Source organism: Parus major, chromosome 3, assembly GCF_001522545.3.
Source record: "Parus major isolate Abel chromosome 3, Parus_major1.1, whole genome shotgun sequence".
Classification (NCBI taxonomy): domain Eukaryota; kingdom Metazoa; phylum Chordata; class Aves; order Passeriformes; family Paridae; genus Parus; species Parus major.
The window spans coordinates 106,183,687-106,326,246 of record NC_031770.1 but is presented as its reverse complement, the minus strand read 5'-3'; the positions used below and the strand labels follow the sequence as shown (position 1 = coordinate 106,326,246).

Here is a 142,560-nt window from a genome sequence, read left to right as displayed (position 1 = left end):
GCAGCTGACACATCCCTTGAAGACCCAGGCAGTGGGAGAGTACTGAGAGCAGTGGGATGTGATTGGGTCTGAAGTTCTTGGTAAGTCTTTTATCCAGCTTATTGCAGAGCTGCAGCATGAGAGTCATGTCAGTGCTGCTGACTTAAGACCTGTTTAGAGTTTAAGACTGGTTGTCCCTGAGCTTTCCTTCCAGGGCTGGATCCACACACTCTGGCCACCACTGCACAGCCATGACCTATTACAAACAGCAGCACCTCCTTGGTAATGCTGAGTTGAACCAAGCTAAAAAGTCAGAGAGGTTTTGCTGCTATACAAGGTTTACAGACTGAGTTTTAAACCCCATTCTTCCCCAAAGAGCATCAGCTGCTGTCTCTGGACAGTACTGCTATTCACTTGCAAGCTGGAAAAGCCTTTACATCCTAAAGAATTGTGTCATCTCCCTGCAGCACCAACTGCTGCAGAAACCTCTGTGGGATCACAGCAAGCCTTGCATTCCTCAGCAGTAATACCCAATACAAATCCACTCATCTCCCTGGGGTGCAGACAATTTACATTTTGGATGCACCACTTCTAGGTGGGATGGCATACAGTAAAGCTATAAGTCTTCCCCAAAGATGTTCACCTGCTCAATTCTAGTCATGCCAGAGAAGAATTCAGAACATGCTGAAGTATGGAAAAGTGTATAACAGGCCAGAAACACAGACAAATAATATTAGAAGGTTTCACTCCTTCTGTTCCTTAAACCAGCTGACAATTCACTTATAGAAATAACAGTGACAAACAAGATCTTCCATCAGATAGGAAGAGTTACCTGGGCTGCTGCTCCTTCAGAGAGGCACATGGTGCAAACCCTCATGGAAGGAGGTGAATGGGGTCAGTGCAAAATGTGCTGGGAAAGCATTAGGTGTGATTTGGGAAATGCTGGGCCTTTTCCTACCCCCTCTCATCTTGTGGTTTCTCAGCTCCTGAGCTTACAAAACTATATTTGAGCTGTTACACACTGGGTACAGCCCTTTCCTGCAGCAAATCATGTTTCCTGTTCTGCAAGGTACAGTCAGTCCAAGAAGACTGGGGACATTCGCCAAGCCTGCTATCAAAAAACATAGGTTGGATCTGGCAGAAGGTTTCAACAGTTATGGAAATTAACAGGAGGTTGTGCTGTTGGGATTACAGACCCTGCTTCAGAGTACAGCCTTGCCACAGGGATGTAAACCACCCTTCTTCTCTCAAAGCATGACAATTCAATTGGATGCTAGAGAAAACATTATTTTGTTATCAACAACCTTCTTTTCCATTTTTTAAAAGAACAGCATCTGTTCCCCCTGCCAGCACCACTGAAGCCTATCAAATTTCCTTCCCCTGTTCCAGCTATGTTGTACAAACACAATGTAAAGCACCTTTGCCCTTGGGACACCTGTACACATTTTAGCGCTTGGCAATTTGGCCTGGCTGGGAAAATTTTATCTACATTTCAGAAAGACAACTCCTTTTCCTATTGCAGCTTTTGCTCCCATCATGCCCACTCCATGCACCCCTTCTGCATCAACTTGCTTGCAAGCAGGAGCACAGAGAAAGCTCAGTGCCAAAAAAAGGATAAAAGCACACTAGAAACAAGGAAATGCTTCAGTCCTTTCCATTCAGAGGCAGATCTGCCTTGACTGGGAGCCCCCAGGACTGATGTGCCCCCAAAAGAGACTGAATCACAGACAAGCCAGCCCCCTTCAATTCACATTAAGACTTCCAGCTACTGTATATATTCTTTCCCCCGTCTTCCACCACAAACTCCTCCCTCTCTAACACAAATTTCTCACAGCACACAGACACATGCACTCCCAGGCAGTGAGCAGCAGTGCTGGGATGTGTTGAAACTCAAGTCCAGTGAGGTTCAACCCTTGCAAATGACACTTTTTCATCAGCAAACTGTAACTGGCAGCTCTTATCCACTACAAGAGTTTTACAAAACACCCCTAAAGAGTATGTCAGGCTAGTTCTTCACACTAAGACCCAAAATTAGAACCAATATCCTAAAAGTGGCCCTCACTGAACACTACCAAGCAAACTGATCTGCTCTGCTGAAGTTGCAAAATGAAATCTCTTTTGTTTTCTCAGATCGATATGCACATCCAGAAAGAACAGAAGCAGAAACATAATTTTAAAATGACTAATGCAGGTATAGAGTTATAAAACTTACATGGGACTCCAGACTTTCAAAGTGCTGGGTATTTCCCTGCTATGTACAACACCAAACAAGTGCTATCAACATTTTCTAATTCAGAAAATATTAATAAATGAGACACTTTTTCTTTTATCTTAAGAAAACACAGGCTCAGAATACAATTTGTTCTGTGCATGCACCTCCTTTATCTCAGATCAGGGGGCTTTTGCAACGATCAGGAGCTGTATGTTAAGCGAACAGAAACTGGCCCACTACAAAATAATTTAGGCTTTCTATGGTAGCTTTAATTTACATCCTAAACCCTCCAAGTCTCCTAATCCACCTATTTTCACTCCTGTGAGAAACACAGCACAAAACCTGCCCTAAACTTGCACAGGTTAATACCATTCCTGCTACAAACTTTGACAAGTTTCACACAATTCTTTTTCTTGTCCCAAAGTCAGTCAGACTAACTCTTTTGAAATAGTTTTGCTAATTATTGAGAAAGGCTTTTAAGAACCTCAGAATCCTCTTACAGAAGACACTTTTTATCTTTAGCTTATTTTTAAAAGATTAAAAAGTTACTCCCCACATAACTATCCCAGATCTCTCACATCTCGTTTCCCTGAGCTGCTCCTGAGCACTGGAATAAGAGCCCCCACGCACCAGCAGCACACGGAAGGATCGGCGCTTCTCCCTACCTGAGAAGTCCGCAGAAGTCTTGGCAAAGTTGCTGAAAGCTGTCAAGCACATGAGTCCTAGGAGGAAGGTGGAGGTGGGAAACACATCTGGGCAGCACATCCTTAGGTGCTCTCACGGCTTGCTTTCTTCCAGAGGAAAGGAAAGCGGTTTCTGCCCCTGCCCAGCACTCCTCATTGCCCGGAGAACAGCGTTAGTCCCATCGCTTGGAAGGCTCGCAGCCAGCGGCAGGGAAGGAAAAGCACTCGGCACACACACACACACACACACACACACACACACACACACACACACACACACACATCCCTGGGAGTGAATGAATCCCGGCTGACGAATGAGACAGACCTACCTGAGCCTTGGCGGAGTTCCCAGGGTCCTAAAAGCCACCTCTTTGCCCAAATTTGCTGCAGACTGTTGGTGTGCAGCTGTCCAGCTGTGGCACTGCGAGCTGCTGGGGGCAGTCGGGGAAAGGGGTGCCCCGGGGGGCTGGGTTGATGGAGTCCAGCTATTGTTGGATTAGATATGCAGGGCTTTTGTCTCTCTGGTGCAGACAGACAGAAGGATGAGCAGAGTTTTCAAAGGAGGGAGCCCACAACAAAGCACCTGAATTCACACGGATTTCTGGTATGACGGGTATTTGTAGCTGCTGCTGAAATCACTGAGAGCAGCAGTGACCTGCCAGACTGGTGACAGGACAATTCTGTGTCCCCTCTGTTGAGAGTGATCCTACAGTGGAGGACACTTTGCAGAGGCCCAGGGACCAAACCCTCCTGGATCTCATTGCAGGACTGGGACTGGTATCAGCCACATATCCAAAACCCTCCTTTCTTTTGACAACAGAAAGCCATGCCAGGCTCCCTCTAGCCCACTGGACCCCTCTATCCTCCACCAAACTCAACAGAGGTTTTTCAGCAGATACAGACCTCTGGTTTTCATAGAATCATGGAATGGTTTGAGTTGAAAGGGACTGTATGGATTATCTAACTCCAGCCTCCCTGCCACAGGCAGGGACTCCTTCCACTAGACCAGGTTGCTCCAAGCCCCATCCAACCTGGCTTTGAGAGCCAGGAGTTGTGGATCCTTCCACAGCAATTACTTTAACCTCCAGCTAGCATGGCCCTAGATGCTCACTAAGCACTGCTCACCCTGCAGAGTTAAAGGAAGGCTCCAGCTCACATGGAAGCACATCCAGTATTTGATCCTGCCTGATTTTCATCCATATCCTGGCAGCATCAATCCAGTCATGTTAATTTGAAAGAGGTGAGAACTGAGGACACAGATAGATGGGTGAACTCTGTTGTCCCTGGGTACAGGGCTTTGGTCACCAGCCTTAGCTGCAGCTCAGGCATGTGTTTGCATGTAAATAACGGACATATCCCATATATTCAGTCTAGGGCAGAAGCTGAGTGTCAGTGCAGAGAGGAGGATGTATTTCACAGGCAAAGCCAACACCAGACATTTAGCAGACTATATATCCATATATTATATGGATACATATAGCAGACTATGTATCCATATATTCAAACCTATGGAGCTGCACTTTGTGGGGCTGCCAAGGGGAGATGGGGCCAGGCTCACACACAGCTGCTGAACAAAGTTGCAGCTCCTATCCAGCAAAAATAATCTCAGTGGAAACATACAAGGAATACCACAAGTGGTTTTTATGTCTCTGTCCTGTTCATCCACATGGAATTAAGTGAAACTCTCCAAACACATTGATCCTAGAGCTAAAAACAAGTGTAAGAAACTTCAGCCCAGAGGGCACCGGGGTTTTTTTCAGATTTGTGTGAACTTGTAAAAAGTTTCTTATTCTGAAATTTCCAAAAGTGTTTCAGCTGTTCTCAGATGAATATCAGACTGGCTGCCTGATTATATGTGAAAGACATTTTCAAGAGTGCTGCCATGAATACCAGAGTAACTTTTTCCACCAGAAGTCTATCCTGGGATGGTCTGTGTACTAGAAGCAGACCCCAAAGGGAGCTGTAAGTCCCATGGCCCTGGTTGCTTTCTGCCCATAGGGCCACTTGCTCAAGTTCCAAACAGCCACACAGAGGATGAGAGCAGTGTGGTAAATCTGGAGTTTGGGCTCAAATGCTGTTCATGACCACGGGAACAAGAGGCTGTTCTGGCCTGACCTGCACCTAAGCACTTCCTTCCCACAACATCTCTTGACACACTGAGGGTCTCCAGTGAAGCTGCAGATGAGTCTCCTCAAGGACAGTGGTGACTCTGGGCTGCCCTAAGAGCACAGACACAACCTGAGGTCCAACAGGCTCTGTACAATCCCGCCCCAGTCCCTCTTCTCTGCAGACAATTCTGCCCCCTTACTTTCTTTGCAGAGGACTGTTTAAGCAAGACAGAAGTCCAGGAACTTCTAAAGGCTGCCTTGCTCTTTATTTCACCTGATACTTTAATCCCACCTGCCAAACCTCTCTGACCCATATTTTTCCAAGGCTGACCCAAGTTTTAAAGAGAAAATACCAGAAGATTTGACTCCTGGCATCTATATATAATTCTCTCACCTAGTTCTGCTGCCCTTGCTAAGAGGAAGATTCACCACTGCTGTCTTACAGGCATGAGATAACCGTACCCATTACCAGATTATCAGTCAAAGCTCCTTATCAGCAGGACAAAGAAACAATAGGACCCCTGGAAATTTATCAGCCTCTGGAAAAGGGAAGCACTATTTGCTGAAAAGAGCCCACCCTGTTAGCAGGTGTTGATTTTACTGATTAAAGGGTAATTAGGTTTGGCCGACTCAGTATATGGGGAAGGGGAAAAAAAAAAGTTCTGGTGACAAAGGGTTTAAGGCTAAACATGGGCAGCGTGCTTGAGCAGTCCTTTAGTATATTGTGAATAAAGTCAAACCAAAGGGGAGGAAGTTTACATCAGTGTCCTGTCCTCTGAGGTCATTGTTTTTAAGTCTGTACAGATGCCTTCCAAAAAGAAAGAAGAAAGCAACAAGAAAAGAAAAGAAAAGAAAAGAAAAGAAAAGAAAAGAAAAGAAAAGAAAAGAAAAGAAAAGAAAAGAAAAGAAAAGAAAAGAAAAGAAAANAAGAAAAGAAAAGAAAAGAAAAGAAAAGAAAAGAAAAGAAAAGAAAAGAAAAGAAAAGAAAAGAAAAGAAAAGAAAAGAAAAGAAAAGAAAAGAAATTACCTTTGAGAAGCAGACAATTCAGTTAAAGCCCATCTCCATAATGCTCTTATTCCCTGGGGCATGTGGGAACATCAGCTGTGTTTGGAAGGCAAAGAGGCCACCTGTCCCAGTGCAGCACAGATAAAGGATGTCTGTCATGCACAGTCTCATGGGGTAAACATGAATCAAGGCAACACCAAGTAACAGCCCTTGAAATCATCCATGCCTTCAAATACATCTCTGGGGATAGGCAATAACACATATAATGATACACATTCTCTTGAATCCCTCGTCCCCAAAGCCACCCAGAAGTGGGAATAGGCCAGTAGTGACACAGTCCAGTCCCACATCTTAGCTTGGGGGAGTGATATTTGCTCTGTTTCCCTCCACAGATTAACTGTGGAGAAGTCTCACTGTATCTAAGGTGCTTAACAACTGTACTTCAGTCCTCCCCTTCGACAATGTTACTTAAGTGCATTTTTCTCTTCTCCCACGCCATTCTCTTTCAGATTCTCTCCTTCTGCTGCACATAAAACTATAATATCTGAAACATCCATGCAAATTCCCAAATACAGTTAAGTACAACTGCAACTGGAGAAACTGAGGCACTGAGAAAGGAAATAATTTGTCATTCAGTTTTGTGACCCCATTACCCACATTACCCAGCTCATAAATGGTAATCAGGAGTGGACCCAGTAAGGATGATTCCCAGTTTAATGCTCTGCTAATCTTGCTTCCTTCCAGGGCTGATTTTTGGTAATGCTTTCCTATTTTTTACTGACCCGGCACCATTAACCTCTTCCTTGCTGATTAAGTCCTCAACAGCCAAAGACTGGTCAGTAGAAGAGCTGGACCAGGAATAACTCTCAGCTAGAGAACCACTTGTAGGATTGAAACCCTGCTTGTTTACACAGTCACAAGTGGATTTATTAGTACAAACTTTCCAAGACTAGTCTTTCTTTCTAACCCTAGCAACATTATTCACTTCTAACTGTTTTTTCCATAAGGTCTCAAAGCACTCTCCAAAAGGCCCTGTTGCATTCTGCCACTTCACACATGGACAAAGAGCAGTCATAATTTTGAGGTCACTACTCTCTCAATGTCAGCCAGGAGAAAATGACAGAGATAAGAAAATATTAAATACTTTTTAAGTCCAGCCAGAGCTCTTTCCACCTGGCCACATTCCTTCCAAATGAATATAAATTAATAACAAAGTATATGTGCATATATACCTACAAAAATATATACTGGGTAGTCAGAGCTTTGATATAAAATAGCAAAGTTTCCCAAGAGAGTACAACTCCTTGTTTCCTTTTTTTTTAATCTTTCCCCTAGCAGTGTCTTATGGAAACAGATGGGGTTACTCATGGAAGTAAGCACTGTTTGCTTTCATCAATTTAAAGGCAGAGGACTTCACATAATGCAGTTTTGCAATACAACACCAAGTATCTCACAAGTAAAATCCTCCTCTCTCTCCATATTCAATGCTAAACAACAGCTGTGCAGAATATGCAAACTGAAAAGCCTTTGAAGTTTCCACATTTTGTGTCACTCAATCACTTCAGTTTACAAAACGAACAGAAAACCTGGAGGACTTTACTCCATACTGGGACAGCTTTCAAGTGGGGGTAGTGCTTCAATCAAATTCTGTGTAGAGTAAAAGTCCCTGGTGATGCACTTATTCCACTGAAACATTGGGAAGCACTGAACAAAGTGGTGCAAAATCTTCCAATGCATGAAAATATCAGAAGTAAAATATTTGGAGACTAAAAAGTGATCCACAAAAAAGCTGAAAACTTTCTCCTCATGTCTCACCAAGTAACTGGTGTTGGAACCTCCCTCAGTTGGCATTCTCCTTATTACAATGGTACCATGTTCCTGGTTAGAAAATACTGTGCAACCTGGTGATTTTTCTGGGATTGGAATATCCAGTTGGGTTTAGTTGGTACCTTTTGCACAGGATGTTCTCATGTGTTATATACATAATACATCTACACATATACGGTGTTGATCACTGTATTAGAACTACAGTGGAATTTGGAATCATCTTGATCTTTGTACTACACTGCAATACATAAAGGTTTAAAGAGACAAGTTTACTGAGACCTTCAGGACCTGCACTGTCTTCTGATATCTGTAAAGTGAAACTGTTCTGCACCTGACCTGACACATAAGTCCTCTTCTAACAGCTTTTTTGGGTAGATTTCTCCATTAATTGGATGATGGTAGGTACTGGCTTTAGTATTTTCCACCACTATCTTTCCATTAGTATATTCAATAGCTCTCTGGGAGTGCTTCTTAGATGAGAGGCTGAATTTGACACCTGAATTTGGGCCTATCTCAAACCTCTGAGGGCATACAAAGGCAGTAGCATGCAGGACAACAAGAGAGTCCTTCAGCATTCCCCCAGGTTCTTCTGTCCCTCATGGGCACACATCCTCTACACACAGCCCATCCTTACAGAAACTACCGTTGTAACTTACACTGCAAAAGCCTTTTTTTTTTTGCCAGAGACCTTTTCCATAAAAAGGATTTTTTCCAGGCATTGTCACAAAGCCTTTTCATAAAATCCACCCCTATAGTAATAGTCCAAACCACATAAAGGTCTGAACACAGGAACTGCCTCTCACATTCTGGACTAGTCCTTGATTCACTTTTGATCCAGGCCACCCAGCATCCAGAATATTTCAGAGCATGGCTTGGGAGCTGGCAGGAACTTTGGCCATTCCCGATAGGCAGAGGGAATCATGGTTTGGAGTTTGATAGCATGACCACAACTAGATGTTCTAAGAGACCCAAGAGTGTTTCAGGAGTTTGTAATATCCTTGGTGAAGACACAGAGAGACAGTTCTCAGCATGGGCTGAGAAATGAAAAAATAACCCCAGAGCAGACTGTCTGCCAGTGCTACAGCATCTTCTCCTTCTGCTACCCTGGCAAGCCTGATTAGAGCTGCCCGGAATGACAGGACATCCTGCAGTCTCCAGACTCCAGCACAGCTACAGCCCAGGTGGTTTGTGTTTGTGTTCCTACTTACAGTGATCAGTAGGACAGGCCATTCCTTCAGGAGCATTCAGCATAGTCTGTGCTTAAGTTTGATCTGGAGAAGTCAGTGAAAAAATCTTATTGGCTTCCCTGGTTCCAACATAACTCGGACAGATCAGCTTTCGCCTCAGATTCATCATTGCCCTGGAGCAGAGGGTATTTCCCTTGATTTTGTACAGACAGAAAATTACACAAAAAACCTTTGGCTCACAGATCACAAACTGGTAAAAAATCAAAGGGAATCAGAGGAAATGCTTTTCTGCTGAATGGGGAAAATTAATCCCAAGTGTAATTTCTCTGACATTAGTGCAAATTCAACAGTGGACAACATCTACCATTTGCAAGAACAGATTTGTGTTCTCCTTTCACATGTACTTAAACATACATTTTCCTTCCCTCTTTTAAATCTTTTCCATTTGAGAGGGCTGTTTCAAGAGTAACCATATGCTTTCACATGCATTTTAATACTCAGGCCAATAATATCACCAGCTGGTTTTTTTTCACAGTGGTCCCAAAAGACTATCCAGTGAGAAAGTCCAGGTGTGCTGAGCAGTGCAGACAGCACTGGACTATGTCATCTAAAACAACCCAAGGAATTTATAAGTGCACTGAATTCCAAGACAGTCAAATCTCCACACTCTGCAGCCACAACACTATCATTAGGGAACTCCAGTTAACTTGCCTCTAGGGCAAGAGATGCTTCCTACTGCAGAAAGCTCATACTGAAATTTGGCTGCAGTCATTGTCTCTGGGAACCTGGGTCACACAAGAAATTTGCAAATGTCAGAGTTCTTCAGGCTGGGCATTGCCTGGTCTGACAGCAGTGTTATGTACAGAGCTGTGTGGGTATGGGCATAGCTTAGTGGTTGCATGCATCCAGAGACTACGTAAAATAAGTATAAAAAATGGCTTCTCTAACACAGGTAACTTACCTCAGAAACACCTCAGCAGAGGCAGAAAGAGAACGCACTTGGATTCCAAAACCTTCCCAATTTTTGCTGGACTATCCCTTTGTGAAGACTGAGAAGCCAGCACCACCCTCCCAGCCTTTCCCTGCCCAACACTCTGGTTCTGTGCTCTGCCCTGCCCTGCACTTATCCCCTGGGTGCTGTTTCATGCACAGCCCTTCCCTGGTCATTCTCAATCTCAGGTATTGTTGTCCATGGAGAATCTCTTCTATTTATTACTACACTGCTGGTAATTTCTTGCTTCACTTGCTTTCACTGTCCATCTTGGACATGCATAAATAGTCAAATTCCCTTCTCCTTCTCACAGTGAAAGGTAAAACAACTTTTTTCCAGTTCACTGAATCTATCCTGAGCCAGCACACCAGCTCATCTCCACCTAATGTTCCTTCTGCAAAATGTACCTTCTGACAGTAGAGGAAAAGCAGCTTTATCCATGAAAAGGAGTCTGATTTGAGGCAGTTTGGTTTTCACCCAAAGAAGATTGCCACAAATGGTGCTGTGAATAAAAAGGAGGGCTGAGAGCTTCTTCAGCTGTCTTAGGGAGCCAGTGTCCAGAGCTGCTGCTGCTGCTGCTGCTTCTGTGGTGGAAGAGGCAGAGACTCGAAGCTTGTAAAGACCAGTTCTCAGGTGAAAGCCTTTCTGTGAGTCCAGAGGGAAGCAAAGTGAGACATAACACAAAGCAGCAGTTTCTCTCTCCAACCTATTTTCACACAATAGTACTTCACACAACCTACCCAGTGCAGTGGAAAATAATGTTATGATTTCTAAAGGGCTTTTACAACAAAAGATATAAGAGACATTTTCTCTTCAGGTTAGTCACTAGTCACACAATAATGAAGAGAATAAGTTGATTGGTTTTGTTAAAAATAATGAGAAGCCATGACTTCAAGCAATTTGACCATAAATTTTTACTTGCTTTTCCTCCTGCATATGGAGGTTGAGATAGTAGATATAATTTACTATGACAAACCACCAGGATTAATGCATTAATCAAGAAAAACAAATGGTCCCCCTTGAAATCTCCTGCCCACCTAGAGAGAGTAATGGGGTTATAAATGGAGAAAGAACAAATATTGACTCTATGAAATGTAAAGGTACCTGAGAGTTCACCCATCAGTCTTTAGATTACACTTGCTTTTCAAGATTAATGGGATTTCTTTTATAATCAATTTCAATTGGAGCTTTTTTTAGCATCTCAGGAAACAGGAGGGGGACATCAGTGGTCTCTTTAGGCTCTCAAGGTGTTCCAGACTGTTTCTGAAGCACAAGACCTCCAATTTCTGGAATGAGGTAGATGCTCCCAACCCAAGATATATCAGTTTAAGTACTGAAGGAGCTGCCTGGATTAATCAATGAGTTATCTATTTAATGGTGTTTCTGAGGCAGCTTCCTGTAAAATGGCTCCTGAACTCAGCCTCCATCACTCAGACTACAGAAGCTCAGAGGCAAGGACACCCCTTGGCATCTGGACCCATACAGGACTCAAGAAGAATTTACTGCCTAAGGAAAAGACCTCTGGCATCATTTGCTGAACTTAATCTTTGTCACACACTCCTCATAACTCTCCAAACTCATAACATCTCATTCTTTTAACCTCTAAAGCAATTATATACTTGTCTTCTACACATATTATTGGATTGATTTTAATATTGGTATCCATATTAGACACAATTCCTCTTTAAAATTTCTTACTAAATCAGAAAATTAGGAGAATCAAATGTTTTATAAATACTGAGTTCAGCCAGTGTTGTCCCTTCCGTAACCTGTAAAGGTGCCACACATCCCAGATGAAACTGAATTTTGAGTGGGGTCATAATCAAGAGGAGTGGGGAGACATTATCAAGAGCAAAAGACCCAAGAAAAACTACAAAGCCATGCAGTCAAATTCTCAATGATCTGAAAACATCACAAATTCCAAGAGGAATTTAAAGACACTTCTGACTCTGAACATAGAGCCAGAATCTACTGAGGCACTAGCAAAGCCACCAACAGACCAGTTCACATTTCATATATCCCCTGCACCCTGACAGAAATCATTTGCACACTGTTTTTTTATTCTCCCATACAGGTTATATAGTAACAATTTACCCTCCAGGGCTGGAACACAACAAAGGGAAAAGGAAATGGAAGAGCATAGGTGTGCATGAACACGGCAGTGATGTGCCACGGAAGCCGTGCCCACTGCCAGAGGCCCTCTGGAAGCCCCAGGCTCAGAGGAGCAGATGTGACCACTTTCCCAGCGCTGCACAGAGGGGAGAACATGCCCTGGCCTGGCAGGGTTAACTGCGTGTGGCTCCAGCAGGATGCACGCTCCAAAACAACCGAGACCCGGGGCTGTTTTGACAGAACAAGAGGAAGATTTTCCAGTCCATCGCTTTCCTGAGCTCAGTGCTGGGACGCTGTGTCTGAAGAACAGCTCTCTCTCTCCTCTTTGCTTGCTCTACAGTAAGGTAAAAAATGTAATTGTGGATGGTTGATGGCCACCTTAATGATCAGCTGCTCTACCAGAAGGGTCTGGAACCTGAGGTCATTTTAAGAAACATTCTGGGATTTCTCTGATTATTTTCAGCTAGGTCAACTCACCTTAAGTTGAACAACAACTCATGTCTCATTGAAGGGAAGAATCCAGAAAGACTAGAACTGACATCAGACTGTTTAAAGGTTCTAATAAAACCTTTCCAGAGTAGTTTATAGTAGCTGCTTTAGTACCTGGGATAAACAGGACAAAGAGGAATCCAGGCATAGCCTTGTGTCTCTGCTGACACAGGTTTGCAAGAGAATCTGAAGAATTCAGATACCTCTGGACACTCTGGAAGGAGCTATGTCAGCTCCACCAGCCACTGCTGGGGCTACAGCAGCTATGAACAGCTTGACAGGTGTTTTGAAAAGGGCACAATTCAGCTATAAGAGGAGGTAGAGAGGCCCTCTGAGAGCCAGTCCCATTATTTCTGTAATATGGGGACATCCATCTGCCTCTTCTCAACCCCTAATAGACAACAAACCATATCTCCAGAGCAGCTTAGCCTCTCACAGATATCTCTTTTTGTTTAGAGACACAGTAATAATAACAGCAGGTGTTACCACTTTTTTCTGTGTTTCCTATAAAAAAAATCCATGTTCCCTTGGGCAACATGAAAATTCACTCCCTTCTTCACACCCTCTGGCAGGCCACAGACAGCTGTGTTGGGGCTGCTGCAACGTGGCTTCAGGTGCTCAGAAGCAATCCCTGGGATTTCAGACTGCAACGCAGACTGTTTTGGAAGGTGATACTGACAGCCCTGGTCCTGCTGGTGCTGGGTCTGAGGCACTGCATTCCTGGGGACATAAGCAGGTTAAATCCAGGTAAGCAGGTCAGCCCAGGCCAGTACATCTCCACACCAGAAATGTGCACCCCTTCCTTACCTTCCAAATGCAGCCATGGTCTGAGAAGGTCTATTCGTCAGGCTTTGTTTCAACAAAGCTGAGTTAAAGCACAGAAATCAAAAATGAATGGCTCAGAATGACAGAGAAAGCGAGGAGCAAAACACAAGGTCTCCTTCCTCCTTAAACATTGGCCTTTTTTCCTCTAATGAGCAGGACCATTTTTCAGTGAAATCTTTAGCAAGGAAGTGCAAAGAGGGATCAGTTGTACTTCTGACCTGAGGGAGAATCTGTTGATATTATTGATACCTCTGCAATGACACATCAAGGGAGGAAAACACTGAAATGCTGATGTCAAAAGAGATCTGGGTTTGAAATAGGCTGGAGGTGGCAGTTTGTCCAGCTGGATAACTGAGGGTGTTTGGGGTGACTATGAGCATTGCTGCCAAGTTCAGTTTGAAAACAAATTCCTCAAGAAGGGTGTTAAAATAAGGGAGGAGACATCAAAGATACTAGCATGAAGGATGACATTTAATGGAAGACCTTGGCCCCATCCTATTCCCACAGATGAGAGGATCAGGCTAAGCACTATTTTCTACCTGTCCTGCTTTTCTTCCCAAAGAAACTCAGATTTAGGTAGTAAGGAACCATAAGTGAGCTTCCCCAGGATTGCACGGGAGGGACTAGAAATATGCTCAACTCAGTCAGAATTAATTCAGAGAAGTACTAAAGTCTGTTTATTCACAGAATAAGCTGAGTTGGAAGGGACCCTCAAGGATCATCAAGTCTGAGATGTGCCTGAGAGCATTGCCCAAACACTTCTTGAACTCTGTCAGGCTGCTGCTGTGACCGCTTCCCTGGGAAGCCTGTTCCAGTGCCCAGCCACTCTCTGGGTGAAAAACCTTTTTCTAACATCCAACCTAAAACTTCCCTGACACAACTTCAGGCCATTCCCTCAGGTCTTATCACTGGTCACCACAGAGAAGACACCCACGTCTGCCTCTCCTCTCTCCTCCCCAGGATGCTGTAACTGCAATGAGGTCTCCCCTCAGTCTCTTCCAGGCTGCACAAGACAAGTGCCCTCAGCCACTCCTCATATGGCTTCCCCCCAAGGCCCTTCACTATCTTTGTTGCCCTCCTTTGTTATGCCACCTGAGAACAGTGATGCTTTTCATTTATGAACCTCACCCTATTCCAGTGATTGTAAAGCAATCCCTATTTTTATAGATTTTGATATATAGGCAAGAAGAGCAGGGAGGAGCTCTTCTCCTACTCTGTCTGATGTGACAGGATGAAGAAACTCAAGGTGAGTGTCTTGACACTGTATTTCAAGCTCAAGAAAGCTGTTCCTGAAAAAGAGACCAAACAACACATGGTCCAGTGTCTTGATGCCAGCGTGCTTCAAAAACCCACAGGAACTGGGAAATACACAGGAGCAAGTTTCTGGGCCCTGCAGGGCACCTCAAGGGAAATACAGTTCTCTTGAACCCTGAGCTCAGGGCAGTTCCAGCCCATCAAAATGGTTTTGCTAGCCTGAAATCAAAAGTGGTCAGTCAGAGAGTTAAAAGTGGCTCCCTAACACTGAAACATGCAATTCTCTTCTTTAAAGACAGTTGTGAGCTACAAATCTGCAGTTTTCCAAGTCATAGCCCATACATCTCCTTACAGCTATTTTATTATCTCCTCGATCATCATTAATTTATTGGAATTAGCCCTACATGATAATTCCTCACCCCCTGAAAAATATTATTCTACCTTTTTAATAGTGCTTACATAAGGGATAAGAACATTAAAATAGATTAATCTTGAGAAGGAGTGGTGTGCTCAGTGCTGGTGGCGATTGTTTTGTATTTTCAGGATCAGAGTGCCCTCTTCTGTCCCATCCATGTCCTGTTTATTAACTCAATCGCAGATCACAGAAAAACTGTGACTTGCCTTCTGCACACCTTATCGTCTCCTAAAGCACAGCTGAGAAGCCAAGCACCAGATCACAAACTAGGAAATTTCTCTTGTTAATGTGCGGGCTTGGGCAGTCATCTGCAACCAATAAAAGGGGTTGGGGGAACATCACAGGCAACGTGATGGATCTAATTAGTTCACGAGGTCAGGGATATTTTGAAATTAATCTCTGCAAAGTTTAAACAGCAGGGTGTTATTTATAGACCTGCATTTAAAATTCACCTTCCTCCTGCCTCTGTAGCCACTAATTGAATCCAGACTGATGGCCAAGGAAACCTGACTGACACAAACATATTAACAGTACCTCAACAGTACTTTTGCATATAATAATTTCTAAACTAATCTTGGTGAAAAGCACTGGGACTGAGGGCTATCTGAATTATGGACAGAGATAACAACGGCCTCGAAAAAAAATTTTAGTTGAGTATTTTTTATCACGAAGACACACAGAAGAGGGTTTCTGGGAATCATACCACCACTTTCACGTGGCAAAGCCGGAATTCCTAAGCTGTGGCGGGTCCCTGGGATGCGCACGGAGCACGAGTGTGCCGCCGCCGCTGAGGGCCCGGGGAGGCACCGGCAGCCCCAGGGCCGCATCCCCCGGCACCACCGGCCCGTCCCCTGCTTTGGGACCCCGGCCTCCTGCCACACCTGAAATCGCCCTGAGGGGTGGAGGTGAAATAGGCCGTTTTGTTTCCCTTCATCCTTAAATCACAGAGCAGTTTGAAATGGGAGGGTATTTAATGTGCCTTCCAGCCCCCTGCCGTGGAGCAGGGACACCTCCCACTAAACCAGCTCCATCCAACCCGGCCTTGAACACTTCCAGGGATGGAAAGCCCACAGCCCCTCCAGGCAGCCTGTTCCAGTGCCTCACCACACTCACACAGAGGAATTTCTTACTAAAATCCAACCTAAACCTGTTCCAGTTTACCACCGCCCCGTGAGGCGGCACCGCCTCCGCGCTCCGTCCCGCCGCGCTTTGTCCCCCCGCGCTCGCCGTAGCGGCCGCGCCGCAGCCGCCATGGCGGCCGCCTGTGGGAGACTGCTGCCGAGGGGCGCCGCCATCGCCCTACCCGGCCGTGAGCACCGCCCGGACCCCCGCCCTCACCCCTGGGCACGCCCGAGCCTCCCCCCTGCCCGGTGCCCTCCTCCTGCCCTCCCTGCCCCACAGAGCAGGGGGCAGGAGGCTCCTGCCCTCCCTGGCCTGGCGGGAGGGCTGTGGTGCCGTGTCCTGCTTTGATGGGGGCGGTTCATTTTGAAATCACGGGTGTTTCAAACGTTGTTTTGTATTTTACAGGGTGTTTTTCTCTATCGGGGTATCGAGTGAGCAGCGATGGAAAGCCACCGAAATTCCAGCCGCCTCCGAAGCCCGTCATTATTGACAGGAAGACGCAGAAGGAGGAGAGGAGGTGAGGGTGTCCCACGGCTCACCTGGGCAGTGCTCAGGCTGGTCACTGTGTGAGCACTTACTTAAAGAGTCAAAGCATTATTACACCAAAGGAAAAAAAAAATAAAATAAAAGTTTTTAGAATTCTAGCAAGGACCATTTTTGTTGAAATACGTTCAAAACACTTTAAAATACTGTTTCTGCAGTTTCTGAAAGCAGTGAAACATGAAAAAATGTAGAAAAGCAAGTACTTTTGTAAATTTGGGGTTAAGGTGGGAGATTATGTCTGTTAAAGGCATCTCTAGTTAAAGGCATCTCTTTAAGCATGCCAGGAGTGACATGGACGCAGGTCCTGCGTCTGCCTTTACCTTGGAACTCAAGGTCAGTTGTGAGCACGTGCATCACTGGTTGTGACATGGACCTGATGTCTCTGGTAGCCTTCATGAGATGTCTCATTCTGGGTATTTTTGATGTCACCTCAACCCATTTCATGGAATCACAGAATGGTCTGGTTGGAAGGGAACTAAAGATCATCTCATTCCAAGCCCCCTGCCATGGGCAGGGACACCTCCCACTAGACCAGGTTGGTCCAACTCCCATCCAGCCTGTTGGTGAACACTTCCAGGACTGGGGCATCCACAGCCTCCCTGGGTTTTAAACCAAATTTGCACCGCTTTAAATGACCCTGTGGTTCAAATTGCAGCACTGTGTTGGGAAGAAGAGTGGTGGTAGTGTCTTGTTCATCTGCCCCCTCCAAAAAACCTCACTTTGAAGATCATGAGGTTTGGTGTTGTTTGCTGCCTGTGGGGCTGTCCATGGGCAGCAGCACCAGCCAGAACCTCTGTTGCCCCCACAGCCCCCATAAGGTTTGTTGGGCAGATTTGTATTTGTCCTCCTCTCTGTTGGGCACTTCTCTCCTGGCCAGATCCAGGACTTCTAAGATGAATCCGTGCAACTTCATCCATCCACTCTGAGGCCAGGTGGTCTTGTCATCCAAACCAGAGTGAGCACATCCAAATATCTGTAGGAAATGGTTCTCAGCTCAAGCCCATCCATGTCAGGAAATGTGCACTTAATTCAGCAGTCAGATAACTGAGGTCCAGGCCATGGGGAAATTCTTTAGCATGGTTTAATTTTTTTGTAGCAGAAAAATAGTTTTACCAGTTCATTTAAGCTTCTGTAACAGAAAAGGACATTTATGTGGTGTGTCCTGTAAGATCAGTTTGTGAAAACTGCAAATACATTCTTCCATTATTGTTACTAAAAAGTCAACAAATAGTAAGTGTTCTGTTGTGGGAGTTTCAATTAAACAGTTAAATAACCTGTTTCTAAGTTGTGACAGCACTAACTGAACTGTCCTCTTTCAGTCAGCTCCTCTGAGACATGTATTTGTGGTTTGGGAAAAAATCTGTTAAAAAGAACAACAAAAAAACAACAAAAAAGCCACATAAAATTTCAAAACAAACATCAAAACCCCAAAAATTCCTTTTAGATAACAAAAACCATTAAATAAAATTGGTGACTTCATAGACTGCAGTTTATATCTCTGAAAAGGCAACAGCTGGTAATTCTAAGGCCAAATACTTGGAATTGTCTCATATTTTTTATACAAATGCTTTTGTTTCATACTTCTAAAAGTTTGGCTTTTCTTACAGATTCCTGAGCCCTGAATTTATTCCTCCCAGAGGGAGAACAGATCCTCTTAAATACTATATGGAAAGAAAGGATATGATACAGAGAAGAAAAGTGTTCAACATCCCAGAATTCTATGTTGGTCAGTGTCTGCACTAAAATGTTCATTATTCTGTCTGTATTTCACATTGTGTGGGGTGTTAGAAAGTGTGGTCATATGTAGAACAGCATAAAACATAAAGTGTCAGGTGTGTTAGATTAACTAAGATGCATTTCTATATGTTAGTGTTATTTCTATAATACTTCCTTATTTTAATCTCATATTTACATCCTACTTCATTAAAGAGTAATTCTAACGTGTTCCTTATGTGGAATTTTTTTCAATCCTGGCATTTCAGCATATGGTTTACCAGTAGAGCTAAAGAAAAAAAAATACATTAATTGTATTCAATTTGGATAGGGAAGAGAATGAAAATAAAGATGAAGAAAGTTTGCAGTTAACCTGCAGTATCACTTCAACTTACATTAATTCAGGTCACGTTAGGAGTTTTTTCTGTTTCTGGCAGTTTTGATGGAAAACAAAAGTATTTTCAAAATGCACCTGAATAGATGCACTTTGCCTGACTCTTCCCACATTTTGGTACATATTAACTGGGACAGGCTGTTTATTTTAATCCATTTTTTTTGGCAGGCAGTGTACTTGCTGTGACGACTGCGAATCCCTATGCCAGTGACAAATCCAACCGGTTTGTTGGGATCTGCATTCAGAGGGGTGGGAAAGGACTCGGTGCTACCTTTGTCCTTCGGAATGTCATAGAAGACCAAGGTGGGGTTTCAGCTGTGGTAATTATGCTGCAAGTGTTCAGTAAAAAATGTGTTACGTTGTAGAAATTTAATCTGTGGGGAGGGAAACAGCAGATTGAAGTGAAAGTATGTGTCTGCCTGTTAGACTGCTAAACTGTGCAAGTTTAAAGCTGTGTACACAGAAATGTTCATGTGCTCTGTACTTGAAGGCATGGAACTGCACAGTAATTTTTAGATAATCTGTGACAGTTGTACTTATGTCAGAGCCTGGGCTGTCTCTTGCCATGAAAATACCAGCCCAGTTGGTATATATATATATTTATATTTATAATTGGTATTATAAAACGTGTGTTTTCATGAACTGGGGATGTAGGTGTTAAGTCTTTTAACAAGCAGCAGATTAGAAGAGTTTTATCACACATTCATATTCTGGATTATGACAAAATCAGGGGCAGTGCAAATAGTGGAGTTCTGAGCGCAAAAATGAAAGGGGTGAGTGTCTCACCTACCCTGAGATGTACCAACAGCCATTGTAACCAAATGGAAATAAAGTTTAAAACCCAAGCTCATCTTCCTTGAATTGGAGCCATTCAAGTCTCTTAAGCCCCTCTGTATCAAAGATTTGATTTACAGAGAAATTGCAGAGACAGTACATGAGTGTAATCAGAAGTCAACACAGCACTGTAGTGCTCTGAAGACTAAAAAGCAGTCTGCAATGATACAGGAATGTATAACTGAAGCAATGCTGCTTGGGTGTTCGTATTTCTCCTGAACTTGGTTCACTAAACCAGGCTTTCTGTCTTTAAGGGGTTGAAATCTGTTATGAACTGTACAGTCCTCGAATCCAGGCGATCGAGGTGCTGAAGCTGGAGAAGAGGCTGGATGAGAACCTGATGTACCTGCGAGATGCCCTCCCTGAGTACAGCACTTTCGATGTCAATATGAAACCTGTGTCTCGTATGGCCCAAGAGGAAATTCCTGTGAACAAGGTAGGAGCCTTGTCTTTCAGAGGAAAAGCACGGGATTATTTACAACTTCCATTTATGACTTATCCTGGCAAACTGTAGCAGATCTTTGCTACATCAGTTACCAGGGTGACAAAAGTAGGTAAAATCAGGCAAGTCTTTGTGCCATTATAATGAAAGAATGGTGAGAATGTAAACACCTACCATCCTCTGGAGTTAATTTTGAAGACACACAAAGAGGAGCTGCCTCCACATTCCTCTGTAGAACTGTGCAGAGGGGAAAGCTTTTCTTACAGGAAAGTTATTGTTAATGTGGTAACTGATTCAGGAGTGGTTGGTGTCAAGAAACAAGGTAAGAAAGATGGAAGATTCACCTAAAATCTGTATCTCAGGGAAGATCCAGAAACCATCACACCCTGCCAGAGCATTGGGTAGAAGCTCAGTATGATGATTCATCCCTTTCCTCTCATGCTACTTTTGTGGTTTTTTAATAAGGAGCAAAACTACAAAAGATGAGTTAGCTTCAATTTATGTTTCAGTTAAGGACTCTGCAATAAATTGAGGCAGTGTTAATTAAAAAGTTTTACAAGGTATTATGATAATCATAAAGTAGTAACTACTAAACACACAGATTGGTTAGTTTTGTCTTACTTTCCTCCTGTTAGAGCAGCAGTTGTCACCTTTTACTAAGATCACAGTCAAAAATGTAATTCCTTAATACCCTTCTCTTATTTTGGTTTTTTTTTTTAATTTTTTAATCTTTCACTCTAGCTGCAGGTACGAATGAAGCCTAAACCGTGGTCAAAACGGTGGGAAAGACCCAAATACAATATAAAAGGAATCAAGTTTGAGCTACCAGAACATAAAATGAAAGCAGCACAGAAGTGGAGCCAGCCATGGCTGGAGTTTGACATGCTGAGAGAATATGATACTTCAAAAATAGAGAAAAAGATTCGGAAGGAACTGAGTGAAGAACTTGAAAAATAATAATGTTTTCTGCAGTCTAGAATTCCTGAGAAAATTAGTATTTTTAGTTTACAACAGTATGGATGATATTGTCAAGTTTTGTATATACATGGACAAAGTAAAAATAAAGTTAACCTTTCCAGATTTTGGCGTGAACAGATTTCTGTGGTTCAAGGGTCCACTGCCCTTCTGATGCTTCCAAGTCATTACAAGGAATCTTTCTTCCAGAAACAAACATCTAAAGAGCTAAATTGTGATAGAACATCAATTACATTTTTGTCATAGCACAAGGCTGGTGCTAGAGACAAGCTGTGTTGAGACAAAGCAGAACAAGAGAAAAGTAATGAGATCATGGGCTTGTGGTGAGTGTTGATTATCAGTTGCATTTTTGTTGGCATTCTGAGAGAAAAACAGCAGAAACTGGTTATTAGAAAGCAGCATTTGTAACATAAGGCCTGAGGCTACTGAGGGTTACTGGAGCTGGAGGGGTTTCTTTCCACAGATCTTAATATTTTTGTCACATGTTAAAGAACTGAACTGTAAGTCATTACCACAGTAAAATACTTTATTTTCAAAAAAAAATCCCAAATTATTTTTCATCTTTTGTCAAACCTATTTACAATTAAAGTATTTTACAAAAATATATTTTTAACTTAAAAAATATAAAAAAGAAGGCATAAGAATGAAGTCAAGAAGAGTTAAAATCTATTCCCAGAAGATTTTGGAGAAATAATCACTAACATACAGATTCTGTGGTGCACTACAGTTTTTACAATGAAACATCCTTGTTATTCTGTAACAATATTTACTGCAAATATACAAAATTATAAAACATTAGAAATCATATAATATCCTAATAAGGATATGAAGAAGTAAAGTTCTGTAGCGCTTACTGGGAAGCAAAGGGAGATTTCTAGAATTCCAGTTACTAGAAAGCAACTGAAGTTCTGTTCTTCTCATCATCACAATGTCTGTGATCAAAATCCTGATTCCTTACCTGCACACTGACCCCCCCCTTGTTTCTGCAGCAGGGGCATCATGAATTCCTTTTCACTAGAAATGGCTTAGCAATAACCCTGCCAAAAATCACTGGACCACAAATCACAAGAGCTCAGTGACTGCCGAGTCAGAATGCTATTTAGCAGTTAATACTGAAAATAACTTGTCAAGTTGTCTACTGGCTAGCAGTGATGAAGTTCACAGGCACTTTCTCTGCAGGATTCCTTCCAAGAAGGATACAGCAGTAAAGCACTGTCACACATTTGAGAATGCCTGAACCATTGCTTTGACAACTGCAACTTCTAAATATTCACTAATCTAGGAGTAGATGGCAGTAAAAGGCATTTTGAAAAATCACCTCACGTATTTATCAGCAAGATAGTGATTACCACAGCCTCTGAGTAGGTAGGATCCACTAATTCAATTTCATGTTAGAATTGGTTTAGTATGAATACCAGGCTTGTTTCAGTAATGTAAGCATTCCTGCAAAGCTTTCTATTTCCCAATTACTGCTTTAAGGTATTCAAGTTTATGCTCTTCAATGAAGTCTTCTACAATATGCAGAGCTCCAATTTTCACCAGCAGGAGAAGAACTTCTTTTGTTTCATCACTATTTAAGAATAAAACAAAAAAAAAAAAGAAAGATCTATAGCAGCACTTTTATGAACCTGTCTAAAGTATCATTTTTATTTCATGACCTTGGTTACTCTAATTATTAACAGCACCCAATGTCAACAACCTCAAACTCTCACAGGAAACAAGGACTGCTAAAGTGCTCCTTCACATTAGACTCCATCTTGTCTTTTAGATATATATATAGATATAGATACATAGATACACATGACATGAGCATACTTGAAAGTGCCAAATATATGGTATTTAAGGAATTAAAAAAGAATTTAACACTAAGTATTGGGGGAAGCACTTGAATCCCAAGGACAGCCTCATCCATTACCTGTGGCTGTCCTTGTGTAGCGCACGGGCACATTGCAGCAAGTGCTGGCTGAAGTTCAGTAATTCAGGGAGAGTTGATCCACCCTTGAGATCCTGGAACCATCTTTCTGGGAGGCATGCAACCACCTGTTCACACAATATTTGGAAAAAGCTTAATGAGTATTACAATATAATTAAGTCACATCACTTCTGACAGCACCCTTCTGGCAGGTTCAGTCATTACTAATGTTCTTTTTACTTCAAAACAACATCGATTATATCTCCAAGTAGTTATGCTTAAGGAAACTACAGACCAGTACTTGCTTTAAAATGCTCTTATGCAGCAAGGTTATTAAAAGAAAAAAATTAAAATCAAATTTTAAATGTTTAAATTTTTTAAAAAATATTCTACCTTTAGTGTTGACCCCTCTCCATGAAAAAAGGCTTTTAGCATACATGCTTTTCCAAAGAACATTATCTTTTACCTTATTACACTTTTCTATATTATCCAGCCCTAGTGGTGTGTTTAGGATGTTCAGGAGAAGGTAACGATTCAGCAACTTGCTCAGTCCCAAATCACGGACCTTGTCTTCCTGGACAATCCCATCCCAAAGAACAACATTGGAAAGCAGCTGCAGTAAAGAACAAAGGATCTGTAGAGCTGCTAGCTGGAAGTATGCTAAAACTGTTACAAGTTTCATAAAAGAAAGATCACAGAAAGGTACTATGTGCATCCAATTCAAGTCCTCAAACTCTAGGATTTACACTCTCCAAACTTCTGGTCAGTTAGCCACCAATAAACTGCATAGAGTAAATAACCTAATTAATATTACAAGTACATCTATGTGTATGTACAGACATCTATATGCACCTGTATATGTGTATATATGACCTCCCAAGGGTGGAACATTTTACCCTTCTAGGAGGTTTAACAATTTGCTAAATACAGAAGGCAACTAAGCAAACTTTAAGAGAATCGAAGACAGGAGTGAAAAGTTACTACAGCTGCTCAGGACGAGACTACACACAGTCCCTCATGACATGACAATGACAGTTTGTGGTATCACAAAGATCTTTTTGTAGTTCATGTCAGTATTATTAGGCACTGAGGGTTTTTTCTGTTGTCTCTATCACTATAAACCCTTACAACTGTCATTTCTGATCCTGGTGTAAGGCTGTGTTTAGGTATAATACCTTGAGGTTAAGTTACCTGATAATTAACCTGCTCTGAGTCAAGGAGGAGGATAGCCAACATGAACAGCAGAAAAACTGGAATATTGGCTGGGATGTTAATGTTTCCAATGAAATGAATTTCAGAGAGGACAAAGAGAACAGAACCAGAACAATTTGCTCTACCTTAACAGCTGACCAAAACCGTCTTTCTCGAAATTTTGAACGTAGTGATGACTTGTCTTCTACAGTGCTGATCATGGGAAGAAAAAGTTAAAATAAAGGTTATTTTTTGTTTGATTTAAAAGAAGATAAACAGACATCTGATCTCTCAGACATGGATGTCTACAATATTTCATTTACATCTGTAGGTGAGAAAGTAGAGGAACTAAAAAAAATAGAAACTTAAGAGACTCACAGGGCTAGCTTACCTTTTGGGATACAGAGGAATAAAGACATCTTCCTCTACAGATTTCTTCATTCTTAGGACAACTGTGTTCATCAAATCCTATTAAAAAGGAATTATTAATGTGTCCTCAGAAGAAAGACTTCATATTCCACTTGTAACAATCTCAAAGGTTATTTAGTTCATCAAGAGGTCTGATATCTTAAGAGATAAGTGCAGCTGCCATTTGTATGTAACACACATTGAGACCCTGAATAAAAAATAGAAACAGCAGACAAATCACAGCTGTAATTATCTATAGGCTTAGCCTAGAGGGTTTTGCTATATCCCTAAGCTATATCCCTAGGTGAGGCCTTTTTTTGCACATTAATCTGCAAGGCAGCAGGAAAACTGTACAGATTAAAACCTAAGTTTTACACATGGGATCTCCATTAAAAGATGTTAAATTTTATGTTTAAAAAAAAAAAAATTCACCATAGCTAGGATAGTATGCATTTCTGAGGAACATGTTTTCAGGTACCATAGACTGCCACCTACCTTTTTCTTAATCCTATTTATTTATTTAAAATTCTTGCTAAGATAAGTTGTATCACTTGACTTTAAGCCATGGTTTCAAAACAGCAAACTTTGGAAGGCATAAACATTTTCTTTAAAATATTTCTTTTCATACTCTGGGCCCAAACATCTATCCCATTTCACCACTTAATCCATCTGATTTTCACTAGATAAACCTCCTGATCTACATCAGAATAAACCCAGAATCAGGCTAAGAAGGACTTCCTAGAGTGAATATAAAAGTAATTCTTAAAGGATTGCTAGGATTACATAGTATTTTTTCTCCTCACCAATTAATGAAACTCTGGGGATTCTCAAGTTTTAAAATTCTAGGCCTACTTTATAAATAAAAGCTTAAGGAATAGACTACTGAAACACTGCCAGTATTTAAAGCTCAAATTTGGAAAGATAATTAAATGCAAATCATTGTTATTGCAGTGAAGGAAGATGAGATCTACAAACAGATTCTGGACAGATACAGAATAGGCAGAATTTTTCTATGAACAGTAGTTAATTTCTCCATCATCATCTTCAACAAGGAGAGAATCAGAGATCTGGAAGTTTAACTGTTAAATCCCCTTAATATAAAGAGACAAAACAAAAATGTAATCAGAACCAAACAACTTCAGGAGAATGTTCTCAGTGCCCATAGGAGCACACACAAAAGTACACACGGTAGATGAAGTTCCCCTTTCTCTGTACCACAGCTTTTACCTCTCTTGCTCGGCTGGGCTCATTTTTGGAAAGGATTTGTTTTCCAAAGATGTTATTGCAAATCTGTACAAGGTTCTTTGTCTGTGAAGTAGATAAAGGATCCCACACACTCTTCACAAATCCTGAAAAAAATAGTAATTTATTTCACTCATAATATGCATGTACTTACCAGTCTAAGTTTCAAGCCATTACAATATAACAGAAGTAAACATATAAAAAGCTCAGCCTCTCACAATAATTTTGAAGAGGCCACCATACCCTCACTCTGTGGAACTACACAATCATTGCCTCTTAGAGCACTGTCATATTACCAACATTATTTGATATTATCGGTTTTATTTAAGGTTTTATTGTGTAGCTGCAGTGAATATTTTCAATACAATCTTATCATACCTGCAATTTTGGGAAGAATAGTTTTTTCAATCACTCTAGGCAAAACTTCTTTATCATGATCATCATCCCTTTTTGATTCAGATACATTTTCTGCATCACTGAATTCTTCTATAGCTCTGAACCAGGGCATCTCTTCCAGCTCTGTAAAATTCTGCTGAAAGATGACTCCTGTTAGTTGTTCAGCTGGCCAGCACTAAGAGAAAAGCTCTATCCAATAACACCCCAAATTCCCACTTAATTTCAGATCCACCCTCATTGCTGAATAGGCCAAAACAGCAAAACTAGACTTAAAGCTAGAATTTAATGAGTGGGATTGTTCAAGTGTCTTCAAAGAACCCAGTAGAAGAACTATTTTTACAGGAGGTGTGGCAAAAGGTGCTGGAGGTAAAAGGAAAGGGGAAGATTCCACAATATAGTTCAGTTTTTGACACAACACAGTAGCCACAGTAGCTGTCTTAATTTCCAACACATTGTGCTATGTATAGGAAAAAAAAATAATAATTTTTCATATTAATACATAATAAACACAAAAATTTTAACAAATATGTCAGCTGATGCACCTACCTCGAGAGGATTCCAACTTATTAACTGAACTCTGATTAATGGATTTAATAGCTTAGGCAGGCAGAAACTGATGTAAGCATCACAGTAAGAGTCAGGAAACTTCTCTTTCCACTCCTGGAATTTCAACAGGATTTTTCTGATGTCACAAAAATCTGCATGTACATCTTCAAAGATTTTCCTACTATCCTCTAAAATATTATCTATGGATAATATTCATTGGGAATAAAAAGAAACAAGCACAGAACTTATTGAGGCATAAGGTGAAGAGTTTATACATCTATAGGACATAAGACATATTTTTAGGAGAATTGCATTTGTTATTTATCTTTGACACACCCCACATTGAAATGGTTTAAAAACAGCTCCCGCAAAAACCCAGTTTTAGAAACAAATAGTGTCAGAAGACCAAGAAAAGGGAAGTTTCTTCATCCTCTATTTCACAGATTTATATAACTACTATGTTTCAAACATTGTTCCACAATGTTAACATTTCAGGTGTCAAAATCCTTCTGCTGTTACATGAAGAAAAGCTATTATACCTTTCCCTCCTCTTCCTCATCTTCATCTGTTCACTCAAGATAATTAAAACAACCTTTAATTCTTACTCCAGCTTCAGGAAATAAATTTACTGTACAAAACATGTTGCAGCACTGCACTGAGTGCTGTCAGATCAGCTTTGGCATAATCTGACAGATCTTACCTACAGTTTAAAAAGCCATGTATAGTACTGCCACCACAGGAAATCTACAAGCACTCATTCATTCTTCCCAAGTCATTAGTGAGAACTGCCTGGGCACTGTTTTTTCTACAGTGTGCGAATAAAAACATGGAACTCAAACCAAGTATTCCTCTACCTTTCCTTTAAAAACAGGAATCATTAAAGAAATATCAAGAGATCTTGATCTAGGACATCAGATTAGGACTGTAACCAACCTTTGCTCTTCTGGAACTCGTCCACCTCTGTGGGAGTCAGCTCCTCATCACTTGACAAGCCCTCGTGGTGATCTCCTTCTCCTGCCTGCTCCCTCGCCTGCCGCCTGCAAGTCCTGCATTTCGGAATGAAGCCAGATGAGTTATCCTCTCCTGTGTGCAGGAGAAAGCTTAAAGAAAATAGTCCAACTTCAACACATGTACTTAAAACAGATCACGAGAAAAACAGCCTAAGGAGAGGCAATGGGGGAGCAAAGAAATCAAATGGACTCTTAAACTGTGGAAAAAGGAGGGGATTTGGGAACTGACATCCAAGAGCTTAGAGCAACATCATTAACATCCCTCAAGAGTCATGAAATAACCTTCACTTCACCTCCTCACCACTGATGAGGCAAAAAACTCATCCCACCTGCAACACTGTGCATCTGGTATTGAACTGGATCCTGTCTGACAGTTTAGTGTGTGTTTACTGAGCTCTCAGACTGTCCTGTCAGTCCTGGATCACTTGTTCAACAACCTACAGGATATATCACCTACAGGTGATAGCACCCATGTGCCAGTGAGGTTCTAAAAACTACTGCCACGGCATCAAGAAAAAAAGGATGCAAAATCAATGGCTTGAATTTCTACCACAGGAAAATGATAAATTATATGGAAATAATATTGCATAAATACTTCTAAACAGTTATTTAAATCAATTAACATTACACAGTAACTGATTTGAGTGGAAATTGCTGTTATTATACCACTTTTCATCCATTAAAATTCCAAGGTACTTGCTGCTTCCAAGTATAATTATGACTTGAGATACCACTGCAACTGTAAAACTTTTAAAGCTCCCAATAATATAAAAATTGGTACCAATCTCTGAACATCCAAAATGTACCCACTGATAGCAAACCTGGGGCTAGAGGTTGATTTGCTTCATCACCACAACCACCTCTCCAGCAGAAACAATTCTGCCCAATTTTACTATTTATACAAAATACAAATATGTAATACAAAAATATGTTACTGTAAAAGTTCATATTATTAATTAAATCAGAAAGGAAAAAGCTTCCATCATAGATTTGTCTCAAGTAAGGTTTTTTAATTTCAAATATCCAGGTCTATTAGCATTCAGGCTCAAATCAACATGAAGAGAATGACTTTAATACATACATGGCTTCCATGTATTTCAAGATTAGGAAACCAAATACTGAAATATTTTCAGTGTAATCTCATTTAGTAATCCTACAGGCTTACATTCATGACTGCAGGAATGACAGAAAGTCAGTGCACAGCACTTTTATCAGAGTTAAGTGCACCTCTATGTAACAGTTACCTTCGATGCTCACACATTTCCAAAAGCTTTGTCTTCTCAGCACCTTCCAATTTACTTTTCACTGGATTGTCATTCCCACCTATAAGACAATCAAAAATAAAGTGGTATGTTTTTAAAGTTTCTGTTTTATTTTCAAACAGGAAACAATCTCCTATTGTTTTGTTAGGTTTTGTTGGTTTTTTTTTTAATCTGGAAAACAGCAAACAAAAGAACAAACCTAGTCAAAACTCTAACAGTATCCAGACTAAATCAGAGTAAATTCCTTGTAGCACTTACTGGCTGATGGGCAAAACATGCCGAAGAGAAAGGGTGTACTACTACTGAAGTACTATCATGTAAGGAAAACCAGCTTTTCCACTATATTAAATACAACTAGGAACATAAAAACAATGCTCTGTGCTGCTAAACATGCAACACAGTCTCATTTGTAAAGAGCTGGAGGTAAAATCATTTTAATAGCAGCTCTTACTATGGCATTACCCTTTCCTCCTTACACCTGCTGTCAGTTGGCTACACCATTTTACAAAACCATCCAGGCTGCTACTTTCTCTCATCAGCAGTTTATCCTCTGAAGTGAGAAGACTGAACCCATATGATTTAGTATTTACCAGGATACAGTGCATCTGCCCTCCATCTGTTCCTAGCAGCTCCAAGCATATTGCTCTCAGCTTTGCCTAAACAGTTTTAAAGGGTTTGGTTTTGGAGGTCTGCTTTGTTTGGGTTTTTTAAATAGCAGCAGCTAGAGATTCACACAGCGTATAAACAGTATCTTGGTGAGGAAAGAAAATATAGGCTGAGAAAATTGTACTAATTTTTCCAAAAGTGACTGAAACACAGCTTTCTTTTAGATAAAATCCTTACACTAAGTAGCTTCTGTCTTCATGCTCTGCCACCTGTGTCACCTCCTAGCTTGAAACCTACAATCTGAGCACACACATAGCCTTACAGACACTCTCAGATAAAAGTGATGTTGCTAATTACACACAGCTTTTTCAGATATTCACAGAATTCAATAAGCAAGCTTTCTCCAACTTGAGAGCTACTGGAAAACTGACTACCATTTCTCTTTTTAAATATTGATGTGAAATTGAACAATTAAAAATTGACAAGGTACTCAGCCATGTCATATTCAGAAAAATTAAACCAGAGAAAAACAGTATCATGGGCATTACTGAGCTAATAATTTCAAATGAGGTACAGCAGAATAAGCCTACTGACAATGGGAAGGGTAAAGGAGATCAAAGGTGAAAAATAATGAACTTTGTACTAACTTGTCAGATGCTGAATATAAGCAGATTCATTTTTCAGTTCCTCTTGCCTTCGCTTCGATACTCTCACGGCTCGTTGCTGAAGAAGGGAATGTACCGCCCATTCCAGTTCATTAATGTCCTTCAGCTGCAATACAATAAACACTAATCAGGCTTTCAGTTGATTTAAATCTCACAAGAATGAATGAAAACCAACTTCCATGGGTTTTTAGTACAGCTGTAAAATTAGAACCTGAAGTGTCATAGATTGAAGAGTAAGTTCCCAGTCATGGCAGTTTTCAGGCTTTCTTTGATAAGGCTGAAAACACAAATTAAATGCCATTTACACATCAAGGACTAAGGCTTCATACAAAAGGGTTCACCAGAACACTGTTAGTCCCATGTTTTAGTGCAGCTTGCTTTTGAGGCACTAGCCATTGAAGAAAATGTATTCACTAAATAACATTTCTTCTTAAAGTTACCTGAAGAAATGCACAACTGCGCAGTATCAGAAAAGTACATTAAAATTAAATTTTGTTCTGACAGAACTGATTTTTAACTGGGTGGTATCCCTCATTTTTCACTGAGAGAATACACCTTTATCATCTTAAAAAAAAATAAAAAGGAAAATGTATATACCTTTTCATTCAAACAGTTTATCAAGTTTTCTACATATGTTTTCATGGCCCTGTAGAATTTGTAATTCAAAGCTGCATCTGAAGACTTCTCCAGCTCCTGGACAGACAGCTTTGAGCTCTCAATATCCTCCATATATTTTTCATACTCTCTCTGGTGGGCGCGGTGCACATCCCGTAAGGATGTTATCCTAAAAGAGAGAAACCCAGACAATCAGAACTATTGCCAACTTAACAGCTGATGCATTCCAGAACATTTTTCCCATTATAATCACATACAAAATCTTTGCCTGTGCTAATAATAGCACTTGCATTTGATCTGAGCAGCACTGAAAGATTTACCCATGCCGACATTTACAGAAGCACAGGGTATGGAGAAACATCATGCTTTGGAGACCCAAATGTCATTTACGTGGTGCTGGTTTTGAAAGCACCACAGGTATTTTACCTGGATTCCTCAATATACCACATTTACCAAAAACATGAAAGTCAAAATTACATGGTATCACATTATTAAATAGTCTACCCAATGTAATCTGGTAAAAACTACAGCTCACATCACCATGTCCATACCAGTTAATAAAAGTTGCATGACAGAAGTACCCGTAAGCATTCACAATGTGCTCACTATTAAATACAATCCAACTGAGAACTCTTAGTATTGTGTGATAAACACCAAAAACTTCTGTCCACAGCTGTCTCTAGCAGACAGGCAGCACACAAACATTTACATATATTACAACTCTGCTTCCTCTCTTTTTTACCCCTTCCCTCCTTACATATCCCAAGTGCTTGCTCAGTTTAAGCAGGCCTAAAACAGAATCAAGGCACAGACCACAATTTATTTCACCTCCTTCACCCAAATTTTAGTTCACCTATTGCCAAAGAGAATAAACCATTGTGTTCTACTGTGCTACAAATTAAAAAGAAACAAGATTAATCTATTTCAATCTATTATGTTAAAAACATCTACAAAGTTTACACCAAACAGATTCCCCCTCCCCTTCTTGCTGTTTTCCAGACAAGTTTCCCATTTGACAGCTGTATTCTTATTTTTGATTCTGTACATAAATTCCTCCTACAGTTAACTCAATTCCCTTCAGATAATTAAAGCTAAGAAAGCATACAACTCCTCAAAAATATTTAGTCCAGCTTAGTTTCATTTTTCTAAACAAATGCATCAGTGATGTTCCATACAAAGCAAAGATTATATAGAGAGATCCTGGTGGAAGTTCACAGCACAATTTATGTTTCACTTGTATTAAGTTACTTGTCTAAACTTAGCTTAACAGCTGCTTCCCAGTGCTGGGAGGGATGACAGGGGATGGCTTACCTTGGGATGCCTGACCCCAGCTGTCCTTCCCACACACCCTCCAGGAGGTTCCCATGTCCAACCCACACAGCAATTGAGCTGCTCAAGAGAAGTCACAGCCTAGCACACAACTAAAGAAAAAGATCCAGGCACGTTCTGAACTGCAGAGAACTTGGGATGCTTTAGGAAACAGTGGGCTATTTTTGCAGCTGGTATAAGAAATACCATAGGAGGGGTGGGTGTGCTAGCTCCACCTGCCCCCAGTGAAGTTCTGCTTGCTGGGCAAACTGAACATCAAGCCAAGGCTCCTGTCAGGAACTGCCAGCAAGCATAAAAAGCTGCTGCCAAATAAATAAATTTACTTTCTAAAGTCTGAGTTGACAGAAACACTCCTGGAAAGTACAAATGCTCCCCTCTAACAAAGCATTGCCACAAAAAGTAAAAAATGTATAGTATTCCATTAGACATGTTTATACAAGAAAAGAACCCAAAAGAAGCCCAATGCTCTGGAAAAAAGATTAAGACTTCAAAGCTGTTGTCTCACTCTGTCAAAAACTCAGACAACTCATAAGTTAAGGAGTTAAGTTACCTTTCAGTCAGTCGCTTCTTCACAATTTCCAGATTCACAGGTGGTAGAGAAACAGAGGTATCAAACTTGGGTTTGCTTGGTTGATATTTATGCACTGAAGCATCATCACAAATTTCCTACGAGAATTAAGTGTCAATTTTTAATACACAATTACACAAATTCTCCCTTTACAACTCTACAGATCAACAAGACATCATTTGAATACTAAACATCTTATATAAAGGTATGTATTTCAATCACAAAAAAAATCTAGAAAAAACCCAATCAATTGAAAAAATGAAGTCCATAACTAATAAGGTCCACTGCTAAAAATCGTGGCCACTTCCTGAAGAGCAGAATTAACTTTTTCATAAACTATGAAGACCTGAGATCACATATCATACTGGATTTGAACATCAGTCTCAGAAAGCTATAACTTTCTCCCATTCCTTACTCCCTGAATTTTCCAAAATGGAAAAATTTCTACAGCTGTCAATTCTGACCTCAGTGAAGAGCTGGTTATTTGAATGCTCCTAGTCTAATCCAGAGTAGGTGATCCAAGCAAGAAACAAAACTTCCAGCACATCAGAATATAGTTTATTTTTGCCAATTACTTATTGGAAAAAAGACAGCATTGTGCTGAACTGTGAAGAGAACTCTCAGATTGCCACCCAAAAGAAATTTAGCAGAATAAAAGAGTAATTTTTGCTTTGCAAGTTTGCCACATTTGTCTTATTTGCACATGCTTGCTTTCAAGATCTCTTGCATGGCAGCAAAAAAATCAGAGTTCAGAATTTTCTTCTCTGCTTCTTGTGATATCTTACCAAAACAGATACCTTTGCCTTTGAGGTTGACACTACCACACTGTTTCTCAACAGACAGACAGAGATTAAAGATTTTCATTATCATCTTTCCATATTTCTAATCATCTTTCCCTGAAGAATCAGGGAATAACTTCCTAAAATCCTCCTTTAATGAGAGGGCAGGATGGAGATACAACAGTACTCCAGACAAGCTCTCTTGCCTATAAGCAAAAAGCGATTTCCAATGGTTAGGAAAGCATGTATCACCTGAGAGAGTTTAACAGCTTTCTTTATTTGCTGTTCTTCCCACTTGGCTTCATCGTCACTCGATCCATCACCCACAGATGCTGGAAGTTAAAACAACTGTTTTTAGATGTAACTACCCCCTTTATTTTTCCCCCTCTCATGTTCTCCTCCAGCTAAAGCAACAATGGGTCTCTCAACTTATACTGAGAAGTGGTACACAAAAAAAACAGCAGATGAAAAACCTGCAGATGCAGGACTGCAAAACTGAAAGGTCAGGAAGGTTTGGAAAAGGAAACTGTGATTTGTAGAATTCATACTAACATTCATTTCCCCAACTGTTTCTCAGACAACTACTACCACAGTAGGAAGCACACAAACATCTTGTTTTTATGTCTCAAAGCAATGCTGTGCATAATACATGTGAATAAGAGTGTAAGTATAGACTGTGACACTACACCAAACCAACCCTTGAGCATTCCAGAACATCCACTCAACTACAGATACAAAAACATGTCATTACCATTAATTTGAATGGCAGATTCTGCTCATAGTTATGCATTCCTTATAGCCCTTATCCAAATACTAAAGCAAACCTGTGCTTCATAAACAACACTCAAAACAGCTCTAAGGGAATAAAAAAAATGGAAAAGCCAGTCATGTTTTGCATGCAGTAGCTTTGTTTACTTCTAAAGGGCTGGAATGCTGGTTTGTTTGTTTTTCATTTTCCAAATTTATAATGTCAGTGCAGGGAGAGCACTTGGAAGACCAGACCAGAAGCAGGAGGCAGGACTTACAGTAACTTTTTTCACAGTAAATGTGCCTTTTACAAGGCCATTTTCTTGCAGTCAGCAAGGCCAAAAATAATTTTGTAAACGTTTCTCAAAGTATCCTGTACCACCACAAGTGAGATCTAAACCAGGTTAATGACCCATATGAGTACCAACTGCACAGCCTTTTTCCAAGAGCCCTGAGAAGCAAAGGTCACTCCCTACTGGACAAATCCCACATTGTTCCAGAGACTAAAACAAAGCCTCTGGGAGAAACACCACAAACTCACCCGTGTCTTCAGTCATCCTCTGCCTAAGAGATCTCAATTTAGGAGCAAAATCGAGATTCTTTGTTTCAGACTCATCTTCACTCTCCAAACCACTGCTTCCTCTTCTCTGAGAGACCTGAGGACTGTTTGAAACATCCAGGGGAAGATAATCAGCCTCTGTCCTGGCTAAGTGACGCTTCCTCCGGGCAGCCTCAACGTGAGCTGCACTGGGGATACTGCCTGCATCAAAGAGAGAGATAATTTAAGGAAGAGATTAAAAGTAACACTCTATATCTAATGCTAATCCTCACAACTGTTCAGCACCACTGTACAGCTCTGGATACAGAACACAAGATGGTTTTCTATTATGATTACCATGTAGAATATAAGGAGATGAAAAAGTGGTTCTCAGCCTCAAAATGAGTTTTTGTTTTTACCACATGAAGGGAACTGTGCATCACTAGAAGAATTTTCTGGTGCCTTTCTTCTATAACCAGTGCTCATAATTTCTGCTCCATTCCCAAAATTAGCACAGAAAGACAGCGAATGTTTGCAACTGAAAATATGGGGGAACCATCACTATCCTTCCAGAAGAGTAGCCCTGACTCAGGATAAACAGATGCCTATACCTTAGGTGATTTAAGCTGAGCAGAACTCATCTCACCTAACTTGTCAGGTTCTTCAAACACAGAGTGTTCTAAAATAGCTTTCTTAAACAACAAAAAAAAACAAACAAACAAAAAGACAGGAACAAACCTGGTAATAAATCCTTCCTCCTCTGTGGAGAGCTGGGTTCATTTTCAGAGTCTGAACTGTTGTAGTCCTCATTCAGTGAAGAGTAAGTTTCATCCTCATTCTCCTCCTCCTCTTCATGAGTATCTTTGGTATTGCCAACTCTAGGATCCAACTGACAGATTTCTGCATTATGGGGGAAAAAAGTATGATCCATTATTTCAGTTTCAACAGCTGGAATATAATGTGCCATAACTGGTTACCAGAAATTATTTACAGCTTGCTGCAGCAAAGACTGGTCACTTGTCTATCTCCACCTGTTCTTATCAAAACAAGTCAAACTGTAATATTCCAGGACACTTACAAGCCAATTCTTGTATTGAATAAAAGCATTCTTTGATTATGCTTCCCAGAGAAAGACTACAAGTCCTTCTGAGACACAGAGTGTATTTACATGCACAAAAGCAATGAGATCAGCTCTCAGATAACAACTAATTAATATTCTGATTGCTCACAGCGTATTTGGATTCTTGACTTGAAAAACTGCATTTAGAAAGCACTTTTTTTGAAGCATTAACAATGAGGGAGTCCTTATCTAAACCATAAATATTTGTATCTGTTTTGTCTCCAGCTATTATCAAATTCTTTAAAAATACTGATTTCTCTTCATCTGCCACTACACTTTCTGTAAATCATCAGATTACTGAACAACAGAATGTATCACCTTTTATAAGAATATGATATGCTTTTATAAGGAGTTATTAAATTTACCATCTCAATCTCAAAGGGAATTATTGCTCAATCTCAACCTAATTTACTTTTATCTAAAATTAGCAAATATGGTATATCTGTGAATTGACAGAGGTGTAAAAAGGGGAATACATAAAGAGAACTTTTAGACACGTTTTCTTCTAAAGCACACAAGCTCCAAATATTCCAACAGGAAACTTACCACAGAATGGTTTGGGTTGGAAGGTACCTTAAAGATCATGTAGTTCCAATTCCCCTGCCATAGGCAGGGACACCTTCCACTAGACCAGGTGCTCAGAGCTCCACCCAACCTGGCCTTGAACACTTCCAGGGATGTGGAGTCCACAGCCTCTCTGGGCAACTGACTATATTTCAATGAAACTATGGATACTACCAGAATAATCAAGGCAATTGACTGCATTCAATCAAAATATTTAAATGCTGTAAGAGCACACAATTTAATAATGTTTACATTGAGTTTTATCAAACAAAATGCTACTAAGCCCACATTTTCCCTCAATGCAAATACTCAGATCAAACTGCAACTTGACAGTAATAAGCAGTGGATACCTGGTCAATAGTTTGAAAGATAAGATGTTGAGGTTTAAACTTAGCAGCACCTTGTTAACTTTGATGTAGGTACATGGTTCTGCATAATCAGGTTTCCTCAAGAACAGCCCCCAAGTTCTGATAATGTTTTACCAAGGTCAAACAGAAAATAAATTCAGCACAAATACATTACAATTATAAACTGTAAACTAATGTTTTAAGTATAATTCTGGGTTCAATTAACAAGTAAAAAACATCTATCAGAAGTATTTTTACATCACCCTTCACACATTTAATACAATATTTAACTAAAAAAAAAAATACTTACTTTTGCTTTCTTCAGCTTCTGTCTGTGCAGGGAACAGGCTTTCCTTCTTTTTAATTCTAAACGTTACTTCGTTGAAGGATGGCTTTTTAATTTTAAAAAACTCTTCACCTACCAGATAAAACAAAGCAATTCTGAGTAATATTAATAAAGTCAACAATACACATGCACATACATATAATATATATGTACTACATACAAAAGTGCATTTAAACTCTGTGTGCACAGCATAACTTCTGAATCACAAAATCAGTTAGGTTGGGAAGGACCTCTGAGATCAAGTCCAACCTATGACCAAACACCAACATGTCAACAAGACCATGGCACTAAGGGCTATGTCCAGTCTTTCAGTTCTGGCTGGATTAATTTTAAATATTACTGTGGCTTTATCACTCATGACTGATCACCTCTTAGTTAAAAACTGTGCAGCTCAGCCTCCTCAACACAGCAACACTGCACTGCTGAAATGCAGGGCCTCTTTGTAGCTTGCCCCCACCAAGGTGGCTATGTCTTCTCATCAACCACAGCAGCAACAGCCCAGAAGTGTCAACTAAACATTTAAGTTTCATTTACTTAAGCCTGTTCATCATTAACTAGTCATGAAATAACACAGTACTTGCTCTCTCTGGTTTTCTCCAGCTGTAAGATTTCAGATGCTTTCCAGATGGAAGAACATGATCATAAATAATTGTCTAAGTACTTTTCACAGAATCACAGGATTTTTAGGATTGAAAGGGACCTCTGGAGATCACCTTGGCCAACGCCCCTGCCAGGGCAGTTCACCTGGAGCAGGTGAGGCAGGAATGTGTCCAGGTGGCTTTGGAATGTCTCCAGAGAGGGAGATCCCACGCCCTCCCTCGGCAGCTGTTCCACTGCCCTGCCACCCGTGATGTAAAAAAGTTCTTCCTCGTGTTGAGGTGAAACTTCTTGTGTTTTAGTTTATGGCCACTGCTTCTCATCCTGAAGAGAGTCTGGCACCATTCTCTCGACACGTTTGAGATATTTGGACCGACTGATGAGAGCCGCTGTCCTTTCCAGACCAAGCAGGCGCAGCCCATACTTTCGTGCGGGTTTATCGCGCAAACCCTGCCGAGAGCCCTTCCCCGGACACAGCACCGCTGGGTGTGTTTACAGCGAGAGGCAGGAGAGTGCCCAGCGCGGGGTTCGAGAGCCCAAGGCAGCCCGATCCCGGAGCCCCCGGCCCTGCTCTGCGGGACATTCACACACAACCCCTCCTCACCTTCCCGCTCCTCCTCGCCGCCGAAGCTCAGCAGCTCCTTCCCGGCCCGACCCAGCCCCGCTGCGGCCCCGGCTTGGCGCTGTCCCGGGCCCGGCCTTGCTGTGCGCGCCCGGCCGCGGGGGCTGCGGGCCGGCTCCTCCCCGGGGAGCGGCCCCTCCGCGCCGGGGGCATCGCCCTCGGCCTCCTCGGGCTCCGCTTCCCGCTCCGAGGGCGAGCTGGCGCCAGAGTCTGGGGACGGGGATGCGGCCGGCTCCGGCCGTGGCTCCGGCTCGTCCTCGCTGCTGCCGCTAGAGGCTGCGCGCCGCCGGCCGCGGAAGTTGCGCGGGGGACGGCGGAACATCGCTCCCGGGAATGGCTCCGGGAATCGCTCCCGGGGACCGGCGCTTCCCCAACGTGGTCCCGGCGCGCATGCGCGGCGACCCCGGCGCGCCCCGCCCGTGAGGGCGGGAGCTGGGAGGGACGGAGGGACGGAGCGGGAGAAGGGGAAGTTGTTAAAAAAACAAGTAAAAGGCGTTTTTGGGTGATTCACTGATGCCTGAAAATGTAACTGGTTTGACGAGCCGTGAGCCCCTCAGTGCAGGGGCTGCCGTGCTGGGTGGGTGCTCCCCCTCCTCCGCGGTACCATCGAAAGCTTATGGAGTTCTGGTATTATAAAATTTAATTTATAAATAATACATGATAATGTGTTATTTCAATATGCATAAGTTATATGTAAATTACATTGCGATAATTTGTAATGACTATTTATAAGCTTTTCTGATTGCTATATTATGTAAATCAATAGTAAATTTAAATGTAATTGCTAATGCCTAACTGTATATAAATAAAATCATTATTATTAGAATTAGTAATAATGTACACTAAAAACAAATAAATTACTTTATAGGGCCGGTTTGGAGGGAGCTCTGAACGACCTAGTGGAAGGTGTCCCTGCCCATGGAAGGGGTGGTGGAATTAGATGATCTTTAAGGTCTCTTCCCAGCCAAGCCGTTCTAGGATTCTATGATTATTATAAATGCAAAACTGACTTTGTAGCTTGTTGTCAGAAAGAAATCACACATTTTTCTCTCTTTCCTTAGGCTGAGCTCACAGAAGGAGTCAGGCAGGTGCCAGTGCTGGTGGAAGGGGAGGGGAACATATGGCTGGGAACAGAAGGAAGGTGGGAATGTGACAAGTGATGACAAATTGGTTTACTTGGAGAGGAGTTGCACTGTAGCTTGTTCCAGCCTTTGATTTCTGCCGTGCTGACTTGAGCTGCGTGTGATTTGCTCTGTGGAAAGTACATCCCACTCCAAATGAAACCAGGCAGAGCAAGTCCTTCAAGTAAGCCTTTGTGTCCCAAGAGAAGTATCCAAGAATAGCAAATGTTTGAAATGTTCTTGCTTAAATTGCTCCACCTTTCTGTTCTTCATCTGTAAGATGAAGATACTAATATTAACTTGCCTCAGGAATCTTGTGAAGAAAAAGCTGCGTTTGTGAAGCTACCCTTACAGAAAGAATAACATAAACACCCAAGAGAAAATCAACTAAAATATATTTTTATTCAACACTGCTTCTGAATGGTTGTTAAATAAAACCCAAGGCTACTTAGTGAATAAGGAAGGTTACAAACACTTTAACAATTCAGGAAGCACAATTCACCTTGCAGCATTATTCATTTTCTGCACTGAAAAAAGGGTGGATGTGTGGTGGAAAAACTAAAGTACTTATGCAAATGCTGAAATTAAACCTGTCCATGGGTTTGTGTTTAAATTGACTTATTGCAGGCTCTGATTCAAAGCTGCCTTATTGCTGTGGAATTGATATGGACTTTCCCTGGGCAGTTTCTCTGACTGAAGGGTGAAGTCAAGAATAGTCTGGGGATGCACAGGTGTATTGAGTTGTTCCATTGCAACCTGGGAAAAGCAGAGTTTGCAGATACAGATTTACATGGAATGATGCCTGTGAAGTTTCCTGTTTCTTGTTTACCACTCCAGGATTGATGAAGACTTCATCATGCCAAGCAAAGATGGGAATTTTACCAGGAACCTTTAACATCTTTATAGTAATGACAGAGCTTCTTTCCCTGGCTGTGTCTCTGTATTAAGGTGTTCCTTATTTTTCATCTGATTTTAAATCCTGTCAGTCTAGTGAGCACTACTCAGGCAGAACTGAGCTGGGTCCTTGTAAGACAAAATAGCCCAGGACCTCAGCCTGGCAGAAACATGGGACACAACTCTTGTACTCTTTGTCTTTCCAGCAGGTTGAAACTGCCATGTTTGCAGTTGTCCCTCCAGTAATATACTCACTAAGTGCCAAGACACTAATCTGGGCAGTGGCATCCAGTCCATGATGATCCCAGTTCAAAAGAGGAAAAGCAAATTCATCCACAGCAATGCAGAGCAGTATTTCTTGGAAGGACTGCCACTGCCAAGAGCCAGTGGATTTATCTTGTTAGGCAGTAAAAGCCCTTTTCCTGACGCTGCTGACACAGGACAAAAGGATAATTTTGCCTTAATCTATTTAGCCATGAAGGTTAAAGTTAACAGGTGAGAATTTATTGATCACATAATTTGTTCTTAAGTGTTTTAGTGATTCTGCAGCCAAAATTCCTCCGGCAAATGAATTTTCAGAAACACTGGGAGTAGATCAGTGAAGTCGATCAGCAAATTGTTATAGATTTCCTTTTCCAAAGCAAGAAGCAGGATAAAAGCAAGATAAACCTTGCGTGAAAATTCAAGTGACCCATTAATGGCTGATAGTGTGATCTCTTTTCACACTCCATTGATTTCAGCTCTGGTTTAAACTCTGTTAAACATTAACGTCAATGTAAGTGACAAGGTGACTTGCTCTGACAGACTTACCTCTGGTCAAAGACAACTTTCAACTCCAAAAAAAACCCCTAAATCCTTAGGTTTTTTTAAACTCTATTCTGGGGAAAGACTGCAAAATTAGATCCAACCCTCTGAATGCAATAACTTTGTCACTGATTTGAGGTACAGCACAACGTTATTACTTGCAGCTGGTGAAAGAATTTGCCTTTGCTTCCGTTTTTCATGAAAAAGTCCAGCAGGATGTCAGGCAGATGGGGGCAGCAGCACCTCAACTCAGCGTTACAGCAGGCAAGAGCCACACTCAGGGGAAACTTCTGTGTTCCATCAACACAGATCTTTTGTGTAGACTCCCATAAGACAACTTAAAACCACAGTGATCTCTTTGCCATTTCAACGAATCCCTGTTTTTATTAATTTTATTAATTATTAATCATTAAATCACTTTACTGTTTTACCCTGTTTTGCCTATCTTTGTCATAGTATGTACTTTTTTTATAGCATCTCTCCAGAAATCTGTGAATCTGAGAAAATTTGTGTTTCACAGCAACTCAGGAAACATTCTGAAATCTGAGATTTATTTCAAATTTTCACAATATTTGTATCATTCATCCCTTAAAAGAAATGTGTAATTCCAGAGAACCTCACAAAATTCAGTACACAAGAGGTACACTACTCAAAAGTAGTACTGGTCCTCAGAACCCAACAGTATGTATGAAATAATAGGTTTTTAGCACCTAAAAGTGAAAGATTTGTGGGGGGAAAAACCCACAGATTTGTAGCAAATGTAGCAGGGATCCCAGCCTATTGGGATTAGAGTGGTTTCTTGGCTTGCATCAAAACTTGAGTGTGGAGAAACAAATGCGTCTGAAATGACTGCAGCTCCGTTTCACCAAGGCGTTATTTACTAATTGTGGCATAAGGATTGTAAAATTGCAACAAATAACCTTGCTCAACCCCATTACTTTGCTATTGTCAGCACTTGGCACTTGTGAAATTCCTGTGTGCTTGAGCATTTTTGCCTGCCTGCACTGCAGCTAGGGATAGCAAGTAAAACTCCTGTGTCTGCTCAGCAGCTGGCAAAGTTTTATTTGCCATAATTCAGTCTGCATGAGTCAGCACTGCCTCCCTTCACAACATGGTCTGGCCTGTCTGGAAAGCTGCTTTCTCTATGGTTACATAGATGTTCTGTAAATCCCAAAATAATTTCAGTGTGGTAGGCAAAGAAGCCTTTGCCACACTGAACAAATACAGTCCAGCTCCCCATCTGCTACTAAATCATATCAGTGCTTGGCAGGGAACAAAGTTGGGACATGAATATTTTATTTTATACAGCTATGAAGTAATAGAAAATCCTGCAAAATGAATACAGTAGCCATTTGTTATTTTAAAACCTGTGTGGGCTTCTGGTCCAGAGAGCAAACCAAGATCTCTAGTTCTATTTCTGATGCAGCGTGTGCTTTGTGCCTTCTACGACTTTTTGATAAATTGCTACTCAGAATCAATATCAGAAGTGCACCACTCTTGTTTTTTTAGGTGTGGAAAGCAAATATTAATTTGTCCTTTTGTTTATCCCATTGTGTTTTATGCCTCAATTTTAAAATAAAGATGTGAGTTAAAAGACAGTATCTAGCATTTACTCAAAAGGAGGAAAGCGGTTGGACACTGCTGTAAATATGAAACCTGCAGCAGCACTGAGTGAGGGCTCATTGCTTGTGTGTTCACTAGAGGGGAAAAAAAGAGGAGGTGCAAAAGAAAATTTAGCATGAATAATAGAGTTGACTCTAATAATAGGGGTCAGAGCTGTCACTCCACAGGTAGGTGTGGCTGTTCCTAAGTAGTTCTTTATAGCTGGGACAACAAGCTGGTCTCTCCAGATGAGGAAATGCCACTCATTAGGAAACAAAATTAAACAGGTCACTACAAGAGGAATGTGTACAAGTCGCTATTGAGCAATTACTGCTTTTTGCCCACTCAGAAATAATTGTCACTTTATGTTCCTCGATCTCTGACCAATAACTGCACAAACCATGGCTTATTCTTGTAGTAACTGATTTCTGGTGTTCATTTGATTCTGGTTTAACTTTATGTGTTTTAAACGTACATTTATAGGAAGAGATCTGTCATCAAACTTCAACACTGCCTGGTCAGAGGGCTTGGACAGGGAGAATAAAGCATTCACTTCTGGTGTGCCTTCCCGCAGCAGTGCAAAGAAAATAAGCAATATTATGGAGTAAACTAAGAGCAGAGAAGTCATGTTACATTTTGCCACTCAGTTCAGGCTAAGCAATTTTATTCATGATGTTTTTTCCTGTCACTGGAGGTCTTTCCTTATTACTCTGAAGACAGCAAAACTGTTTGTAACAGGAAACTGAGGACAGAGTACAGATAATGATCAAAAAATAAAGCCTAAATGTGAAAATTGAGTTGCTAGTATTAGTTTCTCCATCTTCATTATATCTAGTTAGGTTTTGCTGTTGTATATTGGTTTTGGCTCAGACATGACAAGGAGATCATAGAATCATAGGATGGGTTGAGTTTGACCTTAAAGATCGTCTAGTTACAACCTCTCTACCACAGGCAGGAACACCTCCCACTAGAAGCCCAGGTTAACAAATGATAACAATCCTAGAGGATGAAATATTGCTTATACTAAATCCTACTTCTGCTCCTCCCACACTTTTCATTTAATTTGTCTCCTATGAGTAGCTGTTGTGCTTCAGCCCTGCCCCTGTGTCTGGAACAAGCCTCTATCTTATCATACCGTTTGTTTCTTCTCCTTTCAGCTCCCTTTTCTACCATCAGTTATTATTAAGCAATTTCTCTTACTTTAATGGCTTTTGAAACTAATTAATTCCTGCAGTTTTAAGTTTCTTTGCAACTGTCTACTCATTGCTAGTAGGGTACTGTCACCAGAATGGACTTTTATTTCATCTAGTATTGGACATCAGCCCCTAAAAACACATATTGAAGCTTGTAAAAAGCACTCTTTCCAAACCCTGAGATGGCCAAAGGCAATATCTGCAACAGTGCCTGTAGAAACTCCACCTTCATAAAAATAGTGTTTTTCTTTTGAACCTACTTCAAACAGTCATCAAACTCTGAGTGAAAACTAATTTCATTCTCTATTTTAAAAATGTAACACTAGCTTGTGCCTCAGACATCACTAATAAAACATCTCTGTAAACCCCTTTAGTTCAGTAAGAGTTCAGAGTTCAAGGATGCATTTTTTTATAGCTGACACTAAACATTGTATGTCTACAGACTCCATTTTCAAGGAAGAGTGACTTGAGGGGCTTCTGCATTCAAATGTGTCTGCACTACAGATTGTGTCCTTCCTCCTCCTTCCTCTTCTACAGAGGAAGAAGTGTATCTTTCTGATAATTAATTAATCTTATAGATATTTATTCTTCTAGTATCTCTGATCAGCTCCAGTTCATTGTGATAATGTACATGCATTGAATTTGTGCAGAATCAGAGCACATAAAGCTTTGATGAGCTAATTTTGCATACCAGGTTATCTTGCTAGGGAGTCAGCTGAATTTTTAATTCCCTACAACTCCTCCCTCCCAGGCAACAGGTCAAAAGAGGCGATTCTAAGACTCCCTTGGGTGTCCAGCTCTGGGGTCTAGCACAAGAAAGGTGTGGTCCTGTTGGAGTGGGTCCAGTTCAAACCCTGAAGATGCTTGGAGGGCTGGAGCACCTCTGGTATGAAGCAAGACTAAGCGAGTCGGGATTGTTCAGCCTGGAGAAGAAAAGGCTCCAGGGAAACCTTCTTGTGGCCTTTCTGTACTTAAAGGGGCCTGTGAGAGAGATGGGGAGAGGAATTTTCAGTGGGCCTGTTCCAGCAGGAGAAGGAGTAATGGTTTTAAACCGAAAGAGGGTCAATTTAGATGAGATATAACAAAGGATTTTTTTTACAATGAAGGGGGTAAAAGACTGTCAGGGAGGTCATTGATGCTCCATCTCTGCAAATATTCAAGAGCAGGTTGGACAGGGCTCAGAGCAACCTGATCTAGTTGAATATGTCTCTGCTTATTCCAGGGGGTTTGGATTAGAAACGTCCTTTCCAGCCCAAACTATCACATTTTGTGATTTTCCTGGCTTCAGTTTTGTCTCAAAGGAGGAATTAGGCAAGGTCTAGTTACCTCAAATGCAGTACATTAATGCTTTCCTACAGGGATCTCACATTAATAAAGCAGGTGGGTCATTTCCCATCTGTCATATTTACAGAATCCAATATCCCAACATCCTTTATACAATTCCTGCTTTATATACTTCATCACCTCAAAGCCAGTGGTTGAGCACAGACATGGCCCATGTTAATTTGTTTGTGGGATGTGGCAATAACACCAATTACAGAAGAAAGGAACCTGAGGTTCTCTGAAAAGTCACCTAGTTCAATGTTCAAAGTGTGATCAACTGTATTTATCAAACTCCTCCAACATCTGTCTAATCTGTTCTTAAGAGACTTTCATTCACAGATTTTCACACTGCCCTTCTCAATCCTTAACTACTGTAATCAGTAACCCGATCGATTTTGTCTTATGAGAAGAAACACGTTCATCTGGTTTATTGTTATCTTAATCCTTTCTACAATGGCCTTTATGAACCTGTAAACTGTTATGCCTGATGCAAGCACTTGTCTTCAGTGCAGAGCAGGCTGGAGGTGTTGTCAGCACAACAAAGTCACATTTAGAACTGCTGTATCACTATAATATATACTAAACAGATTAAAGGCTGCATTTTAAGAGGCGTTAGAAAGTAATTCAAGTGAAAAATGTCAGATGAGAGACTTTTTAGTTCGGCTTCAGAGAAGCCTGTTCTTGACCCAGGGCTGCTTTGTTAGCCCAAATAATTATTTGGAATTAAAAGAAGCACTGCTTATGAAATCTGCAGATGACTTCAAAACAGCCCAAGGCCACCTGAGCCCCTTGAATAACACAAGTTTTAATCCACCTACACAGGAAATATCTATGCATCAAAGCCGAGGTTGCTGTCTGTTCATAGGATAAAAATACAAAGCATGTTTTTGGGCTGGGTGTGAGGGAGAAGAATGCTGTATCTTCAAAAGCAGTGAATCAGATGAGGGCTGAGGAGGTCACAAGGGGTAAATGCATGAATGCTTCCAGTGCAATGTGGCAGCTGCAACAGCAAATGCAGACATCAGGTGTGTAAGCAGAAATATTACCCGGTGGTAAGTGCTAGGATGTGGCCATGGCCATTGCATGGCACAGGAACGTGACTGTTCCGGAATCACCGTGAATGATAAAAGGTGTAACAAACTGGAAAGGCTCATTAGGAACCCAGAAGAATGAGTCAGTGGAAAAATCTGGGCTGTACAAAGGTGATAGGTAATTATCTACCCAGCAAAAGCATAGCAGAAAGGCGCTGTTATCGTGCACGGCGAGATACCCTCGCTGGAGAAGGAAAACGTTTGGTGGTTAAAAATTACGGCATTTTCCACATATTGCCTTCCTACAGGATCCTTTAATTTTTGGAAAGATAAACCCCTGAAACCCTACGTATTTCAGTGCACTGAGCAGAGCCTGGCGTGAGCCCAATTTAGCTGCCGGTGCCAGCCCCCTCAGCGCTGGCGTGAGGGTCCCGGCGGGACACGCTTCCCATGGAAAGCACCACGGGTGCTGTCACCTGCTCCCAGGTGGAAGAACTGCCCTCATCTGGGAGCTTTGCCTGTGCAGAACAGACACCACGGCTTTTCAGCTTCTAGTAGTGGATAGGACTGGAATACAGCCGGAAAGCTAAAACAGAGGTATGGAACAGTTGAGACAGCGGTGAACAAGGACGGGGTAAATCTGTCCGCCAGGTCTTTAAGCAGTAGCTGTTACCGTATAGCAAAGGCTCGGTGCCGACATCCCCGGACCGCGGCACTGTTTGGCGAGCCCGGCACAGCCCCGGGGGCTGCACCCCAGGGCACAGCCACCCATCCATCGGGCTCCCAGAGCCCCGTCCCGGCTGCGGCGGAGCCCGGCCTCGGGCAGCGCCCGCCCCCTCCCCCGCCCCCGCCGCCATGTTGTGGGGCCGAGCGCCGCGGGAGGCGCAGGGGCCGCGGCCCGGCGGAGCCGCCGCTCGGGGCAGCGCAACAGGTACCGGGGGGCGCGGGCTCGGCGGGACCGCTGCGGGCTCCACTGCCGGCTCCACTGCCGCGACCCGCTTTACTTATCTTTTATCCTTTAGCTGAGTCTGGGCTCTCTTTTCATTTTCTGAATTTATTTTTTTTTTCCTTGGGTGGGGGTGGTGTCTGGGGCTCTGGGCGGTAGCGGCGGTGGCTCCCACTGCCGGCGCCGCCGCTGCTCGCCCGCGCTCCCTCAGTGCGCTGCGAGCGGAGAGATCCCGGTGCCCGTGCCCACACAGCTCCTGGAGCGCCCTGCTGAGGTGAGATGACTCGGACGCGTTCGTAGAGCCCAGTTCCTTGTGGTGATGGTGATTTTGTTCCGTCTGGTTAACTGTGAAGACCCGGAGTTTGGAGAAACCGAGCTGGTTTCTGCAGTTAAAGTTTACAAACTATTCTGCCTGTAAATAGACCGGCTTTTCTTGGTCTCGGCTTCTCACCGCGGCATGTCGTAATTCAGAAAATAAAATGAGGCTGAGGTACGTGATTCGGTTCCCAAAACGTTAAGGTACCATTTTGAATACAGCAAAAGGTTTTGCAAAAGGCAGATGGGGCTTTGACATCTGTCACATTGCAGAACTCGAAAGTAGATCGTGCTTTAAGATAGTGCCTGCGTTCTGTGAAGTTATTCTTGCAGCGGTTCTCTTCAACATCAGTCGGAAATTCCCCATCTAAAACACGGGAGTGAGAAGTCTCAAGCTTCTTTGCCCTTGTGTCCAGGCTGCCTTGTCGTGTGCATCGCTCTTTTGGGAAAATGATGTTTTTTACAACTCGTTTGCTGTTGGTGCTGGCCTGTGGTGGCCGCAGCTCCCACACCGGAGTGTGCACAGACAAGTTCGGGGGTGAGAGAAGCAGAACGTGCTGTGGGTAACATCGGTGGCACATAAATTGCTGCTCGCTCTCGAGAACTTCTAATCATTCCTCTGAAATTTGCTTGTTACAAACATCTGTATCCACTGATGCGACGGCGACATGTAGAAACAATGAATGCTAAGAACTAATTGGATAAATAGCTGCCTGGGTTTCGTTCTGCAACCAAACCCGGTTCATTTTTGTAAACTTGTTTCCTCTCTACCTCCTCTGTTTTGTTGACTGTACTTTTTTTTTTTCTGATTCAGCTGGGTGGAGCATTCACACCACCGTACCTCTGAGTATTTAGAGAAACCCTAATTCAGACTCTGGGCTATGTATGATGTGAACTACATACCTGCAGACATGGATTTAGGCTGCTCTGTGCTCTCTTTGAACAGATTTTTTTGTTAGATTAGCTTCCTAACTCAGATGCCTAAATTAGATCAAGCGAATATGCTTATCCTTTTAATTACTATCCTGAGGGAATTGCATTTACTTTTTTATCCTCCATCTGTACAAGATCTGGGATACAGGACGTATCCCTGGTTGAGTTGTAGTTGTCACTGTAATAGAAACAAAAAGGATGTTCCTGTAGCGGTTACAATAACAAAATGGGGTACCTGTAGCCTGTTTGTGTTAATCATAAAAATAACAGGATTATCTACTGTAGGTACTGGTCAAAGCACTAAAGCTTTATGGGTACTTACTTGTTTAACCATTCTTTTAGACAGAATGAGATAGATCAAGGTGGAAATGATGCATGGATGATTTTGAATTGTGATTTTGGAAAGGCTTTGTTAATTGAGATTCAGGTATTATAGTGATTTGTACCACAGCAGTACTTATAGTAAAGTTTTTTACAAATATTTTTGCTGTAGTCTTTAATGTTGAAAAGTGAATTAATTTCATGCCAGAGGAAAGCAGCTATGAAAACTGAGTCCTAGTCTGTAGGTGATAGTATTTCTTCATTGAGCTGCTTGTCAGGAGTTGGTGAGGAAAATGAGGCAGCATTTGGAAAGTGAAAGGTGTGCATGCTTTGTTTGGGGTGTTATCAGAAACCTTCACAGCCTTTGAAAATAGGCATCTGTCAGGAAAATACCTTGGGATTAGTTCCTGAAAGGCAGCGAAGTCCAGATTAGTTCCTGTTGCAAATTGAGACAGATGTCCCTAGTCTGAGAGATAACCTGTTAGTTAACAGTTTGCAAGTAAACTGTCTGCTGTTGTCTCAAAAGATTTAATTTGATCAGCATGTTAAAAAAAGCATTTAATGACACTTTCCTTTTAAAAGCCAGAGCTGGTCTCTTTGCCTTTTTAAAACTGGTTCAAAAATTTGACATCTTTATTTGTAATGTAATTTCTGGCCTATTTTCACTTGAAAGGAAAAATCTCCAATATCTCAGTTTTTAAAAAGCTTTTACCTGTTTCCATTTATTTTTAATTACCTCAAATGTAGTTATAGAATAATATTGTTTTGAAGGGACTTCTGGAGGTCATCTGGTCCATCCCTATGAAAAGCATGGTTAACTCAGGTCAGTGAGAGCCATGTCTAGTTGTGTTTGGATTACCTCTGAGGTTGGGGATCCCAAAAACTCACTGGACAGTCCTCTTCAGTTTGGTACCCACACTGGGTCAGAGAATATCCCATCCCCTTGCCCAGGCTGCCAGTGAAGACATTAAATAATTGTGGCCATGCTGTCAGCTCCTGGGGAGCATCATTAGTTCCAGCCAGATGGATTTGGGACTACTGACCACAGCCCTTTGAGTCTGGTTTTCCACCCAGTTTACAGTCAACATTTTCAAACTATGTTCCACCAGTTTGGCAGTAAGGATACTGTGGGAGACCACTTTAAACCCCTTTGTAGTGTCAAAATAAGTTGCTATGCCCTCATTCACAGGGCCATTCATCTTAAAGATGAGATGTGGCTTGTCCTCAATAGCCACATGCCATTTCCCATCACCTTTTTCTTCTTCGGGTACCTGTAGGTGGGTCCCAGGAGGATTTGCTCCATAATCTTTCTAGGGACTGAAGATTTAGCAGCCTTCTGTTTGCCTTTTTCCAGCCTCCAGGATCCTTGACCAGTCACCAACACTCCCCCAAAAATAACAGAGCTTGGTCTTACAGTGACATTAGCCAATGTTCCTGGCAGCACTGGGCCTGTGATTTGTTCCATGTATATGTATGCAAATGCTCTACTTCCTTGTCTTCAAGTTGTTTTGACTTTCAAAAGCTGCTTTCTGTTCAGTGCAATGTTAAATCTCTTGATAAAGGATATGAAACGATGGATCCTGACATGTTTTTAAGTTTTGGGGTGACACTTGGTGCAGACAGTCCTGTGAAAATTATGAGAGCAGTAGTTGGCTGACAGAGAGTTTGGGGTGTTGCTTAGATTGGAAGGTTCATTTTATGTGGCTGAATGATTGGGAAAGTCAGTACCCTTTCTTAGGCTTTTTTTGTCTTAAGTGATGATTGGTGATTATAAAGATAAAGTTGTGCAAATTGGAGACTTCTCTTTATTTTATGACTGACTGACCTATTTCAAGCACTATCACTTATCAGTGAAACACTTAACACAAAGCGTACTTTGAGGTTCAGAGGTTGAGCCCAGATACGGGGTGAAATAGGGTAGTTACTGTATTCCTCTTACCTTTAAAAACATACTGTCACTCCTTAACTTGATTTTTTAAAATTACGTTTTTCTTGTGTGCCCTGGTTGGTAATAGGTAATACCTCAGACTCTTTTGAAGGGAAACACTCATGTTAGAGTGCCTGGCTGGATTTCTGGAAGGGCTAAGCAGCTGTTTCAAGTGATCCTGAAATTGTCAACTGCTTAGTTGCAAATATCGCAGGTATCTGAATTCCCTCTGGTATCATGTGTCTGAATCCTGATCAATATAGAACTGGGAGATTTATGTCTACATAAGTTCAAGTTCCTTCCAGTGACAGACCAATGTAAGCCAAAATTTTAAGCCAGCTGTGAGCAGTGCAGCCTTGTTTTCTGTGGTATTGGCTGTCTGAGTTTCATCAGATGTGAGCCTGTGTTGATTTTTTTTCATGTGGTCAGTATATTTAGAGCAGCTTTTAGCCATGTGGATCCTCTGGTGTCTAATACAGGTACTCAAACATACAGCAATCTCTCTCTTCCTTGAGGGCACTAAATTTGGTTGTGTCTTCTTTGTCTGGTTGCCTGTTTTTTATGAATATTATATTCAGTTGAGATCCTTGCAAAGGACACCCTTCTGTTAAGCTTGTTTCCTGTTGGATGATGGGGTTCATCAAAGTAGTTAACTACTCATACTCTGAGAAAGCCAAGCTAAGAATTCAGGCATCCTGGTTGCTTGGTTACTAGAATGTTACTGCTTTCATTAATTCTCTTCTCTATCAGGATGGTGTTCAGGGTTTTTTTGTTGGTTTTTCGTTTTTGTTTTTGTTGTGTTTTTGTTGGGTTTTTTTTGTTTGTTTTTATTCTCAGATTTATTTAAGGATAAGTCTTTAGAAAACAAATAGGAGACTTTATTTCATGAGTTCTTACTTCTACCTATACATTGTTTTACTGCCCTATGATACAGGGACTGTAGTAACTCGTTTTTCTGGTACTGTTGTGTCATTAGCACCAAATGTTGTAAAGGTGAGAATTAGGTCACACAAAAATTGTGAAGTAAACATGGAGCTGTTGAAATGTCATTTTCCTTTAAATTCAGAGTATTTAGAACCTTGTCAGTATAGGAACATGGCCAAGTTGGTTACTTAGATCCTAGACTTAAGATAATAGATTGAACATTAATATATAGATGAGCAGAGTGTTGTGTAACTCTTATTTTCAGAACAACACATACAATTCAAATGATGTAACATGACAGTAGCAGCACAAAGCATACCTAATAGAGGACAAGTACCTGAGAACTATTTTTAAACATTTTGGCAGCTACAGATAGTTGAAAAGGCGTGGTTGATCCAGAAAAGTCACAGCTTCTTTGGAGCAGCGATTCTGAGAGCAGGAAGTTTGACTTGAGACACTTTGATATGAGATGTTGCTTCAGAATTAGCAGACAGTAGTTCTGAGCAGGCTCTACTAGTGAAAATGTTCAAGGCTGATGCAAGTGGAGCTTGTGAAATGCTGTGGCATCAGTCATGAGCAGCATCTGCAGTTAGTGATTCAACAGCATACACATGAAGTAAGGGAAGAGCAGGAAATGGGAGTTAACTCTTCTTTGTTTCTAAAAATATTACAATTGGAATGTGAAAAAATTACGTATTATGGCTATACTAGTAAATGTTTCAAAAAATCAGAGTGCATTTAAATAATACTTCAGTCTTACGTGTCAAAGCTCAAGAATTTTACTAATCAAAAGCTAAAACTTCATAGCTTTTTCCACTATGCTCTTAGGTAGGACACGTCTTTTTAACTGAAATACTTTTGCCCATCAGGATTTTACGCGATATTGAGATGTTTGTCTAACGCAGATGATAATTGATTAACTAAGATCATGAAATTCAGTTTTGATGCTCAATATATTATTACTGTATGCTCTAGAGCTCTGTGCTAAAGGTTTAAGAGACCACATTTCAACTGGATGGTTTGAAGGACTGTTCTTGGTAATATTAGCATGGATGAGACTTGTGGATGGGAGTGGGGTCAGAAGCAGGAGTCTTCAGCTGGGGCAGGTGGGAGATGCTGTGGCCACACTGCCTGTGTCCTGGGTCCAGCTCAGGAGCACTGGGCTGGTCCCAGAGTCCCTGCGCTGGGTGGGATCTCCATTACACCCACACTTTCCTGTGTCACTTTGGGGAATGCATTTTTACCCATCCACTATCCAACTGAAATACTCCTACCTCATTATTTTTTCCTGTTTTGACTGCCATATGCTAATCTTTGCTTCTTCTCCCACAAGGTTTCCCTGTTTTTTGATTCATCAGAGATAAACACCATTTCTGTGCTTTAAAGTCTTCTTGTGGCCTTTCTTCTCTCTCCTTGTCATATTTTGAGAAGTTAAACCTGCAATGGTTTTGTGCACCTGCCCAGCTTGAGAGCAGATACCTAAACTGTAAATCCAGTCTCACTGAATGTTTTGCATTCATTAGTTTTACAGATGGTCAAAGATTGTTCTCTGCTGAGCACAGAGGAGTGCTCACCTATCTTCTATTTTATGCTTTGCTATAGCAGCCCATTGATGTTCTGTACATTCTGCACTGTTACCTGTATCTGAAAGCTGAGCAGCAAGTTAAGTAGCATCTCTTCTATCATAAGAAGAAAATAATGTTAAGAATTCTTCTGTTAGTTTGTTGTTTTTTTTTCTGTTAGCATTTTGCTTGTGCTCCTGATGGAAGGACAGGAGTAGGCTCAAAATTTTCCTGTAAGGTGGCAAGATTTTAAATGAATAAGCTTCAAAGTAACGTGCTCTTAATGTTTTCAGTCATGGTTGAAGTAAGAAAACAAAGAAAATGAGACAACTCTTCAAATATTTACTTCTTGCCCAAGTCCACCTTGACTTAAATTAGGAGTTACAGTGTGAAAGTGGAGGTTTCAAGGTATGTGGACCTCACTAAACAGCATTTAAGGGTGCTTGCACAAAGCTTGCAAATAATTAAATGTGAGAATTGATGTGTTTTAAAACAGAATCTAAAAAAAAAGGTGTTTGGAGTGGGGAGTCATGTGAATTAGAAAGTTGGAAGGAAAAAAAGAAAAAGAAAAGCAACCAAACCCAAGAGTATTTTAAGTTACCACCCCTTGAGGAGCAAGTGTATCTCACTCAGCTCTCTGGAAAGATTACAGTATGCAGCCTGGAGTTCTTTCTCAAAGGTAGAAGCTCAGAGCCTTTAAAAAAATTCTTATAAACAGTCTACCCTCTGCTTCTTTTTTTTCATTTCCTTTTTAAGCAAAGCAAGCAGAGTTGGTGATGTCTGTCTGTCTGGGATCAGGTGAGTGAATGTATTCTCCCAGGGTGTGACAGAGCTGGGTTCAATTCCCATCTTTTCCTGAGGAAGTTTGTGTCTCCTGGGAGAAGGGCCAGGGAATTAAATAGTGAGCTTCCTGAAGTGGCATTCTCATTCTTTCCCTCATAATAATTTCTTCCTTGAAAAGAAGATTTGAAGCTGGAGGGGCATGGACAGAGAGAGAGAACTGTGGATCTCTGCCTTAATTAGAGAATAAAAAATAAAATGGGAGAAACCTCCTCCTAGGAATGAGGAAGGAAAGATCAGTTTTAATCTCCCAAAACAGAGGAGCTGAGCTGTGTCTTGATACTTTGAATGGGTGCTTTCACAGCTGAGCAGCTGTGTAAGAAACAGAGTAAACCCAGCAATAGTGACCACACAGCTCAGTTTTTTGAACAGAAACAGAGATCCTTGTATTTTGGATGGTCAGTATGTTCAGAAAGCCTGTTAGTCAGGCAAGGTGGGCAGAAGGGTATTTGTCAGAAAAGTACTTTTTGTGTTCTGTCTGAATTACAGAATCACTAGGTTGGAAGAGACCTTCAAGATCATTGAGTCCAACCCAGCCCTAACACCTCAACTAAACCATGGCACCAAGTGCCATGTCCAATCTTTTTTTAAACACATCCAGGGGTGGTGACTCCACCACCTCCCCAGGCAGACCATTCCAGTACTTTATCACCTTTTTCTAATATCCAGCCTATATTTCCGTTGATGCACCTTGAGACTGTGTCCTCTGGTTCTGTCAGTTGGTGCCTGGAGAAAGAGACCAATCCCCACCTGACTACAAACACCTCTCAGGAAGTTGTAGAGAGTGATAAGGTCACCTCTGAGTCTCCTTTTCTCCAGGCTAAACAACCCCTGCTCCCTCAGTCATTCCTCACAGGGCTTGTGTTCCCAGCCCCTCACCAGCCTCCTATGGACACACTCTCTATTGGGTAGGAAGTTTCTCTTTCACGGTGAGCAAGGAAGGGGCTTCATACCATAGGGTTAAGAAGTAAAATGTTTAACCCTTTTTTTTATATTGAAATATTAACTAAGGCTCTCAGTACTGTTATCTACAGTAGCAGGGGGAGCAGGAAGAGCCAGCAATGTGCTACCCACAGTCAGCTCCTCTGTTTTGTCACTGATGTCATTCATCTGTTATCAGAGTGGGTGGACTTTGTAAGCTGGCCACAGTGCATTTTGAAAAGGCCATGTGGCTGTATATAACTGTACTGTATAAAGGAGATAAATGCTTAGCCTGCCACAATATTGAGATGTTTTTATTTATTTTTTTTTTTTTTCCAGTAAACTCTCATACCCGTATGTCTTGAACAAAGAGAAGTTCTAGTCTGTGGTGCTTCATAATGCCTTACTAATGCTTCTTATCTCATTTTTAAGAGAGTACTCCAAAAAAAGCAGGAACCAACTACATGGGCTATTACAGGCTCACTGCTTTGCAAAAATAATGAGTTGTCTTTGTGTTGTCCAGATCTACAGGTGTTACAAAGAGTAAATCAGGCAACCAGTGCTGCATTCTCTGTCCTTGCTAATTGGTTCTTGCAGCAAAATTCTGCAATATATCTTCCTCCTGCCACGGAGAAAAGGAAAAGAGTAATAGTGTGATTGCACATGCTGCTTCCATGGTATTTGCTTTCTTCCAGACAGAGCCTGGTGCACCAGACCTTCATTCCTACTAAAACTATGTGGCTGTGGTTTTTCTGAGAAATGTTTTAAAAAAAAAATAAAATAAATCGATTCAAGTGTAAATATTAATAAAGATTGTGGTAAGTCTGCCCTGCATAAAATAGCTATATGCCACTGATAGGGAAAACAAAAGGCTTTTTTCCTTCTCCTGCAGTGTGCCCAGTTCTAATGTTTTCTAATGCTTTCAGCATGGTCCTGACATGCCCCCTGCTTTTGCAATCTCCTCATTTCTTTTCTCCACTTGTACCAACTATAATAAACACTGAGAGAGAGAAGAGAAGTTGCAGTCTGGCAAGTCAGTTTGTAAAAACAATTAGTGTTTTAGAGATTAGGACTAGTCAAATGGCTTGTTTACAAGAACTTGCTGTTCTGCTGTTTAAGTGTAAGATTCAAGTTTTCCTGTTTTCACCCTAAATGGCAGCAGGACTTAATGTCATCTACAGTGTTCATAAGGATGTTTGATCCTGTTGTTACACCATGGATTTCGAGCTGCGTCTGCCATAGTTTCTTACAACTGATGACTGAGTTCACCAAGCACATCTTCTAGAGCATTTTGCAGAAACAATTTTCTGTGAAATGCTGTGGTGGGGATGGCCGTGATTTCATCTGTGTCATCTGTCTGGGACATTTGCTATAGTATTTTTTTGGTTTTTATTTTCTTTCTTCACTGAACATTTCTATATGGCACTGTGTAATGCATTTGTAAAAAGGGTCCTTGGAAATTTACAGCTTTCACCTCCATTAATGATTAAAAGTTATCAGAATGATTCTAAAAATATTTAAGTTTTTCTTAAAGTGAGAATATTTTTCTGAGATTTCCTTGATAAATAAGTGGTTCACTCTTGTGTCCAAAGGCTTAAGGTACTTTAACACCTTTGCAATCTTTATAGATGGTGACTGCAGGAACTTTATTTGCAATTTCTGAAAATAAGCTGCTTTTACCTTTGATATATGCCTAGTCTCTAAGCCTTTGGGATGTGCTGGGGAAATGCAGAAGACAGAATACTTGCTGAGGGCAAGCTCCATTCTTTGGGAAGGATTGTTTTCACAGACTTTGAAAAATGTGTGTAGATTTCAAGTTTACTGGACTGTTTCCTCATTTTAAAAAAATTGAGGGGAAATTATATTGCCGCAATACTTTTATTCTTCCTTTTTTTACTTCTTGGTACTATTGAGAATCTGTCACTGGAGAAGTATCTGTGCTTGGTGTAGTCCTGCTGTCTGAATGGTGTGGATCTGTGCAAACGGATAAGATTTTGTTCCCAGTGCTGGTGAGAGAAAAAAATCCTGTAAAAGTCTGATTTATGATTTTTGGTTGCTTCTGTAAGGTCATAGTTTTCTGTTTGTAAGGGTTACTGTAGGAGGGTTTGGTTCCCTTCAAGTTTAGTGCTTATTTAAAATATGACAAAGTCTACGTATAGACATAATAGTGAGACAACAGAGCTAAATTATGATTTTAATCACATCACATTGCTGTAATGTACTCTCAGTGCAGACCCATGGGGCAGTTCTCTCTTGTTTTTGGACCTTGGGTGTTGGTTCATCTACACAGCACAGATTTACTAGGCTGGTTCAGTCCAGACTTGGGAAACTTGGGGAATTTTCAGGTACACTGAAAAGTCCTGTGTTGATAATTTGGGCAGGGATGCTCATTATTTTTGCTGATTGAAATGAGCCAGGAACATGTGTCCTCCATAAATGTGAGGCCTTAAATAGGAGTCACCTTCAGCAAGTGAAAGTGACATCAAAGTTTTCAAAATTTTTAAGATGAAATTGATTTTAAAATGTGGTATAGTTGTGCCTCTAGGGACACTAAACTGAGGAGAAGGGGTTTCCCCATTTTGTGTGCATGAAGCTGCCTGGGTTATTTCTCCCACTCATGTGCTCAGCAGTTGAGGGTTTTGAAAGCTCAGTCCACACAAGCCATTTCAGCAAAACCAAGGCAAAATGTGACTTTCTCTGTAACTGTGAGTTGTATGAAGTATTTTAAAAGTATCTCTTAAGATTTGAGGCATTAGGAGTCAAACAGTTTACTATCAAGACCTGTATTGTCTGACATTTATCCCACTTGTATTGTGAGTCCTTCCCTCAAGTACTGTGTCCAGTATTTGGTTTTGGCCCCACAGTGTAAGCATATGAAAATACCAGAACATGTCCAAAGGAGGGAAATGAGGATGGTGGAAGGACTAGAGGACAAGAAGACTTCTGAGGAACAGCTGAGGATGTGAGGTTTGTCCACTTTGGAGAAGAGACTGAGGGGGTGACCTCATTGCTGACTACGTCTTCCTCATGATGGGAGCAGCAAGGGAAGTGCTGGTCTCTCCTGGGGATGGGACACAAGGGAATGGCTTAAAGCCTATCAGAGCACATTGAGATTGGATATAAGGAAAAGTTCTCCACAGAGAGGGCAATCTTTCACAAGAAGCTCCCCAGGGAAGGTATCATGGCCCCAGCTGCTGTTCATGAACTGTTTGGCCAGTGCTCTTTAGATACATGAGTTAGCTTTTAGGGTGTCCTTTGTGGACTCTGAAGTTGGACTTAATGATTCTCCTCTTGTGTCCCTTCCAACTTGTAATATTCTATGGTTTTGTGATTACTCATTTAAAAAAAAGCAAACTAAAAGCTGCCTGAAATGAAGAGAATGAAGTGAATTGGTGGAAAAACTAATACATAGTCCTTAACCAGTAAGACTAAATCTGGAACAAGTCACATGTAGGTAGAAGTCTTCTGATTCTGGGGGTGTTCTTCAGTATTCTGCTTCTGTGTCATGGTTTCAAGTTCTGTTTTAGACCTCTTTGACAGAACAGCTTTTGCAGAGAAATATGCTGTAGAAATGTTTAACAACACTGGCAGCATTTTTCAGGAAGGCTCTTTATAGATCTCAAGTGTCTCTTGGTAGGCTGCTTGGTAGGTCCATGTCTTGGAACAGTCCATTCTTCCTTTTTTTTATCTTTCTGTGGTTGATACCTTGTGTCATTGTGAGAGATCATTTGGACTCACCAACCACCCCATTTACTTTCTTTAATAGATACATACATATATGTGTGTGTAGCTACAAATGTATGTATGTATAATTATGATGATGTGAACAATTATATAAAGAATTGCTAACAACTGATCCCAGACATTTTTAATTTTATTGAAGAAATATGCAATAGATACAAAAAAATGCTTTCCTGTCCTCAGGTAGAACCAGAGTGCTCTCTGGTTGTGTGATTTTTGTGCTGAGATGTGCAGGAATTTCTTTGCAGGAAGGGAGTATGGGGGATGTAATATTTCTGTACTTAAAATATGTGACTGTATTGAGAGGTGAAGGGGGTTTTTGTGTATGTGTGTGGGTAGGAGGTTTGGTGTCTGAAAAGGGGGTGAGCAAGATGTGAATCATGTTTTTTTAAATTAAAATAAATATTTCATTTTTCTAGCTTCATCCTGTACAGTAGTTTCTCCACAGAGAGCACAATGATAATCATGTATAAATTTCAGTATTTAAGTAAAATTACCTCATCCAAAGCACAAGCTCACTTCATTGTCTTAGTTCTACGTTTGTTAAGCAGTGAATTGTTAATTCAATTGTTAATTGCTTTTCTCTCAGATAATTATTAGTGACTATTTTGCAATTCTAAAGAATTCTTTATATGTGTACTCTTGAAAGAATGCATACTAGAAGAAAATCTTAGTACTTTGATATTTATTATGAAAGTAAATTCTGCTGGGACCCCGTTTAAATGCTGCTTTTGAGAGTTTATGTAGTACCTCGGAAGGAGTAACTTCAATGTGTTGCTTCTGCAAAACTGGCTGATGACAGATTTTTATTGGGACAAGCCCTTTCTTCAGAATACATCATGTAAGAGTGTTTCCTTTGTTAATAGTGCATGGAGTGTTGGAGTGGATGAATTTGAATAAAAACTGGTTTTCCGCTACTCAGCGGCAGCTTCCACTTACAGAGCTGAGCACTGAACTTTTTATTATTTTTTTTTATGAAAGACTGCATATTTTCCGGGGAGAGCTGGCGGGGATGTGCAGGGACCCCGGGCTGTGCTGTCCCCAGCCATATGTCCCGGCTAGCCGGGGGCTGTTTGTGCACATCACTCCGAACAGTTGGTACTGTTTTCCTTTAAGAACTGCCACAAGCTTCAGGACTGCACTGCATACCCTACACAAAAAAAAAAAAAAAAAGATCCCGCCACCCCCTCCCCGGTGTAGATGCCGCTGGTTCAGCAGCAGCCCCGGGCCGGGCATTGTTTGCTGTCGGAAGTGGGGCCGGGGACGGACGCGCCCCGCTCGGCTCTGCCCTTGTTGCATTATTAATGGCACGATGTTTTCATGTTGCAGATGGCTGAGGGCTAGCGGGGCGCATTCGGGACCATGATGGCTCAGTTTCCCGCAGCCATGAATGGTGAGTAGCTCCGGGTTGCTCAGGTAGGGGTGGGAGGTTTGGGATTTGTTGTTTGTTTGTGTTTTGTGGTGCCCGCGGCAGCGTTTGGGTCACTTGGCTGCAGATCGCTGTGCGGAGCCTGAGCCCGTGCTGCGAGGCTGGGAGGGAACAGCATCACTGCAGTGTAATTTGGGCGACGGGAGATGCCTGGAGTGGCTGACAATCTCGGATCATTTACAGGGCTGAGGAATGTGTGAGTTGTAGTGCGAACACTGCCTGACTTTAAGGAAGGAATATGCTAAGTAATAGTTGATTAAACTTGCATACCTTTTCTGTTACGTAATTCAGTACAAAATGTTCTCCATTATAGTCCATTACGCTGTTTATTTTAAACAAAATATTTGAATGTGTCAAGCAGTTTGTGACATTGATGAAAACAATCAGCCATTAAAAAAAAAGAATTTTCCTCTTGATTGTGCTCTTTCCACTATATAAACTTATAAACTTTTGAATTTGTTTCTTATTGATTTGCTTTCAAAGATATATGAGAGCTGGAACTTTGAAATTGTTCCTGTGTGTGTTTATGGGATGGAGCTTTTATTTTTAGAGAAGACGTATTTGTGAAGGCACAATTTGCGAAGACCTGCAAAGAAATTTGACATTTGTGTGTTGTTATTTACAGAGATGGCCAAAATGAAAATACAAGTATAGAAACAATGTTTTGTACTTAAGACACACCTGAAAAAAACAGAAAAATAGATACAGGAATGAGTATTTATCTCATTTATCTGTGAAGGTTACTGGGAGGTCTTTAACTAATTTAGAAAGTTGTCACTAAGATAAATTGGGAAATTGTTTGGTTTTTTCCCCTGGAACAACATTCAGATTTCAAATTAAACCTCTGTTTTACAAACCTGTTTCATGTGAGCATAAGACATTTTGTAAACAAAAAATGAATCTTTGTAACCAACACTTTTTTTTGTATAGTCAGCTGTAGTTTTTTCCAGACTTTGTTTCACAGACCTTACAATATAAGCCAAGTAAAAGGAGTCAGTAAATGCTAGGGGAAATTGTATGGACCAGATGATTTTTTTTTTCACTTAATTTGACATAATGGAATTGGTTTTTTATTATTATTATTGCCACACAGTTTTTGCTTCTCAGTTTAAACTAAACAGTCAGAAGCTCTCTTTGGAGAAGATACAGCTTTATGTTCTTGGCTGTCTCTGTGGCTGATGAATGCGTAAGTTATTTGATATCTTTTTGTTTTGGCTTTTTTTATTCCTTAGTTCTGTTGTATTGCAGGTGTGCTGACCACATACATTGCTCTCAGAAGGCTTCATTTGGGAGAGTGATCCTTGATCTGAAATCCCTTGGGCAGTACTGTCTGCCACTCTCAAAAGGAACGGCATCAGAGGATTCTGTCCATCCTCTCAGAGGAAGGCATAGTAAGAGAGAGAGCACAAGGAAGAGAGACTCCAGGAAATAAACTATTGCTACTCGCAGAGTAGTTTGCGTGACTGTGTCTTGCAGTCATGTATCTTACCAGAACTGGTGAAATTTCAAACAAGTCAGGTGTTTTAAACAATAGTTTTAAAGTGATTTCTAGGTAAATACCAAGCAACCTTTGGTGTTGAAGTTGTTGTTCTCTAATCTTTGCTCCTCTTCCATGCTACTTGCCACTTACAAGCACTGTTGTAGTGCTTGCATTCAAAGTAGTTCACCTGCATTTGCCACTCATTGCAAGAAACATATAATTATGTTATTAGACCTTGGTAGTGACTTGAAGCATGAGATGAACAATGAGGTTACGTGTGAGGCAACCGAGCCATTAGGCACTGCTGCAGCCTGGGAGCACTGGCTGCCTGCCTCATCTTTGTGTTGGCACAGCATTGACCCTTCCATTTTGTATCCTACTGAGGGAAATAGTGGGTTCCTTCTGTAGGAAAAAACCCTATTCTTACCAAGGTACAACATACTTAGCTTTTAGATCACGAGTAGTGTAATGCCTGAAGTACTTTCTGTTTCTGGGTTATTTTTGGCATTCAGTGTTACAGAAAAGTGAGTGGATGGCATGGAGCAGATGTGTGTGCAAATATGTGATTATTTGACACAGTCTGAGAATTTCAGGGTTCAAAGCACAGTACTCAGCCTCAAACAAATACAAATGGGAGATGCTACAACACTTTATTTACCAGCCTAAGCAGAGAAAGCAGCTCTGCACAAGAACCTGAGAAGGAAGGGGAGCTGAGTGTGTGTGTAGTTCCAGTGGAGGGACTCAGCTTTGTTGAGGCACCTTCAGAACATACCTTGCCTGAGCAGTGTCTTGAGCCTGTCCAGCCTCAGCATGTGGCTGGTGGCCAGACTGTGCTGTCCTGGGAGCTGGCATGTTCTTCTGTGGCCACGTGCAAGTGTTGTGTGCTCTAGGGGCACCTGCTGTTGATAGACCTTTCTTTAAAGTCATGAAAGGACACAGTGCCCAGAAAGGAGCTCTCTTTGACTCTGCATGCTCTCCAAGGTGACCTTTGTGGGTGCCTTACTAACAAGCTGAAATTCGGAGGAAAAGAAGGACTAAAGAGTGGGTGTTGGTTTTTCTGGAACTCAGGGCAGATCTGTTGATTTTTACAAATTTTTATCTCGGGCAAAATGTAAAGGTTATGGTGACATTTTATATGAAAAGGCAAAGCTGAGCAACATGTTTCTTATACAGCACCAGATGGAGAAGAGAATTTATGTATCTGGACTCCAGTTCTATCAAGGAGCCACTCCAGACATATCCTTCCCAGTCTGCAAACAAAATTGAAGATACCCTACTAAGAGTTTAGTTCTATCCTGTAACTGCTTAAGTATTGTTCATTATCCCTGTGAAAATGATAATGCTAACCCATTTTATGGTAGTTGATTCTTCTTACAAACAGTTCTTCATCTGGATGAGCTTGCTTAGGAATTTATGTTGAGTCTTGCAAAAAGTTACACTAAATAACAACTTCAGCATTGTGTTTCTAAAGAAAGAGTTAATATACCAACAGCAAAAGACGCTTAAAAGGATGGAGGCTTTAATAGGTTAAAATGTACTTCTGTCTAATTTGTCTCAGTGATTGCTGCCTTTGTCACTGGAAGAAGTAACCTTCACTGCCATGGGATGGATTCTTTTCAGCTGGAAAGGAGTTGCGAGATGTTTCTTTTCCAACTCTCCTTCCTTCTGTAGGCTAGATTTGTTCAGGGTTTAATATCCATGCTGATGGGTCTTGGTTTGAGGAGATACAATCTTAAGGGACCACCTGGAACAAGGAAAGCAGTATTTGCTGATCAGTATCTTTTACATTGTTTACTTAAGTACCATTGGAATTTTTGGGCTGTGCTTTTTTTTTTTTTGTTTATGTTTTTATTTGCCGTTTCTCTTCCCTTCTACCACCTGTTTCCTTTTGATATAAATTTTCTGTGGTCCAGCAGGAAAATCTCTGATAAACTGAGGTGTAGAAAGTAATAGCTGTAACTCATTTCATGTGCTTCTAAACCTCCACAAATAAAACTGGATTTTGTGCTGCTGTGAATAGAATTTTATGTCCTCGCACTTAGGTGTGTTGGAGACTAAAGCAGACGTAAGGGGTTCTGTGAGGTCCTAGTTCCATAGTGTCAAGGGTAAAACACCAACATGTTCTGCTGCACTTTCTCTTTAAAAAAAAAGACAGTCTCAAGCTTTGCAGTCTGAATTTTTTTGAGTTAGGAGCAACCCTGGACATCAGAGTTCAATTAAAACTGCTTGAGTGCAACCTGACTCTTCACCTTGTGTGCATTGTAGATATGGAAACTGTAGACTTGAATGTCAACAAGTGTAGATAAAGATACAAAGCTGAATGAGACCTTGCAAAACAAGTATCAGAACTTGTTCTCCCATATAAAAATAGGAAAAGGAAAGAAATTATAAGATGAGCAAATATTTCCTCTGTCTTTATTTATGAATTAAACCTTCCTTTCAGTGAGGGCAGTGGTGTCAGTTGATATGGAGCAAAATTCATATGCTCAAGTCAGGAGGTGTTTATCTTCCACTGTCATGCCCTGCAAAAAATTACATTTCCAGTGTGTCTGCCATATTATGTTTTCTTTAATCTTGTAAGTCAGAAATAGTGCTGTAGGTTTCAGAATACAAGGTGTCTTATTTCTATTTAATTGTGAGGATAATATGATTCACATGGAAGATGCAAGAGAAAATCTGAGAAGGAAAAAATAGCTAGACGTGGATGTAATGGAGTAAATGGAAATAGGTTTTAACAACAGAAGATTGCACTTTATGCCTTCTTCAATACCTGAGTTTTGAAGAAAATGTGTAACAGATCCCATAGTTGGATTTCATTAGAGAAATAAATGGCTAAAAGGGAAAGAAAATGCAAATTATAGATCAGAATGTTGTAGTCACGTTATTCTTCACGGATTTTATCATGATCTCAATCCTAATGGTTATTTATGGCAATATCAGTAAAAAGAAAACATATGCTGGTTAAATTGGAAGATGGAAAAGTCTGGAGTAGTTTTCCTGCCAGAATTACACAGTATGGGCTGCATATCATTGGTTGTTTCATCACATTTCTGCTGTGCTGACTTCAAATAGCTTTTTAGCCATACTATTATGGGCTAGAAGAATTCTTGCTGTATGCTGGGAACTCAGCAGTTGGCTGTGACTAATGAGGAAGACAACCGGATGTATTAGAGGATCACGTAGTAATTACGTGATTTGAGGGAAAGGAAATGCATCCTAAAATGTGGTGGATGAAATAAGGAGTGCTGTGTGCTATTGCTTCAGGCATTGGTGAGACATATTGTGAGTTACAAGGTAGAATTTGGGTTATCTGCTTAAGAGGGGGGAAAAAAATCCCTGAGTGAAATAGATCCAGAGCTGGGCTTCAGTGTAATTAATTAAGTGCTAAGAACAAAGGGATTGCCTTTGTTAACCTGCCCAGATAAAAGCTTACTGTTTTGTTTTGGGTTTTAATTTCAATTTCATTGCATTTCTTATTCAGTAAATAAATTTGCTCTTTATTTTTTCTTACTAGGAAGAACAATGTTAAAGAAGGAAGCTAACTTGTCTTTGAGTACAGTGTTAGCACAAAGGTAAATAGAGATGAACTAGCTGTTGATACAGTTGGTCTGGAAATGGGAATGGTTCTGTCAGCAGTGACATTCTGGACCATGGTCAAGGAGGAAATCTGATTGCCGTAAGGCAGTACTCGCATTTTAGGAAGGAATGAATATATTAGGATTTCTTGGAGAAGCAGCAGTCTGCACATGGTGACCTTGGAAGTCCCTTCCAATCCTGTGCTCCTAAAATGTAATGAAGAATTAGATAATAATGAAGATTAGTGTTAGATCTTGAGCTGTTAACTTACTCTAGGCCTATAGCTTTGTCTTGCTAAGATTTCCTTTTGTTATTATCATGTGTTAGCTTTTATAACGTAGGTTTACACTGAGTGGGAAACCCAGGATGGTTTTTATCTGGAATACTAATACTATAATGCAGGCTGCTATATTCATTTTGGATGTCAGAGAGACTTCCTGGTGTTTTTCCTTCAAAGCATATAGATCCCTAAACAAAAAGTGCAAGAAAATCTACAAATACTTTCCCAAAATGGAACAGAAGGCTGAAGGTTTAGCTGAGAAGACTCAGAAACATAAATCTAACATGGCCAAGTTTCAAAGTGCTTTGACTGTTAAAATGTTCATTTCCTTGGAGGTTTAACTCCCAAGTTTGTGAAATACATTACTCTGATAAACCACTTCATGTGATTGTTGCAATTCGGGGTTGATGAGCATTGTGTGAAGTGGCACCATCTTAACATCTACTAAATTCCAAATCATCTGTGATCATCACTTTGAACAGGCCATAGATGATACTAATCAGTATTGGCAGAATGAGTTCAGGTTTAGCCCACTAATTATAATGGCAAGAACAAACACATTTTTCAGGCAGTGTGGTCTGTCAAACATATTTATATAATGCCCTATTACTTTAATTAGGAATCTTGTGTGTTTGGGATTTCCAGTGTACTGCATCAGTTCTTTCAGACATCTGTTGTTTTTCTGACAATGGGACAGCAACCTTAAATCATCACTGAGAGAGCTGGAAGGGGCAAAACCCTGGAAAGCTGAAAGAATGTCAGTGTCCATGGGACTGTCATTCATATTGGCTGTCTTCACAGATGATATTTTAATAAGCTAAAACATCTGTGCTTCAGTTGGATGTGAAGTTCTCTGTATGTGAGTTTCGAGAACAGGTGAATATCAGGAACTTTCATTGCTCTTTTACTTCTTCTTGCTGAAGTAATTTGCTTAAAACCTTTTTTTATATATGTCAATATAAATAAGAGGTGGTATATTTAAAATTATGCACTGACATTTTTCCCTGCCTTTCTTCTCATAACCATGATTTAGCATTGAACCATGATCTCTGCAGCACAGTTGTTTATTTAGGAAACACATCTTCCTTGAAAAGTCTTGGTTTTACTGTTGCTGAATGCTGCACCTGTTACTGTGTTATTCATACTTGTATAACTGTACTGAAAAGGGTACACTTATATTTTCTTACCAGTTACAAGTGAAATTTGTTGTGCAACAAATAATAGTGCTTCCATAGCTCTGTGTTTGACAGGAAATCTTCTGGCTTGGGGAAATAAAATGTACAGGTGTGAGTTACTGTATAAACTCTCTGATGGAGTTAATGAGGGTTGGAAGGCCAGCAGAGTCTCTCCTCTTACTTCTCATGTTCTCTGTATTCAGATTGGATTAAGAAATACACAGACAGTCCTTTTTAACCTGCCCTGAAGATAACATTCACTAAGTTCCCTTTTCTGGAAATGATCCACTCTGTAGCTGCCAGAATCTGTTACACAAAGGGATCTGGAATTAAACACAAAGTAAGGATACCTGTGAAAAAGGTGGCCACAGAGAGTTTGTGGCCCCTATGCTACGTGAGACTAAATGGGTGAGAGTTGTTTAGTTTAGTTGAGAGGCAGCTAAGGAGAGTTTAGGTTTTTTTTTAGAGAGAGCCAAAATCCTGTAAAGCAGTAACAGTATAGAAAATGCTAACAAGGGAAGAAATAGTCACTGTGTTTTTTCATAGCTGAAAAGCAACACGGTACCTAGTGAAATGATCGAGTTTAAGGCTAGCAGAAGAAAATGGATCTGTTTGCTGGTTTGGTAGTTTGTTTCTCGCAGTGAACAACTCACAACTAATTTTTAGCACTCACTGTCTCTTAAGATGTTTTGGAAACAGTACATGGAATCAAAACTTGAGGAGGAAAGATCTGTGCCATGGCTATTATATGGTTGCTGTGTTCTTGGTTTTTTCTCCCTTTTTTTTTCTCTTTTTCTTTCTTTTCCCCCCTTTGGGGGCTTTTTTGGCCCAAGAAGCTTGCTAAATTGGTGGTTTCTGGCAACTGAGAAACTAATAACTGTAATACCCTGGGAAGAATTCTGTTCCAAATTCTAGCCTGTAAATGTCCCTATGAGCTGCTGGTAAAGCAGGATTAGGGACTGTGATATAAACTGATGCCAATTGTTGTATGAATATAAATTAAACAGTTTTTAATTTATTATATTTCAAATCAAACCCCCATGTGTGCTAGGAAAGTAATATTTTATGTGTACTGGATATAGTTGGCAGGTTCTGCTAATTAGTAATTTAACTTTCTAAGGAGTACTGTTTAAGCAAACTCTCTTATTCTTGCTTCTGTTTCCTTTGTGTTTCCTTTCAGTTTTTCCTTCGTGTTTTCTTTCTGCCAGGACTAGAAGTTACAAAGAGGATAGTAACAAGAATGATTGAGGGTACAGAACCTTTTCCATATGTGGATTCATTGAATTGACTAGGACATTTCAGCTTGGAAATGAAAGGGTGGAAACAGTAGATGCCACCTTCCCAAGGTCATCCATTATTTTTCAGGCAAGGGAATGATAATTACTCTCTGATAACACATGGATTAACCAGTATCAGATGAAAGTACCATTGGCAGATCTCAGTCATACAGAGCACTTTGCACTGTGTCAAATAAACAATGAAAGCTGTAGGAAGTTGTGGATGACAACTTGGATTCCTTAAATGATCAGAGATAGCTGGATTTTCCTTCTGCTGACGAGGCAGTATCTCTGGTTCAGGAGCTGCACTGGGGCTGAGGAGACATCCTGGAGCAGCACCACCACCACATGCTTGGCTCAGACTGTCACTCTGTGCTGGGATCTCAGCCTCTGCTGGAAGGACTGTTACTGTGTTTTGTTTCCTGAATTATCTCCTATTTTTATTTTATTCCAAGATAATTCAGGAAATGCCTCTTCATTTTTTCTTCTCTCCCACCCTTCCTGTGTAATTTTTGGGGGAGTTTTTTTGTTTGTCTGTTTTCATCTTCTCTTTCAAGTCTGTATCCCCCAGTTCCCCATTGCAAATATAACCCATCAGCTTTCCTCCTGGTCCCAGACTTCCTCCTCAAGCCTGAGAACCCGGAAATGGTTTTTTGATTTTTTTTTATTCTGATGGCCAGATAGTGATGAGAACTACAAAAATTACTAGAAAGGACCTAATATTCCTGAAACAGAATTCTGTTCTGACTTTGTCAGTGTATGTCTTTGTGGGAGAATGATTTCCTTTACTGCACATAATTTCAAGGTTCACTTTGCATCCTCTTCCCTGGTTCCCAAGGTTCACTTTCCTTCCTCTTCCCAGCATTTCTCCTCCTGCAGAAAGATTTATTGGCTGCCACAGATGGAAACTCACCTGAATCTTATTAGTTTTGCTGCGCTCCGCAGAGGCTTGCTAGACAATAATTAAACAAATTGTTCTTTTGTAAATTTTTAATTAAGTCACAGGGTTGTTTTGTGAATGCTGGTGAGCAGCAGCAGTGTAAAACATCCATTTCCAGGATTAGAAATGTTTTGTCTAAGCTTTGGTGATCTTTTGTCCACAAATACGCTGACTAAAAATTTTTATTTTCCTCATGGAAGGCTTTGATACTATACAAACTGAACTTGATGAGTTTACTCAAAAAAGCTTCTAACTTGTCCTTAACTGAAGGGTAAGCATCTCTTCCATCTTCTGTGTCAGGCTGGGAAGGAAGGCCATGGGTTTTGTCAGCTGGAAGTTTGCTCACCTTAAAAGCAAAATGAGGCAGGCCTTAAAGCTGGAGAATTTAGCAACGTATGATTATATTATGCCATGATAATATTGCTTACTTAACCTTTTCTTACCTTCCATTGGAAAAACTCTTGTTGGTGTGACTTTTTTCTTCTCTCCATTTTTAAAATCCATCCAAAAGTATGAACTGCGGGTTTAGGGAAATTGCCATTCCCCTGTGCTGGACACTGGAATAGCATGTGTCTCAAATCCTGTGTCCAGTTCTGGGCCCTTTAGTTCAGGAAGGACATTGAGGGGCTGGAGCGTGTCCAGAGAAGGGAACGGAGCTGGGACAGGGTCTGGAGCACAGCTCTGATGAGGAGCAGCTGAGGGAGCTGGGGAAGGGGCCCAGCCTGGAGAAAAGGAGGCTCAGCGGGGACCTTCTCACCATCTACAACTTCCTGACAAGAGGGTGGAACCAGGTGGGTGTTGGTCTTTTTTTACAAATGTGAGAGGACAGGGGGAAATGGCTTCAAGTTGTACCAGGGGAGATTTAGATGCAATACTGGAAAAAATTTATTTCCTGAAAGGGTTGTCAAGCATTAGACAAGCTGCCCAGGCAGTGGTGGAGTCACCTTTCTGAAGGCATTTGAAAGATGTGATGCCTGAGTGCTGTGGTTTAGTGGTGGGTTTGGCAGTGCTGGGTTAATGGCTGGACTCCATGATCTTAAAGGTCTTTGCCAACCTAAATGATTCTGTGGTTCTGATTCTGGGCCTGACAGACAGAACTGTCATTGGATACAAGAAGGGGCTTGTTTCATGTTCTGCATCAATATAACTCATCAGCTACAGCTGGTTTCACTGGCATTGTTTCTCCAGAATTAGGCAGAAAATAATTTTATATTAATTGCTGGTATTGAATCTATATCTGACAAAGGCTTAGGTTAAGCCCAGCTCTATGTGCCAACTTCTCCATGTAAGGAGAGGCAAAGTAATTAATTTCTAAGAATAAAACATGAGTTTACCAACATGGCAAGTTACAGTGATTGCACTTTTTGATGAGAAGTAGGAAGCTTGCTTCATTAAAACTTAAAAAAAACCCTTTTGACTAAATTGTCAATAATTTTACAGAAAACAATGTAAAAGGTAGCATGTTAATTTGCAGTTCAGAATACCGTCAAGTTTATACACATTTCTAGTGCTTTTACATTAGTGGAGCTTTAACAAAACTTTAAACCCTTTTATTTTTGGGGTTTTTTTTCAGTATTTTGCTTCCTTGGTGTGGGTTGGTTTTTTTTTTTTAGTGCTTCAGTGGAATTGGCAATAATTTAGTTAAAAATGATCTGCTGAAAATGGATAGCCTTAATGAGCTAAAAGATTCTGTGATATTTATAAAGTGTAGAAATACTATCCTGGTCTTACAAACTGATAGTTTAAGTGCTTTGGAATAGTCAAATGTGCCATAGAGTTCAAAAAAGAATTGGATCTATACTGTTAGCATGGATTACACTATTATGTATCTCTAAATTGTTTTGGGGATTATACTCCTCCTAAAAGCATGGATTATGTTTCTATGTTGCGATCACTGCATGGCACGGAGTGTTCTGTGTTCCAGTGTTCCCCCCTTATGGATGGATTTTGTGTACCAAAGTGGGGGCTGCCAGTCTCAAGATCACCAGACAGAATTCTGAATCACTGGAGCAGGTGGATAGTTTAAACAAGCTCAATATCTGATTTTAGTGAACTGCTCAACCTGAGGGTTCCCAGTATACCAAATACCTGGAAATCCTGTACATAATGTAAAGAATATGAATTGTACTCTAAAATGCAATATGGCTGCTGTTGTTTTGTCCACATTTCTTTAATTTTGTTCTTCAATTAAACAAGCTTTTCTTGGCCAAATCTTGCAGTCTTGCATGTGCCTGACAGTATTTAACAACCAGTCTGCAGATACCAGCTATTTTTGGATAACACGCCAGAGATGCTTTAAAATCTTTAAAAGTTCTCTTGGCTTCAGTGGGAACAATTCTTTGTAAATTTAGTGAAATTGCAAAATTGAAGGGGAATCATGTTTCCTTGTATTTAACATGCTTCAGCTACAAGTTTTTCCTTTTAACTATGTGCACACAAAGAGAAATTGCTGAAGTTACAGTTAAGCACAGAAACAGATACCCTTTTCCTCTGGCAGCTGCCTTGGTGTTGCTTAATAAAACTGAGAGCCTCCATGGAGCATTTCTGGTAGGATGAGCAATTGGGAATTAATATAGGTATTGTGAAAGGAGATTTCATGTGGCTCCTGCCATGGCCTGAGATTGTGGAAGCTGGGAATAGCAGGTGCAATTCTCAAGGAAGAGCAGGTGATGCTTTGGGGTGGACCCAAAGCCTCCACAGTAGTAGTTCACAGCACATTAGCATACCTAAATAAGGGTAAATGCTGATTATTAGTAATTTTTTTTTCCTGTGTTTGATATATAGAATCAACAACGAAGGAGGGAAGCAAATACTGAAAATTGCAGTAACACTGATAAAGAATCTCATATTCAGACTGATGGTAAAAATGTTCTGTGTATTTTCAGACTCCTGGAGTGTTTACTCACCACTGAGGAAGAACTGGAAGTCTGATTCAGTATCCCATTTGGGAGTGTTAAATCTAATCTGTGATAAGTACTTCTGTGGTAAATTTATCTGCAAACACAGAAAGACTGGAATTATTAGATTTATCCTAATATGTCCTAGACCATACAACTCTCTGGAGGCTCCTAATAGGAGACTGTAATGTGATTGCTGGTTCCATTTAGGAAAACCCCTTGTTATACAGCTTGAGGCATGTTGCTGCATGTCTCTGCTGATATTTCCCTGTCCTTAAATGTAGGGATAAATATTTATTTAAGGTCATTATGAATCTTCATGCTAGATTTTTTGATGGTTACAGAGGTGGTGGTATAATCCTCATGATTTATATGTACAAGGAATTCTCTTACAATTTAGGTTTATTATCTCTGTGGAGTTAATTAACTTTTTAGTTGTAGGAGCATAGTTTTTATTAGAGGAAAAACAGGCAATGCCTGTGAATGAGAAACAAAGACATTCTGGAGAATGTGAGAAATACATGTTTTTTCCTTATCAGTAATCTTGCTGTTCTCTCTATAGCTTCCCTTGGCCTATGGGCAGTACTAACCAGTGGCAGAAGTCTTACAGAGCATTTTCAAGTCTATTTACTTTTCTTCTAGGACTGCCGTCTTTTTTCAATGGTGATTTACTGTTTTAAGTAAAGAACAGGGTTTGTTTCCCTTTTGACATTGGCAGCCCATCAAAGCAAGTCCTTTATTTTATTCAAAAGGTTATCTGTCTGATGCAGTGTTGCAAAGACATTTCTGGAGCTTTCCTGAAATGCTGGACATCCCTACTCTCACCTCTAGAGATGTCTTTTGTTTAAAATTAACTTAAAGAAACTGAAGATGTCTAATCAATAGCAAAGTCACTCGTTTCCAACAATAAAAAACTGTGAGTGCAGCCACACTGAGTACAGAAATACCTGTTACATGCAAGTGAGGTCAGTCTGTATTTTGTCATCTTCAGAGAAGTCTTGAGAATTAAGTTGAAAGCATATTTAGCTTTGGGTGTTTGGGTCTTTGTTATCCCATATGGACTTTTTACATGGTCAGACTCCACATGTGATGTTGAACTCTTGGATGTGTTGTGGAGTTTTGGAGTGTGAAAGTAAAGGACCTTTCACTGTTGGTTTTCTGTTTTGGACTAGGGAATCTGTGGAGAAATTTCTTATGTGAAGTCTGGGTTTCCAATATTGGATATCGAGAGCAATTGCCAGTGCTGACATCTATTCAGTTTTCTCTGAAAGTACCAGCCTTCTCCTGAAAAGAAAGAAAATTTGGCCTCTGTCTTCCAGAAATCTTACTAAGATAGACTTCTGGCTTTTCTTTGCAGGTGAAGACGGTAGTTTACTTTGTTCTAGGAAAAGTCTTTGTCAGGAAAATATCTCAAGTTCAGCATTTCTTGAGTTTTGATTCCTAAAAATGTAGGGTAGTCAAATATAGTGTTGGCTTCATGTATGAAGTTGTAAGATCCTAAAGTAACCTATTTTGAAGAATAATAAATTAGTGAGATATCTTCTTGTCAGAGACATTATACCGTTTTTCCCTCCAAAATGTTGTCAGTTGTAGCTGGGAAAAATTATTTAGATCTCAAAAATCTCCAGGAAATTTAAGCTGAGTCGGAAAAGTAATGTACTATTGATTGTCTGCAGCAAAGCCTCTCTTGAGAGCATACTACAGAGCATGTAGTAACAACTGTATTTTGATTTCTGGTGGGGAGCTGATCTGTACAAGTATTGTAGCTCACTGCTGCTTGGACAGCCAAAGGTTCAGCACTGCTCCATCAAGGAGATTCATGTCTCTTGCCCATCCTGTGGTCAGAGAGGTCTGTGGTACCTGCAGTTTGGTTTGTTATTCATGTATGACTTGCCATGAGTGAGGACTGGGGCTGTGTGGACAGAAGAAGAGCAGCAATGTCCCTATGCAGAATTAATTGGATTTGGTTTACAGGCAAGATGTTTCTCAACACTGGAACTGAAGGCATGTTAGTGCAAAAACATGGCTGAGCTAAGCCAGACAAGTTTAGATGATACATCTTGAATAGCAGATGTTTGACTCTTCCTGCAGTTTTGCCTTTCCCTGAAAAGGAATATCATCACAGTTCAGCATGCCCAGGACATGGTTGTGTGTAAAACAGGCAGTGTAACTTTTCTCAGCAGTTGTACTGAGTGGCCATTTTTATCACTTGTGGAAGTTTTGGGGAGCAATCACAATATTTATGAGGATTGTAGCATGATTTTCCGTAGCATGGTTTGATGGTGATAGTGCAGGAGAACTGAGTTTCAGACTAATGTTAGCTGTGTTTCTGTGATGGTCTTGGTTGTAAGTATATAACAATTAAGTATATAAAATTGCTGTGGAGAGTGGTGTCGTGATGTTATTTGTGGAATTGCCAAGACCTTGTGAGTCCCATTGTTGGAAGTGTTTGTTTCAGATAGACTGCTATGGTATTTTCACATGGTATTTTGAGAAATCTTCCTATGAGCTTTTCTGTACACAGATTTTACTTTTCTTAATTGTGTCACCAGGGATACCATCAAAAGAACGGTGAGCACCTGGTTAAGCTAAATGCAAGCATTCACAGTGGTTCAGTCTTCCCTCTTGTGCTCTGCTCTTTATGTAGTTTCTGTGGCATATGGGGTGGGAGTTGAAAAAAACAGTGAATCCTTTAAATAATAAGTGTGGGTGGGGTTTGACTGCCTTCACTGTGGATCCCTACCAGAAGCACTGGGTTTTTAATATTTATTTTACACAAATACTTCCATTGTCCAACAGTTATTAACCTCTATTCAGAAAATAATGACCTGTTCTAGTTCAGGCTGCAGATGACAGACACTCTCTCAAGTGATGTTAGGATAAAACTTAATCTTCTGGGCATTTGTTCAGCCATAGACAAGCACTAAAATTTCACTGGGAGGTGTGCTGACTTAAAGGGGTGCTGTTCTCTAGATTCTAATTCCTGCTACGAGTATTTATATTTTTAAAAATCAATGTTTTTATACACTGGATTTTAAGACTTACTACATTTTCTTCCATGCCTAAAAAGAAACCAGCAGAGAGCATATCTTTATGGAATGAATCACATTAGAAAACTAAGATTCTCAGTCTCTGTCCTTAGGGAAAGGGAGAATCTGAATTTTTTCTTACTGTTGAAAATAAATTATTGGCAGGTTGGTGTTCTCAGGGTGTATATTTGGTTCCCTGAAACATTCCCACAATGTGCTTTTGATAATGTGTGTTTGTAGTTACCACTATTCCATGACAGCTGCTTGCACTGACTCACTAGGACTGTGGAAGGCTGTAGAAGCACTTGCTGATATAATAATGTGGTTTTAAAGACTCTAAAGATTTCTTTCTTAAAACAAAATTTATACTTGCAAGAAACTTGGGGTTGTTCAACCTGGAGAAGGCTCCAGAGAGACCTTTCTGTGCCTTTTCAGTACTTGAAGGGGGCCTGTAAGAAAGGTGGGAACACTCTAGCAGGACCTGCTGTGATAGAAGGGGTGATGGATTTAAATTTAAAAATTGTAGATTTTAAATAGATGTAAGGTAGAATTTTTCTACAAGGTTGGTGGAGCCCTGGAACAGGTTGCCCCGAGAAGCTGTGGATGCCCCATTCCTGGAAGTGTTCAAGGCCATGTTGGATGAGGCTCTGAGCAACCTGGGCTAGTGGAAGATGTTCCTGCTCCTTGCAGGGGTGTTGGACTACATCTTAGAATCACAAACATGGAGCAGAAAGGACTTTAAAGATGTCATTCCAGAGGTAAAATGTGCAAAATATCAAGTGTGCAAAAAATAGCAATGTTCTTGGGTGTGTTAAAGAATGTAAAAATGAGAATGAGTGACTGTGGATCTTGGATCACTTGTTGAATGAGATTTTAATCATCATCCAGCTACAGGTGTGAATTTGGGGATTTGCTAACCTGCAAGGTTTTAACACATTTGAGACAATGCTGCGTAGAATGCTGAACCTCATAATTGGAGAGGAAATAGAATTTATCAGTTAGTAAAACAAGTCTTTGAATACAGAAATATGTTAGGTTTGCAAGATTGATTGCCATCTTCTAGCTTAACTTGTGACATATAAGCAAGAAATTCTGAATATATAAACAAAAGTTGCCTTACACTGTTAAATTGGATTCTCTAGAGGGGCTATGGTGATGGTCATAACTCCAGTCAAGAAATGTTACTGTGTTTTTATCACTTTGCACCCACTGACCATGTGAATATAGTATGGTGGTCTTAATCCTTCTGTTGTTGATTTTAAAAAGCAGAAGAGTGTTGCAGCTACCTGCTTCAAAAGATGTTCCAAGAGGAATATTTAATAGAAGGGAAATGTAATGTTGTTAATATTTTGCTTTTCAAAAATGAAAAAAATATTCAATTTCTCTGAAGTGGCTGCTGGCAGCTTTAGGAGCATTTTTTCATCTGGTTGAGATAATTTCTGTAATCTAACCACATTTTATGCACTTCCCATTTGTATCTTAAAATTAACACTTTAAAGAAGTCTAAGTGCTGCTCTAATTTTTGCTGTTGGGTGTAAGTTGTCCTCATTAGTGTTTTACAGTAATACTTGCAGTGCCTGTTGACTTCTAGGCATCTGATTCAGATTTACTTCACTTTATTATCAGTATCTAATCTAAATTTATTTATGCTCATTTAATCAGAGGAAAAAAGGGTGGGTGTTCTTGAAGTGCAGTTTGATATGTAACATACAAGAAGACTGTCATTGAGACCAAAGTAAAAAAATGGTATATCCTCAAGAGAGAGAAGCAAAACTCCAAACTCAAGTGTGTAGATTGTATCCTAATGCCCTCACATCTTTTCTGTCATACATCTCCCCAGTGAGTTTCTGTTTTGTTCTGGTCTTTTTAACTATTTTATTTCTCTACTAAGGGAGCAAGGGTGAAGAATTAAATCTGTACATATGCAAAGAGAAATACAGTTTTAACAGGCCCTTCTTAAGAGGAAAAATTAAGTCTTTTTAGAAAAATGTATTTCTTTATGTTGATAAACACTGTTAAGATGATTAACATCATTACTGTGTCTGTATTGGCAAGTATATCAGCTCATGGTCCCTTCAACTTTGCTGTTATACATTGAAAAACAGTGCAAAAACCTCTTGAAATTTTGAAGATTCAAAGCTTTGAAATAAGGTTTATGTAGGAAGAGAAAGCATTTTATGGTAACTTTTTTTCAAAGTGCTGTGGCTTTTAAAGCAAGTTGTTAATATCTTATTAGAAGAATTATTTATTCCCTTGACTGTCTTTTAGTGAGCAATGCAAACACTTGAACAGATTAACAGTTCTTTGGAAGTAGTAATAGCAGAATGTAATTTTAGAATGTTTTACATGTAATAAACTTTCAATACTATTTTGAGTGGTTCCATTCAGAATTTTAGCTAATTCTTGCATTCATTGATTTGAAAAATTAAATATTTGTCAAGAACTTCCCGACTAAAACTTCCTCCTACTTAGAAAACAAACCAAATTATTTCTGGCAAGCTGCTTTTCCTGCAAAGGATGCACACCCTGACCTTTATGCAGCAGGTTGCAGCATTTCTGACAGTCCATCTGGTTCTGCCTGGTATTACCAGCACAACTCTGTAAACACAGTTATTCCCTGTAACTTCTCATTCCTGCTGTCAGGCTGTAATATTTTATACTTCATGAAGTACTGAAAAATGTAAAGTGGAAATTGCATGCTGTTTTAAGAAAAACAGCCCAAAATGCCACTTCTTTGTCAGACAAAAACAAATTATTTTTGTTAGCAGTCCCAATTTTGCTTTTAGAGTGTTGGCAAGACAAGTGAAAGCCTTTTTGGCACCTGGAGGGTGTCAGCCCTGTGCATGAGAACCTGGGTGACACCAAATGCCATTAGTTCATCACTGAGCCAGGGGAGTGCTTGGCTCACACAGGGGATGGTGAGACACATCCTGCCCAAGGCTGCAAACAATCAGCAGCGACAGGAAGCTGCTCTACACCAGCTTTGAAGGACAACAGAGTTTGTTTAAAAGCCGAGGGTGAAGCAGTCTGGCTGGGTGATTGTCTCCAGCTTGGCTCGCACATCTGGGAAGCAGGTTTGTGTTGCATAACGTCCTTGCCAAACCTGGTAGGAGCTGGGTGTGTCCACATCTAACTTTGTCTCTTGAGAAAGCCAAGCTTTTCTTTTGCAAGTGATGTGCTTTATTTTTGAAAGTTTTCAGCCTATTTGGTTGTTCATTGCTTTTTGTTTATTCGTTTTGGGTTTTTTTTCCAGGAGGGCCAAATATATGGGCCATCACCTCCGAAGAGCGGGCCAAGCATGACAAGCAGTTTGATAGCCTTAAACCCACGGGAGGTTACATCACAGGTTGGTCTGAGGCTCTGCATTACACATTAACTTCTGTGTACACATACCTATCTCTGTAGAACAGTTTGAGAACTGCATCCTATTTCTAGCCCTTTGTTGTGTGACTAATAACCCTATTCTTCAGGCCACCAGCCACAGGTTATTAGTAAACTTAACAAGCTTTCCTCTGAAGTCTGGCACGGGAATGCTGTTCTGTTTAACCCTGTCACTTCTGCAGCCACCAGCTGTGTGCTGCCATTCTGCCTAGTTTCAGAAACCAAGGAATATCAGGCAAAATCCATGCTCAGATGGGCGGCTGCCAGGGAGCACTTGGACTTAGCTGTTGTGGCAAGTGACACCAGACACAGCAGAAGTGGCTCTCCTCAGTCTGAGAGAATGCTGTGCTGTAAGATACCATTGTTAGGGAGGAGGAGGCAGGGAGAGGGATGCTGACAGCTTGTCCTTGTTAGCAGCTGCTTGAAATTTGGGCCGTTGGGATGTTGAGTCCGTTCAGCAGAGACTAAGTGGACTAAATGGCATTTTGCAGGGCCTGCTGTCAGTTCCAGTTGCACTCAGCTGCGTCTCCTCTGAGACAATTGGGTCACGTTGCTATGCACCTCAGAATTTGCAGGTTTTAAATTTCAAATCTGCTTTTGATATCAAGAAAGACCAAATTTCATTGGCACAGATGTCTTAATTTAAGAATGACTCATTCTTTATGGGTGGGTGGGCACTAAAGACCAGCCCCAACCGCTCCTACATGCCTAGCTATCCAGTAATGCCCTATCTAGTTGCTCCACTGGCCCTGCTTTTCCTCTTTGGGGGCTGGAAAAACTAAGGAGAGAGTGGAAAGTTGTCTGTTTGAAACATGCTCATCTGGCTAAATGGCACCTAACTCCTGGTTTGGCCAAACAGCACTGGGAGGTTGGTGTTTACCTCCAGCTGAAAACTGTGCAGCCTCAGGGACTACCCTTAGGCCACATCTGGGCTCTTACCTGCATCTACATCTGCAGGCTTGTTATTTATTTGGCAAATGCTTGAAATAAAAGGTTGTTTATGAATACAAGAGAGAGCTGAAAGAGGAACCTGAAGTCTTAGTTTTAAGCATCTGTAATTCACTCAGATGTAGGCATAAAAACCACCATCCGTTTATTATGTATACAGATTGATGTGGAACTTGGTATGGGATTGCACAATAGTTCCTATTCCCTTCTTGAAATACTGAAATCATAGGTCTTTTCTGTCAGAAAAGAATATTATTTAGAACATGGTGTTTTCCTAGTTTTTCTAGAGACACAATACTGGCTCAAGTTAGATGGGATAGAGAAGAAAAGAAACAGCATTCTCATCCTTTCGTGCATAAGTAACTGGGGCAGGACTAAATTTTCAGTCATTCTTTATTTCACGCATCTTTTAAGATGTTGGCAGCTGTTGATTTGTGACCTGTTGAAGTTTTTATAGCTATCTGAAATCACTTTTCAGAGCAAAGATCGGGAATTATGGAATAAATGGATGTCTGACAATCACTGTCACCAGTGTTAAAATCTGGAAAAAAAGCCCTGGAGAGCTTGGCATCCAGCATGGGGATTTCTTACAAAAACTGATCCCCCAGGACAGTGCTGAGCTCTTCAAAAATCTGTCTCTGGTATAAAAGTCTGTCTTTTTTTCCTTGTTTATCACAGGTGATCAAGCACGTAACTTTTTTTTGCAATCGGGTCTGCCAGCTTCAATCCTTGCTCAAATATGGTAAGGTATTCTTTATTGTTTGCTTTTTCTAAGGTCTCCTGAGGCATAGCATTCAAATGCTACCTTTGCTGTGTTGTGTTGTTTCACAGAGGGTTTCAGCAGACAGGGTAGAAAGTGTCTGAATCATTGCTTTAATTTTATTAAATTTAGAGGAAGGTTCAGCCCATATGTGTACCAACAGTTAACTGAAGCTCAGTCATTTTTGCATATTTATGATGTTTCAAATTGGATCATGCTGAATGCAGTGTTTTTGAACTACATTAAGGGATTGAATTACACATAAAGTAGAAGACAAGAGAAAATCTAAAGTCACAGAAAAAGTTAGTAGAAGGACAATTATGATATGTGAGATACCAAGCAATGCTGTAATACAGCAACAGTTGAAATACAGCTGGAAAAAGTGCTGTTCCTTGTAGCATGTATGTGCTGAATGCAACACTTGAAAGATTTTCTTCTCTGTAACCCTCAGTCCTCACTAGAATCTTGTGCTCAGTTTGGGGTACTTGGCTGTAACCAAGACATGCATGTGCTAAAAGACATGTATTTGAGACTCATCATAATTAAGAACAACTTTAAGAGAAAGTGTTAAACAAAATAACTAAATACAAGTTAGTTTTTCCTTCAAACACATAGAATCACAGAATTGTTAAGGTTAATTGTTAATTGTTAAGGTTAGAAAAGTATTCTAGGATCATCATGTCCAACCAGCATCACCGTCATATTCACCTTTAAACCAGACACCTCAGTGACTAGAAAAGAGGGGAAAGATTTTTCTGTGGGGCCTTGGGGTTTTGTACTGAGCAGTAACAGAATCAAAGGAAAAGTGAAGCTTAACATTAGTCTGGTTTTTTTTCTATTTTTTTTTTCTATTTTTTTTCCCCCTTCTGATTTTATTTACATTCTCGTGCTTGGTCCTTGCATGCTTAAATGGTGTTTTGTATTATCCATCTGACCAGAAATTTTGAGGTTATGTGTGCACTGTTGCATATATTTCCTGTTGTATTTATGTGGAGAACTGTCAAAAGGAAGACAGTGTGAGTATCAGGCTTAGAAAACCTCACCACTCTGAGGTTAATTCACCACTGTGAATTAATGAAGTTTTCATAGTAGTGTACAGTGCCTTTAGGAGGTTTCTGCATCCTCCTGCATCCTGTTCCAGATTCTTACATTAATTCTTTAGCTTACCAAGGATTAATTTAAAATAATGATTCTGGCTGGGAGCAAAAAGAAATACATAGCAGAGGCTTGCAGCAGAGGCACCAAGTGTATTCACTGGGCAAGAGACTTCTGCTTTCCCAAATGTTTTCTTGCAAATTACTTGTTTAATATATAGCAAGCTCAAAACTGAACTCTGCAGAAGTGGGTACTCAAACTTCTCAGAGGTATGAATGTTAGCAAAAGTAGAAAATCTACTTTGCAATGAGTTTCTTGTTTTCCTATGCAAAAACAGTAAATAAATCTAGTAGGAAAGCTTCTCACTGATCAAAAACTTTTACTTTCTTTTTCTTCTATAATTCTATTTTATTTCAAGGACACTCTCGGACCTGAACAGGGATGGAAAAATGGATCAACTGGAGTTCTCCATAGCCATGAAACTCATCAAGCTGAAATTGCAAGGACAGAACTTGCCTTCAATTCTCCCTCCTGTCATGAAACAAACTCCAGGGTTTTCACCACTAATGTCAGCTCGCTTTGGTACTTATATATATATAATTAATTAGTGTTCGGAGGTAAAAAAACACAGTTAATTGCAGCCAAATAAAAGCATTAATCTGACCATGAAAATTTAGTGAATCAGCATGAAACAAGAAAAAAGGATATTCTGATTTAGGAAATTCACCAGGTCACTTTCTTGATATTTTTGATAATTGATTCTTTGAAGACTTTTAATAAAGAAAAGCTTTTATTCAGTTTTGACAAGAAGGCCATTCACATCTGCCATCTGACTTACTGGCTCTCATTTTGTAGTGGTGGTCTTTTTTTGTCTCACTCACACTGAGTCACCTATTTATACTTGGGGGTTTTAAATTTAAATGTAGTCAAAGGTCATAGTTTTGGTAGAGCAGCTATTTTACGTATTTTTTCAAAGTGAATCAGATTGTCTGTTTTGGTTATGTGATTAACTGAATAGAATTACTTTGACTTTTTTTTTTTTTTTTTTTTCTGATGGTATTTGGGGATTCAGTGCATGCTTGTTATTGTGTTGTTTTATAGCACGAAATATCCACAGTGACTTGAGCTGGGTTGCAAAGCGTGCACACTTCTATGCTGAAATTAAATGTATGCATATATGAATGACATACATGATTTAAAATCACCCGAATCTCATGTGTTTGGGTACAAGGGCATGCATTTACAGGGAGCTGTGGTTGGCATAGTTACCTCTATAACTTTCCATCATCTCACCAGTACTGTTGTCTTCCACAAGATGCAGACAGTAATTCAAGTGTCCTAATTTGCCTCAGGCAGCTACCTCCAGAAACCCTTCTATAAGCATGGGTCCCTAATAAGGAACTTTTACCTCTGTGGATTCTTCCAGGGCTGATACTTGGAAGAGATTTAGTTCAGAAACAGCAGCAGCTTTTCCCTGTGGAGGATTGTCACAGCTTTTGAGGTTGTAATTCTCTCTCAGGGGCCAGGCTTGTTAAAGAAATAGGTATAGCTGCAATTACAGAAAACGAGAACTTATTCTATTGTGAAAATAGTAGCTAAACCTACCTTGAAAATTAATTTGCTTGTCAAGATTTTTCTTTTTAAATTCCTGTTCTTCAGTGTATTTTCCCCTGTGAGCTGTCTTGCCTTAATTTAGAGGAAAAGTAAATATTGTACATGAGCTGTTTTACAATCTGTTTTAACTGATTGTATTCCAGACACCGGTTGCTTTGTGTAGTTTCTGCATCACATAAGGAACCCAGTTTCTTGCTGAAGCCTCTGCAATGTTAAATCATGACTTATTGGATTTTGCTCTAGGAATGGGTAGTATGCCAAATCTGTCCATGCCAACGTCTGTGTCTGCGATCACACCATTAGCTCCCATGTCTCTGACCTCCATGACTTCCATTCCTCCTTTGGTTATCTCTGCTCCCCTGGTGCCTTCTGTCAGTACCTCCTCGTTGCCAAATGGAACATCCAGCCTTCTACAGCCTTTATCCGTACCTTTCTCCTCAAGTAAGTATAGCACAGTCCAGTTTTTGCTCTCAGAATTGTAAATCTTATTTTCCCTATGGCTTATTTCAGACAGGAATGCTAACACATGCATGAGAGTTTAAAAAAAACAAAAACCACACCAAACAAAAAACTCCTGACAGAAAACCCTAGAAATGTTTTTTTTCTCCGAAGTTCACATTTGTTAATTCTATTCTAACTAGTTAATCATAACAATAAGACACTGATTAGATTTTCTTACTTCTATCAAAGTGAATATTGATTATGAAGCATTATCTTATACCCAGTTGCTTTACAGTTCTGGGGTTAATTTTTTTGTTTCTTCTTGTTCCAGCTCTGCCTCATACTGGTTCTTTAGGCCCTATGGCAGGAGGATTTGGTGGTTCCAGTATGCAGAAGGCACAGTCACTAATTGATTTAGGATCTAGCAGGTATGGAAGTTAAGTTTAAAGTGGTTGTATCTTACACTTCAGTAGTATACCGTCCAAAATTTATGGAACATTTCTGTTCTCAAAGTACATTTGTTAAAAATTAATCTATCTAATGTGACCTATCAAGTCTAAAAATAAATTTTGTTTTTATATGCACAATAGGTAATATTTTCAGTAAATTGACAAAAATATCCAAAGTAGGCAAGGAGGTCAGATGAGCACTGCCAAAAGGAAGGGAATGTACCTCATTAGTAAATAGAAACAAACCTTACTAAGTGGTTCTAAAAGCAATGCTCATTCATTATAGAGGGCACCATGTAATCAGTGGGCATGTTAGAATAGGGTTTGTTATCAATATTTATATGTGAATTTGTTTTATGAATAATAGAAGATTATGATTATGATCTTTATAATCAGCTGCTCTGATTCACTGATTTTAGAGCTTTGCCATGGACTAAAGTGAGGGACTGGGCTTATCTATCCAATTGAGTATCCAGGGGTGTTTCCCAAAAAATGGTCCTGAGGGCACCTCTGCCCCAGCTCAGTTCCATAAGTAACTCAGAGGCTTTTGTGCTTCCCTGCTGCCTGTTCAGCATGTGGGGTGCATGATCTGGGCTCCTCACACACCTGATACCAGCAGATGTCCTAGATGATACCAGCAGATGTAGGCATGACATATGCCTGAAATAATCTTTTTTTCTTTTTTTTTTTGGTTGTTTGTTTGTTGTTTTTTTTAATTGGAAAGCTTTCTGTTGCTGATGGTGTACAAAGGAGCCCTTCTCCAGTGTTACTGTTGGCAGCATTTTCACCATCATGTTGTCTCATTCCATGCAGGGGATGTCAATCCAGCATTGTGCTGGAGAGGCTTTGTTTCCATCAGCATTCTGTATTGCCTTGGATAGCACTTCAAATAGTTTAGGGTTTTTTTCAACTTGACAGAGCAGGGGATTACCTTAAACAAGGCAGGCTGGATTCAGCTTTCCTGAGTTTGGTTTTCAGAGATGGAACTCTGCAAATGATGGGAGTTTAGAAAAAGTTTTATGGGTCTGTCTAAACCCTTCTTCAGCACTATTCTACAGAAACTGAGTTGGGAAAGCTTCACTCAGCATGTCATTGTCACTAACAGAAAGAAGAGGTAGGGTTGGAGTATGGTGATTAAAACATTTTTAGAAGCTGCTTTTGGTTGAGAGTTCATCAGATCCATGTTTATTCTCATGGTTATTCATTTAATCTTGAAGTTACTTAACCAATGACCCAACACTCTGGGATAGTGGAGGTGGTTTCCTACACTATTATTTTGCAGTGGAAGAAGGATCAATTATGTGCATTAGTGCCTGTGATACCAAAGGAAAAGGATTTTCTAATCTACATGTTGTTTCCTTACAAATATATCCCTACTCTGACTGTAAAATTCCGTATTTGTGATGAAATTATTTATAGCAAGTTAGCAGAGGTAAAACTTTGTGGAAATTGTTTCATTTTACTGAAAGATGTTACATATCTTCTGTTCATTGGCTCTTTATTAAGCCAAGTGATTTAGAGTTATTTCTTTATCTCTTTTTCTCTTTTGGTTTTCTTTTAATATTTGGTTGATTGGTTTGGTTTGGATTTTTTTTTTGCTTTGTTTTTGTTCTGTTTTGTTTTGAAATTATATTGCAGTTCAAATTCTTCCTCTAGTGCATCACTAGCTGGGAATTCACCAAAGATTACATCCTCAGACTGGGCAGTTCCTCAGGCCTCCAGATTAAAATACAGACAGAAATTTAACAGTCTTGATAAAAGTATGAGTGGATATTTATCAGGTGAGTATGACTTTTGGTATGGAATGGGAAAAACCAGAGTGTTTCCTGCCTCTGAACATCACAGGCTGAGGGATAGAATCCCAGCTTGGGATTTGACTTGCATGTGAAGTAAAAGCTGAAATGTTGGTGTTCAGACCGGTGCAGGAGAGAGTGGGTTTCAGCCAGCCAAGAAGTGGTAATAACCCCCAGTTCATTGTCTTGGGCTTTGTGTTAGACCTGGAGGAGCCAAATACACTGGGGAAGCTACAGCAGCTGTTGCAGGGAAGAGGAGAATCCTGCACTGGTGGGGTCTGATCAGAGGAGCCTGAGAACCACGAGGCTGTGGAGTGCAGCTCTGTAAAGTCAGCAGGCATTTTTCAAGCATCGCTCTTTGGACTGAGACTTTCTTGTGAAGATGGGGGACGTTCACCATCATTTTTGTGCCATGTGCTCCTGTATCAGTCAGTGCTCAGATACCTGGGCTTTATCTTTTGCAAGAAAGCAGCTTGGGGGAGACACTACAGAACTGCAGCCATTGCTTGGGATTTTTCCAAAGTAATTTAATTGGATCCTTGTTGATTTCCAGTGACATCTGTGCTGGGCCACAGCATTATGGTGGCTTCAAAAGACTTCATACAAAGTTAATACAAGAGAGTTTTACAAAAGTTCTTATGAAATGGGATTCCTCAGTATAATGCAGCAAGTAGAGAGCGCTGGCCAAGCAGTCAGTAGGTGTAAAGTCAGTATGTGTGTCTTAGTTAGATTTCCCATTTTGAGTAAGCACTCTGCCTCAGTTCCCTTGCCTACAAAGGAAGAGGACAACCCTTTCTTTAAGGAAAGGGTCTCAATGCTTTTTATCTTGTTCAGTCGATTTTGGGCTGAAGGTTTCCTCAATGTGCCTAGAAATGTGTCTGATTCTTTGCTACCAAGGAAAACTCTCCAGGTGTTTAGGCCAACAGTCAGCTGTGCTTTTGTGACAGCTGTGGGGATTACCATAAATACCCATTTTTCATGTCAGCTTTTCTGTTAGGTGCTCTGAGTAGAAAAAGGTACATGAGAATACTTACATCTTCATTGTGTTCAGGTTATAATGCCTGTTGTTAAGAATGGAAGTAAAACCAACTGATGAAAATGGATTAGATTAATATTAAAAATAAACATGCCCCAGTTAGTGACCCATTTTTTTGCCTCGTGAATCTTTCAATGAAGTGTTTATTTTAATAAAAATATTTTACACTTTCACTAAGGATTTCAAGCAAGGAATGCCCTTCTGCAATCAAATCTTTCACAGACTCAGCTGGCTACTATTTGGTGAGTTTAGTTACTGATTCAGTGTCTTTATAGTATTAAGAGAGGAAATGTACTTTTTAAATAAGAAATGATAAAGTGACACTGAAGATCTAAAATCATAAACAGAAACTGAGCTGCTAGTTAAACTAAGTTTGTTCACTAGTTACATTTCTAAAAGACACCTTGAGATAATTCAGTTTTTCATTCTTTGTGTGTATTTGTTAGACTCTGTATAATAGAAGAGATGCTAACTTCAATTTCTGATTCAGGGATACTCTTGCTGAGCTGAGGGCTTGTTCCTTTCAAAAGCAGGATTCTGAAATCTAGGTTGTTAGTTGTAAATATGGAGGAAGATTAAGTAACTTTTCAGCTCTTTTGAGTTTCACTGCAGTTTCCCTAAAGATATCTGCAAATTACACTTTTGTTAAGACTTGTTTTTACTGTGCTGATAAAAGTGGTGAGAGTTGTCTGAAGGTCTGAGTGATCTGCTCTGCTAGATGTGGCATTTTAGGTTACACATTCAGACATAACTCAGATGTATATGTGAAATTTAGTGGCCAAGCAGAATTCACAACAGCTTTACATCTCCTCTTGAGTTCCCTTTCTTCTTCTTCTTCTGTCCCAGGACAGTTATTTGTGTGTCTAGCAGCAGCAGAGCTCACCTTGTTTAGTTTCATGTTGTGAAGATAAACATGGAATGTGGGGTTGTATTGCTCCTCTCTGGAGTCTGGGGGAATAAATCAGGTGTGCAGTGGCTCTTTTCCTTCTGGGTGTATATCCTGAAGGTATGAGTGGCCAGTGCAAGGAGCTCTCTGAACCCTCACTGAATAACAGCCCAAATGGTAATTACTGAAATAGTGGTGCTGTTACATGTGAATAGTGCTGGTGTGTGAACATAACAAAATATCATCATCTCCTGCTTTTGTTTTTCGCTGTGGGGTGTGTGTGTGTTTTTGGTGTTTGTTGTTTCCTTTTTGTTTTTCATAGGAGGTTTTTTTAACTGCTTTTTTAATGAGCTGTGTTTTTACTAAGCATTTCGCTTATGTGCAGTCTAAGGACACATTTCAGCAATTCTGTCTCTATAGATAGTTCTTAGAGACTCCTGCTTTCTTGCATTTAACTGGTTTCTCTCAAACACACACACACACACCCCATCAGCCCCCACAGTTTGTGGGAAACATTTTGTAGGCTAGTATGATCTCCTGTTCCTTAGAGGGGGTAGGTGGTCCTTTTCCAACCCACTGTGAGTTACTCTGTGCCAGCTCATTTCTTCCCTGCATAATCAAGGAGACACAAGGGGAAAAAAGAATTCTGTGCAAAGCTTCCTCTTGTAGAATTTGATGTAATTTTATGTAATGTTTTCTTTGGCTTCAAAAAAAAAATTGAAAAAGTAGTCTTTGGCATTTTGAGCTGGTTAAGAGCAGTCCTGGATTCACTTTCCAGTTCTTCTATTTCTGATGCAATAAAGCAAGAGATACTTCTTACCGTTTCCTGTCCATTTTTCAGTATTTTATGGAAATGTAAGAGAATTGGGTTTGTTCAGGCTGGGGAAGAGAATATTTCAGTGAAGCTGAAAAGAAAGCTTCCCCTGAAAGGAGCCTACAAGGAAGATGGAGAGAGACTGTTTACAATGGCCTGTAGAGACGGGACAATGGGGAATGGCTTCAAACTGAAAAAGGTTTAGTTTGGATATTAAGAAGAAATTCTTTACTGTAAGGATGGTGAGGCACTGGAACAGGCTGCCCAGAGAAGCTGTGGATTCCAAATCCCTGAAAGTGTTCATGGTCAAGTTGGATGGGGCTTGGAGCAACCTGGTTTAGTAGAAGTTGTCCCTGCCCATGGCAGGGGGTTGGAATTGGATGATCTTTAAGGTCTCTCTCAACCCAAACCATTCCATGATTCTGTGATCTGAATAACAGTACATGATTAAATCAAATAATATCTCCCTCAGCAATTGTTTGTTATTAACTGTAAGTATTTCTACCAAAACATTCCACAGGAACTGTTAGTTTTTTAAATTGTTTTTCCACAATGCCTTGTTACAGCTGTAATTTGTGAGTGATTGTGATGTTTGGTTCTAACTGGTGCTGCTGTTGAACCCCTGCAGGTCCCTGGCTGATATAGATGGAGATGGGCAGCTGAAGGCTGATGAGTTTGTGTTGGCCATGCACCTCACAGACATGGCCAAAGCTGGGCAGCCACTGCCCCTGACTCTGCCCCTTGAGCTGGTGCCACCTTCTTTCAGGTAATCACTGAGGGCAGTGAAACGTAATATATTTAACATAACTGTGCTATTTCTCTAACAATGGTGGGTTGGGGTTTCTTCCCCCTCCAGGAGTGGAAAATATACTGAAAATATAAATGGAACTCTGCCATCTTACCAGGCTGTACAAGAGGAGGAGCCACAGAAAAAACAGCCAGGTAAAAAACAGAGTTCATATTCTTAATGTATGGGGCTGTTTCTGAAGGGCACTAAAACTCTTAGAAAGTGGTGGAAATAATCAAATCCACAGAGAGCTTCATTTCAGGAGCTAGATCCCTTTTAACTTGGATGGTAAGAAGGTTGCTAAGTGGATGTAGTCAGACTGTTACATCTAATAGAATTGAGAAGGCAGGGACAGGGGCTATTTTTAGCTGTAGGAAAGGAAAAGTGTGCTGATTAATAATGTATTCTGGAAAATAAACCCTTCATAGCCAGACACTGCTGTGCAACTGCAAATTTTTTTCACTTGAAAGTTCCTGGCATTACTAGAACATTCTGAAAGCTGGGGGTCCAGCGTAGTTCAATTCTCTGCAAACTGGAAGCAGTTTGAACATACCTTAGATTCTGTTACTGACAGTGTTGCAGGGACACTGCAAGCCAGGACTTGCCTCTCTTTTTGGAAGGGTGGTTGCTGGGGGCATAAACCATTTGTGTCTCTTTTTATCCTTGTGTGCAGTAATTGAGCTTGATCCTGTTTTGGTGTCTCATAGTTGTAACTCCAGGAACTCTTACAGGGAGCACCCTGAAAAACTAAGCTCTTTATCAATGTGTTAATGTTTCCTGGAAAACCTTTTTAACAGCAGACAGTCTTCTCCCAGCTCATAAAAGCTGTTCTTTTGTTTTTCTCTAGCATTCTTTCATCTTTCATTCTTTAGAGTGAGAGGCTTTCCTGTAACATTCAAGTCATTTTTGTGGTCATTTTAAACTGGAAATTTTTCTTCTTTTATTTTTTTTTCCTCCCCAGTTGGAATATAGTTAGGAAAATTTAGAGGTATTTTTGAACAGAAAAATAATACTTTAACAAATGGAAGATGCTTACATCATCCATGACTGAACAACCTGAGCTTGCCAAGAAGTATCTATCTTTAGTGGTATAACTGAGGTCCTTGTTTGAGAGCGCTGTTTTGCACAAGGCAGAAATAATGACCTTTCCTTATTTTAGTGACATTTGAGGACAAAAGGAAAGCCAACTATGAGAGGGGAAATATGGAGCTGGAAAAACGCCGACAGGTCCTGCTGGAGCAGCAGCAGAGAGAGGCTGAAAGAAAGGCTCAGAAAGAACGGGAAGAACAGGAGCGAAGAGAGAGGGAACGCCAGGAGCAGGAACGGAAGAGGCAACTGGAGATGGAAAGGCAGCTGGAGAGACAACGAGAGCTGGAGAGACAAAGGGAAGAAGAAAGGAGGAAAGAAATAGAAAGGCGGGAGGTTGTTTTCTTAACATTACTTTTAATGCTCTAAGGAATGTGTATGTGCGTGTAGCATCCAGGGTTTGAGTGCTTTGGTTCTGTCCCCTGGCCTGGCTGATGGCAGGTTGTCTTGGAGATAGAACACCATTTGTGTCTGTTACAAATGTTGGTATAGGTTAAAGATTTTCAGATACTTCATAGGACACATGAGATTTTTCTTAGGCATATTTCTTGCATTTCTGCAAAAATTTGTATTCCAGACAAGACTCTACTAAATTCATAATTGATAACATTTTGACAGCCAAACTTGAGACAAATTTGCTTCTACTTGATGTCTCAGTGTATGTATCATACTTCCATATTTTATGGAGTTCTGTGAAATACTCAAAGGAGGTTATGAGCAGTATCTGTTAATGTGCTCTTTTATGGGCAATATTCCAAGCTGCAGAGGCTTTCTGAATTATGAAGCTTTTTTCATCCAGACTCAGGAATGTGGCATGAAGAATCTTGTAGGATCACTTCCTTCATTCTTTGATGCTGAAGTGTATAAGAGCACTTGAGAGAAGACATTATTTTGTGTTGCTGTTGTGCTGTTGAGAAATAGAGCACATTACATTAAATCATGGTCTCTGAGTTCTGCATCTCCACTGTAATTTAAGGTAATGTAACTTTTCCTCAGGCAGCAAAGCAGGAGCTCGAGCGCCAGCGACGACTGGAGTGGGAGAGGATCCGTCGCCAAGAACTTCTTAATAAGCGTAACAGGGAACAAGAAGAAATTGTCAAGTTGACCTCTAAAAAGAAGAGCCTTAATCTTGAATTAGAAGCCCTGGTAAGACAGGAATTCCACCACATATGCTGAAATACAATATTTTAAATTATACAAATATTAATACCTGCATTAATGGCCCATTAGGAGTTCTACTCTGTTTTGGATGATGAATCTAAAGCAGTTATTTCGGGTTGTTTTAGAAAACTGGTTGTGAACTAACCTGCCTGCAGGCTTAGCAAAAGGATTTTTGCCATATGTGGTGTAATCTGTCTCTGCTTTCTTTCCAGACTGACAAACATCAGCAGATCTCAGGCAGGTTGCAGGATATTCGTAGCAAAAAGCAAATGCGAAAAACTGAGCTGGAGGCCTTGGATAGGAAGTATGACCAAGGAATCATGGAAATCAAGCAACTACAGCAACAGCTTGAGGTGTGTACCTTTGTTAAGCTTATGGTTTTCTTTTACCATATTCTGTGTTTCCCTAATGCTGTTGATAGTGCATCCCTATGGGGAGGAATGTGGAGTCAGTTGGATTGCAGTAGAGAGAGGAAATAGGCAGAGCCTCTGTTATTGCAGAGGCTTTTAGTTTTGTGTGTGGTGTTAAACAAATGATTATGTGTATTAAAACAAGCTGAGAGTTAAAAAACAGTTGTGAAAACCTCAACTATTCTTTTGTGGACTGATAACAGAGACTTCTCTTTAGTTTTGAATTCTTCTATGGCTCCAGACTCAGATTTTTTTGAGGAATGTTGTCCTGTGTTCAGACCAAGTTGGTGTTTAGGTTGAATTACCTTGCTGCTCTTTCATCTTTTTTTTCTTTATTTGAGTAACAAGACATTAATTATTTCTAATCAGTTGAGTACCATAAATTATCCTTTGCCATATGTGATGCTTCTACTCATCAGGGAAGCTTCTTTCCATGTTACTGTTTTATGTTAGGCTTGGGGCAGTCACTTTAAACTGTCTTGTGATAATATTTACACGTTAAGCATGTTTGTTAAATATTTTTCGAGTTGTGTTAATGGTTTGGGGTCAAAAGCTTTCAACTGTAATATTATTTCCATTAAGACTATAGACATAATGTTTTTCTTTATCCAGTAGTGATAACTTGCATCCCTGTTTCATTAACAAGGGTTGAAGCTATGTTGAAAAGTAACTCAGTTTTACTTAGTGATTCATAAACAATATTAAAAAATTATGTTCTCTTCAACATACACAGGATTATCAGAACAAACTGATCTATTTGGTTCCTGAAAAGCAATTGTTAAATGAAAGGATAAAGAATGCTCAACTTGAAAACACACAGAGTAAGTGCCTGCACATGAGGTCTGTTCTTGATTGCTTTGCTGATTTCTCATCCCTTCTAATCAAGGCTGAAGGGTACAGAGGTGTTAATAACACCTTCACTTCTACATCTTCCCAGTTAGTGCCATTGTCTCACCTGCATTCCATTATCTCCTTTATGTTCCAAATAAAGGGCAAACAAACACATTTTGGCAAGAAATTTAAACTTTAAACTTCATTTATACAGACTATGTAGCTCACGTATATTATTACAAATTGTCCTTTTTTTGGTAGTCCAAACTCAAGGGATTTAATTTATGTAAAGTTTACATTGGTCTTGTCTCCAAATTACACTGCAAGTCTCTGTCTAGAGAAACTTGATACGAATTGGTCTGATATTATAAAAAACAACTTGCAAATTGTTCTGTATGTATTGCATGGAATGTCTGTGTGCCTTAGTTCAGTGCTGGGGATATTTCTTTCTTGTGCTGTATATGAATAGGAAGGTAAATCAAATTTTTGTGAGGAAGGAGGTTTGGATTGTGTATATAATAGGAAAATAACAAACAATTATTAAAAACTGGGGAAAAAAATAAAGAAAAACTCAGAAACACTGGTGAAATTGCTTGTCTTTCCTTATGCAGGTACAGGAGTCAATTCAGTGCACAAGAAGTCCCAAGAAAAGGAAGAATTATGCCAAAGACTTAAAGAACAGCTAGATGCCCTTGAGAAGGAAACTGCTTCTAAACTTGCTGAAATGGATGAATTTAACAGTCAGCTTAAGGTACTTGCATTATCTAAATAGCCTACACTTGTAAGCACTGTATTTTAGTTCTTCATCCAGCCATAAAGATTGGTACCACTTTCACCAGGCTTCCAAAAAGGTTTCCCCAACTTCAGTGTCAAATAAGAATCATTAGAAGTCTTGGAGTAAATGATACAATAAAAATGCAAACCTATTGCTAATGTACTAAAATATGAGTCTCCTCCTAACTATTGCTTTGCATGACTCAACTATTGCTCACTCTCACCTTTTGCCTTCTGGAACATTTTGATTTAGAAGTAAAGTTTTTCAGGCCCTTGCACATTCTGTTCTTACAGTATGAGGTAATATTTGGTGTTATTTTTGAATTGTGTACTGAACACTTGACTTTTAGTAATAGACTTGCACAGTTTCACAGTACACTGTGCAAGGTCTGGTAGCAGACTTGGGTGTGATCCTAGAAGTAATTGTAGGCCACTTACTTGTTAATATTCCTTAATTTGTTGGAAGCCCGGAGTTGCTGACCACTGGCTCTGAATTTTTGTTTCTGAGGCAACTCTTGGCCTGCCTAAAAACTTAGGCAGCTCTCACAGGGTAGAGCACACCTCCATTTAACTTTATTTGCCAGCTTACTCTAAGTGGCACTGGTGGGAACTTTGTCCTTAAGTAATGGATTGATGCTGGGCCAGCACAAGGGCTCTGCACTCTTCAATAAAAAAAGAGCCACAAAAATTTGTAATCATGTAAGGAATTCATTTTCTTTTTATAAGTGGCTTCATGCAATGGGCATTTTCAGTTACTTGTTTATTGCATGGCTTGCTGTGTTCAGTGGCTGCATCCGCAATTCAGTCTTCCCTAAAATATGTTTTTCAAAATACAGTGCAAAGATTAATTGGCTTTTTATCTACCTTATCTTACAGTGTGAGAATATGGATGATTCTGTTCTTCAGTGCCTTTTGTCTCTGCTAAGCTGTCTCAACAACCTCTTCCTCTTACTTAAGGTTATTTTCTAATCTTTGGCTTTTTTTGGTTCTTAATTATTTCGCTATTTTTCTCTGCTTACACTTTTTGTTTGGATGTACAAACATTAAATTTTTATTAAATACATTTTTCCAAAAGAAAATCAACAGGCTATTTTACTTTCTGCTAGCTTTTACATCCTCTTAAAGGCTTAATGTCCTTACCTGCTTAGAAATCCAAACTGCAGAATACTGAGAACAAAATACTGACTTTTAATTTCATAATGGACTGTTCTTTAAATTGTTTCACCCAAACATTTTTCTTCCTAGTTAGGGTAACATTAACCAGAAAAATTGTCTCAGATGGAAACAGTGTCTTCTCCCACTTTTCCATCTCTTGCTCTGTACCTGTATCCATCCATCCTGAGCTGTGTGTCAGGCATTTGAGGTCTTGTTTAGAAGTCTGGAAGTAGCATCAGAGTGCAGAATATGGTATGGCAAACAATGCTGTCAAACCTCCAGATTAACCCAGTACTAAAACCTACTTGCTGTCTTTCAACACTACTTTTGTCTGCTGAGGTCAGAAATACTTTTAGAATAATTTATGTGGAAAAAAAAAAATGGAATTGCCTAACTGAGCTTTTTGTTTTGCTTTGCATGAGGGTTTTTCTGTCCTTAAAGATATAGAGTTTTCCTAATCTAAGTTTGCTTCCATAGTGCTCCTGAAATTATGGGCAAAGTAAGAAGGAAAAATATTTCCAGCTGAATATATTTGAGAAAAAGAATTGTGGTCAATTGTTTGGTTTGATCTTGTTGCTACAGAGACTTTCAGTGATACAGCAATCTTGTTATCTTGCCTTTGTCATGTAAATTGCACCATATCTCTTAGGCAACATGATTATTGGTAGAGGTGCATATGGTAGTGGGAATGATTTGTTCTTAATTGCTTTAGTTACATTTATGAGATCAGATACAAAAATCAAGGCTTAGCTGTTGCATTGTTCAATGTATATCAGCAGGATTCCTAAGGAAAAAACCTGAAGTATCTTAGAGGTGTTTTGCAACATGGGGAAGTACAATGTAAAGTAATTCTGTTATTGTTGATTTTTTTGGTCTGTAAATTTAATTATCCAAAAGATTCATGCTGATTTTTTGTTTGGAATAAAAGATTGTTTTCAGAGGGAGGTGGAATAGGAATTGAAGGATGTGTTCAAAAAGAAAAAGTCTAAAATTGAGGAGTTTACAAGTACAGGGGAAAAGTCCAGTCAGAGTAAGTGTCTTTAAGCTGTGTTTTCCCACAGTGGTAAGACTGCTGGGTATATTTATGAAAGTTTTCTGGTTTAAACATGGGACTGATCAATCAGGAAGCACCAAGAGCAAGCACCCTATTGCAGGATGCTTTCTCAGGTTATGGTACCGTGTTGGATTTCAGCTGAAATCTATCTCCTTGTAGTTACTTAAAATACAATTCACTGCCTTCAGGAATGTTGTGTTGGAACACTCAGTTTTGTATCTTCCCCTCTCCTCTGTCGTATTTGGCATTTCCAGCAGGTGTAGGACTGGAAGGGCTCTTTGAAAGCCCAAATTACATCAATGACTTGGCAAACCTGCCATCTCCTCTTATACTTCTGTTGATTTGATTTTCTTTGCAGTGACCTCCAAGGACTATTAATAACTTAATATTACTTTGGCCATTTACATTAAAGCCTGGTTGAAAAAGCATTAAATGCCTGGATGCTTTTCTCAAAGATTGGCTTTATTCCCTTTTATATATTCCACTGTTCCCTCCCTAGGACCTGAGGGAAAGTTACAGCACACAGCAATTAGCCTTGGAGCAACTCCACAGGATCAAACAGGACAAAATAAGAGAGGTACAAAAAGGAAGAGCTGAACTTGCACAGAAGAAGCGACTGGAAGATGAAGCTGCAAGGTAACCATGGCTGAGTGTATCAGTGCTGCAGTTACTAGAACAATGCTGTTGTGACTTTTAAGATAAGATCTATATTTTTAATGTAAAAGTATATCGTATTGGTTGCCTTAGGGGAAGCATTTTATGTAAAGTACCACTCATGTAAGCAGGATTGAATCTGAGATTTTCAATGACTTATATTTGATTTGACTAAAGAAACAGAGCTGGTGACCTTGTAGTGTTTTATGGGCTTTGCTCATGACACCACTTTTCTGCATGTGATGAAGTTTGATAACATTTGTGACAGTCTGTTTAAGAGAACCATGTGCCATATATGTGGTGATAGCCTGTTAATTTTTTGGTTGGACACAGCTGTGTGATGGAGTAACAGCATCACTGCACAGCTCCTACTGCATCCTGCCATGTGCTTGGAAACACTAATGCCCATCAGAGGAGTGGATGTCCTAGAGGGAATGGATGAAAAGGTCTCATCTAGACATTTTTAAGAAGGTGGCCCAAAGGGTTAGGTCCTCCCTCTTCAGCAGAAAGGTCTTGACAGCTAAAATATTGCGTTGAATTGGATGCTAGCTTCTTTAGACAGCTGAGGCACAGGATAACATCTGAATAGTTACAGAGAATACAGTTGGGTTTCCAGATCCTGTCTGCTGCAGTGTGGTCCTGGCTGGGATAAGCACATTGGATAGATTGCAACTGCTGAAGGCAAAAATACCAAGCTGCCAAGATCGGTGCACAAAGGCTATTTTTATCTATGTACCTGAGGGAAATTAGTCTGTTTGGCAGTCCTTGATTCCAATCAGGAGATCTGGATACTGCCTTCCTGGAGAGCTTAAATCCAGCTTGGCTCAATTATTAGATCAGTTCTTGCTCATTAGGATGCAGGAGGGCAGAAGTGCTCCTGAAGGCACTGCACAGGTGATGGATCAAAATTCGAGATTTTTAATCCATTTGTTATTTTTATGTGGAATACACTGGCATCCATGTTAAGCTGTGGTCTGTGGCAGAGCTGATGACCCTGAGAGCAAAGTGGTCAAAGTCATAAGCTCAGTTTTACTGACAAGTGTCACTGTTTACTGTAGGAACACAATCTCATTCATTTTTATGTCTGTGTTCTCTTAACCTCTCTCCTTTCCTCCAGGAAAGCAAAACGGGAGAAGGAGAACCGATGGCAGGAAAACATCCGAAGGGAAGAGGAAGAGAAAAAGAAGCGACTGGAGGAAGAACGAATGCAGGAAAAAGTCCAGGAAAAGCTGAAAGCTGAAGAAGCTGCTGCCATGATGAGAGAGAGGGAAAACAAAAAACAGCTTCTTGCAGAGGAGGAGAAAAACAGACAAGCCATGATCTTGAGGGACGTGGAACAACAAAGGCAGAGGCAACTGGAAGAAGATAAAAGAAAGCAAGAACAAATAGCAAAAGAAGCTGAGGAGAGGCGCAAGCAGAACGAGGAGATAAAAAAGATAAAAGAAGCAACCAACTTTCAAGAGGTGGATAAACACACTTCTAAAATAAACATAAATGAAAAGTTTGCAGATCTGTTGAAGCCAACAGAGGGGAAAAGTCTTAAGCCACCCTGGAAAAATGAAGGTAATCTCAAAATCATTAGACTTTCGGATTTTTACTTTCCTGAGTGTTACTTCACTCTTCAGGTATACTGCTGTTGATGTGACTCTAAGGCAAGAAGTCTCTGCCAAAGATACAATTAAAAAAAACCCAAACCAGTAATGTTTCATGTTTTTTATCAGTTACAAATGATCCTATAAGCGTAAGTTACTTCTGTCAATTTTCAGCACCTATGACTCTGATGACAAATCTTCCAGTGATCATGGTCAACAAATAGCAGTTTCTGGGAACAGTTATATTTTAGGCTTTTCCTAGGGCTTGCACTTTCTGTCATTAAAATGGAATACTAATACAGAGGGTGTTTGCTCATTGATGAGAGATGGGCAGAAAAGTGATTTATTAACAGTAAAATGTAGTTTATTTTTGCATTACTCAATGCCTCAGATAAAAACAGATAAGAACTGAATGACTAGACCTAACTCTAGCTGTGGGACTTGGAAAAAAGTGCTTTAACAATATTTTCTCTGAAGACACATTTGATTTCATCCTTCATTAGTTCTTGTCAGTTTTTATTAACCACTTTTCTCACTGAGATCAGCAAGGATCAAATTAGAACCGGGCTGAAAGATACTTGCACACCTTAGCTAAACCTTGTAAAACATTCCCTGTTTGCAACATCAGTCACTGACTTGGAGAACAGATAGGCAAAGAAAATGGAAGTTGTGCTATTTTACTATTTCAGGTTTCTAAATAAAATCTTCATGCACACTGCTGAACACTTACTGTTGCAACAGTGGGATCTTTTCAGCATGGAACATTATTATAATGGTGTTAGGAGGCTTTATTAAAGCACTGGCTTAGCCAGAGCACTGTGGCAAGGAAAGAGGAGAAGATAAAAATGTCATTTTTAATGATGTCTAGTGGAAGACGTCCCTGCCCATGGCAGGGGTTGGAACCAGATGACCTTTAAGGTCTCTTCCAGCCCAACCCATTCTATGTTTTTGTGATTTTTTTCACTGCAGAAGTCAATGCATTTTGTTGTCTCAATTATATTTCCATGATTGGTGTGTTAAACTGATACCCTGGTGATCTCAGTGTCTCATATTCCTACCAGTTGCTCAGAATGATGGGGCTCCAACTGAGTGCTTGTCTCTCAGCTGTGTCACAGTGGTCACTGGTTTCTTACCTTCCAGGCAATGCAGTTGGTGCTGCAGAGTCGAGGAATTCCATTGCTTTGGTAAATTATAGAGCTTTGTATCCATTTGAGGCAAGGAACCATGATGAGATGAGCTTTAATACTGGAGATGTAATTCAGGTAAGATTTGCTATTACATTTAACTTGCAAAAATTAACCCTTTTCTCTAGCCTTGAGATGCACTAAGTCTTAAGGGTCAGAAGCATTGCACTGCTGTATTTTAAGGTTTACTCAAAATTTAAATTGGATTGTTGATTTCTTTATTTTTTTAAAAAAAACAGGTGAAATTAGGTTTAGTTGAGCCAAAATATTTCTCTGAGTTTTAAACATCCTAATATGTGACAATCTCTTTAAATATGAGAGCAGTGAATGCTAAACATAAAGTTTCTAAAGTTAGTAGATCAGAAACAATGTAGTTGTTGCAGTTCATTGCACACTTACAAGTTGGCTTCTGAGTGTTTGCTTGAAATATGAGCTTAGTAAATATAGATATGAATTATTTATTCAAGGCATTTGAATTAAAATTAAATTAATTTTAATTCAAATGCCTTGAATAAATTCACATCTATTTAACAAGTAGATGTGAAAGGTCCTTTGAACCTTAATACTGTTTCCCAGTGTATTCTTAACAGAGATTTCTGCCTGTCTGAGCAACCTGATCTGGTGGGAAGGTGTCCCTGCCCCTGGCAGAGGGGTGGAGCCAGGTGATCTTTAAGATCCCTTTCAACCCAAACCATCCGGTGAATCTGTGATTCTCTTTCTGACTGTTCCTTTATCAATCCTTTCTCAGGCAGACACTTAGAGTAATTTATTCTGTGTCCATTTATTGTAGCGATTTTCTGAACTTGCTGTCTGTAATATTACAGCAGGACCATAAGATTGGAAATGCCTTGTGGCATCTCAGTTGAAATCTGTGTTATTTCATGTATATTAGTTAATAGCACTTGTTTGAAAGTCTTTGCCTGCAGGTGAATGTGTGAAAACTGATACACAAGCATGGTAATACAGTTTCTCATGTATAAGTATGTGTGGTTCCTCATTCAGACTGTGATACAAGTAGGTGATAAGGAAGAATTTATAAAGCAATGTGATACAAAATACTAAAACACTTGACTAAATTAGCTTTCAGTTTGACAGTGTTAAAGCATTTATTTGCATTTTCATACCAATGAACCATGGAAGAAGGAACAAGAGGAGTAGGTTTTGCTTTGACTTCCCTCTCAGCTGTAATTGTATCATTTAATTGCTGATAACTGATTTCAGAAATAGGCTAACAGCTGCCTCCTCCTCCTCTTCTTGCATCCCAAACCCCAGCAAAGCTAACCAGCTGATAGTTTTTGATGGGCTGCTAATTTTTAGCCAATTTTCACTAACTGGCTAATTTGCAGCATAATGGAAGCTTCAGTATTGCTGTGAATGTTTAAGGATGCTCTATACTTAATCACATAGTAAATAACAGAATTTTTGGATGTGTTTCGGATGCAGTCAGCTGACAGAGTTAATTATATCTGTGAGCAGAACAGGAGCAGTTGTTTCCTGCTCTGCTGGGCTCACCAGCCCCTGCCTCTTGGCTGCACATTCAGCAGAATCCAGCACAAGGCACCAGCATTTTTGGCAGACAGGAGTGGCTCAGAGGCACTGCATGATCCCCATGTGGATGTTTGAAGGGCTCTGAGGTCTGTCTGTACTGGTTTTGTCTGAAACCAGTGCATCATCACAGGGCAAAATCAGCTCAGCTCTGCCAGGGCAGAGTGAAAATGCTGATCCTGGTGTGGGCACTGCCCTGTTCAGGTCAGAGAGCCAGCAGGTGCTGACACATCAGGTACCCTGCTTGTTTCATGCTGCTAATAATGTTTTCTTTGTATTTCTCCTCCTGTCCATAGGTTGATGAAAAAACTGTGGGAGAGCCTGGTTGGCTTTATGGGAGTTTTCAAGGACATTTTGGTTGGTTTCCGTGCAATTATGTAGAAAAAGTACCAGAAGGAGAAAAAGCTTTATCTCCTAAGAAAGCCTTACTTCCTCCTACAGTATCTTTATCTACTACCTCAGCTGCTTCAGAGTGAGTTATGTTTGTGTTTAAATTGCTTTTTCTAAATTTAGCTAGCACATAATGTGCTGTACAGTTTCACTTGATGTTTGTTTTGAAAATACAAAGGCAGAAAACTCATTGAAGAACCTTCTTAAAAGTCTGAGCTTGGAAAATTTAAGTATTTGATAGTCTGCTTTGCATTATATTGAATATCAGTTTTATAGATGGTAAAAAAATATTTCTCTGCTTGAGGAACTTTCTAAATAAAAGTTGTAATTTGATGAATATGCCTTGTGTTCAATTTGCAGACCACTTTCACCAAGTAAATCTGCAGAAGAATCTGATTACCAAAATATTCCCTTTTCCAGCCTGAATGTTAACACAGCCTGGCAGCAGAAATCAGCTTTTACTCGCACTGTTTCCCCTGGATCTGTTTCACCTATTCATGGACAGGTACCTTGTGCAGAACTTGCTGTATTTCAGATTCATGTTAATGAAAATTATTTTAAAAAAACAGAACACCACACAACTTTGCTAATGCTGGGTGCACTGAACAGGTTGGGCGATAAAGAGGCTCTTCTAAATATTCTACTAGTGTGCATTGATATAATTCCATATATTTCCAGGGACCACTGAGCAAGAAGACTCACCTTTCATAATTCTAAAATCAGTTTCACCTATAATTAGGCACAGAAGATATTCCTGACAAATAAGAAACTGAATTGCATGTGTGCATTGATGTAAACGAAGTTATTCAGCCATCACTTAGGAATGAAGTTGCTTAAACTTCAATAAAAGATATACCAGTGTTTGTTTTTAACAATTGAACCAGTTTTGCAGTGTGGTCAACCAACATCACTCCTGTCTTACAGGGGCAGCCTGTAGAGAACCTAAAAGCACAAGCACTTTGCTCTTGGACTGCAAAAAAAGATAACCACTTGAATTTTTCAAAGAATGACATCATCACTGTCCTGGAGCAGCAGGAGAACTGGTGGTTTGGAGAGGTACATGGAGGAAGGGGTTGGTTTCCAAAGTCCTATGTCAAGCTCTTACCTGGGAGTGAAACCAAGAAAGAGGAGTAAGTGTGACTTTTGTTGTTGTTTTATTCAGCAGTTTGCAAAAAGAGGTGGTTTAGAGTGCAAAATTCTTGTAGTTGCTTTAGTGTGCAGAACATAAATTCCATTTAGAATTTACACTGTGTCATTTTAGGCTCTTATTATTTTATTCTGGCAAGCCAAGTAATGTTGGGCTCACTGCTGTGTAGCTATGGACAGTCTTGATAGGCTGAGTGCTGTGAAACATCAGTGGTGTTTGATTATTCATCAAATGCCAGACTTTTTGTTCATTACCAAGTCTCCTCTCTTGCAGTGCAGTTGCATTCTGCCTCTAAAGGTGCCAATTTTTAAGTGATCAAAACTAATTGTAAGTGCTGCAGAGAGCAGTTGTGTGTTTTTCTTCACTTGAAAAGATCATTATGCCTGTTCTGATGCTCCAGGGTAACTGTTCAGGTAAAGTCTGGTTACTGCTGGGATGGCTGCACTACTGTGTGTAAGTTGTTCTGTTCATGCATTCTGCTAAAACTTCTTAGAAATTCTTTATAATAAGAGAATTTAGTTAAAGTCTTTAATTTACTTCTTTTGAATAACATAATTTGTGAATATATCTCTTCCCTTATATCACAATATTGTTTTAAGTGTTGTGCTCTTGATTGCCATAAATATATTAAATATGAGTAATACTTGGCACTGTTTGATAGTCAGGGTAGTCTTTGCAGTTAATTCAGAGTCACTACCAGCTCTGATAGAACCAAAGTGATCTTAGTCTCATGTGAATTGAGAGATTTGCTCTTGATCAGCCTCTTGGTAACACAAAGCTTATTTTTTTTCCTTCTTTCTGCAGACCAGAAGCTATTTATGCGGCTGTAAACAAAAGGCCTAATACCCAGAGTTACCCAGCAGGAGAGGGTAAGACAGCATGAAAAATGCCAACTAATGTACAGTCTGGTTCTGCTTACTGACTTGTAAATAGAGTTCAGTTTGTGAGGAGTTTCTGAGCAGCACTTTGAGTGCTTGTCCAAAAGACACAGTGCAAATGTTCAGCTGTTGATACAAGAGTTTTAAAATAGGAGCTTAAGGTTATAAGTAATTTGGGTTGAGCATAGGCCTAGGTTCTGTTATTAAGATTTCTGCTGAAGAATGAATAATATTTCTGAAAACTCATAAGCAGAGTTCTCTTCCTGCTGTTCTCTACTGTGTTATATTGCTCTGTAAAGACATGAGAAAGTATTTTTAATCTCCTGAATGTGGATCATTCTTTTACAGTCAGTAAGGAGTTAAAAAAAAAGTATTATTGGAGAAAAATTTCTTGTGTATGTCCATGCTTCCCCAATTATATTTTAATTGCACTTGTGCTTTTTCATTACAAAGCTGTATACCTGCAAGAGTAAATGGGATTACAGTCAGGCAGGTAGACAGGTCAGTTCAGACTTGTGAAGGTATGTTATGAACATAACTCCTGTTATGAACACACTGGAGAATGCTGATATCCCTTTATCTGCATCTGATGCTCCTTTATGCCCATCTGGAGCTGTTCTCTGTGTGCTCTTTGCACAGAGTATGTTGCCCTCTACCCGTACTCGAGCTCTGAGCCCGGTGATCTGACGTTCATGGAAGGTGAGGAGATCCTGGTGACCCAGAAGGAAGGGGAGTGGTGGACTGGGAGCATCGATAACAGAACTGGAATCTTCCCCTCCAATTACGTCAGACCAAAAGATCCAGATGTGAGTTCATTTTCTGAGAATTAACACACAATATTTTCTCTCAGTTGTATTCTGTTGGCACCCAGCTCTTAGGGATTTTGAGCAGAGGTAAATGTGCTTGACAGAAAAGAGAATCCTTAGCTTGAGTGTTAAATCAGAGCTGTAGCCAGTGTCACGCTGCCTCTCTTTCTGTACAGAATGATGTTTTGTTAAATATGGGTTTTAAGTTAAAATCTCCATGTGCTTTTTGTGCAAACTGTACTGGTTTTATTGGACACTAAAGGTGGTTGTTGTTTTGTCTTTGTAGGCTTCTAGCTATGCTGGCAAAACTGGAACAATAAATAAGAAACCCGGTAAGTGTGTGATAAGCTTTTAACATTTAAGGCTGTTTTGTAAGTAACTCTGAGCATTTAGGTTTATAGCAGTTTTTTAATGGTGGCTGATATTCTTAGCTGCAAGTTGTGCACCAGGATACTTCTGTGGATCCAGCTCTTACTACAGTGAAAAAATAACAAATGAAATTACTGTTTTCTTTCCAGAAATCGCTCAGGTTACTACTGCCTATGCTGCATCAGGAACTGAACAGCTCAGTCTCGCTCCAGGACAGCTGATACTTATTTTGAAGAAAAATGCCAGTGGATGGTGGCAAGGAGAGTTGCAGGTAGTGACTCAAGGAGGAATAATTGTGACTTCATGAATGGCAAAGAGGTGCTCTTGGGTTTAATTAAAAAAACAAAAACAGCTAAGTATAGAGTTATATATAAGCTGGTCAGAAAGTTATTTTCATCTTGTATAAACCAAAGGGGAAGAAAAGCTGTGTGGTGGATGTTTTTTGTTTGTTACTTGGTTGGTTGGCTTTTTTAAATGTTGGGTTGCTGGGGATTTTATGGTTTTTTTAGCGTCGATTTTCTTGGTCACATAAAACAGTAAAACTGTCAATTAACATGTGGGAGGAGGAAGAGACAAGTTGACAGTTATTTAATTGGTTAGGATTTAATTGGTGAAACATTAAAGCTATTCTAATGAAAGAACAGGTGGGTTTGGAAGCTGGAGTTGGAAGCTTATTTAATGCAAAGGTGCTGTTCCCACTTCTTTCCCTTGCCCACCTAGATTTAAGAAGAATGTCCTGTAAAAGTGCTCTTGATCTCATTAGAGACTGGATATGATGCACAGGTAGAATAGTCATAGAACAAATTTTCAGCCCTATAATTGAGTTGTACTCTGAAATCTCACTTAAAATTTTTGGATGAACATATTAGGGTGCAGCTTTATCTGAACTGCATTGTTCTATGCTTTAGTCAGATTTTTGTCTTTTGAGATTCATTTAGTAACTGTGTAAAAGCCCCTGACTTCTTGTCTTTTGTTTGCAAAACTCTGTGACATATTTGTTGCATTTTTTCCCATCTATGGACTATTCAGTTTTTCTGTTGTGTAATAACCATTATAAACATTTGCAGGCAAGAGGGAAAAAGAGACAGAAGGGATGGTTCCCTGCCAGCCATGTGAAACTGCTGGGCCCAAGCAGTGAAAGAACCACATCAGCTGCTCCCTCAGGTGAAAAAAAGACTTTGTATTTCATTTAGAATTTTATGTAACTATTTCAATTGTTCATGTATCCATGAGGTTCAGCATCCATCTTCTGGGGTTTTTAATTTTGATGGTTGCTCTGAAGAGCTGTACTCTTCTCATCTGGAAACTCCATGTTTCCAAGTGCTAGCAAAAATCTTAGCGAGAGCTAGCGAGCATTGGCAAACCACGTGGGATTACATGCACTGCTCCTTAAAAAGAGGGAGACTAAGCAAATTTTCAGGTTATTTCTAGGTTTTTCCATTTGAATGGTTGGGTACAAAAGAGGTTATTTCATAGAAGAGAAGCTTTTTTGCTTCTGTGTGCTTAAATTATGCTGTTCTCCACAGCTATGAGTTGCTTATACAACAATTTCCTGGGTTTTACTAGAGAAAACTTCCCTGTTACTAAAGCAGTGACCCAGGATTAGCTAATGCACATTTCCTCTTCCTCTGCAACATTTTCCCCACAAGTGTCTGCAGTAAGATAATCAAACTCACTCTCTTTTCAGCCAGTAAAAGGGAGAAGCATACTTGATTACATTTTAAAGTGTTTAGAAGGCCAGTAGATGCAGTCCATTCATTATAAAAGTTCACAGATATATAAAGTGAAAATAAGAATTACTGGCTGGCACAATTTTAAAAAAGTAAAAAAAAAGGGAAGACAATTCTGTATCAAGATAAAATCATGTGGCATTTTTCTTATGCAACAGTGCATGTGAAATGGTTGTTTTTTCCCTGTGATTTTGTAAAACCCTGAGAAAACCATTTTAATACTGGTCTAACTCCATTCTGCTCTTCTTTCCTTCACAGTGTGCCAGGTGATAGCCATGTACGATTACACAGCAAACAATGAGGACGAGCTCAGTTTCTCCAAGGGGCAGCTGATTAATGTGCTGAACAAAGATGATGCTGACTGGTGGCAAGGAGAAATCAATGGGGTGACAGGTCTCTTCCCCTCAAACTACGTGAAGATGACCACAGATTCCGATCCAAGTCAGCAATGTAAGCAACTTCTATTTTTGATTAATTTTGTTACTTTGTTTCAAATGTGCATTGCTGTTCTTCTTGGTGCTTGGAATTTGGAGTTCCAGGCATATGCTGAATTTATTACTTCTTCAAGTACTCTTTCTTTAAATACTTTATTATAGTACAAGGTACTTTAAACCATTTTCTAGTTAACCTAAAAACAACCAGCACATCACCAATCAGCCAGTGTAGGATAACAAGAGTGCTGTAGGGTGAGCTAAAAATACTGGATTGGGTGGGAGTTTTCCTTCCAACAGGATGCTGATAACTAACATGGACTGGGAAGCAGTGCAAGCACACTGCAATTACAGAACTTGCTCAAGTTTTGTAAAATAAAGAAAAGTGCTGTAGTAATTATAACACAGGTATCAGTTAAGTAAAAATACCCATAAAAAGGATAGGGAAAAGATTTTGGCATTAGCAAGTGGTCTGTCCTGTTACAAATATGCTTGTCCTGCTGTCATCCAGTCCTGAGAAACAAGATATATGTCAGGACATAGGTTGGGGTGAAAATTACCAGCAGCAGAGGCTGAGAACTGAATCCTAAACTGTACACCTGACAGTCAGCATCTTCTCTGCCTTCTGCATATCAACACAGTAAAGGTTTCTGGTGTCCCCTACACACACCCTGTTTTTTGGCCCCTGTCCCCAAAGAAAATCCTCTCCCAAGAGAAATTTAGCACAATTTTTACTTCCTCAGTTTTTCATCCTGTGATTAAACCAACTTTTACATCAGCCCAGTAGGTTTGGGAACATACCATGATGCCAGAGCTGCTCCTCTGACATGACAGGCCTTGTCCCTTCACTTGCTGTTTTTCTCTAGACAATGTTTGGACTTCTCTTGGGATAAAGACACCCATCTGGAAATCTGGCTGATCCTCACTTTTGTTAGCCTATAGCTACTGTGGAGGGTCGGTCTGCACTTCAGATTTGATCACACAGTTGTGTTCTTACAGAAAAACTCACAAACTCATAATGAAGGTACAGCTTGGGTTGGAAAGTTAAAATATTTTCCTTGGGTAGCTTGTTATGGTTGCTGGGCAAAAGAGAGTGTGCACCATTCCTGAGGTTTTCTTTTTAGCTAAATTACTTCTGAGCTCATTTTTGGTAACACATTGTTCTGGCTTTTTTTGTTTCAATGCCTCTGGCCAATGTGCTAAGGATGTCAAAAACTTATGCATTTAGATTGAACTTAAAAGTCTTTGATTAGACATAGTTAAATCATTAAAATGGTTCTTTGAAAGCTTTAATTTGTTTTCAAATCTCACTTTTGAAGAAACAGTATAGACTACACCAGATGGGCTATAAAATTAAGATTGTGCTGAGTATTAAAACTTTCAAATTTTAAAAAATTATAGATGTAACAACTTGTCACACTAGGTATGTTATTTCAAAGTTAGGTGGTGAATGTGACAAGTGCAATGTGATCACATAAACCATTGGTTTTCAGCACAAGCTGTGCTAAGACCACGCTGCAAAATTGGGAGCTTTCTGGATGATGAGTAAGTTTTTCTCATTGCTGATCATTAAGTTTTCCCTCAGATTTCAACAATTTCAATGATGTGGAATAAGAGTATTTTCCATCCACATCTAACTGGCTTTTGACAAAGGCTAATGATGTGCACCAGGTCATCTGTACCTGGCCATTAAACTTTTCTCTAAGAACAACTCTATAAAGCAGTTCTACAAAATCCACCTACCGGTGAACAAAGAGTATGTTGAATTTATTCTTATTTTTAAAAATTCTCTCAGTATTTCAAATAAGCTAAGTTACACACTAGTTTTCTGCTGGCCTTTGCCACTCTGTTGTGATAGAAGCATTTGGAAACTTGAGGAAAAATCCTGCCTCAAGCCCAAACCCAGTACGGCTCAGTAGCTCCAGCACAGCACTGTTCAAATACCATTTCCCAGATTTCATCTGGGCTGCTGCTGCTGGTCAGTTGTGTGAGCAGTAAGCCACTGCTCTGTACCTCTTCTACAATCAGAGGAATGTATAAATATGTCCTGAATGAACTTCCAAACTTCTTGTGTTTTCTTAGAATATTTTTTGCTCTTGTTTAAACAGAATACAGAAACTGTCACAACTTTTCTTGTAAAATCACTAAGGAATTGTCCCACAGAAATGTTGATGTAGCCCTCTACAGAACAGCTTTAAGCTATGACAGACTATAATTTTAAAAATGCATTGTTGCATTTTTAAGAACTGCTGATCTGAGTATTACAATGCCTCTGTTGAATAATAGCAGTTTTGCTGCTGTATTTTCTAGAACAAGTATAATGGTATTGGAAAGGGAAAACGCAAATTTGGTTTACTGAAATAGGTTTGTGGCTTATGAAAATTCTGTTTTTCCCCCAGATACTCCTTTGTATCTGTAGTCTTTTCTGGGAACTATTAGTTGTTGCTATAATGGCAGACTTCCCTAGCAAAGAGGGAGCTGGGGTCAGTGAGATATCCCTTACATGAAGTCGCTGACATAGCTCTGCAAACAGAACAAAACCTTTTTTCCTCTTGGTGTAGCTGCACATCCTGGCATAGGACCCCTGCAAGGAAAGAAAAAGAAATACAAAATTACTTCAGGGTATTGTAGGTTTGAGTGTTTCTCTTAAACACATGATGGTTGCAGAACACAGGACAGTGGTGTCATGTTCCTGGTGACTGTGGTGGTGGTTAGAGTTGCTTCTGATTTAATGACATTTTTCTAATGTTTGCACAGAAGCCATCATAAATAATAAATATGGTACTCAGCAGGTTTGAAAATACAGATTTAAAATAAAGAATCAGTCTTCTGTTCTTTGAGTGTTTGCACAACCATGCAAGGTCAGATCTTGTGTGTTGCCAGTACCTGTGTAGTGCCAGGTTCTCTTCCCATCTGTTCCAAGACATGTGTTAGGGGGGTAGGCATGGTGCTCTGATCACTTCACAGTTCTTCCCAGTGGCCTGGTCTGGAGATAATTTTATTTTGGCCCATCTTCATCTGCTTTGCATTTGGAAACTTGTTCTCGTATTATTTGTTGGCTTTTTCAATGAGATACCTTTTTAAGTTTGTCATCTTATCCATGGGACCAATGTGAGCTTTGTCCTTTTGTTTTCTGTAGTTGGTACTTTCACCCCTCAGGTAAACTCAACTATTCATTCTCAAGGGTCTCATCTTTTCTATGTTACCAGGGTCTGACAAGGACACATCTACCAGGTTCTCTTCCCATTCTTCCCAAGGGATGTTTAAGGTGGGTTAGGTAGAAGTGTAAGGAGGGAAGACAGCTGCTCCTGCATACTTGGTTGCCAGATGTCTTCTAGTGTTACAGATCAGTTCATCCCTCAGATGCTCTTGCTGAGGGCTGGACAGCTCATCCAGGTGGGGACACCTGTGCTCCATGTGCAGAGAGGCTTCTGGTTCATCCTGAGGTGTCTCGTCCCATGAGACTCAGAGCTGAATGTTGTGCCAGTTCCTTCTAATCTATGTGTAGTGACTGTTTTCTGTTCACTCTTTCTGCTTTCCATAGCCCAGCACTGCTGCAGTTCCTCACATGTCAGTCACTCCTTCAGGTGCTCAGGCCTGAGCTCCAGGTTGTTGTTTGTAGTAATATCTCTAGAGCTAGCTCATTTTTATCTTCCCCAAACCTTACTTGTAGATGTGGCATGTTGGAGACCTGAGGCAAGTCCTGCAACAAGGATCTGTATTTCCAGAAAAGCTGATTTCCCTGCACAAAAGATCTTTAGTAATTCCTGTCCACACCGTCTGATGGATGAAGTTGACTCACTTTCAGGGGTGTTGATAGTGGAAAAACAACTTCTGAAGTGACGTGCTCATGGCCAGTGCATTTCTGTGTCTGTGTATGGACAACACATTTTGAAATTCTCTAGTGCTTGCCATGTAATTTCTCTTCGTGGAGTAACAGTTCGTGGTAGCAGTGGCTTTGAGGTATCACCTGCTCCAGTTCCACATTAATATTTTAACAAGGATTAATGATTTATTCTAAGACTTACTCAACAGCTCCAGAATTTTACCTCTTTTACCAAAGATCAAATACGAAATCAGTCCCTTACTTCATAGTGACATAGTGACTTTGTATTTCTAAAACTATTTGGTGAGTTGTCAGTCAGGCTTGATAACACTTCCAGGTTGTAATCCTGGGGTCTGGAATAGTCTCTGAATTGCCCACAAGGTGTGTTCCTCTTCAGACCATGTAGCCCTTGGATTCTGAGGGGAGTGGTCCCTCCTGTTCCATGGAGACTAGAGGCAAGATTTTAATTTCTTTCAGGCTCAAGCAGAATTGAACAGATTAATTTTTATGTGCTGATATTAATAAATTCCAATGAAATTTTTCTTTACAAGTTTAGTTTTTATTTGTTTTTCTAATGTCCCAGTAGAAGTTTCTCAGGAGAGATTCTGGTTTTGTTGAAGTCTCAGGGAATTTTGCCATTGCCTTTAAAAAAAAAACCTTAGGACTTGACCTTGTGTTGAGTTCACATGACAGAAATTTTCCTTAGGAAGAAACATTTTCTTCAAATGAATGAACTGCAGGGGTTTTCAGAGTCAGCAGTGGCTGGTCACAAGTACTTAAATATGTGTTTATAAATATAAGACAAAGGTGGAAGCTTGTGATGTCTGTTTTCAGAAAGTTGAATGTTCATCATTCCTTTCTGACCTTTTTGGTGTTGTTCTGTCTTTGTCCATAGAATTCATGTTTCACTCTTCAAATTTATGTTCATTTTATCCTTCTTTTTTTTGTTTTTTTTTTTTGTTTTTTTAGGACCCAATGTTGTCTTCCAGTGTGAAAGCACCTCAGAGACCCACTATCCAAGTTTGACTAGTGTGGAGGCAGGGTGGCCAGCCCTGCTCACGTGTCTGACACAATCGTTTTGCTTCGTTTGAACGTTAGATCCAATCAAGAAATTAGGTTTTTGTGCGTTTTCTTCTGATCTACAGTTTCAGTTGATTTGTAAAAGCAGAAAGGATAGTGGGTCTTTGTGTGGCTTTCACTGCTGTTCATTCTTGTTTCCTTTAGTATTTCCTTTGGGATTGATAACCGTAGTCATTAGCATGCATATCAAGCTATTGTTTGCATGGTGGGATTGCAGACACACAAAGACCCACTATTTGCACAGTTTATCTGAGCTGTTTTGAACGGGAACTTGTGTTCTTTTAATGTTGTAATGTACATATTTTGCAGAATTAAAATGTTCGTTGATTATTGTTCTAATGGACTTGATTTAATCTCTTACATATTGAGCTTTTGAAATTGGCAGCCTTCATGGCTTATCCAGAACCAAACCCTACCTGTCTGCTGCTAATAGTCGTTGTCATTACAAACGTGATACAAGATCTAAGGGTTAGATGTGGTGCACTCCATCCAGCCTTTTCACACCCTTTTGAACAGGGGAAAGAACTATTAGGTGTAGAGTGGAGGATATTTTAATTATTTTTCTTCCTTCACAGTAGTACTATGGCAGAAATTCAGGTTGTTTTGGCTCAGTACATTCTATCCCTAAACAGCCTCCCTCCTTTAAATTCTGATTGTTCATATTTGCTTTCAGTTCTGGCAAGTGTGCTTAGGTGCTGCAGTAAGTGCTTGCACAGCCTCTGTGTGACCAGGCCCTCCCCCTGCCCCTCCTCTTCATTAAATAGTTCGTGGTACTGAATTGTTTGTCTCTGGCCATGGTCTGCAGTGACTTTTAAAGTACTGTCTAAAAGCTGCTGCTCCTTTTCCTGGTAAATGGAGCATCAGCCTAATGCAGAGATAACCTTGCTGAGGAGGTGTTGCCAGGGGAGAGACACTAAGAAAACCTAGAGGGAGGGCAGAGCATTTGGGTTTAGGATGGAACTGTGCTCCTCAGCCCACAGTCCTGACCTGTTGGAAATAAGGTGCAGTTTGAGCTGCCCATGTCTTATTATAATCTTTGGAGGGAAGGAGGAACTTGTAACCTTGATTCCCCTTTAAATAAAAGGATTAGTTTGATTCTAGACTACTTCTCTGATTAAATAGTTCTGTGCTCTTGTAACAACAAGAGAGATCTCTAGACACAGTATTTAATTTAGTTGGTTTCCTGAACTTGGTTATAAAACATCAAAGGTCACTTATGTAATCAGAAATGTTTACAAAACTGCTTGTTTACTATATAGACATATATATATAGACAGATGAATGTTGTGAAGGTACTATCAGGAAAAGGTTAATCCAGTTGCAGAGATTTAAAAGCCTTTTTCCAAAATCCAATGCTATGTATTTAATATCCTTGATCAAATAATGTATATGTGCCCTTTAGTTCAGAGATGTATCTTCTGTGCAATATGGACTACACAATGTGCCTACAGAAAACTACAAATGGATTTTTATTCTGGATGTATTTTGTCTGAACCAGTATTTTGTTAAGAGAATGAAATCATGTTGTAGGCAAATAATGTGCTAGATAATCGTTTGAATATTTCAGATGATTTGATTTCCTTCTGAAACCATATTTGAAGTGTTTCTACTAAAATACACTACTCACTCAGAATTGCCTTCTCTGAATTTGTCTTGGAAAGCCTGTTTAATACAGGCTGAAATGTGTCATGCTGCACCAGTGGCATCGAGCAGTCACTTACTGTAGTCCAAGAATTAGGTGATTTTCTAAGTTATGTAATTTCTAAAATGCAGAAAGGCACTGTTAACCAGTGGGATTTGAGCCACACTGACAATCAACGTTCAGTTTTCCTTGAATGCCAGATTACTACTGATTGTCTTTGAAAAATTAAAAAAACAACTTTACATCCTCACTGAGGTATTTGAGGATATACTTATGTGGAATTTTCCAAAACCAGCTGGCATTCTACTAATTTAATTTTTTTTTTAATGCTACATTTGGAGATTGCAGTACTATTGGCAAAGTTTCACGCAGGTAGCCCTGTGTTGCTGTGTAGGTATGAGCATTGGCAGTTATTGAAACCACTGCCTCTAAGTCTGAACTGAAGAGTATTGAAGTGAAGCATTCTGTGCTTTCACAGCTCTCTTTTCATGTTTCAGTATTAGCTGAGTACACTTTAAATTCTCTTACGTGTAATAATAAATATAATAATAACACACCTTAATAATGCTGATTGAGAGAGACTTAGTCCCTTCCTTCAGTGTTTATCTCTACTGCAGAAGTCTGCCTAGCAGAGCTCCAGGGCAGTTGCCTGAGAGCTCTGCTCCCCTTCACAGTGGTGCAGAAAGAGTTGGATACCCACAAAGGAAAGACTATGCCAAGGATTTATTTACAGCAAGATTATTTTAAAATAATATACTGTATTAATGAAGCAGTGTGGCTATTGGAAGCTGCATTTAAGTCCGACTTTTACTTTTAAAAATGCTACTTTTTCTGTGGTTGTGAGCAATCCACCCCTTTGTTAATAAAAAACCATAGAGTTGAGTTCACCTGTTCATCCCAGCCAGTCCAATTACCCTTATTTGGGTGAAAAAGGTTGGCTGTGGAACTAAGGGCAAGGTGGAAAATAGAGTCCTTTGCTGAACTCATGGTTCCCAGGCAAGAGCTGAGAGTCTAAAAGTTCCTGAGAGCCACACAAGGTTAAAAACTAAACCTGAAGGGAACATGGAAAGCAAAATACACTGTTTGCTGTTGCCTGCAGTGTGGTACTTGCTAAATGTTGTTGTGGGCCAGCAGAGAATAGGGGCCCTGGTGTCACTGGGGGTGAGAAGCAAACAGTGCTGTAAATGCACAAGAACGGGTACCAAAACACTACTTCTGTAGCTGTCTGGTTTGCATAATGGACTAACAATCCACAGCAGCCTTTCTGACACAAGCTTAGTTCCTGATCCGGAGCTGGATCCACGCAGGAAGGTCTTGTGCCACCACTGGGACCAGAGGCAGGGCTGGGAGCATCCAAAGCACCTTCTCCACATGGTTAATGGTGCAGTCAGGAGCAGGTGGCACAAAGCTCCATCAGAAAGTTACACACCAATAACTGGAACACCTCCCCCTGGTCACTGAACATTTCTGTCCTCTCAGTGCTTTGTCAGATCGTATTCCTGTGTGATTCTCCTGGGCAGGGTTGGAAACACCTGTAAATAAGTCTGCTCCTAGGAATGCAGAGACTCTCCTTGGGCTGCAGCAGGAGCTGTGGCAGGGTCATGCTACTTCAGTGTAATGAACCAATAAAAGTGCTGCGTTCTGGTGTGTGCTGCCTTAAAACCCCTCTTGTCCTTCCCAAGCTTGAGTGGCACCTGTGGGGACGGTTGTGGAGACACGCGAATGTGGCTGTGCTTAGCATGAGGCAATTGTTCACCTTTGGATTTGAACAAAGTTGTAAGATAACTATGCAAATGTATTTTATTAAAGGGACACATGAAAGGATCTAGTTTGTCTGTTGTGGTTTTTTGTCCATCTACAGAGGATTTTTTTTCCAGCTGAATAGCTTGGAATGAGCATTGTGTCGCCTGTGATAGAGTGACTTGATTTTGCTTTTTACCTCTTGAAAATTAATTCATAAATTTCCTCTGTTGTAGCACAGTGTCCTGTGTTTACTGATTAGGGGAGATTGGATAAAAGTTTTTATTATTTCTCCCAGGGCCTGATGGAAACTGCCTTTTCCACAGTGGCAGATTTCTTGGATTTGTTCCTTTTGTGGGTTTCAGAGGCTGCTGGTGGCTCCAGGAGTGACAGGAGTGTGTTCAAGTGCGTTGGCCTTGTGTGTGCCTGCAGAGCTTGTACCTGCCATGGTGGTGTCCCCTGATGCCATCAGCTGCTCTCTGACTCTACTGAAGGGACTGTGCTAATGCCAGCCCCTGGTCCTTAAGGGGACACATGGCCTTTCTATGGCAGGCTAGGAAAATAACCAGGAAAATAACCCCCAACCCTTACCTGTTTTTTGCAGCCATGTCAGCTGGCTCCAGAGTCAAACAAACAATTAAAACAAATAAACAACCCTTCCAAAAAAAAACCCAACCCTAAACAAAACATTTCCTTTTAAAAACAGTTTGTATAGAATCATGAAATCATTAAGGTTGGAAAAGACCTTTAAGATCATCAAGTCAAATCATTAACCTAACAGAAATAAACCACATCCTAAAGTGCCATCTCAATATGCTTTTTTAACGTTTCCAGGGATGGTGGTTCCACCACTTCCCTGGGCAGCCTGTTCCAGTGTTTTATAGCCCTTTCCATGAAGAAATTTTTCCCAATATCAAATCTAAACCTCATCTCTATCCCTAAAGAGTCTTCGGTGGTCAAATAAAAAATAGTCACTTTAAACTTGCAGGTTTTTTTCCCCTGTCCATTGAGTGGGAAAGTCTGTTGGGAAAATAGTGATAGGTGTTACTCCTCTGTCTTTCATTGGAGGATTTCCTGTCTTCAGAAACTGTCCCTCTTCCTCTTGAATGTGCTCATACCCAAAAAGTTAATAATTGGGAAGGTTTTCTCCCCCAGCCCCTCCTGTTTTTCAGGGCTTTGAATGTCCTGTGGAGGCAAACATCTTTTCACTGTGAAACTCAGTAGTTTTCCATGCAGGGGTAGTTATGTTAGTAGGAAAAAATACTTCTTGTTCAGGTATATTTAGAAAGTATAATTTTAAACATAACTTCAGAGACTGGGATTTCCTGTTTATAAACTCTCCAGGTTGTTTTACCCTGGCAGCTGTTTCCTCAGCTCAGAGAGCAGGATTTAGCCCAGAGGGCACCACAGTCAGTGTAGGCATCTCTCTGTTGCTGTGCCCCAAATTTCCAAGGTTCCAGACAGCCACTGCTCGCTCTGGTGGAAGTTCAGGAGAGGGAGCTGGGCAGGCTGTGCCCCAAGCTGGCTGAAAGCCCTGCAGGCTGGCTTTTCCTCCAGAGGGCAGGTGTCCCTCCTGGTTAGCAGAGCAGGTGAGGAGCTGCAATTCCTTGCTGCAGACACGCCCAGAAATCCCACTGCTCTTCCAGAGCAGTTCTCTGCTGCCTGAGGACTTTGGGATGAAGCTTCACCAGAGGGAAGCCAAGCCAAGAGCTTTCTGCTGCCAAACAAGGCAATTTTACTGTTTCCATGCACACTCCTGGCTGTTAAACCAGCAGAAAACTTCTGTCTTCTTTATCCCCCTTTGGGATTTATTTGCTGCCAGCATGTGAGCAGGGAGTCAGATAAGTGCCAGAATTGATGCAAGGAAAGGAGGGAAAACAATGTGGGAGGAGAAAGGGTGGAGATGTAGCTCCACCCTTTCAGCACCGGTGACCCCATGGGCTGCTGTGGCCACTTAGGAAAACATCGGCAAATGCTCTCGTTAGGCTGGTTTATTCTCTTTCTTAGATTTTTGTTTTTCCCTTCAGACTCAAATGCCTGAATTCTTCCTGTAAAATCAAACGTGGGGATTGCATAATGTGTTCTTATGCCAGTATCATCAGACCAATCAAAATTGGGAGTGTATTCACCAGCAAACACTAGTGTTTAAATAAAATTATATAAAATGCTAAATACAAAATAGCATTTGTCCCTTCATCCCAGAAGCTGACAGTCCAAACACAAGGTTAGCACATGAGCCAGGTAATATAAGTGCATTTTTGCATCTGATAGCAAGTTTATGAACCAAATCTATTTTAATGCATAAAATAAGCCCATTTCTGTCCCAGGCTTGGCCTCAACTTTCAGTAGTCGGCATGAGACAGACCTAAATCCCAGCATGTGGGTTGTTCCAGCAGCTGGGACACAGGAAGCCAACAGGAGCTTCAGTCCATCCCTGCTTCTGTCACAGGACTGCACCTTGCAGTAGGAAAGGGAGCCACTGACCAAAGTGGGACTTCCAAATCTGGACAATTAATACCTGGTTACTGTGAAAGCCCTTGGATTATCCTAAAATTTCATGACTTAGTAACCAGATGGGCTTAAAGTCAGTCCTGTCCAGACTGAAGAGTGGCACAAGAATCCAGAAGTAGCCCATTGGCTACAAACTGTCTCAATGGACTAAGACATCAAACTTAGCAGGAATCACTTTTATCAGTAACTTTACTCCTTTTTGCTCATCTAATTTTGGCCTGGTTGTAGCTTTGGGGATAACTAAGGCCAGGAGTATTCTGTGTGATCAAAAGAGCTTCAGTCCCTCATCTCTTCTAAAAAAGTGTTTTTTCAAACCTTGTCAGAAAGCTTAAGATCTGTGATCCTCCTTAGGGTGTAAAACAGAACTGAAAAGTCCTGACTTTCAATCTAGCTGTTGTCTTTGCTATTTTACTTCTTTGTGTTGTTCAAAGGGTTTCCTTGTTATGGTGTCCTAAAATTTCACTTGGCAAGAGTTTCTCTTCTGCTGACAGCTGTTCTTTCAGCACACCTTGATGCTGGTGTAGCTGGGAGCTCAGGAGCCTGTGAGGCTCCCATTAAGCCACTGTCACATCAAGTTCAGCCTAATGTTTAGTGTTTCTTGGTTTTTTCCCTCAAATTTATTACTAACTCGCCTTCCCATGAGCAGATCTGTACCATGGCAGTGAATAGTCACATCCTTGTGTACCAGGAGTGTCAGGGAGACACAGCCCTTCCTGCTGTAGGTCATTCTGCCTTTCACGACTCCTGTAAACCTTCATGAAGTATTGTTCCTCTAGAACTGCCGGATCTAAGTGAGTTCCTGCGATGTCCTTTCTGCTATCCTGCAAAACCCCCAGTTCACCTGGTATTGCAGTCTGATGCCATCACATCCAGTGATCAATGGATGTTCTCAAACGCTCTGTAATTGTGCCTTTCTTTTCCCTTTTCCCCCACCCTGCTGCTTTGCAATACTCTGCTGTGTGATGGCTGGCAGAGGGATCAGATTGACTTTCTGTGCTCTCCTTTACCCAGTTAAACACATTCACCACTTTGGTTTTACCAGTTTTTGGTTTGGCTACTAAAGTTTGAACACTGTTGTCTTGTTTACTAACATCCAGTAGAGATAGAGTTGTGTGAAGCTGCAGGGTCTGCATGTCCTGACAGAAACTTGGGATTGGTGTCATTGACTGTCGGTGTGTTCCTGTGCATGATTTTGATTCCTCATCCTTGATGCATAAAAATAATTCAATATATTTCCAGCTCATTTTGAGGAAAAAAAAAAAGTTGGGCAGCTTTGAAGTTACACAGCTATAATACTATGTGTTACAGCTTTACAAATTGGTGGTGGAGTTTGTATTAAAAATTAATAACTAAGGCAAGAGAACTTCAGAAATGGGGTGGGGGTTAAAGGTGCAATGTCCTAAGTCAGAACCAGCCACATTTTCTATTACTTCATCTCACAAAAGACAACTTAGAATCATAGAACCATTAAGGTTGGAAAAGACCTTTAAGATCACCAAGTCTAAAAAAGACATTGCTCAAGGTAAGAGAAAATCACAGTTTCAAATTAATGTGGCAGAAGACATGAGAAAAACCATGAGACAAATGGAGTGGCAAGAAGTCAGGAACTCTTACTCTGCATCACAGTACAGGGGGTGAACAAAGAAATTAAAAGGTGATAGACTGAAAAGTGGCACAAAGAAGGGAGGGGGTTGATTGCTACATCACTTGATCTTGAATCCCGCTGCTACTGCAGAGAGGGTTTACCAGTGCCTGTATAGTCTGAGACACAGACTGCTGAATGCTGGTGCAGTTTTGTTAATTGATCAGATTTGATGCCTTGAGTGGGATCTGAACTCCTGACTTACTTCCTGCAGGGTGTGCTGATCTCCAGAGCCTTGACACCATGCAGCCCATGGAAAGGAAAAGGCAGGGCTACATTCATGAGCTCATTCAGACTGAAGAGAGGTACATGGATGATCTGCAGCTCGTTGTAGAGGTGAGATGTCTTGGATGTGAAAATTCATTTGGAAAAAGAACACCTCTGTACTGAATAATAACAATAACGGGCTTGTTATGAATTGTGAGATGATGGAGGAAGAAAGGTATGGGCACCTCCCTTTACAGTGAGTGATATGTGGCTGCTCACCAGGCAAAAGCACCATTTTGTGAAACCCATCAGCTTACAAAGACCCTCCTGTTTTCCAAATCCTGTTCTTAGGTGTTCAGGCTCAAGAAAAGGGTGATGGGCTGGGGCCAGGTGTCGAGCAGAGCTGCACAGAGCTGTAGAAGCACCATTAAAGCTTATCATGTGCCTTCTCCCCAGTTTTATTTCTGGAAGCAAGACCACCTCCCTCAGCAGGGCAGGGACAGACCAGCATTAAGGGCTCTTGGGCACCCAACTTGACCTCTCTGTACAGAACAATGGTGTGGTGAAGTGGCAGATGTTAAATAGTCTCTGCTCCCCAGAGATGAGGTGCTGAGGGCTCCTGAGAGCAGCTGTGGTTCTGCACACAGGGTGACCATGAGTGCTCTGGGTCAGGGGACAGGAGCAGTGCCTGAGTGTAATTTGTGTAGTGATTAACTCTGAAATCATGGGAATGCTCTTCTGAGCTGTCAGCCTGCAGATCCCAGTGCTTGTCCTCGCTTTGCAAGTGCTGATGCCGGTGGCAGAATGGGTCACACGCTCAGGGGAAACAGCTGTCACAAGTGCTTGTAAGGAATTGCTTTTAACTGCAGAGAAATTAAGACACTGAGCATTCATAAAATGTCACTGCTGGGCTAAGCAAGAGGCTGGGCTGTTTCTGTTCTCTGAAGAATTGCTCATTTTTTGGCTGCAGGTTTTCCAAAAACCAATGGCTGGTTCAGGCTGTCTCACAGAAGGAGAAATGGGGCTGATCTTTGTTAACTGGAAGGAAGTCATCATGTCAAATACAAAGTTACTGAAGTGAGTACTTGCCTGCGGTCTTATATTTTCCTTCTCATTATTCTGTTGTTCTTCCCCCAGGAAGTTTTCTGGGTTTACAGTCAATGTTCTGTCCTTGCTGATTATTTCCTGTGCATGCTTGCATTCAGAACAGCTAAATGCAGTCAGACTGCTTCAAAAGGAGCTGTAATAAGAGACAGGGAGAAATAAACAGCAAGAACAGATGTACACTTGCTGTAATACCTTAGAAACAGACCCTACACAAAAGTATATGCATGGGAGCTTTTCTTTCCAGTTTTCTGCAAAGTAACCTTTTATTGTCTAAAAATAATCTTTAGAAAGGTACAGTGGCTAATAATTCACTGAATGGGATGCTGATTGACTGTAGAGATTGATGCTGATTGCCCCAGAAACCTCAGTGGAGAGTCCCAGCCCCCCAGACCCCATCAGGGAGATTCTTCAGCTCAGGGTGTGGTGTCAGTGACTTCCTGGGGTTTCAGGCAGGACTCCAGCACCTCCTGGAAGTGCTTATGCTGTGTAAGGAAATTCACCTGCCAGATTTGTGTCCTTTCAGAGGTGGATCTGTAAGGGTTGTGATTTAGGCCTCACAGGCTTGGCAGCAGAGTTGGATGGTGATCTCTTTCCTGTCTGCAGAGCCTTGCGGGTGCGTAAGAAAACGGGAGGTGAGAAGATGCCGGTGCAGATGATCGGGGACATCCTGGCAGCAGAGCTGTCCCACATGCAGGCCTACATTCGCTTCTGCAGCTGCCAGCTCAACGGAGCGTCCCTGCTGCAGCAGAAAACTGATGAAGATGCCGATTTCAAAGACTACTTAAAGGTATCTGATTCAGTAGCTTTTGTACCCTCTCCTTTCCTCAATGACAGGAGCCCATCTAACCAGCATTGACCACATCAATATAACCTAGAAGAGTAAAATCCTGCAAAAATAGCTAAGAAGCTTCCAAGGTGTATTTGCACGGTGACCATGGCTAACACTGTGTGTGCTCTTTATTTTCTCTCTAGCTAATTTACTTAGGCCATAAAAGGAAAATTGCCAGAACAGTTGACATCAGGCATTTGTTTCTTTCATTGCTTTATTCTTTTTCAACTGAGTGGAGCCTATGGTGTCAAAATAAAAGCTGGAACAGTTTTGAATGTAAGGATTTTGCATCAACAATAGCCCTGTGATTTATGCTGGCAAAGCATCTGGGTGCGATGACACTGCCAGCTTTCCTCTTTGTTCTAGATACAAGTAGTGTTTACTTACTGAAAAAATCCAAGATCTCTTGGAATGCCTGGAAAAATGAGTCTGATCAGAGAATTTTCAGTATTCAGTGCCAGAGATGCAACTACTTTCTGATGACTAATGCAGTGTCTCTGCTAAATCTCTGGGTTGCACCACAGAAACTTGCCCTGGACCCTCGCTGCAAAGGAATGCCCCTCTCCAGCTTCCTCCTGAAACCCATGCAAAGGATAACGCGCTACCCTCTGCTCATAAAGAGTGTGAGTACCCCAAGTGAGGTTTTGTAGCTGAATGCTTGGAGTTAGATCTCCATAGCAAAAGCCAAGATAAAGGCTTGTCCCTTTTTGGGGATTTCTCTGACAGGCACCTTGTTTTACCTGTGCTTTTTATCTTGTTTTCTCCCCTCTTTGATCCATGGCAGATTCTAGAGAACACTCCAGAGAGCCACCCAGATCACAGTAACCTCCGGCTTGCCCTGGAGCGTGCGGAGGAGTTGTGCTCCCAGGTGAACGAGGGCGTGCGCGAGAAGGAGAACTCGGACAGGCTGGAATGGATCCAGGCCCATGTCCAGTGTGAAGGCCTTGCTGAGGTACCTACACTGATGCTCTGCAGGGCTTTTGAGTCATTTCAGAAAGGCTGGGGAGGGAATGGGAGTCCTTGCTCACATTCCTTATTGGAGCATGATCCACTGCTGAGCTCTAGACAGGCAGCTTTTATGGAATTCCACTCACCAGCCATAATGTGATGAACCATTGTTTTTGCATTACTGTAGTGGCAGGCAAATCTTGATTTACCAGCTTAAAAACTGGTACCATTTAGACCATTAAACAGATAGAATTAACTCTTCTGTCTGTGATCATGCTGCCACTATGAAGGATTTTACTTAGTGTGTGTTTCCCAGGATTTTCCTTCAAGCAGGAAGGGAACAGCAGCCCTCAGTGCCAGATCCTCAAGGATATGTGGTATTCAGGCTCCTGTACCTTTAAGGACAGCCTCCACACTGAGGTGTGTGTGACAGTTCTCCACTGCTTAACTAACCAGGGCTTGACAGACCCAGAATGTCTGTCCTGGTTCCACCACCCAATCACCTGTAAGAGGTGAGCTGACTGCAGCCTGTGCAGCCTCTTCTTGAACAGAGCCTCTGGACAGCACAGAAGTGGCCATGCAGTAAATGCCTACATCTGGTCATCTCTCTGTGTGATTTTGGTAAATCTGAAATCTCCTCTGAGGTGAGGGTTGTGCTGTTGCCATGGCTGATCACAGAACAGTTCCCTTCTTTTCATTTATAATGGAATTCATTAAACAAAAGAGAAAAGCATTTTCAGCAGCTTGGTCAATCTCCTCAGTGAGGAGAAGCAGGAGCTGATGACTACACAGACTTGCTGCTGCTAATGGGTTTTGTCTCTTCACAGCAACCCGTGTTCAACTCCCTCACAAACTGCTTGGGACCACGGAAGCTCCTGCACAGTGGGAAGCTGTACAAGGCCAAGAGCAGTAAGGAGCTGTATGGATTCCTTTTCAATGACTTCCTGCTGCTCACCTACATGGTTAAACAGTTTGTGTCTTCTGGATCTGATAAATTGTTCAGCCCCAAATCCAACTCCCAGTTCAAAATGTACAAAATGGTGAGTCAAGGTGCTCCATGGACATGTTGGTGCAGTGGGTCCTGGCTTCTGATGAGGAATGCTGCTCTCCCACTGGGATTAGCTGTGTGGCCCCTTTTGCTGGCACATGGGCACGTTCTGGCAGATAACTTGCACAAATGACATTGGCTTAGTACCCGGTAAAGGACTAACCAAGATTTCTGCATCTTGGTTTAACAAACACTTCCATCCACTTTGGGGGGAAAGGGCAGAAGTAGCATTGTGCCTGAACAGCAGAGTGGGATGTTCAGAAGCAGGACCTTGACTTCGTTTGCAGAGGTTCCTGCATCCTCAAGAAAATTCCTGTCCTTCAGAAAACAGTAGAAGGTGCAAAATTTTAGTGTCTGTGCCCATATAGTGTGTGTTCTCAAGATTCTGAAACTGGAGACATAAATGTAAGTATCAGGGCTGCTTTCCCACAGAGAACCTGAGAGATTCCTGGATTTCTGAGCTCTTGCAGACTCCTGCCCCTTTCACAAAGCTCTTTGCCTAGGAAAACAGAATGGGGTGAATCACTAGAATAGTTTTTCTCTCAGCCCTTTCTTGCATCCTTTATACAGTGATCTCATAGTTTGTCCTGTGTCCTATGACTTTCATTTTCCCTACAGTAAAACAGTGTATTTAAACATGCTTTTGGAGTTCTGCCTGTTGTCACAGGGTGATGCTGCCACAGTGACATTTGCTTCTCTTTCAGCCCGTTTTCCTTAATGAAGTCCTTGTGAAGCTTCCCACAGACCCTTCAAGTGATGAGCCAGTTTTTCACATATCACACATTGACAGAGTTTACACACTTAAAACTGACAACATTAATGAGCGGTGAGTAGTGAAAATGCAAATCATAGCTTAAACTTGTTCATTGATGCTGCAGACACAGGGGCTCTGGGCTCAAGAACAGCTGTCTCTTGGTCAGGAAATAAACTGACTTGACTCTCATTTGAATGAGAAGTTTTCTCTGATTTTGTTCTGCTTCTGCAGCAGCTCTCGCAGTGGCATCCAGCCACATATCCCAGTCTTCCCCAGTCCTGGGCAGTCTTTAATGTGACCCACCAGTCTTTAATAAAACAACAGCTCCATATCCATTTATTTAGGCTGATTTGGACTGTGGCGTAAGATTAAATCCAAAAACTCCATCGCCTTAGTCCAAGAACTGACTTGATTTGTGATGCCGCTAAAACTTAGGGAGGGGGGAATGGGGAGAGTGGGGCAAAGTCACTGAAGATTTTGCTGCCTGTGGGATGACCCTGACTCTAGGGATTGCTCTTTGCAGGACTGCCTGGGTCCAGAAAATCAAAGCGGCATCAGAGCAATACATTGAAACGGAGAAGAAGAAACGTGAAAAGGCTTATCAAGGTACCCACCGAGTTCTGTATTTCCCTCTCATCCACCTGGATACAGGGGCAGGGCATTTCCTGGAGGATGCCAGTGTCTCCTTCTTCAGATCTACTGCCAGTTATTACAGTTCCAACCAATCTGTTTATTCCTGACCTCTTTGTTCCCAGCTCGTTCACAGAAAACCTCAGGAATAGGACGCTTGATGGTGCACGTGATTGAAGCAACGGAACTAAAGGCCTGTAAGCCCAATGGTAAGTGAGGGAAACGGTCTCAGTGCACTTTCATTCCTGTAACGTTTGGAAAGGCTTGCTAGAAGGAGTTGGTCATGTGGGAAACACTGGTTTGTCTACAGTTTCTGTATGAAATACTCATTCTTCAGCTTCGGAGGACCAAATTAAAACCAGCTCTGTGCTGCTCTGGGATACAGGGATTGCCTGATCCACACTTTGTGGCAGCAGCATTGATGTGTGTCCAAGGAGGCTCTAGATGGAGGGGGTGGTTCTGCACTGCAGAGGGGTTTCATTCCCTGTTCTGTGTTTAGGGAAGAGCAACCCATACTGTGAGATCAGCATGGGCTCACAGAGCTACACTACCAGGACCCTGCAGGACACCCTGAACCCCAAGTGGAACTTCAACTGCCAGTTCTTCATCAAGGATTTGTATCAGGATGTCCTGTGTATCACCATGTTTGACAGGGATCAGTTCTCACCCGATGGTAAGTGTGAATATTTAGACAAAGAATGCTTTTTTGTTAACTGAGGTACCCAGTTCCTCAGCAGCAGTTTCAAGAGCCTGTAGGTCTGACTGCTGCCTGAGAAACACTGGGTAAGAACAATGCCTCAGTACTCAGGAGGTTCAGTAGCATTCCAGAGCCAGTAACACCACACAGTCACATTTGATCCCAGTCTGGCTTTTTGTATCAGACACAGAATTATTTTCTTGTCAGACTGAGGAGACAGACAAGTTGAAAGCAGAAGTTCTACTCACAATAAGTGCTCAAAAATAAGGTCCTGGGTTATATTTTCACAGCAACAGCTTGATCAGTTTTCCTGTTGCTTGGAAACTGAGCACGTTTTTGGCAGTCAGTTACTTCTCATATTCTCTAAAAGGTTAGGTGCTTTTTCAGGGCTCTGACACACAGTCAGTTATTGCACATTAGCAGGGAACTGCCTTGACCTGAGATGCTTTCTGTGTAGCTCAGTCTTCTCTCCTGTGAGTTAATGTGAGTTTGGCTGGCTGCTTCTCCCAGCTGGACAGCTGAGTTTTGTTTTTCAGTCCATGGTGAAGATTTTAATGTGTTCACACACACAAAGATGTCATGTAAGAAACAGCCACACAGAAGGTGTATGATTTCTGAATAGCACTCTAAACCTACTAGTAGCAGTAATTGTTGAAGGTCATTGTTCTTGTGAAAACCATATGTAGGCATAATTAAAACTTGGCTGAGCCAAAATAGTTGATTTTTTTTATTGCCTTTGAGCACCTCAGCTGATTTGTAAACAAGTTCCATCACCTAACTGACCAGCCAGCTCTGAAACTGAAAAACACTTGAAATTGTGTTTCTGAAAGTGTATTTCTAAGAGAATTTTTAAACCCTTAGCTCAAACTGTGACATCCTAATTCCACAGCATTGTTCTCTTCTAAAAAAGCCCTTTTTTGTCACTGCTTGCTGGTTTACACAGGGCTGGGGTCCAATCCAACTGGAAGCCTGGGAGCACTGCTCTGAACTGAGCATATACCCCACAGCATTGCATTAACCTGACTCACTCCGATTTTCTAAGGTCAATATCTCTTCCTAATGAAATTTCTTATTCATTTGCCCAACAGATTTTTTGGGTCGCACTGAAGTTCCAGTAGCAAAAATCAGAACAGAACAAGAGAGCAAAGGCCCCACAACTAAACACTTACTGCTGCATGAAGTTCCAACAGGAGAAGTGTGGGTGCGCTTTGACCTGCAGCTGTTTGATCAGAAAACACTCCTCTAAGAACATTTTTTTTTTAATTTATGAAGGACAACTGAAGCTAACAGCCTGAACAGCTTTTGGTAAAAGATTTTTTTTGTCCCATGCTGCTTATTAAGCAAGAATTCCTGCTGCTTCTGTATTTCCTCTTAGTTCCTGGTTGCGCTTAGTTCCTTGCAGTGTTCCAAGTTGTTGTTGATCTATGCAAACACAAACGTTACTGTAAATACAGTACTATAGCTCAGTGCCTTTTTATTATGTTGGAATTTCTTGGGTTTGGATGCCAATGTTTCCATTTTCAGGGCCATAAAAAGTATTACATAGAAATGTGGCACCAAGCTGTTTGTATATTTTACCACTTAGTCTGACAGACAGACTGAGGAATGGTTTAAGCTCAGCACTAGAATCATTCCATTTTAAATCTTAGAAGTGATATCCACTGGAATTTCCCCATCTCAGGATGATAGTTTTAACGGTTAAATGCTGAAGAAGCCTTAGCACTGGAGAAATCTCCAATATATTGTATATTCTTGTAAGAATCAAGTGTAGTTCTTTACTTGACTTTAGTTTTGCACTGGAATCAGTAACTGCTACTTGATTTTTCTTTTTGCTTCAATTTGATTTATCATTCTTTGCTGAGACAATGTGGTTGTGAAGAATAACTAGAAAAAAATATTTTAAATACTGTGACCCACAACAATGTGGCAAGATACTCTTCAGCTCTTTGGGTTTTTTCCTAAATATAAGTTATTTGTGTACATTTCCTTGGTCTTCCAGACCTCCATGTGAATCTTGAAGCTTTGACATTGCCAACATGTATATAGAGAGTAAAATATAAGTTTATTAATTTGTCTACAGATGTTTATTGATGCATAGTGATTTTTAAAAAGTATATTTTATTGTACAGGAGAATGTGAAACAATGAGAAAAACTTACGGGATTTGTTCAAGGAAAGTTTATTACAAGTTTAAAAGGTTTGCTCTGGGGAACTGTCACCCCCTTATAAACCTGTAAAATTAACTGGTTGAAAGTAAAAACTTTCTCTTGGCACCAAATCAGGGATGGTTAAAAAAAAAAAAAAGAAAGTTTGTTTATAAATATTTGATACATATAACCATTTTACTGCCTCCTTTAAACTGCTTTGTTGCAGAAGCACAGCATGCAATTCTGAGCAGCCTGTGGCCCTGTTTTCCACGGGTGCAGAAATTCCTCCTGAAGTCTGGCAGTTTCCCACCCCGTCACCATCTGTGCACCCTCCTGTTACTGAGTCAACCTCTGTTATATTTAACAGTTTTCTGTGGTTCAGTATTTCTAATCCTAAATAAAACTCAACTCTTGGCAACTCTTGAGAGACTGTGTATGTACAATGAGAGTTTGGAGGACAGAAAATGTTCTGTTTCCAGGCTTTGAGCCCAGAGGTGCTGAGCAGCCACCCCAGCAGGGAGATGGGACTGGCACAGGAGAGGGACAGGTTTGAGCACACTGGCAGCAGCTGCCAACTCTCCAAAAAGCACCAGATGTTTTATACACCACTTCCCATTTCTTCTCCCCTATTTATTGCCTGCCTGCTCAAAACATATACAATGTATGTTTAAAGTTTGATTTACTGCTTGGACACTGTCTCCAGGAGAGAACAGCAGCATTATCTTTATTGAGCTCAGCCCAAGTTAAACCTCTTAAAATAGCAGGTTTTGTAGAATGTTGAACTGGATATGGTAAGAAAAGGAGCAGCATCCCAGACATTTATTTGGCTGCTGGGTAACAGTATTTCAGAACTACATGTTTAAGACAGTAAGTTTATTGCAGTTTGTCCAAAGACCTGGCCTGTTCTCACTTGCTTTGGCAGTGCACATGACCTGTTTTGTAACTGGTACCTTTGATGGCTGTCCTTTCTGCTGTGGTCAGCTGGAGGACAGGTGGCATCACTGGCTCTCTCTGTCATTGTGCTGGTTGATGACTATCATCCTTTAAAGAGGAAGAAAAACTGTTGCCATGGTTTTGTAAAGATCAGCTGAGCTATCAGATTATTTCCTTCTACACAGCACACACTGAGCATGCCTGGGAACTCTCCAACCCTCCTTAGAGAGAACACCCTCCATGCTGCCACAATGGATTTGAAATGAGGAAAACAAACCGTCCCCTGCCATTGCTACTGTGCCTCAAAAACTGGGCTTAGTATAGATGCAGACTGTGTTCTTGGTGAAAACCACGTTCAAACACCCTTGGGCTTAAATGCAGTAGGAGTGAGTTACCAGAACTAGAATGTGCTCCTCTAGAGCAGCCCCCCAGCAGCACATCAGTAACACGTTCTGGTAACTTCCTGCTGGTCAAAGTGGCCTCCAAACCTCCTCACACCTTCCAGCAGTCTCTGCACGTCTTCTGGAAGAATGGATCGTACTCGGATGGGTCATAATGATCCAAAAACACATAGCCCTGTGGGAGAAGCAGGAACTGGGTCACGTCTCAGAAGCTATTGGTGGTTACAACAGTGAGAGCAGCCAGCCTGGGTGGGACATAGCCAGGCATGGCATAACACAGCACCAGAGGTGGCTGAAAAAGAATTCCCAAACTTTCATACACCTCAGAAAGAAAGTGACTGAACTGTAAGAGGAAAATTCCTCCATCCATTTTAGTTTATCACAGGCATAAACACATTTTAAATTATTTCATGAAGCATCCAGAAATAATTACAGGCTAAATGCTAACCTTAACTAGGACAGTCAAGACAATGGAAATTTTTTTTTACTGGAAAATGTTTTTTCAGAGAAAAGAAGTCCTGAGATCAGCTCAGTTGGTCAGAGCATGGTGCTAATAATACCAGGGTCATGGGTTTGATCCCAGAATGGGCCACACACTTAAGAGTTGGACTTGATGATCCTTCTGGGTCCCTTCCAACTCAAAATATTTTGCAATTTCAGCAAAACAATATTAGAAAGAAAAGCAAAAACAGGAGTGAGTGAGTCCTCCCTAGCCACAGCAGGTCAATGGTCTGCAAGAAGCCAGCTCCAAGTCTGGGTTCATAAGCTGGCTTTTCCATCAATACATTGGAATAAAGACCTGAACCCACACCTCATGGTTCAGGCCACAGCTCCATCTCATCAACAACACTGCCACAGGTGAAGGAGAAGCCTAATAGCAGGGAAGAGAGAAAAAGAAAATGGGCAAAAAGAATGAAGGGAAGGGAAAACACATCCAGAATTAACCACATTAACTAACCCACACAAGTGTCTCAAGTTCTGCAAAATTTATCATATCACAGTTAATGCACACTTATGCAAATAAGTTGTCCTGTAAATATGAAGGACCTCAGCCTGCTTTTCCAATGTGCTGCTGACAGGCCTGACGCCACAGAGCAAAGAGACAAGGTAGAAGCTGATCACTGGTGCTGGTGCTCCCCTTCAGGCAGAAGGACAAATCCTAGTACATCAGCCATTGCTTCTGGAGGCCACCCAGTGAATTCCTGACCTGGCACAGCAGCTTGCAAGATGGACTGATGCAGACCCAGATATGTACAGTACACCCAACACAGCCTAAACCACAGGACTTCAGCAGTTGGACTGGTTCAGTTCTTTGTCATTCCATGGAGTTTAAATGCATGGGTCTGTCATATCAGGCCTTTAAAAATGATAGTTTGGTCTCTTTAAAACAACACAGCTCCCATGATATTTTCATTTCTGGATGAGTAGCTTGTTTACAGTCTCACAACTCCACTGTGCAGTGGTTTCCACTGATAACTGCCTGCTCTCATAAAGTATTATATTTGTGGCAGATTATGTATCTGCTTTTATTTTTTTCTCTTTTTTCTCATTCCTGAGATACAGAAAGTTAAATTGTGGGATATGATATTCAAGAGTGGTATGAAATTAAGGGCAAAATGAAGAAAGCTAACAAGTATTTTCTACAGTGACTGCAAGTTTTGTGAATAAACACACGGAACTACAAAATCCATGAGTTGGGTCTATTACCTGCATGCAGACTTAATAAAATCCTTTGTATCTCTCTTATTTTTTCTTTTATGAAGCTTGATCAGTAGCATCCAATGCCACAAAATCGTTTCACTCATGCTCTGCCAACAGAGTGCAGCACTGCTGCAGATGAACTCCTGAGCTGTGAGTGAAGTCCACACCCTGCTCACTCATCCTGTGGTTTCAGCTGACAGAGCTCAAATTTTCCCACTAAATGGTCCAGCCCACAGGGAAAACACACCTCAATAGGGTGTCTCATCATATTCAGACTCCAGCACGTGTTCACTGCAGCAAGCAGTGCTGCTGTTGATTGCTGGTGAACGTACACAGTTCTAACACCACCATTACAGAAGTCCTAGGGAAAAGTCAGCTACAGGCAAGGTATAGCTGAACTCCAGGTTACTCAGAGGAAATAACAGCTAAACCCCTGATCTTGACCACGACCCTCTGTATACAACCCTCTCCACAACAGAAATCCGCTTCTTATTGATACCTTCTTTGCACAGTAGTTCAAATACTGAGAGAATTGTTCTTGTCTCCTTTTCTGCACTTCTTCCTCTGACTGGCTGTGCATTTGGTCCTTCATTTTCTGCATAAATGGCTCTGAAACATCCTCAAGGTATTTTTTGTACAGAAGCTCTGTCTTTCTCAGATCTAGGAAATCACAGTGCCTCAAATATCTGTCCACCTCCTTAAGTAAGAAATGGAAAATAAAAACCATATAAACTATTGGTCAATGACAGTAAAGATTCCACAGGTGAAGGTTTGCAGCTTGGCTGACCTGATTGCTCACTGTTCCAAGGCACCTGTTTTCCAGCCCTTCCTTCTTCTGCTCTTCCCTCTTTCCACTTCCCACCACTTGTTTCCCAGCCTGCCCTTTCAAGAGCTTCAGCATTCAGACCCTCAATTTTTGAAGCCGTGCTGCAAGATTGGCAGAAAATGACTCACTTTTTCCCATCAGGTTACTGAGCTGAAATCACTGCATAGCAGGGGGCTGCAAGCACCAGACTGTGAAATACAGGCAGCAGAAGGACCTTCCCTGCAGCACTGGCATTCTGCTGATCACATCAGAGCAGCCCTCCTGCCTTTTGCTCACAACACCACTGTCACAAATTACCACACCCACAGAACAAATACAAGGTGCAAACAGGCAGTTCAAGTCACCTGGGATTCACATTTAGGGTTACTACTTCACTTTATCCAGAGGAGACCGAAAAGATCAGAAGCTCCTAACGCGAAATTAGTTTTTCAAGAATACAGGCAATTAACATTTTCTCATGAATAACTGTTAAGGAACTAAAAATACTTACATGCAGGAAAGCACACAGCAAATGAGAAAAGAGGTACCACTTCTTACCCTCACAAAATTTTCTCTGTCCAAGAGGCACTGAACAGAAGCAATCATGTCTCGGCTTTGATCAGGTGCTGCCTAACAAAACATGAAAAAAGCCCACATGAGGTGAAAGCAGGACTTAGAGTAGATTTACTTTTGAATTCAAAATAATTACTGGTGTCATGATTAAAGGCACATTATACCACAACCCAGCTGGCAAATCCTTTTAAGATTTGCTCTGAACAGTTGGGTTAAGTAACACAAAAGAGTGTTGGAAGAACTGGAATGAGAACTGGAATGTAGATGCTCAGACCTCCTTGGCTGCTCCTCACCATAACCAACCACCACTTCTTCCTTGCCATTGTTTCCCACCTGTGCCAAACATGTGACTCCTTAACTCCTGCACTCCACAATAGGAGTACAGGCAATGCAGACCAAACCTATCATATGGGGATGGGATGCATTTTATGCATAGCATGGAACGTTAGCCTGCTACGCCCTGTGCTTAATATTGATTTTTAATTCCAAATGACAGTGTAGTTTTCAGTCATGTGTGCCTTGGCGCTGCTGACCAGCTCCACACTCCTAAAGGTTTATACACTGAGATGAGCAGGACATCATCCATCAGAGCAAACAAGAAAGAGACAATAAGTATTAAAAATTCCACCAGAACCAAAGAGAAAGAGAAAATCTAAATTTCTGGTATGTTTCAAGACCCTTTTATCCTACTATATGACAACTGGTATATTGTATTATGCCTGATGAATTTACTTCACATAGTCACAGATCCTTTCTAAACTCAGCACTGTAACAGCAGCACAGACATGGCCATCACTCCAGCTAAGAACCGTCACTGGTGAACAGGTGAAGAGTTTTCCTTCAGGATGATACATATTTTGAAGAATCCTTAAGAACTGAAGGAGTTGGGCCTCCTTTGACTGAAGGAATGAAGTCTCTTCTCTCCCTGGAAAAGAGCAGGCCCATCACAGTCCTACTTACAGGGCAGCTACAAAGAGGGTGGAGGCTCTCACTTCACCAGAAGCCACAGCAAGAAGATGAAGGGTAAGAGGTACAAGTTGCACTGGCAGAGGCTTCATCTCAATGTAAGAAAGATATTTTTACAGTGAGATCAATCATTCACTGCACAACCTCCCCAGGGATGTGGTGGAGTCCCCATCACTGAAGGCTTTCAAGGTGCAATTGGACAAGGAGCTGGATACTCTCATCTGGTGTCTCTTTCCCATAAAAGGCTGGGCCAGACGATCTTCTAAGGTCCCTTCTATGGGCTGCTCCATGACTCTGATTCTAACTAGTCACAAGCTTGTTTCAGGTTTTGTGGGAAACCTTTCTACACACCAAACTGCAAGTAATTCAATAAAGCTGCCTCCAAAGGATGCAAGAGCTCAATAAAACCTATTTAATCTGTTGCTATTTTCAGAATTCTTTGTTCTCCTTCTCCATGACAAACATTTCTCAGATTTTACTGAACTTTGCAAATAACAATTTTTTATTCTTTCCTTCATAACTTCCATTTCATTTCTTCACTCAAACTTTCACACAACAGAAGCCTTTCCTTCTGTGTTAGCCAATCTTTGGCAATATTTTCCTTCCCAAAATGTCTGCTGCAATCAAAATTATTGGCTGTGCCAATCTGCTGATGCTGAGAAGAACCTCTGGATAAATATAAAGAAAGGAAAAGGTCTGCATAAAAAGACGACCTGATTTACAAAGATCAGGCTCTCATCCAGGTTCCACAACCAAGCCACAAAGTGGGATGGAATGGTAAGTAATACAACTGCAATACCCATTTCTGCGTGTGCTGTAGAGGGACAGACTGAAGCACAAAGCTCCTGCTCAGGGCTCACAGATTAGTCCAGGCACATGCCAGGGATGGAAGTCTGGGGGCACAGAGCACAAAACACTGTCAGTATTTCAGTGGGATTGGGTGGCCTGTTCCAATACAGGACCCAATTACACAGCTGGGATCCCAGTTACAGATACTGCTCTCCTGTGTTCTTCACCATAGAACCCACAGCTGAAGGAATACTGGGGGTCACTCACCTTCCAAGGCTGTTGCTGTTTGGGTTTTCTCAAAGGCTTCCCATTTGCAAATCTTTGTAGCCAGGGACCCTCTGAGCTATTCACACTATCCATGGTTGGATTAGTCTGGAAAAAACAGTAACACTGTCAAAGCCATATAAAACTATTGCATTAACAACAAAAACTAAATTTTCTTACAATTCCTACTAATCAATGAAACAGATCTCTAAAGGACTTGTAACTGCTGATACCTGCAGCATTTTCCTGTCACAGTAAGTAAAACAGGGAGATGAAGTATCAGGTTTGCAGTCAGATACTGCCTCTGGTGGGACTATTTGTGCTCATCTCCACACACCATGGACAGTACATTTTGTTTCAAAGAACAGTGATTGACAAATTATTTGAAAATGCCTGTCAGCTTTGGAAATATTTCAGTTACCCAATTTCACCTCTAAACTATTACTTCTTTCCTTTGCGCCTTTTTCAATCACATAAAGTCCCTTTCAAGTAACTGCCACATCCCACGTCCCACAGGGACAGCTACATTTTATTGGTTTTTAAAGTTAGTTCTACCAGATGAAGCTGAAGTGCTAACTCAGCTCTAGTCAGAAAATTCTATCTTCTCTCTTGTATGTGCATTAGGATACCTGGATTGATTTATAACAGAGACAGTGGAACCACAGAGGCAAAATGCCATTTACAGGAACCTCCATTTAAACCCCTATTTATTTCAGATTCACTGGAGACACACTGCTTCCAGGAAACAATGGAATCATAACATTACTTAGATAAAGAATGGAACAAAAGAAAAGTTTATTTCTGCAGAGATACTGACCTCAAGTCTTCAGACAGATCTTTCAGTTATAACAAACAAACAAACAAAACAAAATAAAATAAAAATGTGATATTCAATTATTTTTGCAATATCTAGTTAAAAGAATCTGCAAAGACTCTTGAAGATAATTTTCTTTTTTTGGTAGACGACAACTCTTAAGAGTTTATTCTGTCGCATCCAGCACTTTAGTGACAATATCTGACTGCCAACTTACCTCTCTGGAGTGCAGATTCAAATTTCTTACCATCAATTCAAGGTAAAGTCTGTAATCTATATCTTTATTTGGTTCATTTTATATTCCCTGCTCTTGTACACTGACAAAAAACTTCTGCTGGGATAATTCCTGCATCCTCACAGCAATGCTTTCCTGTCTTTTCTGACTGAAAAAGTCAGAATCCACAGGAACGCATATGTTGGAAGGGACTTCAGGAAGTCACCTGGTCTTGTTGACTTTTCCCCAGTCTGGAAATGAAACTTAAGATAATTTTAGTAAGGAGATAATATAAATGGGGATCTTTATTTGAAGGCCTTCAGAGGCAGTTATGGAAAGATGTCCACAAAAGCCCACACCCCCCAGGGGCGAGTACATTTTTATAGGTTTCAGTAATAATTAGTAATAATTTAGTAATACCATAATTGATAAAAAGCACCAATTAGAAGGACAAGTGGTGATGCAATTGCCCCAGGTCAAGCCCCTTCTCTGGAGCCCCCCTTTCAGTTTAGTTGTACTTTGTCCATGAAATGTATTTCATGGTGTAGGGCAGCCTTGTAACCCCCTCTATCTGCTTAGGGAAAGGCTATGGGAAAGTACTGGGAAAACTAGTCACTAATATAATAGTGTTACAAATATATGTGTGAACAATACAGAGAACATATAAAAGAAAAAAAAAAAAAGGCAAAACCCAAACGGCATCAGTCCCAGTGCCAGCTTGAAGAAAAGCAAACTTCACAGACCCAATTTCTGATACAACATTAAGAGGCAAACAGCAAGGGCTGAAGAGGTTTGGGTACCTGAGGTGCTACAGATTTGGCATTAGACAAATCCAACACACCTTCCTATGAGTCATACATCATCCCTACACACACAGGTGCCACAGGCTGCTGTGTCATGCCACCATATACAGATTTCCTTCAACTCCAAGCTGTTTTGTTCTTCTGAGACAGGAATGCTGTAAATCCCCGGACAAGTTTAAGATGAGGAAAATATCTATTTTAATATTTCTAAGCTTGTAAAACAAGTAAAACAAATAAAACCCCAACAATTACCCATCTTTCTGTCTATTTTAGAAGCTAGTATTAAGATTCCATGCACCTCACAAAGAAAGACTGAGCACAAAGCAGAGGAGGTGTTTGACCTCCTCAGAGAACTGGGACCCCAGGGGAGGTAAAATAGAAAATCTGCCTCTGCAGCAATCTGCCTTCAGGAACCTACAAGTAGTAAAGACTATAGCTGCAGATTCCACACCCACCCCTCCCATCCTCCATAACTCAAGCTGCTACTGAATCTTAATCCTTTTATTTTTCTGCTTTTTTTTGACTCTTGCTAGGAGATGCCAACCCTCTTCTCTGCAAAGGCAGGGCTCACTGATATGAGAGAGCAGCTGCGTGGCAGGTCTTGAATCTACAGGAGTAATAAAGTAAATGAAAATAAATGAAATAAAGGATTTTCAGAATCTGTATGGGTAAAACAAGCATTTAGTCAATCCAGCAGCTGCAGTCTGCAGATGCCAAATCCCATGACCAGGCTGGACATTTGTTTCACTGTGTCAGATCCCTGGAAGTGTCCAAGGCCAGGTTGGATGGGGCTTGGAGCAACCTGGTCTATGGGAAGGTGTCCATGCCCGTGGCAGGAGGTTGGAACAAGATGATCTTTAAGGTCCCTTCCAACCCAAACCATTCTGTGATGATTAAACCTGCTAACAACTATGCCTAAAAATCCTTGCTAGAAAAACATGCTTCCTTCTGTGCAGTCAGCAGTGTAGCTCTGTGTAAGTTTTAAACACAGGTTTCTCTTCTTTCCTCAGTAAAACAAGGTTCTTCCCCAAACACCCACCTGCTAAAATTCACACTCTCTGTGCCCAAACACGAGGCTCTGCAGCAGCTTTGAGGAAATACATTTTAATCACTCTGTGACAAATATAAGCTCTCTCACACATGCATCAGTCCTCTCAAAATCTTGTTCAGCCATGTAGGCTCCCGTATCGCCCTGCACAAGCACAGCGGGCTGCCTTTACTGCTGCCTTGGCCGCCTCTCATTGCCTCAAGTGAAGGGACATAGAACGGTAAGAGAACCGTAGGAGCAGGACAGCTCTGTGAACAGAACCTTTTAAATTGTAAATGCTGAGCTAACAGGCAACGCGTACATGCCCGGAGGGTCCTTGCCCTGGCTCTGCACTTCGGAGGCAGCGATGAGATAAAGGCCGGCGAAAGAGAAAGGCCGAGCCCCCTTTGGGTCCGGCTTGCCCCGCACCCTGCCCTGCCCTGTCCTGAGGCGAGTCCCGCAGGCGGCAGGGAAGAGGAGGCGGGGATCAAAGATCCATATCTACCCCCGTGCCGGGGTCATCACCGAGGACGGTGAACACAGCCCCAGGAGACAGCAGAGGCGGCGGGATAGGGCTGCAATAGAAGCGAAAGCCACCCCGCACGGTCCCGCCCGCCTGAGGGGAAAATGGCGGCGCGGCGCACCTTAGACCTCCACACAGCATTCGCACCGCCCCTCCGTGACCTTCCGCCGAAAAAAAAAATAGTCCCTCACCCACCACCCACAGCCTCTAAGGATGAGGAGATGCCGCCCGTAGGGACAGGACCCGGCTACCGTGGGGACAGGGACACAGAAACCCGTGGGGACAACGTCACGGCAGCCCCGATCTGGTCCCGAAGACGGACGGGGCGGAGGCACAGCAGGATCCCTCCGCGCCCGGCCACGCAGCGTCCCGCACTGCCATGGCAGCCCCAACGCGCGCGCTCCCGCCGCCAGGGCTTCCCACCAATCAGAGAGGCAGCGCGCGGTGAGCGAGCCAATCACGAGCGAGAACGGCGCCGCCGAGCCGAGCGGAACCGAGCGGAACCGAGCCTGGGCCGGCGGCCCGAGCCGAGCTGAGTCGAGTGGAGCCGAACGGGGCCGAGTCGAGCCGTGCCGAGCCGGCTCAGTCGGGTGCCGTCATTTATTATGCAAGGTTCATTCAATGGTATTACAAGATTTCACACATTCCCGTGCAGTGCTGACCATGACACGACATTTGAAACTGCAATCAGCCAGAGATACCATCAGATGAGGGATATGTCAGGGCTTTTCCCTCCAGCAGGGCTACACTGACACACAGGTCTCATGTTAACTGTGTTCCACGTAGAAGGGGTGTTTCCTCGAGCCCTTTATACTTTATTTTTTAAAATTATTATTATGATTGATCTGTCAGCGCCCCAGGCAAGATGAGGCCCCTGTGCTCAGCAGCCTGCCAGTGCCCCAGAATGGGGATGGCCCTGCACAGCCCACTGTGCCCAGGGTGGGCTCATTAACCTGTCCAGGGACTTGTGACAGCAGCGTGTCAGAGTCAGATCCCTTATCTCAGCCTGGAAAGAAAGACCCCCCTCCTGGATCTCCTATGCTCTTATATGTTATTAATTCTGACATTTTTATCCACTGCCATTGTCTGCCAGCAACCTTGAAGGACTCAGGCTGAACAGTTTAAGCAATAACACACTTTATTAACAAATACACTGATCACAGAACACTCACAGAGTCTGGGCAGAGATTGTCACTGACAGTGCACTGACTGCAGGAACAAGTTTGAAGGCACTGATCATCAGTGAAAGTTTGAGATAATCAACAGAGTGCACAGAGTAGGGATCTTACCCAACAGGTGTCCCCAGGGGGGAAACGCCAGGATCAACCCATCAATGGATCCCAGAAGTTATGTGGAGCCTTTCCTAACTTGTCCCCCTCTTAACTCACTGTTACACTATTTCTTTACACTTAGGTGAAATTTTAGTGGCTCTAGTCAACCATACTTTTGTTCTCAATTGCTGTAAAACTTCCTCACTGCACTCAAAGATATAATTAATAAAACAGAGAGCCTGTGCTCAGGGAGGGGTGGTCACACTTTGGAGATGGGAAACTTTGGGATGGAGGTGTGTGATTTCATTACATAGAGAATATAAAGGGCGGTGTTAATCTGAGGAGATTTAATCTATTTCCCCACAGTTGCTGATTCAGGAACAGGTCATCTCCTCTATGCTGTGCTCAGCAGCTGCTGTGTGGTTTGTCAACTACAAGGTACCACCAAGTTCCCATTCCTCCAGGGATCACAGCAGAGCCTGGCTGCGGGGTCTTCATCCTGCTCCACCTGTTTCATCCCTACTTAGCATCTGCTTCAGGCTGCAAGGGGGTGTTGAATGGGGAACTATCATGGAATTAATTCTGTGCTTGCCAACTGCATTGCCTCCTGAAAATAGCAACTGCATTTTACCCTAAAATTTCTTAATGTTACAGCTTCTGATGGAATGTGGCTATAAGTTTAGCCTCAAGATTTTTCCCCGGATGTCTCTAATTTTCCCCTATTTTCCCACTTAATCAACCCCATGACTGTAGTCACTCAAGCTTCCCAACATCCAGATGGAGTTCAAGAGCGTTTCATGCATTTGCATTGCATGGATTATCTGATGTTTGTAGGGGTGGCCAATAGGCTAATTGCCTCATAATAATACAAACTTTAACATATAATACCCTTATCAAGACAAAAAGCAAAAGGGTGATCATCTAAAGAGGGTATCCCACCACCAGTATTCTTAAACTTTCAAGCATCTTTCTTGACTGGTTCCAAAACATGATGTATTTTCTCCACATTGTGACAGACAAGGACCAGCGTCCTTTGTCCATTTTCTTGAGCTTGTTTCAGCAATTGTTTTAAGTCTTCATGTTGTAGCAGTTTCCTGCTCAAGGTTAACTTCATTTCAATAGGGGTGACAGCAGGTCTTGAATCAACATTTAGTTAAACCATGACAATTGGTAAGATGTGACAGGACCTGAGTAAATAAAACCATGCCCTGTAATTTCAATGAACTTTCAAACATTTGAGTGATTACTTGTATCTACACTATCTAGGAGTTATCACAGAATCACAAAGACTTCTCATGCCTCTGACACCAATATGTATAGTTAACAAAGCCTCTTTTAACAAGCCTCTTTTTTCCAAATCTGTCACCACCCTATCAGAGGGTATGGCTTTACATTAGTAATTTGGGAAGAATGCAGTGGTGTTGATGATTGATTTTTCATAGTCTGACTTGCCCCACATTCTTTCAGATTCTGTTTGTATCCCTGGCAAAACAGAGCCTCTCACTGTGAAACTCCATAAAGTTACATCCACGAGTTTCCAGGTTTTTGCACAAAGTAAATCATATGCTAAAAGGTTTGTTTGGACAGCCTTCACAAGCACTTTGAGCCCTGGTTAACCATATATCCCCCAGAGGCCAGACAGAGGCTTTTGCTGTAGAACATTCCTTTATTATCCCATCAATTGATGTAAATTTATGGCAACTAGGTATCATTCTAAGAAATATCTTTCTAAGAAATACCTTCTGTTTTCCTTGTAATCACTAACACTTGAGCTCCTGCACAAATTAAAAATTCAGCCATAATTTTTTGAGGACCAACTTTGAGGAATATTATTTGAAGGTTTTGGGGGATTTACTTGTGAGCCACTTACTGCTAATACCCATAGGGCAGGGTGGCTCATTGCCCTCCCCAGGAATGTGGGGGGTTTGCCATGGATTCTGCCAAATTAAGTCCTATTTTGCTGAGGAAAGCACGTGCTCTTTCTGATGCAAAAACTTTGCTGAGTTTGTTTTTCCTCATTCCTGCTGTTTTTTCTCACCACAGTTAAGGACTGAACCAGCTTATGGATGCCATCCCTGGAGGCACTATGTAACCAGCACTTAGGTACCCCCAACTCTCAGGCCTGATGCCACAGGTCACACATTTTTTATCAAATTTGTGTCTCTCATCAGACCTTTCATTAAATTTGGACTTTTCATGAGGCCTTTCATTAAATCTAGACTGTGGGGTGTTAAACTGGCTCACTTGCCATGCATGGTCCATCAGCTTCTCCACAGAGGAACTGATCCAGCCTATTCAGTGCCTGTATCCCACCAGTCCTTACACAATCTGGTGTGAGGAGGTTACAGGGCTTTGCTGGCCTGGACCACAACCAGTGTTTGCATTATTCAGAGCATGAGCAGCTTGCAAGCTGTCTTGGACCTTGGCAGCAAATGTCTTAAGAGTACTCGGGAGGCCTTGGATGGGAGGAGTTAATGGGGCTGGGTCAGTGGGAGCCGGCACAGGAGATTTCCTGCTGCTGTGTCTGTCATACATGGCCTGTATGCAGGCCGCATTCTGCACAGAGGCTGCCAAGGCAGAGCCACCTGTAGTTTGAAATACCAGCAGGTCTCCTTTGTCCTGAGGCTTGGCACTGCCTGCCCCATGCACAGCCTGTGCAGTTAAGAAGCAATCATGATCTCCCAGAGGGTTAGTGAGGGATACTCCTGGGTCCCCAATGGTCCCATGCTTCCTCCTCATTCAACAAAATCCTGTTGTCCCTGTTGAGGGACACTTGCCACACACAATCAGCTTCAGATTCTTCCTCATGCCTTATTTTTCCTGCAGTTGTCCTAATTCCTCTGGTGACTAGAGGTTTCTATGTGCAGGAGTGCAAATTTATTGTCAGTACCAGTCTTGGTACATTAATCTTGAATTAATGATCTCAAGGAGACCAGGTTAAGAGGTCCCCACAATTTCTGCATCATTACCAGCACACCAAATGTCCCCATCACAAGTCTCGAGGTCCATATAATGTACCAGTTTCTGGAGCCATCTATCCAAAAGAGGAGCCTGTTTTTCCAGGCCCTGTTTCTCTCTGTGTTCAGCTGCAGCAAACAGAGTTTTAAGGTGGTCAACCTCAGTTTTAGGATGATTATTCAAAATCACTAGTTGATCAACTTGGATTCCCAGTTTTTCTCCTGTCTCATTTTTAAAGGCTAAGGATGACTTTAATACCTCATTTTCTGATTTCAACACGGTATATTCTATATCCAAAATTGGTTTAGAAACAAGGGTGTCTTTAGATTTTTTTGGTGCATGAGAAAAGCATGCTCCTAAAACTGCACAAATGACGTCTTCACCTCTTCTCACTTTAGATTTTTGCTCATCCTTACATTGTTCAATGTGTTTCATGACTTTCTCTTCATCTTTCCAAAACCTTTGACCCTGCTCCTTCCCAGCCTGGGAAAGGGGCATATTTGTGTTGTTGCTGCAGCCTATCCATGGCAATCCTACTGACTGTGCCAATTTTCTGTCAGTTAAAGGTGGGGGGAAGGTTTTCTTGAGCCTTTTATATTTGATCAGTCCATCAGCACCCCAGGAAAGGTGAGAGCCTTGTGCCCGACCAGCCTGTCAGTGCCCCAGAATGGGGACCCTGCTGCACAGACCACTGTATTGGAGGGTAGGTCAATTTGCCTTCAGAGTAAAAATCCCTATTTTAGTTTAGAAAGAGAGGCCCCTCTTGGATTCCCCCTGCTCAATATGTTATCAGTTTTGTCAAGTATGCTACCTGAGCCAGAGCCCTCAAAGGACTCATGCTAACAGTTTATGGAATAACACACTTTATAAATATAACAGAAAATTGTGACAGGTTGAAGGTTTGAGGATTGCCAATGATACCATCTGACTGCAAAAACGTATTCAAAGCAACACACGAATTATCTCTAGCAAAAGCTGTCTCGAGATAATCAATGAATCAATCAATACGTGGAGAATATGGTTCTTACCCAACAGATGTGCCTGCAGAGCCTGCAGGGAAGAAGGCAGCTTCAGATGGATGACTGGCCCCAGAAGTTACAATGGAGATTCCCCTACTTCTCCCTTTTCTTTAGGTTTAGGTGGAGCTTGAGTGACTCCTGTCAAACAGCAAGGGGTGATTGTACCTTGGAGGCAGGTACCTTTGAGATGGAAATGTGTAACAGCATTACATCTCAGCTAACCTTGGGACTGAGGTGTGCTCAGTGTTACACCCAGTGTTAATGAGGAGAGTCATTAGACAGCAGCAAGACATCTTCTATCTCCCTTAGTTTGTTGGAAATGATGCAACCAATTTTTTTAATTGATTTTTTTTTTTAATGTAACTTTAGTCAGGGGTTTGTTTTATTCACCTTTGCCCAGTGGAAGGGGAATTGATCTCTTCAAAAGACTGTGTTCACCAGGTAAAGCCTGATGAACTTAAAATCTACAGATTGAGAGTAGCCAGAAGA

General features: G+C 40.9%; 5 protein-coding genes and 1 long non-coding RNA gene across 15 annotated transcripts in view; 3 read left to right on the top strand and 3 right to left on the bottom strand.

The window, feature by feature from the left end:
• Positions 1–3,089, bottom strand: part of EVA1A (eva-1 homolog A, regulator of programmed cell death) — a 202,752-nt gene extending 199,663 nt beyond the window's left edge. Inside the window, exon 1 of one of the 2 annotated variants that reach the window (XM_015620809.3) lies at positions 2,857–3,089. In XM_015620809.3, coding sequence (XP_015476295.1) covers positions 2,857–2,956 — 100 coding nt within the window. In that variant the 5' untranslated portion in view covers positions 2,957–3,089. The remainder of the gene's footprint in view (positions 1–2,856) is intronic. The other variant, XM_015620810.3, reaches the window with a different exon arrangement.
• Positions 3,090–16,290: 13,201 nt separating this feature from the next.
• Positions 16,291–21,216, top strand: MRPL19 (mitochondrial ribosomal protein L19). The gene is made up of 6 exons (XM_015620817.3): positions 16,291–16,397; positions 16,616–16,727; positions 18,361–18,479; positions 19,029–19,163; positions 19,949–20,130; positions 20,878–21,216. The coding sequence occupies exons 1-6, from the start codon at positions 16,340–16,342 to the stop codon at positions 21,091–21,093; spliced, it is 822 nt and encodes a 273-aa protein (XP_015476303.1). The 5' UTR covers positions 16,291–16,339; the 3' UTR covers positions 21,094–21,216.
• Positions 21,217–21,623: 407 nt separating this feature from the next.
• GCFC2 (GC-rich sequence DNA-binding factor 2) lies at positions 21,624–38,944 on the bottom strand. Of its 3 annotated transcripts, none has more exons than XM_015620807.3 (18): positions 38,504–38,944; positions 37,267–37,374; positions 35,664–35,825; positions 34,929–35,147; positions 33,893–33,972; positions 32,844–32,959; positions 30,947–31,133; positions 30,332–30,455; positions 29,061–29,139; positions 27,740–27,852; positions 26,807–27,006; positions 26,243–26,396; positions 25,850–25,971; positions 24,606–24,682; positions 24,361–24,427; positions 23,490–23,636; positions 23,027–23,151; positions 21,624–22,681 (listed from the first exon to the last, which is right to left on the bottom strand). In XM_015620807.3, exons 1-18 carry the CDS (start codon positions 38,841–38,843, stop codon positions 22,567–22,569), a joined length of 2,535 nt encoding a protein of 844 aa, XP_015476293.1. In that variant the 5' UTR covers positions 38,844–38,944; the 3' UTR covers positions 21,624–22,566. The 3 variants fall into 3 exon arrangements, 2 of the variants coding, with proteins under 2 accessions (XP_015476293.1, XP_015476294.1); XM_015620808.3 differs by having other exon boundaries at positions 26,243–26,393; XR_004496531.1 differs by lacking the exons at positions 21,624–22,681; positions 23,027–23,151 and having other exon boundaries at positions 24,606–24,830.
• A 4-nt stretch (positions 38,945–38,948) lies between these two features.
• Positions 38,949–42,934, top strand: LOC117244095. Its single transcript, XR_004496533.1, has 2 exons — positions 38,949–39,148; positions 39,583–42,934. It is a non-coding gene; the product is annotated as an uncharacterized LOC117244095 (long non-coding RNA).
• A 4,397-nt stretch (positions 42,935–47,331) lies between these two features.
• Positions 47,332–127,435, top strand: ITSN2 (intersectin 2). 4 transcript variants are annotated; one of them, XM_015620801.3, is made up of 40 exons: positions 47,332–47,420; positions 60,249–60,312; positions 78,256–78,348; positions 80,010–80,073; positions 81,605–81,768; positions 83,044–83,241; positions 83,573–83,669; positions 85,347–85,471; positions 86,698–86,761; positions 88,848–88,985; positions 89,076–89,161; positions 90,166–90,428; positions 91,089–91,238; positions 91,466–91,606; positions 92,397–92,484; positions 93,106–93,245; positions 94,145–94,225; positions 95,977–96,113; positions 97,249–97,694; positions 98,864–98,985; positions 100,749–100,924; positions 101,203–101,347; positions 101,767–101,972; positions 102,794–102,858; positions 103,507–103,673; positions 103,960–104,005; positions 104,192–104,313; positions 105,110–105,206; positions 106,031–106,222; positions 118,859–118,980; positions 119,822–119,928; positions 120,562–120,745; positions 121,312–121,410; positions 121,572–121,739; positions 122,563–122,775; positions 123,488–123,609; positions 124,061–124,143; positions 124,293–124,376; positions 124,667–124,840; positions 125,953–127,435. In XM_015620801.3, the coding sequence occupies exons 2-40, from the start codon at positions 60,282–60,284 to the stop codon at positions 126,108–126,110; spliced, it is 5,358 nt and encodes a 1,785-aa protein (XP_015476287.1). In that variant the 5' UTR covers positions 47,332–47,420; positions 60,249–60,281; the 3' UTR covers positions 126,111–127,435. The 4 variants fall into 4 exon arrangements, with proteins under 4 accessions (XP_015476287.1, XP_015476283.1, XP_015476290.1 ...); XM_015620797.3 differs by having other exon boundaries at positions 85,329–85,471; XM_015620804.3 differs by lacking the exon at positions 94,145–94,225.
• Positions 127,221–137,207, bottom strand: FAM228B (family with sequence similarity 228 member B). 4 transcript variants are annotated; one of them, XM_033513087.1, is made up of 6 exons: positions 136,313–137,203; positions 133,446–133,550; positions 131,409–131,480; positions 130,545–130,742; positions 128,442–128,519; positions 127,221–128,051 (listed from the first exon to the last, which is right to left on the bottom strand). In XM_033513087.1, exons 2-6 carry the CDS (start codon positions 133,536–133,538, stop codon positions 128,025–128,027), a joined length of 468 nt encoding a protein of 155 aa, XP_033368978.1. In that variant the 5' UTR covers positions 133,539–133,550; positions 136,313–137,203; the 3' UTR covers positions 127,221–128,024. The 4 variants fall into 4 exon arrangements, with proteins under 4 accessions (XP_033368978.1, XP_033368981.1, XP_033368980.1 ...); XM_033513090.1 differs by lacking the exon at positions 130,545–130,742 and having other exon boundaries at positions 136,313–137,207; XM_033513089.1 differs by lacking the exons at positions 133,446–133,550; positions 136,313–137,203 and adding an exon at positions 130,833–130,972.
• Between the last annotated feature and the right edge of the window lie 5,353 nt (positions 137,208–142,560).

Coding starts and splice junctions, on each gene's coding strand:
- MRPL19 (XM_015620817.3), top strand. CDS start 16,340: ATGGCGGCCGCCTGTGGGAGACTGCTGCCGAGGGGCGCCGCCATCGCC. Junction 19,164..19,948: donor GAATGTCATAGAAGACCAAG/GTGGGGTTTCAG, acceptor TCTGTCTTTAAG/GGGTTGAAATCTGTTATGAA. Junction 20,131..20,877: donor AGGAAATTCCTGTGAACAAG/GTAGGAGCCTTG, acceptor CTTTCACTCTAG/CTGCAGGTACGAATGAAGCC.
- GCFC2 (XM_015620807.3), bottom strand. CDS start 38,843: ATGTTCCGCCGTCCCCCGCGCAACTTCCGCGGCCGGCGGCGCGCAGCC. Junction 27,853..29,060: donor GAAATGTGTGAGCATCGAAG/GTAACTGTTACA, acceptor TCCGAAATGCAG/GACTTGCAGGCGGCAGGCGA. Junction 23,152..23,489: donor ATATAGAAAAGTGTAATAAG/GTAAAAGATAAT, acceptor TTGTGTGAACAG/GTGGTTGCATGCCTCCCAGA.
- ITSN2 (XM_015620797.3), top strand. CDS start 60,282: ATGATGGCTCAGTTTCCCGCAGCCATGAATG. Junction 78,349..80,009: donor CACGGGAGGTTACATCACAG/GTTGGTCTGAGG, acceptor TGTTTATCACAG/GTGATCAAGCACGTAACTTT. Junction 90,429..91,088: donor AAGAAATAGAAAGGCGGGAG/GTTGTTTTCTTA, acceptor ACTTTTCCTCAG/GCAGCAAAGCAGGAGCTCGA.
- FAM228B (XM_033513087.1), bottom strand. CDS start 133,538: ATGGATAGTGTGAATAGCTCAGAGGGTCCCTGGCTACAAAGATTTGCA. Junction 131,481..133,445: donor AACAGCAACAGCCTTGGAAG/GTGAGTGACCCC, acceptor ATGTTTTGTTAG/GCAGCACCTGATCAAAGCCG. Junction 130,743..131,408: donor ACAGAGAAAATTTTGTGAGG/GTAAGAAGTGGT, acceptor TTCTTACTTAAG/GAGGTGGACAGATATTTGAG.